This window comes from Carcharhinus amblyrhynchos, chromosome 7 (assembly GCF_965287045.1).
Source record: "Carcharhinus amblyrhynchos chromosome 7, sCarAmb.v2.hapA, whole genome shotgun sequence".
Lineage (NCBI taxonomy): Eukaryota > Metazoa > Chordata > Chondrichthyes > Carcharhiniformes > Carcharhinidae > Carcharhinus > Carcharhinus amblyrhynchos.
Window position 1 is genome coordinate 70106196 of NC_137330.1, and position 129563 is coordinate 70235758.

The window sequence follows — 129563 nt, forward strand, 5'->3', positions numbered from 1 at the left end:
TCAGTGTAGATACCAGCCCAAAAGATCTGTTTCCGCATTGTATTCCTGTAATTTGTGTGTAATTCTATGTAAGATCACAATTATAGTAGCATCACAGGAGTTACTGATGCTTAAATTAGATGTCTCAGTTCATACCAGAACACACTAACTATAGCATTTGCACTCAATAGTGTGTCTACACTGAATACCGTTGGGATGCTCTCTCTCAAATAATATTGCTTCATGTAATGCTGTCCTCGAGGTGCTGAAGTTTAAGTACAACATTAATCATCACTTGCTGAATGAAGGAGCTGGAGCATGAAAAGAAATAATAATTATATTTTGAATGAGGGAAACTGAATGATATGGAAGAGCAAAGGGTCTTCAGAGCTCAAACTCAGAAGTCCTTAAGAGCACCATCTTATGTAGACAGGCTGTTTTAAACAAGGCTAATGGAACGTTGGATTTTATGGTAAAAGGGTTATAGAAATTTTTATCTCCAGCAGAATTTCTCCACATTTTTAACAACAAACATCAACATCAAATTTGTTAAAACATCAGTCCTTGTTGCAGTTGCCTCTGGCTGCACCATTATCAGAGCTCGTGATAAAGCAGGGGAATAAATTAAAGACTATTACATTAAAACTTTGTGAGCATTTATTACAGAGCTATGAAAATATTTCTCCAAACCTTTTCAGTATCATTAAAGCAACTACACTACAGTGCTGTCCAGTTGGGTCTTTGTGTTTATTTATAGATGATTGAGCTTTAAACTACTACAGAGTTTGCTTATACTTGTCTTCACTGAACAAGCTGCCCAGCATCAGCATCCACTGAGAGGATGCTGATCACTAAACTTTGGGTCAGTTTTGCCTCTGCAATTGCATTGACATTTGTTCAGCTGAATTTGCTATTTGTGTTCCTAATGCTTAGATGCAAATATTGTGATGATACTGTGTCTTTAAGAAATTATTAACTTGTGTCGTGTTTCTTGTGAAGGGAATGTGTTAAACTTCAGCTCTGATTAAATTCCCATTGTCTACAACCGGTTAGCCCACATGCTGAGCATGCAGAAAAATAGTTGCTCCTAGTTAATAAGGTATTAAGGGGTATTAAGGTATTGAGGGGGGACTTAGTGGTAGGGGATGAGGAAATGGCTGAGGTCTTGAATAACTTTTTTGTTTCGGTCTTCACGGAGGAGGACGTGAATAATTTGCCGGGTGTTAGCGATGGAAAGGTGGTAGGACTGGAGGGTCTCAATGACATTGTTGTTACTAGAGAGGTGGTGCTCGACAGACTGGAGGGACTGATTGTGGACAAGTCCCCAGGACCGGATGGAATGCATCCGAGGGTTCTGAAAGAAATGGCGGAGGCGATAGTGGATGCCTTGGTGGTTATTTTCCAGACGTCGCTGGATTCCGGGGAAGTGCCGGAAGATTGGAAAACGGCTAATGTTACACCGTTGTTTAAGAAGGGTGCCAGGCAAAAGGCAGGGAATTATAGGCTGGTTAGTTTAACGTCTGTTGTAGGTAAAATGTTAGAATCTGTCATCAAGGAGGAAATAGCGAGGCATCTTGAGGGGAATTGCTTGTTAGAGCAGACGCAGCACGGTTTCGTTAAGGGGAAGTCGTGTCTGACAAATTTATTGGAGTTCTATGAGGATGTGTCTAGGGCGGTGGATAGAGGAGAGCCGGTGGATGTGGTCTTTCTTGATTTTCAGAAGGCATTTGACAAGGTACCTCACAAGAGGTTATTGCAGAAGGTAAGGGGACATGGAGTTGGGGGTAGGGTGTTAGCGTGGATAGAGGATTGGTTGTCAAATAGGAAGCAGAGAGTGGGGGTTAATGGGTGCTATTTGGATTGGCGGTTGGTGACTAGTGGAGTGCCCCAGGGGTCGGTGCTGGGGCCTCAGCTATTTACCATTTATATAGATGATCTGGAGGAGGGAACCGAGTGTATGGTGTCGAAATTTGCTGATGACACCAAGATTGGGGGAACGGCAAATTGCGCGGAGGGTGTGGAGAGTCTGCAGAAGGATCTAGATAGGCTGGGCGAATGGGCCAGGAAATGGCAAATGGAATTTAATGTTGGCAAGTGCGAGGTGGTCCACTTTGGTAGGAATAATGGTAGGAAGGACTATTTCTTACGTGGCGAAAAACTGCAGCAGGCGACGGTGCAGAGGGACCTCGGGGTCCTTGTGCATGAGTCGCAAAAACCCAGCCTGCAGGTGCAGCAGGTGGTCAGGAAGGCGAATGGGATGCTGGCCTTCATAGCGAGGGGGATTGAATATAAAAGTAGGGAGGTCTTGCTGCAGCTGTATAGGGCATTGGTGAGGCCGCAGCTGGAGTACTGTGTGCAGTTTTGGTTGCCACACTTACGCAAGGATATTTTGGCCTTGGAGGGAGTGCAGAGGAGGTTTACTAGGCTGATACCGGAGTTGAGGGGGTTGAGCTATGAGGAGAGGCTGAATAAACTAGGCTTGTACTCGTTAGAGTTTAGAAGAATGAGGGGGGATCTCATTGAGACGTATAAGATGATGAATGGGATGGATAGGATAGAGGTGGAGAGACTCTTCCCGCTCAGAAAGGACAGTAGGACTAGGGGGCACAGCCTCAAGATAAAGGGGGGGCGGTTTAGAACGGAGTTGAGGAGGAACTTCTTCACTCAAAGGGTGGTGAATCTCTGGAATTCTCTGCCCGTTGAGGTGGTGGAGGCTGCCTCGCTAAATATTTTTAAGACGCGAGTTGATGGGTTTTTGATAAGCGAGGGGATTAAGGGTTATGGGGAAAGGGCGGGAATGTGGAACTGAGCCACGACAGATCAGCCATGATCTTATTGAATGGCGGGGCAGGCTCGAGGGGCTAGATGGCCTACTCCTGCTCCTATTTCTTATGTTCTTATGTATTTGTTTTAAGCTGAGCTAATGCAGGTTTATAGATAGACAAATAGGCAGTTGCTGTTTTGAATTTGAAAAGAGCAGTAGCTTTTGAAGTCTGGGACCTGCTAGAAATTAAGTATCCCTCTACAGATATCTGCAAAAGTCAAGAGCTGTTTTCTCCCTCTCTATCTCTAGATTTCTGCTGTTTGAGGACAGGTCTTTCTCTGAAGGCTGCTGTCTGAGAATCTGAAGACTCTCTGTATCTCTGTCTAGAGGTGTTAAAATGCTTGAGGGCTGACAACTCACAGGAGCCTATGTGTTTTTTGCTAACTGATTCTGAAGAGAAGTTTACATCTGTGAGAGATATTGCTTAGATTGGAACTAATAGAGATAGCCACCAGTTAAGAATTATAGCTTATCATGTTTAAGTATTTCAATTGGTAAAAGTTATGCTAATTATTTTTGTTATAGTTAAACTGTATTGTTAAATAAAGTTTGTTTTAATAAAAAGTTTCCTAGTGAGTCAATGGAATCACACCTGGAGTGAAACACTTTATGCTCATGCTAATGCCAAAATTAAAAACAGTTGGGATCTAGGCTAACTTCATACCTTGGAGTTTCTGATCTGGCCTCTAATACTGTCATAAACTCACGCAATTGTTGACATTTGAATTGTCTGAGGTGACTATTTGAACTCATCATTTATTTATGACTGCCTGGTAGTCTTTTAATGGTGTTTTAGCACAAATATTCTTTTGCATGCATGAATTATATGCCTTAAAGCGCCAGCTTCACTCTGATCTTATGGTGCTGCGCCAGAAATAATGTATTCAACATTTGCAAAATTGAGATGCTATCGTTATTGCATTTAGCCTTTGTCTGAGCCGACATGTGCAATCACTTGAAAGATTCCAGTCTGGTATCTGTCTCTGCTGAAACTGAAGTAAATCCTCAGCTGTTTGATCAGCTGTTCAGAAATGATTTGGAGTAGCAGCAAATATGTATGGCATCCTTCTGGTGCATAACTATGTCCGGTTCCATCATATCATTTCTAATATGTGTTTCAGGATTATATACTGGCTCAATGAGTGACTAGGAGCAGTTGGCAGAAATCTGTGAAGGCGCTTGACATTTTTCCTTGCTTGAAGAATGACTCATTACCAGGAGAATGCAGTGCATTTTGTAGCTTAGATGTATTACCTTGAAAAGGTATAAAACCCTGGCACTATAATCAATAATGAGAAATTACATACTGGCAGGGCTCATCCATCAGTTTTCAGAACTTGTCATAAAGCAAGGGATCCATATGTACATGTGAGCATGTAGGTACATAATTTCTTACAAAAATATTTAGTGCTATAACAGTTTTACACACTTGCAACATCTAGAGACCAATAAACCATTATTCTGTACAATGCTGCCTGAGATAATGAAGTGAATAAAAGATGCTAAGAAATAAGAGAAGAGTCACTGGGAGAAATTAAGGAACTATAGGTATTTGACTTGAGCTGGAATTTAATGCTAAGAAGAGCAGATATGAGTCTATAAGACCAGGCAAATAAATTATTTTAAATTCATTAACTTCAGGGAAGTAATAGAAATGGCAGGACTAATGTTGAGAAATGGAAAATGTCTTTTGAGGATAAATGCAGGATATTGCATTTAGAAATAGGTAAGAACAAACGTCTGCATAACATGAAAGGTTCCTTTGACTCCATTGGCAGTCACTGTGAGGGAAATGGATTGGGAGTGATTACTCATTATACTCTAAGCATCTGGTCTGTGAGGCAATTAATAATAGAAATTAGGGAGGTTATGTTTGAGGCTAATGGACTGAATGAGAATAGGTTAAATTAGCATTGTACAGGTCAAAGGTGAAGTGAGGTCAATGCTAGTGTAGAATGCACCATCCGGTAGACAGCCATGGTACCCCTCTTGTGAATGTTTAGGCTCTGGATGAAATGTCAATCAAGTGCATTGCTTTTGATTTTATTTGATTTACTATTATTGTCACATGTATTAGTTTATAGTATTGTTTCTTGCATGCTATACAGGCAAAGCATACTATACATAGAGAACAAAAAGAAAGGGTGCAGAGTGTAGTGTTACAGTCATAGTTAGGATGTAGAGAAAGATCCACTTAATGCAAGGTAAGTCCCTTCAAAAGTCAGATTGTAGCAGGGAAGAAGCTGTTCTTGAGTTGGTTGGTATATGACCTCAGAATTCTGTATCTTTTACCCGACGAAAGAAGATGGAAGAAAGTATGTTCTGGGGTGCGTGGGGTCCTTGATTATGCTGGCTGTTTCTCCGAGGCAGTGGGAAGTCAATGGATGGGAAGCTGGATTGCATGATGGGCTGGGCTTTGTTCATGAACCTGTCTAGTTCCTTGCAGTCTTGGTCAGAACAGCTGTGATATATCCAGAAAGAATGCTTTCTGTGGTGCATATGTAAAGATTGGTGAGAGTTGTAGCGGACATGCCAATTTCCTTAGTCTCCTGAAAAGGTGGCGGCATTGCTGGTGTTTTGGTGTTTTGTTCCAGACCTTGAATTACTGTTCCTTAGTTACAGACAACTACCTATCAAAAAACTACATATTCCACAGCAGAGCAATATTATTGCATTTTCTTCAAGTCTCCAACTGTTACTGCTTGTAAAAAAAAATTAAATTTGCTGCACTTGATAGTTAAATCATTAGCTAAGGTGTTCCCTTAGCTTTGCCTATGTAAAGTGTTAAAATGTTCTCAGGCTTGGATCATTGACTAAAGATATTGTTTCCCTTGCTTATCTTCTTCACCAACTTTGCTCGTTCTAATCTCTTCTGGAATTTATTTCATCCACCTTCCTTACCACTACACCCTCCAACTTTTAATCTCATCTTCTCTGATCCTCTGCCAGGCAAAACAACAGTCAGTAATTTTCTTAAACTTTGTATTTAATTCCTACTAGTCATTCACTGTCAGCCATTCCTGTTGTTCCACTAGCAAAGTTCATGCCTTGTCTGAGGGGCATAGATGTAAGAGCACTTTCTGCACGGCTGTTGAAGGGTCCTGGTAGAAGCCTTCACATTACTTCATTGAACCTTTGGAGTGCTATCATTGTCCACATGATCCTCGTAGTCACTGGTCAGCTTTTGGCAATGTATTATACAATAATGACTGAGACACCTGGCCACTACAGCCTTCTGCCACCTTTGCAGCTGGTGCGCTGCACAATCTGCTTTTGCCTGTTCTGCCTTTGAGGAATGATTGGACTGTACTTTATCTGGCACCTTCACCAGGTCTTACAGCCAGTGGTGGTTTATCAGGAATAAGAAGGTCCCAACGATGGGAGCATTGCTCCCAGTCCACTGCACTGCTTTGGAGGGGGGTGCAGTCAGAGGGGCTGCATTATGGGGTTCTGGGGCTGGACAGCGATCAAGCCAGTGATTGGGAGGTCAGCTGTGCAGAGCTACTGTGCATGTGCCACCTCAGCGTTGACAGATTGACGTATGCAGGGTGGTCCGTTCAGCGCTATGCTGCCGGCCTCTCCAAGGGGGATAGCGCCACACTGATTTCTCATGAAATTCACACTAGTGCAGTCTGCAATGCACAGAGTGTGGGAGGTGCATTTTGAAAATCCTGCTGAAAAAAACAGCTGGATTAACTCCAGTTTTTACACGAATTCGACACTTAGAATTTTGGGAGGAGAATCCCAACGAACATCACATTAGGGATTATCAGATTGCACAAGTGTCTCCGCCATATCAAGGTAATAATCCACAGGGCCTGGACTAGCCTACTTGTCCAGCAGTAGAACTGACTTCACCTCTCAAGCAAAAGTGTACCATTGCTCTGCAGCCAAATTCTCCTCCTGCTCTGAATCAACAAAATAGATATAAATAGGTTACCTAAGGAGCTACCAACCACATTCGCCCACACCTCAAGTGAAAGAGGCTAATATAGTTTTGCACTATTGCAACCTTTCATGTTTGCCTCAGCTTCTATCCTGCCTTATTCTTGATGCCACTGCTATTTTCTTTCCCCATTATTCCATTGCATTCCTTTCATCAGCGAACTGATATTTACTATGAGACCCAGCTCCTATACATTTGATTCCACTTAAACTCACTAGCCATTCAAGTATGATGCAATGCTCCAATAATTGCTAACATAATTGGGCACGGGCCTTCCAACCTCATTGTGTTTCAGCTATTATCCATCACTACATCTTAAAAATCCCATGCTTAATCCCTCCAACTATCAACTCCAACTCATAGAATTATAGAATAATACAATAACAGCCGATATAGCTCAGCCGGGAGAATGTTAGACTGAATATCTAAAGGTCCCTGATTCAATCCCAGGTTTCGGCAAGATCCACTTGCTGGCTTTCTGTGCTATCTGCTAATTGGCACCGCATTTTGTCTCGCACTTTCTTCAAACATCAATTCACGCAAGCTGCAACAAACCAAATGCCCATCACAATCTCCTGTCAATATTTTGGGGCGGTACAGTAGCACAGTGGTTAGCATTGCTGCTTTACAGCTCCAAGGACCTGGGTTCAATTCCCAGCTCGGGTCACTGTCTGTGTGGAGATTGCACATTCTCCTCATGTCTGCGTGGGTTTCCTCCAGGTGCTCTGATTTCCTCCCACAGTCCAAAGATGTGCCAGTTAGGTTGATTGGCCATGCTAAAATTGCCCCTTAGTGCCCTGGGATGCGGATGTTAGAGGGATTATTGGGTAAATGTGTTGGGATATGTGGATAGGGCCTAGGTGGGATTGTGGTCGGTGCAGACTCAATGGGCCGAAGGGCCTGTTTCTGCACTGTAGGGTTCTATGATTCTAACATGGAAGGAGGCCATTTGGCTGATTTATGGTGGGCCATCACTTTGAAAAAACAGAGTTTAAAATTTCTGGCAGCATTGATTCATTTAGTATATCCAACCTGCCTTTCCTCTGTCAGGTCATAAAGATGTTATTGTCATGCAAATCTATGTTCATCCAACTCATATGCCTGTATAGATCTTATTACCACCTTACACTGAATGCTCTGGTCAAAGTCAAATAACATTCTGAGTGATTTGAACCATATCATCCCTCCTTGATCTCCATACTGATCAGTTCAGTCAGCTACTTCATTCCCCCTGCATCATGGACATTTCTGTGAGACTATTCTCCTTTCACCATTAAAGTTCTATTTGTCCAGTCCAGTCTAGCAATAACCTTTCTTCCCAGTCCCAAATGGCATTCCACTGCACTCTAAAGTTCCCTCTTTTTTCCTGTTTATATGTTGTCTCTTTCCAATGTTATCCAAGTGTCTGTAGTCAGCTTCCATGTGTATACAGACAAGATGTCTCACTCGCCTGAAGAAGGAGCAGTAAGCGCTCTGAAAGCTAGTGGCTTTTGCTGCCAAATAAACCTGTTGGACTTTAACCTGGTGTTGTGAGACTTCTTATTGTATTTACTGACAAGTCCAGACATGCCTTGTTATTGTTGTCCTTGGTCAAGTCACGCTGTTAGGTATGTATGGAATGTCATAGACTCATAGAGGTTTACAGCATGGCCCAACTTGTCCATGCAGCCCTTTTTTTTTAAACCCTAAGCTAATCCCAATTGCCCGCATTTGGCCATATCCCCCTTTCCCCGTTGTACCCATGTAATTATCTGAATGCTTTTTAAAAGATAAAATTGTACCCGCCTCCAATACTACCTCTGGCAGCTTATTCCAGACACTCACCACTCTCTGTGTGAAAAAATTGCCCCACTGAACACTTCTGTATCTCTCCTCTCTCACCTTAAACCTGTGCCCTCTAGTTTTAGACTCCCCTACCTTTGGGAAAAGGTGTTGACTATCTACCTTGTCTATGCCCCTCATTATTTTATAGACCTAAGGTCACCCCTCAGCCTCCTACGCTCCAGAGAAAAAAGTCCCAGTCTATTCAGCCTCTCCTATAAATCAATCCATCAAGTCCTGGTAGCATCCTAGTAAATCTTTTCTGCACTCTTTCCAGTTTAATAATATCTTTTCTATAACAGGTGACCAGAATTGCACACAGTATTCCAAGTGTGGCCTTACCAATGTACTGTATGACTTTAAGAAGATGTCCCAACTGTATGCTGCCAAAAGCTCCAGAATCATCTGTAAGGTTATGGCTGATATATACTTCAGTCTCACATCTCCTTTTGTTCCATATCTCTTCATATCAATTGATTTTAGTGTGGAAAATCTTTGATTGATGCCATTTGGGGAAGGGTTCCATTTTTTCACAGCCATCTCTGTGGCCAAAAATTTCCTGATTTCATTTTAAAAGACCTGGCTCCAATTTATGCCCTCTTGTTCTGAATCTTGCTAAAACTTCATTGTACCCTCTCTTAGACCAATATATCATTCCTGAGGTTTATTGTCCAAAACTGGCCATAGTGCTCTGGGTAAATTCTGTACAATCAAAGCATCACTACCTAACATTGAATTCATTGAGACCATTGAGATAAAGCTGGCATTTGATTAGTTGTTTTGATTTTTTTTGTATCTGTGCACTAATGTACAGTGATTTGTAGACTTGGACACTTCAATCTCTTCGTTTCTTCACAGCTCCTCCTTCCTCATATTCAAAAAAATCCAATCCTCTTTCTCAGATCCAAAGCAAACAACCTCACACTTCTCCATATTTCACTCCATCTGCCACAGTTCTGCTAACTCACTTGTCTATGTCTTTTGTTCCCATCTGCACAGTTTACTCTCCTAACCTAATGTTATCTGTAACTTATCCATGTGATCAATAATAAGGGTGAAAAGATGAGGCCTCGGTATGGATCCCAGGGGAACATAACTTGTCACATCACAGCAACCAGGAAATATTTATTTTATTGGCTTTCTCTATCTCCTATTTTCCAACCTATTACTGGATCTTGTCCCTGACTTTGTCTTTCTATTCAGCTGTCTAATCAGGCTTAATGCAATATAAAATCACTGTTCCATGTTCAGTCCCAGGTCAAATCGCAAACAACTTGCCCTATTCATCCAGACCACTTTTCTCCAAATCTAAATCAGAACACTTTTTTCTACCCCCGACTCACTCCATTTACACTATGGGGTTCACCTTTTTTTACTTCTCCAACGTTCTCCTTGTCAGTCACCAGTTCTCCTTATCATACACAAACTGCAATTCACCCAAAATTTCACTGCCTACATCTTGCCCCACTAATCCCTTTGGCTTTTCATTTCCCGAAGTATTTGAACCAAATTTCTCCAAAGTTTTATCTCCGTCAACTCCGTCCCAGTAACTAATATTCTGTCTTCTGATTCCAGGTTCATGTGCATCCACTTCATCACTGATGACAGTACCTAGACCACGTTAATCCTACTCCTTGGAACTTTCCTGAAGCATTATGCCAAGCAACTTCTCTGAAAGCTTTAAAACCTCTTTAAAATGCATATATTTAATCTTCCAAACTCTAGTGCTGATAGACATTAATTTCTGCTCTGTGAAGTAGCTTGGGACATTTATGACCTTTAAAGCACTATATAAATTCATGTTACTGTTATGTCCCTGGATTTTCAACATTTGCTTTTCCTTTCCATAACTCCCAGACTCCCATTTTTCCAGTAAGGTGACATGATTCTCCTAAATCTAGTTTATTTGCTGAATTTGCAGCAGGCTTTTAGGATCAATATTCCACTATTCTTAATCTTACTGACCTGAAGGAAAAATTGCATTGAAAACAAAAAAATGGCCACTCAAGCACCATTGGATTAGAAATGATTTACTACGTATGACAGGTTTAAAAATTCAATATAAAGCAATACACAAAAGGTGAAAGAAATTAATAACCTATTTCAGTTTCAAAAGTGACAGGATGTAGTATTCCAAATACTATACACAGGGTAAAAGGGCAGCATGTTGGCACACTGGCTAGCACTGCTGCCTCACAACCTGGGATCCAGGTTCGATTCCAGCCTTGAGTGACTGTGTAGAGTTTGCACCCTCTCAGATCCTGCAGAGATGGGCTGAACACTTTGAAGCCGTCCTCAACCAACCGTCATCTATTAATGATGAGGCAATAGACAGGATTCCCCAGGTCGATGTCAACAGCGCCATGGATGACCCACTGGTAGTAGCTGAAGTCACGAAAGCTGTCAGCCAGCTATCCAGTGGCTAAGCTCCAGGGGCAGATGCCATACCTGCAGAGAGCTACAGACACTGAGGCTCATCAGGGGGAGATAGGGTGCCATTGTCAATGGGGTGCAAGTGACATCCAGCCCCCCTAGACTGGCTAACTCTAAGGGTCAGGAACAAGAGGCGGCTGCTGGGAGGAGGAAGGGGGGTGAGGAGCAGAGGCCTCAGCCTCTTAATCTGCAAAACAGGTTTGAGGTTCTTGCTGCCAGTCTGGAAGAGGACGAGGCAGGTGAGGTTGGTGAGCAAACTGCACACGGTACAGTGATGCAGCAGGACATAGGCAAAAAGAAGGGGAAAAGGAACGCAGTAGTAATTGGGGACAGTGGGGTGAAGGGTATTGACACTGTCCTTTGTCACAATGACAAAGTGCACAGAAGGGTGTGTTGTCTGCCTGGTGCTCGGGTCCGGGATGTCGCAGCTGGGCTGCAGAGGAACCTGGAGTGGGAGGGTGAGAATCCGGTCGTTGTGGTACATGTGGGTGCCAACGACGTAGGCAAAGTGCGGACTGAGGATCTGGAGAGGGAGTATGAGAAGCTGGGAATGGAATTAAAAAGTAGAACCGACAAGGTGGTCATCTCTGGGCTACTGCCTGAACAGTGTGCAGACGGGCGTAGGGTTGACAGGATTAAGGAAGTGAATGGGTGGCTCAGAGATTGGTGTGGGAGGATTGGGTTTGAATTTATGGGGCATTGGCACCAGTATTGGGGTAGGTGGGACCTGTTCGGGCGGGATGGGGTTGGTCTGAACCGTGCTGGGACCAGAGTGCTGGCGAATCGAGTAAAGAGGACTGTAGACAGGGCTTTAAACTAATTAGGGGGGGGGAGGGTGCGAGGGTAGGTGACCTTACGAGGTCTAAAGTTAAGGAGAGGGTACAGGTAGGGGAAGAGGCCGAGGATGTCCCAATAATAGAGGGAGTAGGGGGCGTGAGTATGGTTGGTGGCGTTACGGCAAATAGGGTCCAGGTGAAGGCTGGGATGAAAGCACTGTATCTGAATGCACGAAGGATTCGGAATAAAGTGGATGATCTGGTGGCGCAGATCAACACAAATGGATATGATCTGGTGGCCATTACAGAGATGTGGCTGCAAGGTGACAGGGACTGGGAGCTGAATGTCCAGGGGTATCAAGTGTTTAGGAAGGATAGGCAGGAGGAAAGAGGGGGGGGGGCGTAGCTCTGCTGATTAAGGATAGCATCAAAGTGGTAGCAAGGGATGATATTGGAGCCAAGGAGCAGAACGTGGAATCGTTGTGGGTGGAGATTAGGAACAGCAAAGGGAGGAAGACGCTGGTGGATGTCGTCTATAGGCCCCCGAATAATGATCTGGAGGTGGGGCGGGCTGTTAACGCGCAAATAAGTGCGGCGTTCAGGAATGGGACGGCCGTAGTTATGGGGGATTTCAATCTGCATATTGATTGGTCGACCCATGTTGGACGCGGTGGGCTCGAGGAGGAGCTCTTGGAATGCTGCCGGGATAATTTCCTTGAACAGTGTGTGTTGGAGCCGACGAGGGAGCGAGCTATCTTGGATCTGGTGCTATGTAATGAGGCAGGTAGAATTAGGGACCTTGCGGTGAAGGATCCTCTTGGAGAGAGTGATCATTGTATGGTGGAGTTTCTGGTGCAGATGGAGGAGGAGAAAGTGGGTTCCCGGACACGCGTCCTTTGTTTGAATAGAGGGGAGTACGGTAGGATGAGAGAAGAATTGGCGAATGTGGACTGGGGGAGTGCATTGGAGGGAGGGTCTGCTGAGGAGCAGTGGAGGATCTTTAAGGAGATCTTTCTTGGTGCTCAGCAGAAATTTATTCCAATGGTCAAAAAGGACTGTAGGAGGAGAGGTAATAAGCCGTGGATAACGAAGGAGGTGAAGGAAAGTGTTAAATTAAAAGCGGAGGAATTTAGAGTAGCTAAGAGTGGTGGGCGAGAAGAGGATTGGGAGAGGTTTAAATGTCAACAAAGATTGACAAAGAAGCTGATAAAGGAGGGTAGGAGAAACTATGAAGCTGGGCTAGCGCTTAATATAAAAAAGGATAGCAAGAGTTTTTATAAATATATAAAAAGGAAGAGGCTGGCTAGGGTGAACGTTGGTCCTTTAGAGGATGAGAAAGGGGACCTAGTAGTAGGGGATGGGGATATGGCTAAGGTATTGAATAACTTTTTTGTTTCTATCTTCACGGAGGAGGACGTGAATAATTTGCCGGGTGTTAGCGATGGAAAGGTGGTAGGACTGGAGGGTCTCAATGACATTACTGTTACTAGAGAGGCGGTGCTCGACAGACTGGAGGGGCTGATTGTGGACAAGTCCCCAGGACCGGATGGAATGCATCCAAGAGTTCTGAAAGAAATGGCGGAGGTTATAGTGGATGCCTTGGTGGTTATTTTCCAGACGTCGCTGGATTCCGGGGAAGTGCCGGAGGATTGGAAAACGGCTAATGTTACGCCGTTGTTTAAGAAAGGTGCCAGGCAAAAGGCAGGGAATTATAGGCCGGTTAGTTTAACGTCTGTGGTAGGTAAAATGTTAGAATCCGTCATTAAGGAGGAAATTGCGTGGCATCTTGAAGGGAATTGCTTGATAGAACAGACGCAGTACGGTTTCATTAAAGGGAAGTCGTGTCTGACAAATTTACTGGAGTTCTATGAGGATGTGTCTAGGGCGGTCGATAGAGGAGAGCCGGTGGATGTGGTCTTTCTGGATTTTCAGAAGGCGTTTGACAAAGTACCTCATAAGAGGTTATTGCAGAAGGTCAGGGGACATGGAGTTGGGGGTAGGGTGTTAGCGTGGATAGAGGATTGGTTGTCAAATAGGAGGCAGAGAGTGGGGGTCAATGGGTGCTATTCGGATTGGCGGTTGGTGACTAGTGGAGTGCCCCAGGGGTCGGTGCTGGGGCCTCAGCTTTTTACCATTTATATAGATGATCTGGAGGAGGGAACCGAGTGTATGGTGTCGAAATTTGCGGATGACACCAAGATTGGGGGAACGGCAAATTGTGCGGAGGGTGTGGAGAGTCTGCAGAAGGATCTAGATAGGCTGGGCGAATGGGCCAGGAAATGGCAAATGGAATTTAATGTTGGCAAGTGTGAGGTGGTCCACTTTGGTGGGAAGAATGGTAGGAAGGACTATTACTTACGTGGCGAAAAACTGCAGCAGGCGACGGTGCAGAGGGACCTCGGGGTCCTTGTGCACGAGTCGCAAAAACCCAGCTTGCAGGTGCAGCAGGTGGTCAGGAAGGCAAATGGGATGCTGGCCTTCATAGCGAAGGGGATTGAATATAAAAGTAGGGAGGTCTTGCTGCAGCTGTATAGGGCATTGGTGAGGCCGCAGCTGGAGTACTGTGTGCAGTTTTGGGTGCCGCACCTGCGCAAAGATATTTTGGCCTTGGAGGGAGTGCAGAGGAGGTTTACTAGGCTGATACCGGAGTTGAGGGGGTTGAGCTATGAGGAGAGGCTGAATAAACTAGGCTTGTACTCGTTGGAGTTTAGAAGAATGAGGGGAGATCTCATTGAGACGTATAAGATGATGAATGGGATGGATAGGATAGAGGTGGAGAGACTCTTCCCGCTCAAAAAAGACACTAGGACTAGGGGGCACAGCCTCAATATAAAGGGGGGGCATTTTAGAACGGAGTTGAGGAGGAACTTCTTCACTCAAAGGGTGGTGAATCTCTGGAATTCTCTACCCGTTGAAGTGGTGGAGGCTGCCTCGCTAAATATTTTCAAGAAGCGGGTTGATGGGTTTTTGATAAGCGAGGGGATTAAGGGTTATGGGGAGAGGGCCGGAAAGTGGAACTGAGCCACGACAGATCAGCCATGATCTTATTGAATGGCGGGGCAGGCTTGAAGGGCCAGATGGCCTACTCCTGCTCCTATTTCTTATGTTCTTATGTTCTTATCTACAAAGCTACTGGTCCTGTACTTATTGAGAAGCTCACCGAGTTGTTCCAGTCCTTTTGGAAGCAAGGATCCATTCCTCAGGAATTTAAATATGCTTCCATCGTACACCACTACAAGACGAAGGGCAATCAGCAAGTATGCGATAACCACCGAGGAATCTCGCTGCTCTCCATCACAAGAAGAACCCTCTCAAGAGTCCTGCTAAATCGTCTGGTCATTCGTCTGGACCTTTCCTCAAAGGTCATAGGACTACTGACATGAATTTTGCTGCGCGCCAACTTCAGGAGAAGTGTCAGGAGCAGAATCGCAAGCTCTACACAACCTTTGTTGACCTCGTGACAATTTTGGACTCACCATCAACATTAAAAAGACCGAAGTCATGCACCAGCCTGCTCCTCGTGCACCGTACACAGAACCCACAATCACAATCAAAGGGCAGAAACTACAGGCAATGGACCAGTTCACTTTTCTTGGCAGCACCCTCTCCCAAGCAGTGACTACTGATACAGAAGTTAACTGCAGAATAGCAAAGACAAGTTCTGCTTTTGGTAGACTGCACTCCATTGTGTGGGAACGTCGAGGAATCAGCCCAGCAACAAAACAGAAGCCTACAGAGCTGTGGTACTCACTACTCTCCTGTGTGCCTGTGAAACATGGAGTGTGTACCGAAGGCATGCAAGACAGCTCAATCATTTCCACATAACTTGTCTTTGCAGAATATTACACATCCGATGGCAAGACAAAGTACCAGACACTGAAGTTCTCTCTAGAGCAAATCTACCATCAGTCCACACAGTGCTGATGAGACTACAGATCCAGTTGGCAGGTCATGTTATCCAATTGTCAGACGAGCGCATACCCAGCAGCTCCTTTTTGGGGAACTCTCTGCTGGAAGACGCTCGCATGGAGGACAGAAGAAATGTTTCAAATACACACTCAGGGGCCTCCCTGAAGTTGTTGAACATAGACACGACCACCCGAGAAACACTGGCACAAAACTGCCCTGCCTGGCGCTTCCTCATCCACAAAGGCTGTCAAGCTTACGAAGCAAGGTGTATTGCTGAAGCATAAGTTAACCGTTGTTGTGCAAGTCCAGAGCCACCAGCGCAACAACTACAGTATCTACACAAGTCTGTCCAATATGTGCCAGGACATTCCGTGCCTGAATTGGTCTGATCAGTCATCTTTGGACACACCGCAGCCAGCCTCAAAATGACTAATGGTGTTGAGGTCCTCATTGATGACGATGGACAAAGAACAGAATTTGCACATTCTCCCCGTGTCTGTTGGATTTCCTCCAGGTGCTCCAGTTTCCTCCCATACTCCAAAAATATGCAAGTTAGGTGGACTAGCCGTGGGAAATGTGTGGGGTTTTGAGGGTAGAGCCTGGGTGAGATGCTCTCCCAGAGAGTTGGTACAGACACGATGGGCTAAATGGTCTTTTTCTGCACTGTAGGGATTCTATTGTGGTATTTTCTTGAAATGAGAAAAGTTGAACATATCAGTACAAAATATTTTTCAACCTTTTTGACCAATTTTAATGACAACATCTTGGAATTTTAAAATTGAATATTTATTTGACTTAGCTCCTAATAAAGAGAAAACATCACCAATAAAGAGGCATGGAGAAGAAGCACCTGTTTTAAATGAATGATCCCTTACTCTGAGATTGTGCCCTTTGTTTCCAGACCCTCCCATAAGGGGAAACGACCTCTCAGCATTTACCCTGTCAAGGCTCTTGAGAATCCCATTTGTCTCAATAAGGTCACCTCTCATTCTTCTAAACTCCAGTCAGTACTAACCTACTTGGGAGGGAATGTTCATGACTGGCTGGACATGTATTTCGCCTCCCAGCCGTACACCTCACCAGAATGAAAGTAGAATGGACACCGTCAGGTGAAAAAAGAATATGGAGCAAGTGAAAGAAGAACATAAGAACATAAGAACATAAGAAATAGGAGCAGGAGTAGGCCATCTAGCCCTTCGAGCCTGCCCCGCCATTCAATAAGATCATGGCTGATCTGTTGTGGCTCAGTTCCACTTTCCCGCCCTCTCCCCATAACCCTTAATCCCCTCTCTTATCAAGAACCCATCAACCCGCTTCTTAAAAATATTTAGCGAGGCAGCCTCCACCACTTCAACGGGCAGAGAATTCCAGAGATTCACCACCCTTTGAGTGAAGTTCCTCCTCAACTCCGTTCTAAACCGCCTCCCCTTTATCTTGAGGCTGTGCCCCCTAGTCCTACTGTCTTTTTTGAGCGGGAAGAGTCTCTCCACCTCTATCCTATCCATCCCATTCATCATCTTATACGTCTCAATGAGATCTCCCCTCATTCTTCTAAACTCTAACGAGTACAAGCCTAGTTTATTCAGCCTCTCCTCATAGCTCAATCCCCTCAACTCCGGTATCAGCCTAGTAAACCTCCTCTGCACTCCCTCCAGGGCCAAAATATCCTTGCGCAGGTGCGGCGCCCAAAACTGCACACAGTACTCCAGCTGCGGCCTCACCAATGCCCTATACAGCTGCAGCAAGACCTCCCTACTTTTATATTCAATCCCCCTCGCTATGAAGGCCAGCATCCCATTCGCCTTCCTGACCACCTGCTGCACCTCATGGCTAGACATGACTAAGTATATTTAAGGAGGACCTAGAAGATCAGGATTTCATCTACGCTGGAGCAAAATAAATTGTGATGGATCCATGACAGAGTCTTCCTGTCCATTGTACCATATGGGACTGAAGGAACAAAGTAATTAGTTCCTAAAGGAGAACAGTCCCTCCCAAGTAGGTTAGTACTGATTGGAGTTTAGAAGAATGAGAGGTGACCTTATTGAGACAATGGGATTCTCAAGAGTCTTGACAGGGTAAATGCTGAGTGGTCGTTTCCCCTTATAGGAGGGTCTGGAATCAAAGGGCACAATCTCAGAGAAAGGGATCAGTAATTTAAAACAGATATGAGGAATTTCTTTTCTCAGGGGGCAGTGAATCTGTGGACTTCTGGAGAGGCTCATGGAGTATGTTCAAGGCTGAGATTGACAGATTTTTAATCAGCAAAGGAATCAAGGATCATGGGGGTAAGGCAGGAAGTTAAGATTTGAAGATTATATCAGATCAGTCATGATCTCATTGAATGGCAGAACAGTTTCGATGGGCTGAATGGTGGCACAGTGGTTAGCACTGCTGCCTCACAGCATCAGGGATCGAAGTTCGATAGCCGGCTTGGGTCACTGTCTGAGCAGAGTCTGCATGTTCTCCCCTGCGTGGGTTTCCTCCGGGTGCTCCAGTTTCCTCCCACAGTCCAAAAGACTTGCTGGTTAGGTGCATTGGCCATGCTGAACTTTCCCTCAGTGTACCCGAAGAGGCCTCAGAGTATGGCGACTAGGGGATTTTCACAGTAACTTCACTGCAATGTTAATGTAAGCCTATTTGTGACATTAATAAGTAAGTTTTAACTTTAAAAACTTTAAATTGAATAGTATACTTATACTCTTGTGCCTTATGGTCTTATTCTGAAATAGGCCAACCAAGTTGGTCTGTTTCCTCAGACTCAAGATGATCTGTTTTGTATTGAGATTCACAGATAGTCATGTAGATTGACTTAAGAAACAGAACAATTTCTATGTGTCTGAGGCAAAAACAACACAATCGAGCTTAACTTTTATATGTTGAAACCATCATTCCTTGACATTCGACAGCATTGTAATCACACAATTCCCCACCATCAACATCTTTTGGGTGATCATTGACCAAAAACTTAACTGGACCAGTCATATAAACATTGTGGCTCAAAGAACAAACCAAAGAAAATTACAGCACAGGAACAGGCCCTTCAGCCCTCCAAGTCTGCACCGACCATGCTGCCCAACTCAACTAAAACCCCCTACCCTTCCGGGGACCATATCCCTCTGTTCCCATCCTACTCATGTATTTGTCAAGACACCCCTTAAAAGTCACAACCATATTCACTTCCATTACCTCCCCCAGCAACAAGTTCCAGGCACCCACCACCTTCTGTGTAAAACATTTGCTTTGTACATCTCCTTTAAACCTTGCCTCTTGCACCATAAACCCATGCCCTCTACCACCCTGGAAAAAAGCTTGTGCCTATCAACTCTGTCCATGCCTCTCAATCTTGTAGACTTCTATCAAGTCTCCCCTCAACCTCCATCGCTCCAGTGAGAATAAACCAAGTTTCTCCAACCTCTCCTCATAGCTAATGTTCTCCAAACCAGGCAACATCCTGGTAAATCTTTACTGTACCCTCTCCAAAGCTCCATGTCCTTCTGGTAGTGTGACAACCAGAATTGAACACTATATTCCAAGTGCGGCCTAACCAAGGTTCTAGAAAGCTACAAGTCAAGGACTGAAATGCCATAGTGTGCAATCCACCTTCTGGCACCCTGAACCCTGTCCACCATCTACATCGTGTATGTTAGACTCTGATGGGATATTCTCTATATGCCTGGAGAGTGAACTTTAACAATACTCAAGGCAGCCGACATTACACAGGGCAGATTTCTTAATCAGCAATCCTTCCAATATCTTAAACATCACCTCCCCCACCGTGGCAATATCTCCCAACTGCAAGACTCACTTTGGCAACTCGTCAAACCTCCTTCAACGACACCATCCAAATCCATGACCTCCTCCACCTAGAAGGGCAAGGACAGCAGACATAGGATCGCTACCCACTAATGCTGGTATTTATAATGACATTTACATTCCATGAAAGAATTAAAAAATGGTTTTGAGCTGCTTTCTTGAACCATTACAGTCAGTGTGGACAGTTAACATGTGGTATTCACATTGCTATTAGATAGGGAATTTTGGCCTGATGACCCAGCATTAATATATTTTCAGATCAAGATGGTGAAAGTCAGAAGGAAACTCCTGTTCCCTTGTCCCTGCGGTCCTTGCCCTTCTAGGAAGTAGCTGTCATGGGTTTGAAAGGTGTTGTCAAAAGAGGTTTGGTGAGTTACTGCACAGGATCTGGATGTCTTAAGCAAGGCTAGCATTTATTAGATTCCTAACTTCCTTAAACTTATTAGGCCACTTCAGAGTTAAGTGTCAACTATATCACTGTGGTTATCTTAATGCTATACTCAATCACATGCAGTCTTGATGTCAAGGACAGTCACATTCACCTCGCAACCTGAATTTAGTTCTGTTGCCCATGTTGGGATCGAGCATGTGATAACATCTGGAGTAAAACATTCTTGGCAGAACCCTGAGCAGGTTATTGGAAAATGTCACATTGTTGATGGTGCCTTCCATCACTTTGCTAATGATTATGAGCAGACTGATGAGGTGGTAATTGGGTGGACTGGAATTGTTCTTTTTCTGGACAGGGTGTAACTAGACAATTTTTCACTTGTCAGGTAAATGGAAACCTTGGAGCTATACTGGAAGAGCTGGGCTAGGAGTAGGGCTGCTTATTGGACACAAGTCTTCAGTACTATAGCAAAAATGTTGTTGGGGCTCTTAGCTTTTGCCACATGTAGGTTGGGCAGTTGTTTCTTGACATCTCATGGCTCCTGTTATGATGGGGACTGCAGGGGGAAGCTAAAGTTGATTATCTACTCAGTCTTTTGTACTTGCAGACTGCACTTCACCAATATTAAGGATGGTGATGTTCATAGAGCCACCTGCTGTTAAGTTTTTTAATTGCCCACTATCATTCACAATTGAATATGGCAGGAATGCAGAGCTTCGTTCTGATATGTTCGTTCTGGGATTGCTGAACTGTCTGTAGTACGCTGATTCTGCCATGTAGTCCTGCAGAATTTATTTTGGAGATTAGATTTCCTCTAACTCCAAAATTTCAGATACTGGAGCACAAAAATTTAGACTGACGCACTCAGTGGATTAGTGAGAGTATACTGCATTGTCAGGAATACTGTTTTCCAGCTGCACCATAAAACTGAGGAACATCTGTCCTCTCAAATGGGAAAATATAAAACTAGTCACCGTTCCAGAAAGAGCAAAGTCATTAATTCAGATGTCTACACTACTGCATCTGGGGTTGGGCTGTCATGCTTCATCCCTTAGAACAATAACTGTGCTGCAAAAGATTCCTCTTGAGTTTATGAAAAGTGCTACATAAATACATGTTTCCCCCTACCCCAGACATTTCCTGTGAACTACCACCACTGAAACAGCCAATTGAAATTAGATCCAAATAACCACACACAAAACAGCTCATCACTATTATTACAATTTAGACACCAAAACAAGCCAGAACTAGTTTTTTTCCAGTATGTCTTTTAGTTCAACAAGGACTGTAGTGGTTCTAGATCAGTCCCCTGGATATAAGGTGGGGAAACTAAGTAATAGAAGCAAAACAACCACCATCACAAATGAGTGAGTCAGGCTTTATTGGTTGTTGATTGAAAAGTGTGCGAGATGATCACTACACATACCTGTCACCTTCCAGGACACAAGTCATGATAGGATCAAATATAGTTATACAATTACAGGTGAAATGATATCTTGAAGAAGCTAGAGAAGTTAAAATTAAATCAAAATACCTAACCTTAATTTAATTTACAGATAAGGAGAACAGGTTGAAGGAAATAAATATGTTTTGAGCATCATGAGTTCATACGAAATTACATGTTAGGAAGAATGAGGAGAGGCAACACAAACTCGAAAAAGGTACAATTCCATAGAAGTGCAGGAATAGAGATCTGGGGGCAAAGGTGCAAGGCAGATGAAGAAAGTGGTTAAAGTCTAGGATCTTCATGTCTTTATATATAAAAAAAGGCAGGGAGCACAAAGCAGAGGAAATGATGATGAACCTTTATAAATAAAAAAACTCTGGTTGAGTCTCAACACCAACTTTCCAATCTTTTTCTACCCAGATTTGACAATACTTCAGTAATGATGAAAGCAAAAGCAGAAGGTGGAATCTGAAACAAAAACAGAAATGCTGGAAAATCTCAGCAGGTCTGACAGCATCTGTGCAAAGAGAACGGAGCCAATGTTGAGTCTGGATGACTCAATGTCAGGACTGATAAAAGATCATCCTGACTCAAAACGTTGGCTCTATTCTCTCTCCACAAATGCTGTCAGACCTGCTGAAAATTTTCAGCATTTTCTATTGGCCTCTTTTAAGGTCAAACCAAATAAACAAACTCAAATTAAATTGGGACAAAGGAAAAGGAGCAGCTCCCCAAAAGGAAGGGGTACAGCCCGAACAAAATCAAAGTACAAAGGAAACTTAAAAACGTCAAATTAAAATGTGATTATTAGGGTCAGCATTTTCTACTGGTATGTTGACAATAACTCAGTTGCATTGGGGATCTTGGTCAAACCACATCTTGAGTTGTACATTCAATTCGAATATCTCATCTGCCCTTAGTGCACGTGCACCATATGTAGTAATAATTAATTTTATTTCAAACTGATTTATTGAGAAGTGTTAATAAAGTTGTACAGACATTATTTTAACCAAGTACCATACATACCCCTGACAGTAGAAAGCAAAAACCAAGGTGATAGATCAGACCTTACCCACAAGAAAAACCACGGAAAGCAGAAAGAGCACAGGATTCCATAATAAATTGACATCAGCACCTTGTGTTTATTAACTTCTGGTGGTTCCTAAAGATACTCACTTACAGGAGAAACCTTGGCAGAAATTTTCAATACCTAATCATTCCAGAGCATTATTCTGGTGAATACAATAGAACATAGAACATTACAGCATAGTACAGGCCCTTCAGCCCTCAATGTTGTGCCGAGTTACGTCTAATCCCAAGATCAAGCTATCCCCTCCCTATAATTCTGGAGTGCTCCATGTGCCTATCCAATAACTGCTTGAAAGTTCCCAAAGGGTCCAACTCCACTATTACAGCAGGCAGTCTATTCCACACCCCAACCACTCTGAGAAAAGCAGCTACCTCGGACATCCCTCCTATATCTCCCACCATGAACCTTATAGTTATGCCCCCTTGTAACAGCTACATCCACCCAAGGAAATAGTCTCTGCACATCCACTATCAATCCCTCTCATCATCTTATAAACCTCTATTACGTCATCTCTCATCCTCCTCGGCTCCAAAGAGAAAAGCCCCAGCTCCCTCAACCTTTCCTCATAAGGCCTACCGTCCAAACCAGGCAACATCCTGGTAAATCTCCTCTGCACTCTCTCCAATGCTTCCACATTCTAATGAGGTGACCAGAACTGAACACAATTTTCCAAATGTGGTCTCACCAACATCCAGTATAGTTGCAGCATAACGCCACGGCTCTTAAACTCAAGCCCCCTGTTAATAAATGCTAACACGCTATAAGCTTTCTTCATGGCTCTATCCACTTGAGTGGCAACCTTCAGAGATCTGTGGATATGAACCCCAAGATCTCTCTGTTCCTCAACATTCCTTAGAACCCTGTAATCCACATTCAAGTTTGTCCTACCAAAATGAACCACCTCGTACTTATCAGGGTTAAACTCCATCTGCCACTTTTTGGCCCAGCTCTGCATCCTATCAATGTCTCTTTGCAGCCTGCAGGAGCCCTCCACCTCATCCACTACTCCACCAATCTTGGTGTCATCAGCAAATTTACGAACCTACCCTTCAGCCCCTTCTTCCATAAATCAAATTTGATGACATCCCTGACAGGTACACGGTCACTTTTACTGGTACGGACTTATTTCTAGATTGAAGTGGTGGGATCGGAACTTGCGTTTTCCAGATCAGTTCAAAATACTGGATTACTAGTCCGATAACCAACCATTACATTATCCTCGAATAACTGGGTTTCCAATACACTGTTGAAATATGCCATACAATGACAACTAAGGAGTGACAACACTACCATATAGAATGATGGATAGCAGTAATGTCTTCATCCTCTAAAAAAAACCCCAAATATTGATGACCTCAGAACATGTTAAATCAAATAAAAGGTACATGCAGGAGGGCATCAAATTATTTTGCCATTTGGCAAGTGTCCCAGTGAGATACCTAGCCTTTGCAGTGTGCCACTCTTTTACCTACCACCCAACATTCACTAAAACTGCAGTACTACACTCTGGTACATCAAAAGAAAAATAATTTGCTCTTGAAGGATTTAAGCTTCAATTCATAAAATTTATAAAACAAACATGCCCATCAAGGGTTAAGCTGCTGTTTATATATTGCTCGTCCAGGAAGATCAAGATGGGACTTTTATTTGTCATTGTCTGTCACAATACAATATTCCACTCAAAATCCAAGTTTTATTATTTGTAAAAGTTGGTTTTACATGGTTTACACATCACCAAAGATTACAACTATGAATAGAATTTGGCGAAATGAAGTTGGTCTTCTCTGCATGATGTGAAGGGTCCAGTAGAGAGAAAGAAATGTTCAGTTGTTTATACATTCAGCACATGCTTTCATCTGGATTTTAGTGTAGTTGGCACTGTTAACTTGCTTTTGGTAAAGAAAACTTAGTCCCTTACCCATCTGTACTCGCCATCCTGCAAAAAAAAACACTCAACCTTCTGAGTGGAATGGTCATTACACAAAATAAACAAAGGACCAAAGTTGAAATTGAAACATTGAACTGTGCAAAAACAGTATTTATATAAAAGCACCATCCACTATTTATATGGAACATTTTAGGATTGGATTTTCAACTGCAAACAGAAAATACTGCAATGCTAATAATACTCCTCTTCATCTCACCAGCCAATGAGATAACTTTTCTTATCCAATGCAAGTTACTGCCAAGTAGTAGAAATTACTTTTGCTATCTTCCCAGCATCAATCCAACATTGGTGGGCCTATATCTTCAAGTGAGATTTGGCAATGCTGTTAATTTAAACATGACAAATTAGTTTACTGCATTATTTTAATTAGGTAAGCCAAGCCAAAAATTTGATGTGCACTTGATCATAGCTCTTATTTAGTCACAGTTCTAGTTAGCAGCTCGAATAAGAGCAGAGCACTTCAATATCCCAAAAGAATGTTACACTTCTAATTAATGACACTCAACTCTTATCTATGGCATCAGGTTTATTAAATGTAAAGGACGGGTATGCATCAGCCAAAGGACGTACATCACTGGATTTCTATGCTCTTCTTCCTTGTGGTGATAATGGCTACAACATTATTGTATCGGAATACCTGCTGCTCTGATGACCATAAGGATATGGATTTCCCTTTTCCACACTATGATCTACACCATATTTGTGCTTGTAAAGCAATAACATTGACATCATAATACAACATTTCTATAACAGCAGAAACACACTGCCAAAACCATTAGCATATACGGTCACGTGTGTCATGCATCAACTTAAGTCACAATTGACAAACAATGTATATCAGTGCACCCACCATAGGGAAACACGGGACTCCCAACTCAAATCATCCAGATTTTAAAATTTTTACCAAAACAATTGCATTTTGTATGTGCCATATTACATATAAAAATAAAATTATGATTAACATCCCTTGCTTGGATTATTCACCAAACTTCACTTGTGTTTTATGATGCAATCAAAGCCTAAGAACATTATTCCCTTGCGCTTCTCTTAGGTATTCAATTTTATACAAAATATGGCATTTAAACAGATTCCTCCACCGATAACTAACTGCTAATTAATCAGTCCCAAATGAAACAAAAAAAAAGGTCCAATAAAATGATAGCTAAACAAGGCATGTATGAACAACAACAACAACAACAACATAAGGGCTATTCATGCCTTAAGTTTGGTTTTATCCTGAAACAAATACAGAATCTCACACTGGTCTACAAAAACACACAAGAACACTAGCTAGCCCATGATTGTGGGAGCCAAGTTGCACATCATAATGATACAATGGAATAGCACAGTCTCTTACTTTACAATACTTAGGTTCCATATTTGTACTTTTAAAGCTTTAGGGGAAAAAATAGCTATTTTTAAACCTTTAGCAGTATGTGACCAAACATCCCTGCTGCATTCTTTAGTTTAAGGCAAACTAAAATTCATCGAAATTCTATATGTTGCATTAAAATAGTATTTTAAAATCAAACAGGATCGTCTTTACACATTTATTGAACACTCATTTAGTGCAAGGCATTGTAGATAAATTATTTGTCCATATCATCCAAGAAAGAAGAGTCCAATGATGGTAATCCTTCGAACATACGGTTCTTTTATATAAAAAGGTCCCATTTGAGAATGTCTGAATTATTGTTGAGCTCAAGTTTGCTTTTTTAAAAAATAAACACACCGACCCTCACAGCCACTTATGGAACTAAGATTTGAACAAAGAAGACACATTCTTATCCTCAGTTGGTAAAGAAAGACACTGAACTGGGCTTCAATGGTTCACAGGTAAGTGTAAACATTGGATATTTTGGGTCCCTTGGTCCGAAGCCTGGAAATGATTCCATGTTGACTTGTGGTCATTTTCCCATACGTTGTTCACAGGCTGCAAACTGTCGAAGGGCAGAAATAAATCTTTCATAACTTAAGTTGATGTGTGAAGGCAGTGATCTAGGAGGTAGAAAAGGAGGGAGAAAAAAAATCAACATACCACTCAGTGCATATTTTTATATCTAATAAGATCTAGGCTCGCCATATGGGGTGGATTTTGACTTGTGGGTGACCAATTGGTGTAGTGTGCAGGCTGTTTATACAACTACACAATTTCACGTCCAAGTTTCATTTCAATTGAACGGTAAAGCTGCAGTGTGTCAAATGGGCACAGCAACAGATGAAAATATGCCAATATTTAGTTACTGTTAAATGCTGGGAGAGTTGCAACCAGGAGGCGTTGTACTCACAGTTAAGGCCTCCCAAGAATAATTTTACGTTTCTCTTGGCCAAGTCTCTTCAAGCACTATTGCCCGTAGATGGGAGCATGGACTATATATGGCCATCTTTCAGAATAGCACCAACAGCATCATCAGAGATAACAGGATGCTAAGACTTTTGATGTCAGATGGAACAAGTTAAAATCAATCCACCAGCTTGCACTGTGACAAACAACTCAACAAAAATAAAAACAAAATACTGCAAACTTTGGAAATGTGAAGTAAGAACAGCAAATACTGGAAACATTCAGCATGTCAGGCAGCATCTGAGGAGATAGGCAGGGAATTAGTGTTTTGAATTGAATGTGGCTTCTTTAGAACTACAGGAACTGACTGTTCTGAAGTAGTCCTAAAAAGCAGTACTAAGCCACTCATCCCCTCAAGTATGTTCTGCTGTGTGATAAGATCATGGCCAATCTGATTGTAGTTTCTGCTCGTGTCCTACCTCTGTTACCCTTAGATTCTTGACTGACAGAGGAGTCTAACTCAGCTTTAAACATATTCAATGACCCGACATCCACTGCTCACTAATGAAGGAAATTCCACAGACTAACAATCCTCAAAACAAAATCTTTTCATTGGTCTTAAACCCTTACTGCCTTCTAAATACCAATTCTACATTCGAGCTGTTTCATAAATGAGTCCAACACTATGATCTTAAGCAGTTTTTTCCAGATTTTCATCACCCTTTGTAAAGATCACTTGCCTTAAGTTTGCCTTTTACAGGCCAGAATGTGAGATTTTTTTTCATTCAAAGTTGCTTTGGGTTTACTTTCTATGCCCTGTTGTTAGGTATATCTTAAATGTTTACTCTGGTTTTTAAAGTTACAAAGCCAATCCATCTCCTTGCTTGCTCAAAAAACCAATTCATGGTGCCCATAAGAGTGACATACAAGCTACGAGCTGACAAGAAAGGGCATTGCAGCTGATCTTGGGCTTGTTCTGACACTTGATCTTAGTCAAAAGGCTGAGAAGCAATTGGAATTTGAAAGCCCTTAGCTTATTATGTTGCGTCTCAAAAACACAAGAAACTTTGGAACAATTTTGTTGTCCTGATCTTAACTGCCTCCAAAGCTTGGGTGTTCCTTCACTCCATGGTAAGCAAAGCGTAATGGTCTAGTTTTAAATTTATGTGAATTTTAATGGCAATATTACCTAGCATAATATCATTTATTAACACCAATATATTCAACATGCTGAAAAATGAGTCAATTAACATTCCTAATTTCTTCCGACCACCTCCTTGGCAAGTTCTTTCCCATTTGTGGGGTACACATGCCTCCTTCTCCTCTGCAGTATCTTGTGCTTCAAACTGGACTGCATTTCTTACCTTAACTTGGGTGCAAAGCTATTGGCCTCTATGCTAGATCTCACCTGTTTCCCATTGGAAACCTGTATTAAGTATTTTTTAAAAAAAAGAGACAGATTGAAAAATAGGGAGGCTTTGCTAAACCTATGTTTAGGTTGTTTGCTGCTCCAACAGCACTTAATTGATACCATTCAGGACAAACCTCTGTTGATTGCACCATATCGTAAACTTAAGCATTTGATCACCAATACACAGTGACAGCAGGTGCACTATTGCATCTCACTAAGGCTCCTTGACAGCACCTTCCAAACCTGTGACTTGCAGTATCTTGAAGGAGAAGAGCAGCAAAAACATGGGAACACTGCCATCTGCAAGTTTTCTCCAAGTCTCTCACTGTTAACTCGGTACTATATTGCATTGTCACGGGATCAAAATCCCTTCTAGTAGCATTGGGAAGGGATGGATTGCAGCAGTCCAAGAGAACTAAACCTCTTGGACTAACGGGGACTAAAGACTAAAGAGGAAGAAACCTAAACCTAACCAAACCTTGGTTAGACCATTCTTAAAATATTGTCCATAGTCTTGGAAAAGGAGGATATCAAAAATGCTTGAGCATACACATCAAGAAATGACTGGCATATTGAGTATCTTCTCTCGCAAAAAAAAAGTGGCTCAGTAGTTATATAACAAGGATCTTTAAAATTATGAAGTTTTTAACTAATTCTTTCATGGGATGTGGGAATGTTGCCAAGACCAGCATTTGTTGCTTTGATTTTAAAAGCAGACATTTCCTCAAAACCTAAACAAAATGCTGTCCTTGAGAAGGTGGATGTAAGCTGTCCTCTTGGACTGCTGCAATCCATCCCTTCCCAATGCTACTAGAAGGGATTTTGATCCCGTGACAATGCAATATAGTACTGAGTTAACAGTGAGAGACTTGGAGAAAACTTGCAGATGGCGGTGTTCCCATGCTTTTGCTGCTCTTCTCCTTCAAGATACTGCACGTCACAGGTTTGGAAGGTGCTGTCAAGGAGCCTTAACAAGATGCAATAGTGCACCTGCTGTCACTGTGTATTGGTGATCGAATGCTTAAGTTTACGATATGGTGCAATCAGAGGTTTGTCCTGAATGGTATCAATTAAGCGCTGTTGGAGCAGCAAACAAAAGGAGAGTATTAAATCACAGTCCTGACTTGCAGATGGTAGACATACTTTGGAGAGTCAGAAGCAGAGTCAGTCATTACTGCTCTAGCTTGTAGCTACAGTATTTTACATGGCTGAGTTTTTGGTCAATGGCATGACTCAGGACCTTGATAGTGGTGAAGTCAACAATGGCATGAACATTGAATACCATGGAAAATGGTTAGATTCTCTCTTGTTGCCTGGCAGAGGAGTTACTTGCCACTTATCAACCCAAGCCTTCATGTTGTCCAGGTCTGGCATGAACTGCTTCAGTACTGGAGGAGTTGCAAAAAGTATCAACATTGCACAAATCAGCAGCAAACAAACATTCACCTCATAATGGGGGCATGTTATTGTAGGAGCTCTTCAAGGTAATATTCTGGAACTGAGATGATTGACCTCTGATAAACACCACCTTCCTTTTGTGTTAGGTACGACTCTAATCAGTGCAGAGCTTTATCCTCAGATTCCCCTTGTCTTCCGTTTTGTCAGGGCTCCTTGATGCCACATTTGGTCAAATATTGCCTTGATATCAAGGGGCAATCACTCACCATCTCATTTCAAGCTCTGCTCTTTTGTCCATGTTTGGACCAAAGCTGTAATAAGGTCAGGAGCCCTGGCAGAACACATAAGGAGCACACTGAAGGTTATTGTGTGTGGATGCTGATTCATTGCACCATTGTCCATTGCTTTGCTGATGAGGCAGTAATTGGGCAAGTTGGATTTGTATGCCTTTTCTAGACAGGACATACCCAAGCAATTTGCCACATTGTCAGATAGATGCCAAAGTTGTAGCTGTACTGAGTCAGCTTGGTTATGGGCGCAGCTAGTCCTGAAGCACAGGAATGTTGTCAGAGCCTAAAGACTTGACAATATCCATTGCCTTCAGCTTTTCTTGCTATTACATGGAGTAAATTTAAGTTTGCTGAAGACTGGCATCTTGGGCAAGGTAGATCATCCACTCAGCAGTTCTGGCTGATGATGGATGCGAATACTTCAGCCTTGTCTCTTGCACTGAGGTGTTGGTCTCTCCAATCACTGAAGTTGAGGATATTTATGAAGCCTCCTCCTCTGGTTAGTTGCTTAATTGTCTATCACCATTCACCGACTGGATGTGGCAGGAATGCAGAGCTTAGATCTGATCTATTGATTGTGGGATCACTTAGCTCTGGGCAGAGAAAATGTTTCCTTTTGTATGGAAGAGCTGAATTAGAATAATACAAGGAATCCAAGGGGGAATTGAGAAGAAACATCTTTACCCAAAGAATGATAACAACGTGGAACTCCCCAGTGCAGGCAGTAATTTAAGTAAATATAGATGGATACAAGGGGAAATTAGACAAGCATGAGGAAGATGAAGGAAATTGATAGTTACAATGGCAGATTAGATGGGAGAAGTTGGAGGAGACTCAAGTGGAGCATAATCACCAGCATGAACAGGTTAGGCAGACTGGACTATTTCATTGCCATTTATCCTCAGCGATCCTAGTGAGTCCCACCTAGCTTAGTGGCATTGGATAATTTAACCAATTTGCAGTTAAATTGCTCTGCAACTAGAAATAGAATTTCAACTATTCAATGAAAGTTTTTAACGTTTACAAGTGACAGACTGAGGGCAGAAAAGCCAAAGAACTAAAGATGAGTTTGATTTTAAAAGCAGACATTTCCTCAAAATCTAAAAATGCTGTCTCCAAACACAACCACCAATCATTTTAAAAGTCTGTGCAGATCTATGCAATTCCAATTCACACTTTTAAAGATCGTTTGGCATCATAGTGTCTAGGCAGGCAACGTGATTGCACAGTGATTAGCACTGCTGCCTCACAGCACCAGAGACCTGGGTTCGATTCCCAGCTTGGCTCGCTGGGTGCAGTTTGCACGTTTTCCCTGTGTCTGCGTGGGTTCCCTCCAGGTGCTCTGGTTTCCTCCCACATTTGGAAAGACATGCTAGTTAGGGTGTATTGACCGGAATAGGTGCCTGACTGTGGCGACTAGGGGAATTTCACAATAACTTCAGTGCAGTGTTAATGTAAGCCTACTTGTGACAAATAAAAGTTAAAGGTACAGACACAATGGTTTAGAACGTGTGAATATGTACCACTTTTGCAGTTAGCAGCTGGAAGACTTTACACTTTCAAAGTTTGCAACATTTTGTCTCAATACCTTTGTTCCAAAATATTAACCCCCACCCAAAAAATAAGTATTAGCAACCCAACCACTCCAATTTGGAAATCACACAAAACAGAATATTTTGAGTATATAGACTTATGCTGCTGTCAATGGAATTCTAATTGTCTAAGCCAAATTCTTGTTCCAATTGTTAGTATTAAAAAAGGCACAAAAAAACGAGAGAAACAAGTACCTTTACCAGAACAATTTAATTGTTAAATTCAGATTGAAGGCTTTGAGAGATCCCAATGCATTCATTTTCCATTCCTATTTTGTTTATATTGCTTATTATTATTCCTATCAAAACAAATCCCTACTCACTTCTCTGCATCAAGTTTTATCTGTCACAAGTATTCCCATTTTGCCAGTCCTCATCACAGATTGTTCTGATTAATGGGTTTATCCTTCTCTTTTTTGAACAGTGATGTAAAGGGTTGTGACATATTGAAGAAAAATTTTAGCCAGAAGCCTCTGCAATTGTCATCTTGACTTCCCTCAACAACCTTGATGGGAGGACAGGAATGCAGCATAGATTCATCAGAATCAAGACCTGGACTCCAAATGTTAAATCAAGAGGAGAGATCACACAACTAAGTCCTGCATTTCCTGTAATTTAGGAAGATTAAGTGGTGATCTGATCGATAGTTGGGGTGTTACAAGAAACTAATAGGGTTTAAAAAGTGGCAGTCGGGAGCCCATGACACGTGAGCATAGTCTAAAAATTAGAGCCAGACATTTCAGTGTTTAATTAGGAAACATCCTTAAAAGGTGACAGAAATTTGGAATTCTCTTCCTGAAATGCCAATTGGTGCTGGTTCAGCTGTTAAATTTTAAATCTGACATTAATAGATTTTTGTTAACCAAAAGGTATTCAGGGACATATGGCAAAGAAAGTACATATGGAGCAGGACTCATCAGCTCTGATCTAATTGAATGACAGAATAGGCTAGAGGGACTAAATGGCCAACTTCTGTTCCTGGGTATCCCATCCAGACCAAGTGACTTTTTGGATTTGAACACTTGCCATCCTACTTATAACAAATTTTCACCTACTTTTATCCCACCTAACTTCTCTACCACTTCCCCCTCTACTGCGATATTGGTAGAGTTTCTTTAGTGAAGCCAGATGCAAAATGGTCATTTAGTGTCTCAGGCATGTCCTTTATCTCCACAAATTGTTTTCCTTTTTGGTCCTGAAATTGACAATTCATTCACTATTTTTATATGTTTAAAAGACTTTTGGATTCCCTTATTGCTAATGTAGTTTCATACACTCTTTGCCCTACATTTATTTTCTACTGTTCTCTGTACATTTTATATTCAACTTGGCGCTTCACTGAATGAGTCAGACATCTGTAAGATGAAATTGAAAGAAGAGGCTTAAGGTGTGTAAATTTGCTCATCCAACTCTAACTTTGGATACCCTTCCTTCCACCCCCCCCCCCGCCCCGCCCCCGAGTGAGAATAGATCTCATCTGTACCTCATTTACTGCTTCAGCTGCTAATTTTGGGATTCCAATCCACCTTGGCCTTAACACTTTACAGATCTCTGAACTTAGCCTTCATTCTGTTATGTATTTCCTTCTTTGATTCTGCATTGTCCGTTCTTTTAAACTTCTCTAAACCTTGTGATATTGTGATCAAGGTCAGTGCTCCCCGAGATGTTACCAGAAACTGCTGCACCTGGTTCATTAACATTGGTGTAGTAATTATTGAGCTACAATTAAGTCAAAAGAGTGGATGCCCGCACAGACAGCATGACAGCTCCACAGTGTCACCTAGTGGTTTCACAAAAAAACAAAAAACCCCCACAAACAAACCACTTAAATTTCACACTCCTGGAGCAATTCCCTCACTCATTAACATGATCATGAGTAGATTAAATAGCTTTTAACGAAGAAGTCCTTCATACTCTTCTCCACCAAAGAAAACCATTACTACCTGCTGACTCTCAAAGGCATCAAATCATCATCTTGACGAGAAACTGAACTGGTTCAGCCATATGAACACCACAGTTGCAAGAACAAAGCCAAGGCAGGGTACTTCACAATGAGTGATTCACCTCCTGATCCTTCAAAGTTGCTCCACTGCCTGCAATACTCAAATCAGGTGCGTGATGGGGATAGTCACTCACCTGGATGGCTGCAGCTGCAACACACAAGAAGCTCAACACCATCCAGGACAGCACAGTCCACTTGGGCTCAACATCCACTCCCTTCATCATCGGTGTACTGGGGATGGAGTATGCACTACCTGCAAGATGCAGTGCAGTAACTCACCAAGCTTCCTTCAACAGCACATCCCTGTCCCATAATCGCTATCTGCAAGATGGACAAGAGCACTTTTTGGGGATCTGCAGGTTCCTATTCTATCAGTCCATTGTATTAGGCAATGAAGTTCCAGTACGTTACAGCTCCTGTTGACAACAGTTTCAAAACGAACTGACACTTTGCTAAAATATACAACAATATCCTCCATCAAAGCATTCTCAACATTAAACAGTAAATTATGTTTTAGTTGGAAGAGCGATTTATTGCAAAAGTACTTAAACTAGTACACAACCTTAAACTTTTCATTAAAATTGGAGTCCCAAAGACACTTACATAATCTCAGTAAGTCTGATGTGCCATGGCAGAAAGCCAAGCGTGCTTTCCACAGGACCAAATTTCAAAACCAGATCCGGGTCCGGTAAACCAAATGAACTTTCTGAAAGGGGAGAAAGTACAATATATAAAGTATATACAGATTTTAAACAGGGAAGTATCAAATCAAACAAGAATTGTTTGGGGGCAGCATGGTGGCACAGTGGTTAACACTGCTGCTTCACAGCACTAGATACTCGGGTTCAAATCCAGCCTTGGGTGACTGTGTGGACTTTGCACGTTTCGCCGTCTCTATGTAGATTTCCTCAAGGTGATCAGGTGTCCTCCCACAGTCCAAGTATGTGCATATAAGGTTGATTGGCCATGCTCAATTGCCTCTCAGTGTCAGCAGAATTAGCAGGGTAAATACATGGGATGACAGGGATAGGGCCTTTGGTGGGAATATCGTCGGTGCAGGTTCGATGAGTTGAATGGCCTCTTTCTGCACCATAGGGATTCTATGGTTTAGGAGAATAACAGTTTTTAACTAGCAAACTCCACCATAAAACTATCTACGGAGGTCAAACTAAACATTAGCATTACCGCCTCTTGCCATACATTGTTTGTTTCTCCTCTTGCTGTTAACCTCTAAAGTCAACACACTCCAGACTTCTAAGGGTAATTGGCTTCATGCTTACTTTAATTGCATTTATCCTATTTTCGACAGTCAAACTTTCATTTCTAAAACTAAAAATTATTAAAAATCATGGACCATGAATCAGATATTTGCGACACTAAGATTAAGTAACTAAAATTAGTCCTGTCTCTTCAATGAAGAATCTAACTACAACTTTCATGAAAAGGTAAGTAATGCAAATTGACGATAAAGTTTTGCTCTTTAAAACTTTAAATACTATTTAATAAAAAAGACCCTACTAATGCTGAAGTGTGCTAATAATTACTATTTTAATTCAAACAATTGAAAATACAATTTCAGTGAAATATGTCACCAACAGTATCTCAATGTGACACAGACACTGGGCTGCACAGGAGGTTAACACTGCTGCCTCTCAGCGCCAGGGAGCTGGGTTCAATTCCAGCCTTGCAGAGTTTGCACATTCTCCCTGTGTCTTTGTGGGTTTCCACTGGATGCTCCAGTTTTCTCTCAGTCCAAAGATGCGCATCCTAGGTTGATTAGCCTTGCTAAATTGACCCTTGTGTCAGGGGGATTAGCATCCTGAATGTGTGGGGTTACAGGAATAGGGTCTGGGTAGGATCGTGGTCAGTACAGACTCGACAGGCCAAGTGACCTCCTTCTGTACTATAGGGAATCTATGACTGATCCTACGAAATGAAACCTTAAAGAGACGATTCTGTGCTCATTCTCAAATCGTAAAAGTAAATGTGAATGTTGCATGTCTCCCACTGACCAACAGATTCCACTTACCTCTGAGAAAACTGTCCATAATGTTCACATTTAGATCAGTGGACCTTCTCTGCTGCTGGGCAACTAACCAACAGTACTTTTGCGCAGCTTTCACTATATCTGCTTTACCATCATCAGGTGAAAGCACTTTCACTGTAGTTGGACATGATAAAACTAAAATACAAAAAAAAAATTTGATTTTACAATTTCCAGCTAATATTTCATTTGTAGAGAATTTCAAAATCTTCCACTTCCACCCTCAAAACACAGGTAGACAAATTAACTGGCAAGCAGCCCAAGAGCCTGACATTTAACTAGTGAGTGCCTATAAGATATCAAAACTAAAGCTGATATATATTTATTTATAGATAAAAGCAGGTGTATATATGCATTTAAAAATTGAATTCCTCTGCAAGGGATCCATGTTAGTTAATAATCTAACAGCGAAACTTTGGCGATGAATTAAGTAATCTATCCAAATTATTTGATATAAGGATGAAAAAAAAATGCTCTGAAGGTTGCCAATGGCAGCTTCAACAACATGTGACCCGTGTAGCATGTTTATAAGCGGCATTTTCTAGAGGGAAGAATCCGCTTCATAAACTCAGCTCCAACACAATATCAGCATGCTCATTCTATGAAATGTTACAACTAATGCACTGCAAACTGTAACAAAACCTACATTTAGTTATAAGAAAGGCTCTCAATCTACAGAAATGCAAGTGAAAAAATGCACAAGTTACTCACCTTGTTCAACTTTCCGGTGACTATTTAACAATTCGGTTGAATATTTTGAACAGTCCAGACCTAGTAATTCTTGTTGCTGTTTTAAGATTTCCTCCATTAACCTGGAATTATTTCTCTTGAAAATACCTGAAAGGCAAATAAAGGGCATGATTGACAGTGTTAAAAACAGTGATTACAATAAGCAAAACAGTCCAAGAGGCAATAAGAAGATTGAAGCAGCCGAGACCGGCCAGTGACTTCATCAAGGTCAGTGAGTGCCTTGACCGCATTTGAGAAATTTTTTTTAAGGAGCAAATTGCAAGATGAACTTGGACAAAATGATAGCGCAGATTCTTCTTGCAGTAACACAGAATCATTAGCATTTGCACTTTTGGTAATGTACTCTTTGCTCTAGACCTTTATTTAGCAGCAATAAACAAACTTGGCGATTAGTGCTACAAATACACATTGTTGCTGACACTGGTTGGTGAGATAAAAGTGGTGAGTAAAGCACTACTATACACAAGACATCTTTAGTCTTTGCCCTCTGAGTACAACGTTGGAAGCTTAAAACAAAGGAAAGTTGATTGCATACTTATAAAATCACGGGTCGCTCGTTAAAATTTGGATGATTTTGCAGAAAGCCCAAGTTTCAGCAAATACGATGACCTTGCACGCATATTTAAAAAGGCAGCTTCCAGCAGGAGAACCAAACCCAGTGTGATGAAAATAGAATAATGTGCCATAAAGTAGAGGGGAGGAGAGAAAAAAAATGTTCCTGTTCAGGCAATGAACTAGCTGTATCTGTCAGTGCTAAATTTGGGAACTTCCTGAATTATCAGCAGTGATTGGGATTCCATCTGTGCTCCAGTAGGAGAATTGATCAGATTGTCATATGGATGAATGGTACACATGAATTCCATATCAAATTAGCAAAATCATTTTTATGAAAATTATGTACTGACAAGAGCTCAATAGATTCATTTACATTGTATTATCAAAATAAAATCCATTTGAAGAAGTTGAGAGAGATTAAATTTGGGGTTCAAGGCTCAGAAAATGTTTTGATTAGTTCTCAGGTCCACAAAAGATACAGATTAGGATGAATATACGTGCCAACCCTGAAAGTCCTCTCACTCTGAGCTGGAAATCCATTTAATTATAGCCTTCAAAGTTTACAAAAGTTAAATCAGCACTGTGGCTACTACTATGCTGAGGATGCTCAAATTCATCCAGTTCCCTGGATTCTATAACGGAACACGACACTCAACGAAACATTTCCAGCTAACCAAAACATTTGTTATTTTGTGCAGGAACATGTTCCCCCAACCCAACACTGCATCAGAATTACAGAAAGAGATTATAATCCAGTGGCAGGTTTTCAAAATTCCACCATTAGCTTTTCTCACTGTGTCCCTAACATTAAGCATAAAAATGATTGGTAAATCAATTCTTATATTGTTCTCAGTGTTACTCAACAGCTCAACTATGAACCTTTAACCAGCATCCATCACTACTGAGTCAATTTTTTCACATGCAATGCTTACACAATAATCCCCTGATCATGAAGCAACGTGGACTAAAACCTGGGCGTGCCAGCCAGTCTACCTTCGAATAGGGACTGACATCAAAGTGAGTACAAGTCAAACAACAGCCAATGTTACTGAAGAGAGTTCTAACAAATTTCCTTTAAATTAGGATTTCCCAAACTTTTCCAGCTACCCTTTTGACCTCCCAACAGCACTAACAGAACTCCTAAGAAAAATTCTTATATTGAAGAATTCAATATATTACACAATAGATGCAAACACACAAACTTATTTTGTACATATTATAATTAAAATGCTCCGTTATTCAACAAACATTTCCCAAATCCTGCCTTTTTTGTCATTTTTAAAATGGGAGTGATGCACATCTTTTGCTCACAAATTCATTTAATACGGCGAATGCTGCTGGAAAGTTGGATTCTCATTTCAGACACACACCCTGTTCCCCCCTCTCTCAGGTCTGTGGCTCTAGCCTGTCACCGTTCCATGTGTTCAAAGTTTTACCAACCTTGCTGGTATTTCCAGCTTATCCAGAGATGAGCTTGGTTGCTGACAGGCACACTAGTGTACCTATCAGTAGCCAATAAAATGAAACAGCCACCTTTGATCAGTCAAGATAGATTTACAAGCTTTTAAAAAAATTTAAAATGGCCAGGCTGATCACAGAACCCAGTTTGAGAAACCCTGTTTTAAATCATTTCACCGATTAGACGTCCATACACTGGGAGACATTCAAGCCATTTCAGCAGCAATTAACCAGCTTTTAATTTCATTGGCATGCAGCTTCCCAAGTAACTATTAAACAATGCTAAATATTAAATAGCTCTCTGGGGTCAGAAATTGTAAAAGCAGACAGAAAATAAGCAAATTAAAAACAGGATAATATATAAAAAAAGGAATAGAGAAAGCAGAAAAAGTAGAAAAGGATTTAACTCATATTCATCTCTTTATCCAAATCCAACTACAGAATGTGGACAAACCAACTGTTTCCAAGTCCAAGCCGATATGAATATGGCACTTTTCATAGAATCTCTACTGTACAGAAGGTGGCCATTTTGCCTATCGAGTCTGTACTGATCACAATCCTTGCCAGGCCCTATTTCCATAACCTCACGTATTTACCCTGCTAATCCTCCAACACTAGGATCAATTTAACACAGCCAACCTAATCTGCAGACCTTTGGATTGAGAAAGGAAACCTGGGAGGAAACCCAGTCAGACACAGGGAGAAAGCGCAAACTCCACACAGACAGAGGTCGGAATTGAACCTGGGTCCCTGACACTGTGGGATAGCAGTACTAACCACCATGCTACCATGTCAAAAAAAACTTCTGAAGTCACAATGCACTGAAATTGTTAAGAGGACAAATTGGATCCACCTTGAAGGTTCATCAATAAATGGAACATTTAGGCAGATGAAAGCTGTGTGTTACTCAGACGGTACAATGCAGCTTTGAGAAAACAGCTCCTCTGTGTGCGTAGCTAGAAAAAGTTGCAGTTTAAAATTCTCACCCTCAAGTTTAAATCCCCCTAAAGCCTCAGTGCTCTAGCTCTATTTCCCAACTCTACAACCCAGAGATATCTCAGATTTCTTCCAATCCTGGCCCTTACCATCCATTTCAAATTTTGATTGTTCCAACATTCGTGGCGTAGGCACATAGTTCTGGAATTCTCTCCCTTCAGACAATCCTTAAAACCTCTCTCATTAGCTAAGATTTTGCTCATCTCGTCCAACATTTCAGTGGCACTTTGCAAATAATCAACAATTCTTGTCAAAACTTAGCCACGTCATTGTTATAGAGCCCTTCATTTCATCAGAAAATAGACAGTTCTGTAAATTTTTCTCGCATAGCAAGTGCACAAGTAGAACCGAATCCTAATTGTCCACGTCCCACAGCCAGCCAAGCAAAGTCTGCCAAGAGTCACAAGTATCCACCACATATTATAAAACACCCACTGCAGCAAAGAGAGAGCAGTTACACAATCAACCACATCTAGCTTAATATACAATTGTAGTTCCACTTTCAATGCTATAATTTTAGTCCTGCAGGTCTTCTAAAGTATCAAAATATTCAGGATTTGAAAACCTATTTGTGACAGAATGGAGATCAAAGATTATCCTTATTAATTGATGAGCCTCAAAATTATCTGAAAAACACAAAACTGAACTGAAAATTGCATTCAATTGAGAAACATGGCTCTAAAATATTCCAATTAACCAGTTATACAAATGATCAAATAGGAGTAGGATGCAATACAATGTAGCTCACAAAAACACAAAATCAACTTGTGAAATGGTAAAGTTTCATTTTACATAAAACAGGAAAAAAAAATAAAATTATGTATGAGATCTAATTATGGCCTATAAAAGAGATGAAGTAGGCGTAAATGAACTGGAACAGCTTATTTACTTTTGTACCTATAGCGTAGTCAGTACAAGACTGCCTTAGCAAGCGTACTCCAAGTCACCTGACCTGTTCTCTTAAAAAGGTGCACATCCCCAACATTTTTCTTTCTTTTCTTGCAGGCCATGCCCCTTCAACCTTCCAAGGGTCTTTTCAAGATTTTTCCAAAGCTTCTCTTCAGTGGAGCCCACAACTAAAATGTTGTTCAAGTAAAAGTGGACTCCCAGCAACCCACTTGGAAGTTGGTCCATTGCCCCTCTACTAAAGGGCTGGTGCTGATGTGATGCTGAAAAGACAACACTTGTAGTGGAAAAGCCCCCAGTTCAATTATCATCAAAGGTGGTTGGGACTCTTCTGCAAACCCCATTTGGAGGTCGGCCTGTAACATGTCTATCTTCGAAAATTTCCTCCCTCCTGCCAATCTGCTAAACAGGTCCTTAATGAGGAGAAATGGGTACTGATCCGCACATACTGCTGCACAGCGGTGGCCTTAACGTTCCCACAGACTCTCATCATGCCACCTGTCTTCAAAATTGGAACAATTGGAATGGCCCATTTGCTGGTGGTTCCAGTGCCCTCATGTTCAGTCATTCTAATTCTGGCTTTGTTTTTAGCTGAATGGTATAAGAAACCAGATGTGCCGCCAGACTCATTGGATGAGTCTCTGGTTTCATTTCAATTTTAGTTTCGGCCCTTTCATCTCACCCAGGTTCCCCTTGAATACATCCTTATATTTCTCTAGGACATCTTGTAACCTCATTCTCGAATCCACCAGCCTATTCACCACATTCCAATTTAGTTTTAATTTCTGGAGCCAAAAGCGTCCAAATAAAGCAGGGAAGTCACCCTTGACCACATACTCATGTAGCTCAGTGCACCAATCCCTTAGTTGCGTCTTTGCCAGCACATATCCTCTCTCAGTGGCATCACTTGCTCCGTCTAAGTACTAAGGTGATCTTGGCAGGCTTCAATGGCAATGCTTTCAAATCATCTATGTCCATGGAGTCAGAAATCAGTGACACCGCTTGTGCCCCCGCCACATCAGTTCTTCATCCATCTTGTTGGGTTTTAAGTATGAGTGTAACCCCTCCGTATATAGCACCCAGCTCTCCATGTCTTTGTTGAATGGCCCCATCGCCCCAACTGGCCTATCATTTTCTATTCCCACTGGCAGAAGCTCTTTCCCGCCCTTCACATTCAGTAGCCACTCTTTGTGCGCTTCACACCAGCCGCTCCCTCACTGACTATTCTCTATTCTGTCACATGCGGCTCGAGTCCCCATGTGACTGCTTTCCCCATGATCTCAGTGCTCACAGGTGAGAATTCCCTCTCTTATTTCTAGCTATTGACTATAGCCTGAGTCCCTTCGCTACCACTGTCTTTAGCCCATTTCCTGTTGAGTACCTCTTTTTGCAACAACGAATGCAGTCCGAGTCCCCTCACGACCACTTCCCTGAAGCGCCTAGGCCCGTTCCCTTGAGTCTACCCAGTAATCTAGGCAATTCGCACCACTTGTGGAATCTAGGATGGCACCAATCTTCCTTCTTCCAGCAGGAACACACATTCTGTGGGCTGTGACTCAACCTCGTCACCAGTTATTATTATGTCCAAGGTCTAATTATGGACTATAGAGACCATGAGGTAAGTAGGTGTAAATAAAGTGGGGCTGTTTATGTAACGTCCTTTCTTAGCACAGTAAGTACAAGACTGGTTCGGCGAGCTCAATCTAGGATAGAGCTTATACCACAAGTTGCGTGATCCGTTCTTTTAAAAGAGCCCCAACATACATGACAAAATGTAATGCAACAACTTCAACAATTTGTATTCTATTGTATCTATGACATTTGAGTTCATGCTTACTTCCTAAAATAGTCAAAGCCAAATAAACTGCAACATACCGCTATTTACGTTAGCAGGGGCAAGCAGCAAACTTCCTACAAAAGAACCTGATCTACATCTTCATTGTTCCATTAACCTTATTCTTAAACCCATTTTTTAAATGAATGTGGGGAAACCATTTTATTTTTCACACTGCTTCGCAGCAGAATCTTCTAAGCAATTACACGAACAGAACCAAAACACTGCTTCCTTAAGCTAACATTCACAAGCTGATTTCTTTTCAATACTGCTCATACAGCTTAATTCTGAAGTGCAGCAGAATTGTGGGATTGTCCCCTTCAAACAGGTAACCCCACTGGCAATTTAACATTTGTACTTTGGGTGACCACCTAATTTCTGACAACATATGCAAATATTTACCTCAAGTTGCATTGATTCTACAAGGAAAATAGCACAGCAGTGTAAATGACTACAACAGCTCATTTACTTCAGGATGGATGTGCAGGAACTCTTATTTAATGTCGCCATAAAAATACTTAGGTCCTGGCGATTCTTCCTTAGACAACAGAGGAACTTCATTCCCTCGTTTAATAAATAAAGAAAACTAAACAACTTATTTTCCTCCTCGCCATACATTTTATTTTGGAATCAGGATTAAACAAAGTGAAACCTTCCCTCCACATCTCCCTCAATATTTGCCAATAGGTCCATAAGAGGAATACATTACCTTCTCCTTTACAGCAGTACCTCTGATTTTCCCAACCAGCAACAAAGTGCCACAGTAACTTCCGGAATAAGGATAAATAAATAACATGTCGTGAACAAATTGATAGCTAGCACTCTTCTTTCAAACATGTCAGGCTTCTACTGTATTCCAGCCAAGACTTTATGGACAGCTATATTACTCAGTGATCTCTGCCAACATATTGGCATAATGGTTAGCACTGCAGCCTCAGTGCCAGGGAGCCAGGTTGATTCCAGTCTTGGGTGACTGTGGAGTTTGCACATTCTCCAGGTGCTCCAGTTTTCCCCCCACAGTACACAGATGTGCAGTTTTAGGTGGATTGGCTATGCTAAATTGCCCAAGCGTGCAAACATTTGAGAGTTAGGTGGATTATCCATGGTAAAATGTATGGAGTTACAGGAATAAGGCTTTGTGGTGGGCCTGGATAAGATGCTCTTTTGGAGATTTAGCGGAGATTCAATGGGCCAAATGGCCTCCTTCTGCACTGAGGGATTCTACATATTTATTCTAATATGCTAGATAACACCAATTGACTCACCTTCCAATTTCATGCCCCCTTATTGTTCAGTACTCAGTTGGTATTATTACACTGTACCAAGATCAAGAACATTTCAGTCAAATCTGCAGGTGTACATGCATGTTCCCCCGCGTACAACAGAGAGAGAGAGAAAAACCACCTAAATACTTTTGACTTCTTTGCTAATGCTTCCTTCCATTTATACTTTTACATTATCTGCCTCGGATGGCTACAAGGTTCACAAAATATGGAACTTCATTAGTTGCTTCACTCCAGGTGCAAGGTTATTTAAATGCATTCCAAATGCAAACAAAATCCATAGTTGAAGACTTGTTGAAAACAGAAGTCACACCATCTATCATTATGTATAAAACCTGTAACCGCAGATATTACTTGTGAAATCAAAAATCTAAAGAGCATTATACAAGCATCACCGATTTAAGAATCAAATGTACTTTTTAAATTTACCAGGATAATTACATTACAACTTTAGTCATTTTTAACCAGGCTGTCTCTATACAGCTTCAATCTTTTATACACTTGTTCTCTTGCACATAACACACCTTTAAAAAAAATGCAACATGCCTTTTAGAAAGGGTCTCATGCTTCACGTTTAACAACCTGCATTTATATAGTGCCTTTGGCATGATAAAGTGGCTGAAGATGTTTCACAGGAGCATTACAAAGCAATATTTTATACTTGGTGAGAAGAAGGTATTGTGACAGATAATAAAGCTTCATCAAAGGAGGTTATGTTTTAAGGAGCATGTTAAAAGATAGGTAAAGAGACAAAACTTTTCAGGAGGGAATTCCAGAATTAAAGGTCAAGGCAGCTGAAGGCATGGCCACCAGAACAAAAATATTCTGCCAAATTAAGTTTCTTAGAAAATCCAAAATGAACATGCTGCAATAATTCATCCCCTTTGTTTAAACAATTATCAGCCTGACCCAAGCTAAAACTGGCTTGAAACAGGTGTAAATATTTTAGTCCATCATGTTACTGCTTACCATAGACAAAAATGTACAAAATTTGCTTCTCAATAAAACATTCTTCAGAAGGCTTAACCTAATCTTCTGCATTTACAAATGCAGAAAACTCTTCTGTTTCAGTTTCCTTACTCAGCACCCACTCTTTTCTGACTTCTTGGCCCTAGTATTTACTGCGGCATATTTATGAAGCTGGCAAGACAAACTGTGGCTGGGAAACTCAATCACAGGTTTTCCTGAAAATTTAAAATAAAAAAAAATTGTTGTTTCACAGGTTGAATGTCACCAACAAGGTCAGCATTTGCTATTCACCCCTCATTGCCATCAAGGTGGTGGTGGCAAGCTGCTGTCTTGAACCGCTGCAATCCATGTGGTGCTAGAGAGGGAGTTCCAGTGAAGGAACAACAAAATAATTTCAAGTCAAAATGGTGTAAGGCTTGGAGGAAAAATTGCAGGCTTCTCACCATGTATCCTGTCTGACGTACAGCCTTTTCTGCCTCTGACTGGAAGCAGGTAAGTTTTTTGGTTGTGGTGGCAAGTGATCAGGGAGGTTGTGGGGTTTCACCGGATTAACTTGCTAGGCCTAAAGAAAATATTCTTGCCCCTAAAAGCAGTACACACATTATGGATCTAGTTTAGTTTCAGCTTAAGTATATTCAAAGCAATATGGCGGGCTTTGTTAAACATCTAAATACAAGCAACAATTTGAAAGTCAATATTGTGCCAATCTTGTAAATTTGATATCACTCCTGCTATAACAACCAAGTTCAATTTTCTTTTCAACCAACACAACCTCAGTGTTCCAATTCTAATTATAGAAGTTTTGCATAAAATGCAGAATGATTGCAACATTACATTATATTCTCAATAAACCTACATGGATCTTCTTACAATAGTCAGTGATCAACATTTCCTGCAAAGATAAATGAACCTAAATTAAATTGGTGGTTACTTATACATAACCCATTCCCTTTCTGTGGGCAGGCCAAAAAGAGAAACAATATAAAAAAGGTGAATAAGGTAGAAAAAAGTACAAAAAAAAACAAATGTTAGCAGTTAAATAAATGATTGAGCTTATAGTGACTACGTATTTCACATCTAGATTTTCTACATCAAACTGTTCCAAAATCAGAAACAAAAAGTGTTGTGTTGGTAAACAGTAAAGTAATACTTGGCTGATACTAATGTTATGAGCTTGGAAAACACCTTTTGGAATAGGTCCAATAATTAAAAACTACTTATTTAGTGATGCATGATCATATCGTATGGCACTGGCAGAACTCCCTGATATTCAGGGAAAGTGCAATGAAAGCTCTTCCATCAACCTGAGCAGGCAATGTGGCCTTGGTTTAAACATCTCCTTTAAAACATCTCACATCCTTTACAAAATGCCACACTGAAAAGTCAGTCTAGGCTATGCATTCAAAAATCTCTGTGGCTTTAACCCACAACTCAGTGGAGAATGCTACCACTGAGCCACACTGGTTTGCCCTTGTGTGTATCTGCACAAACATACTTAGAATTTCTCTTTAAATAGTACTCACATTTACTGTAATCAGAGTAACATTTCAATTTGGGGAAAAAATGTAAGTTATAAGAATTCTGGCCAGCACTAAACAACTAATGTGGATTGTTGCTAATTATTCACCGACGAGGTTAATGGAACAAAATCCAATTCTGCAATCGGAACTTTCGGTTATTTTGATGCTCACTTTCAAAGGAAGGCAGAAATCCCTTCAGGCGGGCCAACAAATCATTTCCTCACACCGAGAGACCTGACTGTCCTCACATTAAAGTTAAAGGAAAAGCATGGGGACAGCCCCACCTTGACAAAGTATTACTTTCGAAGGGAGGAATCAACCTCTTGCTGTGTCAAACACACTGGTCAGTACACATTCCCGAAGGGCGTGCTGGTTAGGTGTATTAGCCATGTCAAATTCTCCCTCAGTATAAGGGAACAGGCAGCAGAGTGTGGCGACTAGGAGATTTTCACAGTAACTTCACTGCAATGTTAATGTAAACCTACTTGTGACTAATAAATGAAATAAACACGGGTTTATCCACAGACAGACAGACAATGCAGAGTCCCACTTGGCAGCGACACCCTCCTCCCCTCACCTTGGTTGTCATAGACGCTAACATAAGAGATGCCCACGGCCATGCACCACACCACCAGGTTGGCGATGTCGGTGTAGCTGCTCTCCTCCTCGGTCACCACCAGCCCCAGGTGCAGCGGCAGCTTCTTGAGGCGGCGGCCATCCGAACGCCAGCGCGCGCGCCGGCTCTTGCCTTTGTTCTTGGCGTTCTGGAAGGCGAACGCCAGGCTCGCCGGGCCCCAGCGCTTCCAGGCCCATATTCCATTCCGCAGCCAGGCCGACAGGGTCCGGTGCAGACACAGCACGGTGTGCAGCACCCTCCACACCAACTCAAAGAGTGCCATCACCTCACCGTGCAGCCGCACAGGCGGCGGGAAGAGGAAGAAATCAACACGGACAACGGAAAATAGACAGACTTCCTTGTGAGAGATTCACATCGGGGGAAGTGAAGGGGGAAAGCCAGCTTGCCAGATAACAGAGTTGCTTTTTATGAATGACTGTGAATCAGTGCCAACTCCCCAACACGCCGGGCGCCATCTTCACTTTTTTTTCTCTCTTGACGAGAGGTTAAAAAATTATTAACTTTCACCTTTGACTCGAAACAACACATGGAGCACAGGGATTGGTTCACAGCCTCCACTTGACGTACACGTCGTCCCTGACTCCAAGTAGACAAGAGCGTATGTTCCGCCCAAAGTGCCTGGCAGACAGGGCTCTACTGCCCCCTAAATAGGCAGAGCAGAATTCAACAACTTTTTTTATTGTTGGTCAACATATTTGATTTGTTATTGTCACTTTTTTTTATTTGATTTATTATTGTCGCATTTATTGGCATCGAGTGAAAAGTATTTGCAGGGTGGCTCTATGGCATAGCACTGCTGCCTCACTGCGCCAGCGACCTGGGTTCGATTCCCAGCTTGGGTCACTGTTGGGGTGTGGACTCTGCATGTCCTCCCTGCGCCTGCGTGGATTTCCTCCGGGTGCTCCGGTTTTCTCCCGCAGTCCGAAAGACATGCTGGTTATGTGCATTGGCCATTCTAAATTCTTCCTCAGTGTTCCCAAACAGGCACTGGAGTGTGATGACTAGGGGATTTTCACAGTATCTTTATTGCAGTGTTAATGTAAGCCTACTTATGACTAATAAGTAAACCTTTTTAACCTTGAAGTACTGTTTCTTGCATACTACACAGACAAAGCATCCTGTTCATAGAGTACATGGGGGAGAAGGAAAGAAGACAATGCAGAATAGCTAGTATGTAGAGAAAGACCAACTTAATATAAGTAGGTTAATTCAAAAGTCTAATGGCAGCAAGGAAGATGTTCTTGAGTCGATTGGTACATGATCTCACACTTTTGTATCTTCCTAATGGAAGAAGATGGAAGAGCATACCTAATGAAGGAGAAAATCAAATTACTTCAAGTTAGAGACATATAAGAACATAAGAACATAAGAAGTAGGAGCAGGAGTAGGCCAACTAGCCCTTCGAGCCTGCCCCGCCATTCGATAAGATCATGGCTGATCTGAAGTGACTCAGTTCCACTTTCCCGCTTTCTCCCCATAACCCTTAATTCCCTTGTCTGCCAAAAACTTATCTACCCGTGACTTAAATATAATTAGCGAGGTAGCCTCCACCACTTCAACAGGCAGAGAATTCCAGAAATTCACCACCCTTTGAGTGAAGAAGTTCCTCCTCAACTCCATTCTAAACTGCGCCCCCCCCCCCCCCCCCCCTTATCTTGAGGCTGTGACTTCTAGTCCTGCTGTCCTTTCTGAGCAGGAAGAATCTCTCTACCTCTACCCTATCCATCCCTTTCATTATCTCATACATTTCTATAAGATCCCCCTCATCCTTCCAAACTCCAACGAGTACAGACACAGTCTATTTAGTCTCTCTTCATAGTCTAACCCCCCCATCTCCAGTATCAGCCTAGTGAACCTCCACTGCACTCCCTCCAAGGCCAAAATATCCTTGCGCAAGTGCGGCAATATCTGTGTAGCCAGCACACAAAACAACTTTGAAAAAAAAAGTCCAATTGACAAGTACTGTTCTCTGCATTCCACAGAGCTTATGAAGAGAATAAATCATTCCTATAATGCTTTTCACAACCACAGGATGTCATGGAGCTTTACAGCAAATGGAGTACTTTTTTGAAGTATCACTGTTGTAATGTGTGACACATGGCACTCAGTAAGCAATGTGTTCATGACTGGACAATCTTTTTTTTGTGAGGTTGGTTGAGCAATAAATATTGAGCAGGACACTGTACTAGCTCCCCTGCTCTTCTTTGGAAAGCGTCAAGGGATCTTTTACATCCACCAGAGCAGGCAGCAGGGGTCTCAGTTTAACATCTCATCCAAATGACAGCACTTAAGCAGTGCAATGCTCCCTCAGTACTGCACTGAAATATCGGTCTTGATTTTTGCACTAAAGTTCTGGAGTGAAACTTGAACCCAGAACCTTGTGAGTCAGAGCTATGTGTGCCTATACCAATTGAGTTACAGCTGATATACCAAAAGGAAAAGAGAAGGAACAAAAGGAAATGAAAGATAGCCCAGCTCTCTGATGGAATTAATACTTTTATCAATTTCAAACTGCTTGCCTAATTTCTTCACCTGAGATTTTTAATCCCAGAATACTTCCCAAAAGTTTAATTTTATCAATTTTGTCATAGTCGTGACCTGAAATAAATATAGATTCATTACCCTGTCTGTTATTAAAGTCATTTTTCATGCTTTTCAAAATGGATAATTGCTCGAATGATGAAACAGCTCCAGCTGGTCACGTGCTGGCCAGACATTTCTGAGTTATTTCAAAGTGAACAAAGACTAACCCCTCAAACATCTCGAATATGTAAAAAGATAGAACATAAGAACATAAGAAATAGGAGCAGGAGTAGGCCAACTAGCCCTTCGAGCCTGCCCCGCCATTCAATAAGATCATGGCTGATCTGACGTGGCTCAGTTCCACATTCCCGCCCTCTCCCCATAACCCTTAATCCCCTCTCTTACCAAAAACCCATCAACCCACGTCTTAAAAATATTTAGCGAGGCAGCCTCCACCACTTCAACGGGCAGAGAATTCCAGAGATTCACCACCCTTTCAGTGAAGAAGTTCCTCCTCAACTCCGTTCTAAACCGTCCCCCCTTTATCTTGAGGCTGTGCCCCCTAGTCCTACTATCCTTTCTGAGTGGGAAGAGTCTCTCCACCTCTATCCTATCCATCCCATTCATCATCTTATACGTCTCAATGAGATCTCCCCTCATTCTTCTAAACTCTAACGAGTACAAGCCTAATTTATTCAGCCTCTCCTCATAGCTCAACCCCCTCAACTCCGGCATCAGCCTAGTAAACCTCCTCTGCACTCCCTCCAAGGCCAAAATATCCTTGCGTAAGTACGGCGCCCAAAACTGCACACAGTACTCCAGCTGCGGCCTCACCAATGCCCTATACAGCCGCAGCAAGACCTCCCTACTTTTATATTCAATCCCCCTCGCTATGAAGGCCAGCATCCCATTCGCCTTCCTGACCACCTGCTGCACCTGCAAGCTGGGTTTTGCGACTCATGCACAAGGACCCCGAGGTCCCTCTGCACCGTCACCTGCTGCAGTTTTTCTCCACGTAAGTAATAATCCTTCCTACCATTATTCCTACCAAAGTGGACCACCTCGCACTTGCCAACATTAAATTCCATTTGCCATTTCCTGGCCCATTCGCCCAGCCTATCTAGATCCTTCTGTAGACTCTCCCCACCCTCCGCACAATTTGCCTTTCCACCAATTTTGGTGTCATCAGCAAATTTCGACACCCTACACTCAGTTCCCTCCTCCAGATCATCTATATAAATGGTAAATAGCTGAGGCCCCAGCACCGACCCCTGGGGCACTCCACTAGTCACCATCCGCCAATCCGAATAGCACCCATTGACCCCCACTCTCTGCCTCCTATTTGACAACCAGTCCTCTATCCACGCTAACACCCTACCCCCAACTCCATGCCCCCTTACCTTCTGCAATAACCTCTTGCGAGGTACCTTGTCAAACGCCTTCTGAAAATCAAGAAAGACCACATCCACCAGCTCTCCTCTATCCACCGCCCTAGACACATCCTCATAGAACTCCAGTAAATTTGTCAGACACGACTTCCCTTTAACGAAACCGTGCTGCGTCTGCTCTATCAAGCAGTTCCCCTCAAGATGCCTCGCTATTTCCTCCTTGATGACGGATTCTAACATTTTACCTACAACAGACGTTAAACTAACAGGCCTATAATTCCCCGCCTTTTGCCTGGCACCCTTCTTAAACAACGGCGTAACATTAGCCGTTTTCCAATCTTCCGGCACTTCCCCGGAATCCAGCGACGTCTGGAAAATAACCACCAAGGCATCCATTATCACCTCCGTCATTTCTTTCAGGACTCTCGGATGCATTCCATCCGGTCCTGGGGACTTGTCCACAATCAGCCCCTCCAGTCTGCTGAGCACCACCTCTCTAGTAACAGTAATGTCATTGAGACCCTCCAGTCCTACCACCTTTCCATCTCTAACACCCGGCAAATTATTCACATCCTCCTCTGCGAAGACCGAAACAAAAAAGTTATTCAAGACCTCAGCCATTTCCCCATCCCCTACCACTAAGTCCCCCTTCTCATCCTCTAAGGGACCAACGTTCACCCTAGCCAGCCTCTTCCTTTTTATATATTTATAAAAAGATTGGTAGACTCTGCTAGGATTTTTGTTTAATCAACTTAGATGTAGAATTCACTTTTATCAAAGGGGAACAAGTTTGTTAGCAATTATAATGAGGTGTTTTAAATACTTTGTAATTTTAAAGATACATGTAATACATTTAATTAGTCCATACATATAAATATATCTTCTATATATTTTTAGAAATTAAACAAGGAAATATTGATGCACAGTTACAGAGTGCTTCTTTGATACCAAACATATGTTAGATACGTTCTTCAAAGCACCCAACTACTGGAATCACAAGACCATAAAGGAGACTTAATTGCCTCACCAGACACCTTATCAGAAACAACTGATACAAGAGTGAGTTTTAATGAAGCTGCTTTCACAGTTTCTAATCAAAACAGAGTCAGAAAGATATTAATGTCTTAGCTAACGAAAGAGTTATGGTCGGAGACTTAGTGGGAACTGACAAGAATTAATGGTAACATGATGAGACCCCTTGAAACTCCAGGTAGTGATAAAGAGCTCAGTCATTGAATTGATAAGCAATATATACATGTGTTTTATTATGTTGACAATAAACAAAACTTATCAGGGCTATCCAGAAGGCAAGATGAGTTGACCACATTCCTTAGAGATTCAGTTAGCGTCATTGACAAGACCATAAAATACTAATGGCTTTTGTAGACCCCCTTTATCAATTAAAAGATGCCCATGTGAGACTGTTTCAGTCAAGATGCTTTGTGAGGCTGCTATCAAAATAGAGACATGATGGGCCTGAATTTACCAAAAATTCATGCCCATTTTCAGGCACAAAATTGCGGTAAATTTGGGCTTTGGGCCTTTAACGTGATCTGCACCCGAATCCGAGCAGATTGCAGCTTTACCGACACCCAATTCGAGCGCATGCATTTAAATCGATTTAATGAACCACGTGTCCAACTCTCCCACCAAATCCCACTGTACCTTCTTCTGGTCCATCTGGATCCGCGCTTTTAGTGACCTGCTAAATAAAAATCCGAAGCTGATTTTGATTTTGCAGGGAAACCTCTGAAGCAGCTTCAGAGCCTGCAATGGCTCTCAGACTCAGATCATCCTCTTGCGGGGGAGGGAGGAGGAGGGAGGCAGGTCAGAGCATCCTCTGGGGTGAGAGGAGAAGGAGGAGGCGGGTCAGATGTATCTCTTGGGGAGGAGGGGTGTGTGCAAGAGGACTGATCGTTGTCTGGTGGTGGGGGGAGGCCCGATCACTCATTGATGAGAGTGCGGATGGATCTCTGATGGGAGGGGGGCAGGGAGGTCCGCTGCCACTCTGCGGGTGATCGGTGGGGAGGGACGAGGGGCAGGGGTGGCCGCACGTCCAATCTGGGAGGAGGGATTCATTCCTCCGGTGGGGAGGAGGGGTTGCCCACAGAGTTGCAGCAGACCTCCCTGTCCACTCCTCCCACTAGATATCCATCCCCCCCCCCCCCCAATCAGTGAGCGATTGGGCCTCCCCCCCACCACCAGACAACAATCAGCCCTCTCACTCCCCATGCCAGAGATATATCTGACCCGCCTCCTCCTCCCCCTCTCCCAGAGGATGAGCTGTGTCAGAGAGCCGCTCTGACACTTTCTGCTTTTTTTTTCCTGTCCGGGCACGCTTTTTCAAATTTTTTTCTAACTGCGCATGCGCAGTTCAGAGGTCCAATCGTTCTGGCAGCACTAAGCTCTGCCCACAGTGTGAATCGGACTGGAGCCAACAAAAAGCGTATGGGCGCGCTGCAAAGAGGATTCCGGGCTTGGATCTGTATTATGCCCAGATCTGGCCCTTAGACTCCAAATGGTAAAATCAGGCCCAATGTCTGACTAAGGGACTAGAGGACAGGCTTAGGGATGATATATTGGGGTATCCTTTGAGGAATCATGATGTCAGGGTGGTTCAGTATTTTTTCTGTTGGATCAATACGCAAAGTATACCATTTGTAACACTTTTGATTGGATGTGTCCAACTAACTATGAACTGCAGAATTGTATAAACCAGGATGATTTTCTTTGTCCTCTGGAGTGGTGTCTCTGGCCCATCGTGTTGAGAACCTATCCCCTTGCCAGCAAATAAAATAAAGACAATCTGTCAGTATCTTGTGTTAATGTGTGTTTGTGTTAAAGTCAAAGTTGGTAGTCAAGATTTCAATAAATATAACATTCTTTGCATCCCATAAACAATCTAGCCAAGCTAACAGAAAGGCCCAGTAGACTGTCTGCTCCAGCCAGCTTCGAACATAGACAGCCCTTTACAGATCCTAGTCTCCAAGGACGGTGCAAATACCCTGGGCATTAACTGTTCTAACACAATAGCTTCAACAAGAGGGCCTCTTAAACCAGTATCACATGATTGAAGACTTGGGCTGTCTGAATTCCTCAAATTATGCAATCTGGACATTATGACCAGTTACTATTGGACCTCCCATGAGAATAGGACTCCAGGCAATAGCCTGTGCTGTCTACCATCAGTCAGGAGACAGCCTGAGAGAGAGAAAAAACACCTGCCCTCAGTGCAAACTGCTGGAATCTTGGAACTCATGCCTCCAAGACTAACCCGCTTTATGTGCCATCTTCCATTGTGGAAGCCATGCTTTGGGAAAGACAGAATGGCCTTACAATTAGCCAACTTCCCCTCTAATGAAATATCCATTTGACTTTTGCTGCTGGATTCTGGACACACTTAAAATCCTATATTATTGCGGTCATGTCCTGGACCCTCGTCCTTTTTCCCTATTTATTGTATGAATGCAAAAGGGGTGCACCTTGCAAAGTCCATTGTGTGTGTGTGTGTGTGTGTGTGTGTGTGTGTGTGTGTGTGTGTGTGTGTGTGTGTGTGTGTGTGTGTGTGTGTGTGTGTGTGTGTAAGAATAAACCAATCTTTTATTTTATCACACCTCAAATTTGCCATGCAAGTTATTTGTAGAGGCTTGGATAACTCCAAACTTAAGAGGTGGGGAAATGTGCCACCATTTGTAAAGGTAGCAATCAAATTTTTAAAAAATATCTTTTGTTTACAAACAGAGATAGTGAGCAGAGAAATCAGGGCAGTTTTAAATTGACCCCCCACCCCCTCCCCAAATAAGTTTGCTCTATCAAAGCTGATTATGAAACCCATAATTTTATGTACTGTTAAAATTTTTATTTTGTATGTGCTGTTCTGCAAATGCCGTGTTTATTGACTAAAGCACTATTTTTAGTCCTTTGGAGAATGAGACTGGTGCAATACTAATGGAAACAAGGAAACGGCAGAAACCTTGAACAAATGTCTTGTACGTCTCCTACAGAAGAAAATACAAAACGCACCCCCAGAATAACAGAAAATCAATAGGCATAAAGGAAGGAACTTAAAACAATCACTAGAGAAAAAGGAAAACTATCAGGACTAAAGGCTGATGTATTCCCTTATTCTGATGGCCTAAATCCTATAGTCTTAACATAAATCAATGCAGAGACAGTGGAAACATTGGTTGTAATCTTCCAAAATTCCCTACATTCTGAAAAGGTCTCAGCAGATTGAAAAATTACAAATGTAACACCTCTATTAAAGAAAGGAGGGATACATTAAATAGGTAATTATTGGCCAGTTAGCTTAACATCTTAACTGGGAAAATGATGGAATCCATTATTAAGGAAGTAAGAGCAGAACATTTTGAAAGTCATAATACCACCAAAGTCAAACAGTTTTACGAAAGAGAAATGTGTTTGGCAAATATATTAGTGTTGTTTGAGGATATAGCAAGCAGGGTGAAATGTGCCACATAAAAGCTCATGGTGTTGGGGGGTAATATATTAACATGGATAGACATGGATGGACAACAGAAAACAGAGAACTGGGATCGATAATTGAGTCACTTTCTGGTTAGAAAACTGTAATGGAATGACACAGAGATCAGTTCTGGAGCCTTAAATATTTACAATCCATACTAATAACTTAGATGTAGGCACTGACTGTATTCTAGCCAAATTTGTTGATGATATAAAGATAGATAGGAAAGCAAGTTGTGGGATAAATAAAAGAGTCTGCAAATGGATGGAGATAGGTTAAGTGAATGGGCAAAAATTTAACAGATGAGGGGCAAAGTGAGAAAATGTAAGGTTGTCCATTTTGATGAGAAAATCAAAATAAAATATTATTTAAATGGAGAGAAACTGCAAAATATTGCAGTGCACAAGGATCTAGTTGTCCTTGTACATAAATCATAAAAGGTTAGCATGCAGATACAGCAAATAATTAGGAAGTTAAATGGAATGTTGTCCTTTATTGAAAGGGAGATGAAGTACAAAAAGTGAAATCTTGCATTTGTGCAGGGCATTGGTGAGACTATGCCGAGAACACTGTGTACAGTTTTGGTCTTATTTAAAGAGGGATACCCTTGCATTACATATCCTTGCCTTGTAGTTCACTGGTTTATTCCAGGGATGAAGCAGTGGAGGCTTAGTCATTGAATATATTTTTGACTAAGTTAGATTTTTGATCTATAAGGGAGTCGAGGATAGGCAGAAAAGTGGTGTTTGATCAAATCAGCCATGATATTAATGAATGGTGGAACAGGCTTGAGAGGCCTCATGTTTCTACTTTTTATGTTCCTAAAAATCTGTTTTTTGACCTGTTATTTTCAATGAAATCAACAATGAGGCTATTATTAGTCATCATCATAATGGAAGAAATCTGACAGAAACTGCTGAGTTTGAGGAAATTCAGAAGTTGTCAGACAGTACCTTGATCCTCCATAGGCTGAGTTTTTATATTCCTCGCCAGTAATCTCACCATTGAAATGACTGCAACTGCATAAACTGGCCCACTAGTTTCACACCATGAGTAGCTGAAAAAGTTAGAGCTAGTTAGGGTTGCATGGTGGCACAGTGTTAGCACTGCTGCCTCACAGCAGCAGGGACCTGGGTTTGATTCCCGGCCTGGGTCACTGTCTGTGTGGAGTTTGCACATTCTCCCCATGTCTGTGTGAGTTTCCTCAAGTTGCTTCGGTCTCCTCCCACAATCCAAAAGTTGTGCTGATTAGGGGCATTGACCCAAACAGGTGCCAGAGTATGGCAGCTAGGGGAGTTTCTCAGTGACTTCATTACAGTGTTAATGACTAATACATAAACTTTGCTTTAGTACATTCAGAAATAATTGAGTTTTTAACAATAACAAGAGTAGGATCATATTCCCTCTGAAGAGAATTAGTGTTGGAGATTTTAACTTTTTCTATCTTATTTAATTCTCTCCTAATCCTGGCTGCATTTCTCATTCATTATTTTTGCCTTCTGTACATCATTTAAACGTATGTCATATTTCCTACTTTATATTCCTGGCTTGGATTCTGCATGTCACAGTCATGATTCAGTCTGAGTGGTCAGAGAGCATTAGGTTTGCTACCTTTGATTACAAATGCCAGAGATTTCCTCTAAGGGGACTTCAGCTTGAAAATTAGAAGAAGTCTACATTCATAAACTCATGAAACGTATCTGGGTGGATGTCAGTCAGGTAAACAGCAAGCAGAGAAGGTTCACTAGGCTGATACTGGAGACGAGGGGGTTAGCCTATGAAGAGAGACTAAATAGACTGGGTCTGTACTCGTTGGAGTTTAGAAGGCTGAGGGGGGATCTTATAGATACGTATAAGATAATGAAGGGGATGGATAGGGTAGAGGTAGAGAGATTCTTCCCGCTTAGAAAGGATAGCAGGACTAGAGGGCACAGCCTCAAGATAAGTGGGGGAGGGGGGCGGGGTGCAGTTTAGAATGGAGTTGAGGAGGAACTTCTTCACTCAAAGGGTGGTGAATCTCTGGAATTCTCTGCCTGTTGAAGTGGTGGAAGCTACCTCGCTGAATATATTTAAGTCAAGGGTAGATAGGTTTCTGATAGACAAGGGAATTAAGGATTATGGGGAGAAAACAGGAAAGTGGAATTGATTCACTTCAGGTCAGCCTTGATCTTATTGAATGGTGGTGCAGGCTCGAAGGGCTAGATGGCCTACTCCTGCTCCTATTCCTTTTGTTCTTATGTTCTTATGTTCTTATTATTATCCATGCTGACCAATGTGAAAACTGATGTGTTATCTTGTTTTGTAAAAAAGATCAATTTTAAATATTAAATATTAAACATTTACAGTTTCCATGTTTCACATTTTTTTTGTGTTTTGTCCATTTTGTAATGAGTGACTTCTTTAAATTAGACGTTTGAATAAGAAAATCTTTATTCCAAGGTCAATGCAAAGCGAGTACAAAATGTTGCTGATATGAGCTTCCTTTCCTTCTTTATAATTACATTCAACATTACTAAGTCAGTAGTAGGAGAAAAACAATAATGCTAGTTTAATGTAAAATTTAAAAAAAATCAAATTAAAACAGTAAAGTGAGTAATTTAAAGGGTACTACTAATTATACACCAGTCTGCATGAAATAGTAACATCAATTTAAATTCTGATACAGATTCAAGGTATGTAATGGTTGTCTTCATTTTTAGCAACTTGAATTTGTACTTTAGTCACGATCACTTTATGAAAGAGAACAATTTGCCTGAGCATCAAATTTGAAAAATAATTATATAGTCAAACATGACACAGGCACACAGAAACAGAAAATGTTAGAAAATCTCAGCTGGTCTGTCAGCATCTGTGGACATGATGTGGGTATGCCGGCGTTGGACTGGCGTAAACACAGTAAAAAGTCTGACAACACCAGGTTTTAGTCCAACCTATTTATTTGATAATATACTCACTAGCTTTCGGGGTTACCCCCTTCGTCAGGTGAATGGAGAGTTCTGGCCTCAGACAGAGCGTATAAAGCACAGACAGTTTAGAGATTACTGATTAAAATGCGAATCCTTACACCTAACCTGCTGTTCAAGACCTGAAGTGGCTGATAATGTGAGTGGAAGGAGCACTGATCACAGTTTAAAGAGATGTGTATTGTCTCCAGACAGTACAGTAAGTGAGGTTTTGCAAACCCAGGCAAGTCATGGGGGTTACAGATAGTGCGACATGAACCCAAGATCCCTGTTGAGACCGTCCTCATGTGTGCGGAACTTGGCTATCAGTCTCTGCTCAGCGACTCTGCGCTGTCGTGTGTCGTGAAGGCCGCCTTGGAGAATGCTTACCCGAAGGTTAGAGGCTGAATGCCCGTGACCACTGAAGTGTTCGCCAACAGGAAGGGAACAGTCTTGCCTGGTGACTGTCGAGCGATGTTCATTCATCCGTTGTTGTAGCGTCTGCATGGTCTCCCCAATGTACCATGCTTCGGGACATCCTTTCTTGCAACGTATCAGGTAGACAATGTTGGCCGAGTTGCAAGAGTATTCACCATGTACCTGGTGGATGGTATTCTCACGTGTGATGATGGTATCCATGTCGATGATCCGGCATGTCTTGCAGAGGTTGCTGTGACAGGGTTGTGTGGTATTGTGGTCACTGTTCTCCTGAAGGCTGGGTAGTTTGCTGCGAACAATGGTCTGTTTGAGGTTGTGTGGTTGTCTGAAAGCAAGAAGTGGGGGTGTGGGGATAGCCCTGGCGAGATGTTCGTCTTCATCAATGATATGTTGAAGACTCCGGAGAAGATGTCGTAGCTTCTCCGCTCCGGGGAAGTACTGGACGATGAAGGGTACTCTGTCCACTGTGTCCTGTGTTTGCCTTCTGAGGAGATTGGTGCGGTTTTTCGCTGTGGCGCATCGGAACTGCCGATCTATGAGTCGAGCACCATATCCTGTTCTTATGAGATGCCGTCATAAGAACAGGATATGGTGCTCGACTCATAGATCGGCAGTTCCGATGCGCCGCAGCGAAAAACCGCACCAATCTCCTCAGAAGGCAAACACAGGACACAGTGGACAGAGTACCCTTCATCGTCCAGTACTTCCCCGGAGCGGAGAAGCTACGACATCTTCTCCGGAGTCTTCAACATATCATTGATGAAGACGAACATCTCGCCAGGGCTATCCCCACACCCCCACTTCTTGCTTTCAGACAACCACACAACCTCAAACAGACCATTGTTCGCAGCAAACTACCCAGCCTTCAGGAGAACAGTGACCACAATACCACACAACCCTGTCACAGCAACCTCTGCAAGACATGCCGGATCATCGACATGGATACCATCATCACACGTGAGAATACCATCCACCAGGTACATGGTGAATACTCTTGCAACTCGGCCAACATTGTCTACCTGATACGTTGCAAGAAAGGATGTCCCGAAGCATGGTACATTGGGGAGACCATGCAGACGCTACAACAACGGATGAATGAACATCGCTCGACAGTCACCAGGCAAGACTGTTCCCTTCCTGTTGGCGAACACTTCAGTGGTCACGGGCATTCAGCCTCTGACCTTCGGGTAAGCATTCTCCAAGGCGGCCTTCACGACACACGACAGCGCAGAGTCGCTGAGCAGAGACTGATAGCCAAGTTCCGCACACATGAGGACGGTCTCAACAGGGATCTTGGGTTCATGTCGCACTATCTGTAACCCCCATGACTTGCCTGGGTTTGCAAAACCTCACTTACTGTACTGTCTGGAGACAATACACATCTCTTTAAACTGTGATCAGTGCTCCTTCCACTCACATTATCAGCCACTTCAGGTCTTGAACAGCAGGTTAGGTGTAAGGATTCGCATTTTAATCAGTAATCTCTAAACTGTCTGTGCTTTATATGCTCTGTCTGAGGCCAGAACTCTCCATTCACCTGACGAAGGGGGTAACCCCGAAAGCTAGTGAGTATATTATCAAATAAATAGGTTGGACTAAAACCTGGTGTTGTCAGACTTTTTACAGCATCTGTGGAGACAGAATAAAGCTAACTTTTCGAGTCTGGATGACACTTCATTAGATACAATCAGACCTATTGAGATGTTTCAGCATTTTCTGTTTTTGTTTCAGATTCCAGCATCCACAGTAATTTGCTTTTATCTTAGTCAAAATATTATCCTGTTATAAAAGTTATACCAAATGAATATCTTTGATTATTTATTGTTTTCTGCACAGTGGAAATCGATCAATGCTAATGAAAATCGTGCAGGATCAGAGGTAAATCACTCAATTTGAATTGAAGATCAACAAAGAAAGGATTCAGACAAGACACTTAAAATCATGTTCACCGATTCTAGAAGTGTACATAAGATTTAACAATCAGTGAAAAGACTAAGAAACTGCAAACATATAGTTCAGGTTACAATAGAACAATGGTTATCTATGTCACATTACACACAATCAGAATATTTAAAGTAACTGGCATGTTGGTCGTTGATTTTTAGTCTGCATCATAGTCATAATAATCTTCATTGTCAGTTGGACCATTCACATTTGAGCGATCATCCTCCTGTGTTATCTCTGCAGCAATTTCAATAAATGCTTTTCCTTTTACACCATGCATTGTGTTATATCCACAACTGTTCAGAATCTTGGTGGAAGATAGCCAGGTCTCACCTTGATAATAGGCTGGAGTTGCGCAGTAGCCACTTTTGACCTCCAGCTGTCTTGTAATCAGTAAGACTCTGATTTTCATGAGGTCACATGTACAGTTCCAGGGGTTACCATCCAGGTATAGCCGCCTGAGACGAGGAAAATACCCAAATACATCAGGGTTAAGTGATGATAACCTGTTGTTACGTAGATTCAGAACTCGCAGCCGCTTCAGATTTTTCACTGGTTCTTCACAAATGTCTGAAATATTATTTCCTTTCAGATCTAGCCTTATAAGAGCATCAGGAAGCCTGAAGGAAGGACAAAGTTAAGAATTATTGCCATTTTGTTTTAGAATGAAATAGAAGTATGTAATTAAGGGTGAATACACAATTCTACAACACCAGCATTAGTCATTACAGTACAATATATTTACATGGACAGTATCCATTATAAGTACAGATGCCAAAAATGTTTGCTACTACCAATGAATTATGGGGAAAGGGAGGATTAAAAAAAGCAAAAGTTGGAGGACAATAGGTCTCAAAATGAGACATAAGTTGCACCGTATCATAGCGACAGTATTTGTAAATGAGGAAAAGAATTTTGAAATAAATGTGCAGTTATAGGAGTACGTAGGTCATTTGGCAATATTTGAAGTGATGTGCCGGGTATTAGTGTGGGACAGGATGTGGGCAGCAGAATCTTTTAATACTGTAGGATGGTGATTAGAAGACTTGGGAGAAGGGAATTTCAGAATTCCGCCTGGAAGTGATTATATTGATATAGTATTGATATAGCAACTAGTATTGACATAGCAACAAGTATTGATGTAGCAACAGATTTGCACAATCACTAAAAATATTAATGCGGGAATTTCTTCTGAGATATTCCTGATGTTCAACTTTTTGTTGAATCTCTGTGTATGCAGGATAGACAGTAAAAAGTCTGACAACACCAGGTTTTAGTCCAACTGATTTATTTGATAGTAAACTCACTAAAACCTGGTGTTGTCAGACTTTTTACTGTGTTTATTCCAGTCCAACGCCGGCACATCCACATTATGCAGGATATCCCAGGGTTTCTGCAGATTTTCTCATGAAGAACTTTGAGAAAATTCTCTTTATATACCTCCTACAACTATTCTTAAAAGACAGGTTGAGGGAGAACCACAATTTACAACATTTTTCAAACACAGTTCCCTGGAACATTGAAAATGCATTTCATCTACATTATCTTCTCTGAAAAGTAATTTTAATCATTTTAAAAGCTGAATTTGGAGAATTTATTTTAATCTTAGCATCATACATTGAAAAATCTTGGATGTTCTTGAATTAAGTGCAGAAATGCTATTGCAGTCCTCAAAGTATTTAATTGGATGCATATAGATTTTTCAGGTAAGCTGAAGCAGTATGTGTTATCTTCTACTCAAGTGAATTATGCAAAAGTTCATGGATATCTGCCAGAGTTTGTCACACTTCCTAGCTGAGCAGTCACTAGGTATAGTTGAATGACTGTGGTAAAACCTCTGACATCTCTCCATTTCCTCAGACAGCAAGTTCATCTCTTGAGACACGTTTGAATATGAATGAGAGTTGCAGCTTAAATTTGAATCTGTCACCCAACTGTGATTTGGGATATCTTAAAATTTAAAATAATATTTCTGACAGTAACTATCTAAGCTAATGCTGAGAAAATAGTGTACCTTTTTAAACCTAAAAATTCATGAATCTACCTAACTTTTAAAAATTGTCTTTGCCAATATTTCTTCCTTTCCAACTGCTCCTGATGGTTTTTTTGCTGGCACATCTTTGCACAGTATTTCACCCAATCATGTGTCAACCTTGACAATAATTGTCAAAAAGCATTTTAACAATCTTAATTGTGTCCTCATTCAAAGCTACACTTTCTCCTTCCAAGAGAGATCACTGTTAAATTTCCTGAGATGTGACTGAGTGTGGGATTTTTTGCTCTCACCCATCACTAGGATTGACCGGTCCCACCGAAAGTCAATGGACTGCCGCATCTCCCACGATGGGTCCGAAAAGATCCTGGTTGGAGTTTCCACCCTCTAAAACCATAACCTGCAGTTGTCTTTAAGTCCATAAACCATTGACCTAAAGACAACTGCAGGAATCCTATTCTCACCCTAGCTGGGATCAATTAACTTCCTTTCTAAATGCACTGCTGGTGTACCTACACCAGAAGGACTGCAGCAGTTCAAGAAGACAGCTCACCACCACCTTCTCAAGGGCAACTAGGGGTTTCCAGCAACTCTCACATCCCAGGAAAGAATAAAAACAATCATACAAACTGTAGATTGCATTAAGCTACTTATTGGAAAAGCTTGCTGAGTGATCAGGCAAATGGAAGAAACACATCAGCAAGTTTATACTCACCATTGTCAGAATGTTAGGTAATCCAGTCAAGTATCAGTTGAAACTATTCACATTTTGACATTAACAACTTAATTATTTCACATAAAGAAACTTGCATAACTTGCAATAAAGTTCAAAAAAAGATACTAAATAGCTTTGCTTTTCATAAAATGATTCTTTTCACTGTTAGATATACAAAGAACAAAAACATTCCAAGGAAGTTGATCAAGCTTATCTACAACATCCTGCCACTGGAATCCATGAATACATCATCAAATTACAAAATTGATGTAAATTTGTTAATATTCCATTTGGGTTGTGTCTATAGGTGGTGCTGTGATGCCATGTTATGTGACTAGTTCACTCCAGCAAAAGGAACTTCTCATAGCTGCCCATCAAATCAGGGTTAACTAAAGTTTGGAAATATATGGCAATTCCACTTATTACTAGAAGGCTCTGCATCAACGTCAGTTCTGTTCAAAATATTCCTGCTACAGGAAAATTTGGATGTGGATTGAGCAATGATGAGAAATTTGATGACCAATTACTATTTTGGTAAATGAAACATCTAATTTTTTCCTGCTCTCTATCTCTTTGCCTCACACTTAACAGAATCACATTGTACTCAAGCACTGGTGAAATACTGCAGATTTTCACTCTTAGGCACTTCCCCCATTATTGGCCCAACCCCTTCCTCATCATCTTACTGTTTAGTTTAATCAAATCCACCGGGTCAGCAACAACCCCCCCTCCCCCACCCCCCACCACAACTCCTGCCCAAAATGAAATTATTTGAATCACCTCTCATTGAATGCTTTCTCCAGCCCCTAAGTTACCCATATTGTGAGAATTTTCCATCCCTGCTGACAATGCAATCCATTGTGATGTATTTTGAGAAGTGCCCCTTCACCACTGCTGTGATGATTTTCTGTACCTTTAAGACTTGATTAGCTATAAAGATTTGCATTCTAATCATTATTTTGTAAATTAAGTTTGTGTCTTTATATGCCCTGTTTGTGAAAAGAGCTCCCACTCACTTGGGTGTGATGCATTATCTAAGCTAAGAGGAACTATCTCTCCTCCTGAGTGCTGCTTTGTCAGTCTCCTGCATTATGTGAATGAAGCTGGATTGAAAAACATCAGTTCACCTATATTGTTGTTTCTTTTTCATTTTTCTCCATGCACCTGTATTCTACCCAATCAACCCCACTCCTTAGTTTTTATTACATTAGTACTGTGTTGTAAATAGTACCTAAGTAAATGCTTAAAAGAAATGAAGACAAGTTGCAACTATTGAAAATCTGAAGCTAAAAGGCTTGAATCACAAAGCAATTCTCTCTTCAACTGAACAGAAAAAAAATGCAAGCTCCAAGTGAATGGAATCTCTTTGTCAGAACTTCAGAGGACGTCTCACATTGGATGTGATGTGTGGAGTGTGAGCCATATGGATGGCATCAATGATATGATACTTTGAAAAGACATTGTGATATTTTCCGTTGATATTTTTGTTAACTAAGGCATACTGCGTGTAAATGAAGGTTGTGGGAAAGAAGTTCTTAAGTTACTGGATCTCCTTAATAATTGATCTCATTTAAGTTTTTAGTTCACTGGTAGAGTTTGGACTTAGTAGTGATCAGCCTAAGGGCAGGTCTTCTGTTCATTTCTCCACGTCCTGTAAACTTGAGCTTTCCTCTTCAGTTGTTTGTAAGATTTTCACATTTTCAATTTTAATGAGCAATATGACCAGGGAATAGAGAGCATGAGGTGGTTTCACATCCTCGTGTGTGCCTAAAGTTTTTTCCCTAAAGGTCCCTCCACCTATGCAGCTTTTGTTCATTGACGGTTTTTCCACCATCACCACTGAAAATTCACTGGGTCATACCATGAAACCTTTACCATACCTGGCATAATTTGTAAAAGGGTAGGTATGACCATTCCCTGAGATTGCACATGACCCTGCTACCCTGTTTGTTGCAATTGTTATTACGAGTGATATTAAATCAGAGAGAAACCCTTAATTCCAAAGGTATTATATTCTGCTTGACTGTTAATTAGGAACAAAAATACTTGCTACTTGGAAAACAATGCCAACTCTAGAACTTCAATTTTGTACTTCTCCCATCCCAATAATACAAACATACCCTTTCGGAAAGGATGACAATTGGTTTCGCTCCAACGCTAGGTCTGAAAGTTGCAAACAGTGCTGTAGAGCATCTACATCAATAACTGTAATATTGTTGTATTCCAGAAACAAATGTTTCAGCTCACACAATCCAGCGAATTCCTGCAGTGTAACTTCTTGTATGAAGTTGTGACTGCAGTCCAACATTTGTAATTGTGCTGGCAGTCGAGTAGGAACTGCTTTGAGTTGATTTTTAGACAGATCCACTACGGATAAGTTTGTCAAAGCCAGTGCATCATTTGCTGTAGAAAGTTGATTTTCAGAAAGGGAGAGCTCAAAGAGGTGATTGAGATAGATTAAGTCTTGAATCTGCAATTCACTGATTAGATTTTTGTCCATCTTTAAAGACCACAATAAAGGTGGCATATTTTTTGGAATCTTGCAAAATGTATTCCCTGATAAACTGAGAAAGCGCAGTGATGGCAAGAAACTGAAGAAATTTGATGGTAGAGAAGACAGCCTGTTATTTTGCATGCTTAAACGTTTCAGATAAGGAAGTTTTAATGGTCCTGATAACAACTCAAGGCTATTACTGTCCAAAACAAGACTTTCTAGTCTAAGAGCAGATGACAAAACACTAGAATAAATTTTGGAGATCTTATTGTTTTGAAGATCAAGGGTTTTCAGTTTTACCAAGCCTTCAAAGTCAGTCTCGCACAAGGCCTGAATTCGATTATTACCCAGTTTCAGCACCTCCACATTGGAGGGAAGCTTACTGGGAACATTCCTCAACTTGTTCTTCCATAACTCTAAGGTTTTCAGGTTAGTCAGTGTTGAAAATGTGTGAGCTTCTGTTGCTTCCATTCCACATGAAGACAATGCAAGTTCTTCAATGCCATAAAGTCCACCAAAATCTGATGCCTGCAAAACATCAATACAAGATAGATGCTAAAGTGTAATTTCAGTTTGCAATAATTACCTCACACCAGGATTAAATCTTGTTTTTCTAATCCCATGAATACAACATTGGGGTGCGTTTTGGGGGGGGTGGGGTAAAGGAAACTATAAACAATGAAAATCTGACATAAACCAAACAAAGTCCCAGAAATTGCAGCAATTATTGGAAATAGGTTGAGTGAGCAGGAGGTAGGTCTCATGGACAAAATGACTCAAAGAGCATAAGGGGGCAGATGGAACTTAAAATAAAGAAAGAAAATGAAAAAAGAATTTGGAATAAATCTACATGAACTTTCAACCTTATGCTGAGTTTTCTTGACCTTTATAATATCCTATATCTACACAATGCATATTTTATTGTGTAAAGCTAATTTTCTTCTGAATTAACTTTACTTTATAATCAAGGGACATATCCATTCTGCTGTTGTAATTAAGTACATTGATGGGAGGCAAATGCCAAAGAGTTTATCAAGTGCTAATGGGTCAAAAATCTAATTTCATGTATTAAAAAATGCTGGATAAATTCAGCTGGTCTGGCAGCATCCGAGAAGGGGCAAACCCCAAAAGTTTGTGGGTTTACTATCAAATAAACTGGTTGGACTTTAACCTAGTGTTGTGAGACTTCTTACAACATCTATTCTATACATTTCTACTTTTCTTCAGTTCTGTAGAAGGATCATTTAGATCTGAAACATTGGGCATGATCTTACCTGCTGTTCACACCACACTCTCGTTGCAGTGAATCAAGAGAAATCTCCATTCATTGCAGCAAGATGGGAAAATCCTGCCGGTGTGAATGGTGATAACATTCCGGCCATTATCTCTGTTTCTCTCCACTAATGCTGCCAGACTTGCTGAGTTCATCCAGCATTTTCTGTTTATATTTCAAGTTTTCAACATCTATAGTAGTTTGCTTTTATCTCATTTATTAGATATTGGTATTATTTGAAATTTGAACAGATCTATTACCTCATTAACTTAAAAGTTACTGACTTTGGGAGTCCTTGGCAAAGAACAGGTATGCATCGTTTGAGTATACAATTCTTGGGGAGGGGAAATTTCTGTCTGTTAACTAGAAAATAATGTAAAACAGAATGAAAGTGATGATAGAGACTATACATAATTTAAACTGTATTGACTAAACATAACCTTGTACCCAAGGTTGCTGCAGATTATACAAATGGTTCTTCTGGCACACTGTTGATTTCAAAGATGATTGATTTGCTTGATGTTGGCTGTTTCTTAGCGTAGTCAAAACATTACTGGCCATTTTGCTATCAATCCTATTCTTGATTGACTTCCATTGACCAAACTCCACATTCCCAGTCACTCAATGTATTAAATCCACAGCTTTGTTAACAAATCTAGACACATCCTACTCCCATTTTACTTCTGGTCCTTTGATTCCACCTTGCTGCGCAACCAACACTCCATTTGCATTCACCCTCCACATCAATGTGGATTGTAATTTTGTCTCTAACATGAAAAAAGTACAGAATAAATAGTGGGGGAGACTTTGGGAGTGAGTCTAATTTGATAATTTTTTTTAGTGGCTAGCCCAGGAATGATAGGTGGAATGGTCTCTTTCTATTGCTGAGAAATTCCATGATTCTAAATGACTGTATAAGCGAAGGAAAGGCAATAGATGCAGGGTTTAGCCAAGTGTTTGTTGTTGCAACAATTCAAGTAATGTAACAGCATGAATAGAAAGTCAGTTGACAGACAGAGAGTACTGCTCAGTTTACGTAGGGTCATAAGTGGTGGTTTAAGGGGTCAGTATGAGGCCAATTTTCTTCTCTGTGTGGGTGCATATACATCAAGGCTCTAAAGGATTGTATCCATTTTGGTAGAATTTTGGTTTCCTGTATTCAGTAATCTTCAAAACACGCACAATGAGATAATAAGAGCATTGGGATTCGGATAACACTTCCATCTCTCATTGATCCAGTCCCAACACCTGAACATGAAGGAGCGCTTTTATACGGTACAGTTCGAGAAACTATCGATCCATCTATTCCAAAGGGAATTGTATTATGTTTTGCAAAGAGGAGAATGTAACACTGATTCAAAAAAAAATTAGTGTATGTTTGCTTCCGGCATATAAACCGGAAAATCTACGAGCAGTGTAACTCTAAGCTCCGCGCTTTGCAATTACAGGGCAGACTGTACTTGTTCAAGGCGATTTCAAGAGCAGCGTCTTTTGTAACGTTATTATTTTAGGGGAAATCGCATTATAAAGTATTTACATCTTGCACACATTTTAAGTGCCTCACATCTTGCTGACGCGCTCAGACTTCTCACTGTATTCACAAAATCATCACTGGGTTATAATTCATCCGCAGATTACATTTAGTAATTGCTAAATAATAGAGACAAATTGTCGCAGAAATGAAAATAACTATTGCATTGCAACCCGACAGACCTAAGCACAAAACAATAAACAATTTAAAGTTAAACAATACCATACAAAATAAAGCAACGTAAATACATGACATTGAACTCAAATCAATAACGCGATTATGAACAAAAACTAAGGTAAAATAATGCTGACAAACTCATGGAGTTTCTTTCTCTCACCCGCAGTTGTTTGATGTTGTTGTGTCCGAGGTATAGTTTTCTCGTATCGTTTGGAATGGCTTTGGGCACAGTCGTAACTCTGTAGCATTGCACCGATTTAGAAGAGTCACAAACACACCTCTTGGGGCAATCGCCTTGGCATAACATCAGAAAAGCCGAAATGGAGAGAAAATAAATTATCACCATTTTGTTTCCCTTCAAGAACTATCAGAATGAACCAGTGTACAATCATAGAAACCGGTATAAATGCAGCAGGTAGCTTGCTTTCTCTGGAAAGAATCTCACTGTGTAAAAAAAAGTGTCTTTGTATCTTTTTTAAACATCAGAATCTCGTAGAACAAGCATGTTCCTCTGATGGAAAACATTGATCAAAAGAATACCAGAAAACTATGTTATCGGATTTAAAAAGTAAGTAAACGTTTTGTTACAAACGGAAAAGCCAATACCAGACAATAGTATATTGTTCTGATATTTGCAAAGAAGCACAGTGCTAATAGGAACGTTGTCGCAATATTACTCAATTGTCTATTGTGTAGGGTGTCCATCAGCAAACAGGAGCATTCAATTTGGTTTTCTTTTTCGTCTCCGGCCTGTTTTTGCTGTAAAGTTGAGATAACATCACTTTGTAAAGTTGCAACCATATTACATTCCAGTCCCTCTCTGTCCTTTCGAACTTGCTGATGTAAACAAAAGCCCAATAACATTTGTTGCCACAGGTGGCCCGGCGTCTCCAGGTGAGTTCCCGAAGCTTTAAGATCAGAGAGAATTAATGTGCCCCTTACATTTTAAAGGAAAAAGTATCCATCTTATTTCTAACCCTAGCTGGTTTTAAAACTGTCAAAGAAAAATCCAAAATACCACCCATATAACCACAAGGGGTAGTTTGAAATCTGCTTAATACTAGGAATTAGGGAAAAAGGGATACTGAATGCTTATGATCGTTACACTGCCATAAATCCATATACTTGACTATCATGGTCAGTTACTGACTCACAAGTCCTCTTCTTGTGCATTATACAATAATCACAACTGAGAATCCAGTAAATAAATCAGGCAGTATCTACATCACTAAATTTGTATAATAGAAATCAAATGTAATCTGAATGAAACCAAACTAAGTGAGAGGGAGGATCATGCTTCCCTTTAGTATCAGGCTTGTGCTGACTCCAAATTCAGACACCATTTATGTAGAATTGTAGCATGGAACAATAATGAAACTACTTGGCTATAATTATAACGTATAAGCTCTTCCATTAGCAGTCTGCCCTAAGAAAGGTATCTAGCAATGAAAGCATGCTGATCTTCATTTTGGTGGCCAGCAATTAGCCACAGGGCATATACTTCAACCAAGTCAGTATTTTCAAAGGATTATGTATTGTAATATTTTGGCTACATTGTTTCTTAAGAATTTACTGTTAATATCTACTTCATTAATTTTTAATGACTCAAAATATCTAATCGTTCATTGTGAGAATGATGAATATTACATTAATTTAATGGGATTTTGCAGTAAAAGAAAATCAGATGAATTTCACCATACACATTAAAGCACTTCCTGAATTTAAATTCTGTTAAATCTATTAATAGACACCTCCTTAATCTTGCTCTCCTATATAGTCTCTTGCTCCCAATGTCCAGGTCCAGCTTGATATCCTCACCATGCAAATTTCCCTACTCCCCCAAACAGACTCCCTTCGATGGAAAAAGTCTCCTTCAAGTCACTTACAATTAATTGCTCTTTCAAACTCCACACTTTCTAGATTTTTCAGTTTTCAATCAGTACATTTTTGATCCGGAATTTGCTGTCAGTAGCAAAGTGATGGCATTCACTGCTAACCTCAAAGAAAGCCTCCCATAGAGATCTGTGGCATTGATTTCCCCTTTCCCCAAGTTAATTTGAATCTGGCATCAAGTCGAGATGATCTTGAGGTGTCCAACAACATAGGGATGGCATCAAACAGGGCAAGCAGAAAATCATTTTAAAAGATCAATAGTGGGATGTGGGTGTCACTGGCTAGGCCAACATTTATTGCCCATTTTTAATTGCCAATGAGAAGATGGGTGGTGAGGCCTTCTTGACCCACTGCAGTCCATTTGGTATAGGTACATCGAAAGCACTGTTAGGGGATTCCAAGATTTTGACCCTATGAAGAAACAGCAACATATTTCCAAATCAGAATGATGATTGGCTTGGAGGGAAACTCCCATGTGGTGATGTTTCCTCATGGCTGCTGCCCTTGTCCTCCTGTTTAGAGGACAATGGTCGTGTGTTTCAAAGATGTGGTCTAAGGAGCATTGATGACTTCCTGCAGTGCATCTTGTAGCTCCTGCATCTTGTATCTGGTCGTATCCTCACAGACAGTGAATGCATTAATTTTCTTCACTTTTTAATATCATTTTAAACAGAGCAAAATAAAATTGTGACATATACATGAGCTGAAGCTGAAATATAAATAAAATTCAAAAAAAGTTTTGATTTTTTTAAAATGTGGATTTTTTATCATGAAAAGTTTGATCTTCCACAAATATAAAATTAGTACAATGTTAAAAACTGATTTACACTTCATTCAACAAAGTGCAACAGGTTTTTATAATGAGACAATTAGTGTAAAAGAGCAAGTTTTATTAGTTCCATGCTTTTGATTTGATTGTAGTCTGTGAGGACTTCAACTGTGCACACTATGAAGAAGTGTAGAATCATATACAGCAACTTCTTGATTTCTGTGTTGAGTAATATATGTGGACTTCAGAAGTTCCTATCAGTTTCAGAAATGTAATGACAGTAAATTCTGACAATTTCATCATTATTCCCACTGTAAAATCTGCATAATTGTTTTTGCAATGATTGATCTACTCTCCTTTCCATTGAAGTTCTTACCCCAGTAAAACCTTTACTCTCTCTAACCCCGATCACTCACTTTAACATGGATCCCATCTTCAACAACATTGACGCTAGCATTTATAAAATGCCTTTAACATAGTAAAACATGTCAAGGCACTTCCTAGGTGCATTATCAGACAAAATCTGACACTGACCCATGTAAGCAACTATTACGGTAAGTAACCAAAAGCTTGGTCAAAGAGAAAGGTATAACAGCACATTTCATAGGAGGGAAAAGAAAGGTAGAAAAGCAGAGAGGGGAGAAAATTTCAGGGCATAGGATCTAGACAGCTGAAGGCATGACAGCCAGAGAAATCAGGGATACACAAGAGACCAGAACTGAGGGGATTGGAGGGTTTTTGGGAAGCTGTAGAGCTTGAGAAGGTGAAACAGATAAGGGGGAACAAGAACAAGGAGGGATTTGCCTACATGGTTCAGACTTTTAAATATGAGATGTTGTTGAACAAGGAGCTAGTGTAGGTAAGTGAATACAAGGTTGGGTGAATGAGACTTGATCCAAGAAGGAAACAAACAGCTGAAGATTGGATCAACTTAAGGTTATGGAGGGTGGGAGATAGAAAACTGGCCAGGAATATGTTGGAATATTCAAGTCTGGAAGAAACAAAGGTGTGGATGAGAGCTTTAACAGCAGGCAAAACAGTGTATATTATACTGAAACTCTGCTGGAGCCAGAAAACAGACACTTTACTGATGTGAGCTCTATGGGAGTGCAGAAACACTTCCTTTCTGGTGACTGGAACAGCGCTTGAACAGTTCAAAAATTCTGCTCCTGTTGGTACTGAAAAGTCAGAGGGACATGGTGGTTGAATAGATCTATAAGAATGGATCAATTGTTGTCAGCACAAAAATGTTTAGGCTTCATACGCTATGAGAGACTTAAGACATTGAGACCATTTCCATTGAAAGCAAAAAAAGGCAAGGAAGATTTTTAATTGAAACCTTTAAATTATTAAGTTTGGAATAGGATAATTTGCAGTCCTGAAATAACATGATGCTGGCAAAGATGATTCAATTAATTAAGCAAGTTGAGAATATGAGGCAAAACCAATCCGTATTCAGAGTAGAGAGAGACAGCCTGAATCCCAAAGTTACAGATATAGTTGAATTTGTCAGATATAAAAGAGGGAAAGTAGGGAGAAGGAGAGACATGCAGTACGAAAAGCAATTAATGGTGGCAGCCCTGCCTAGCTGTTGTAGGTGCAGAAAGAAAAGGCATGGACATGGGAATTTTCTTGCTAAAGACATATAATGCCATTGGTGCAAAAGATTGACACATTTTCAGGCAGATTGTCACACAGAAAAAAACGGGCAGAACACTCAAAAAGAAAAATGTTTAAAAGGAACCAGAGGCCATGAAGTTGAAGATTCACAAGACATTGAGGTAACATCCTTAGGAGAAATTAAAGAATTAAGTGAAGCTAGAGGAAGGCAGAGATCCTGGTAGAAGGTCACAAAACACACTTTAAAGTATATGCAGGAGCAGTAGTTCCAGTTTATTCACATGCTGAACAATGTTTAAACAAGAGACTTCTAAACCATCCTCAAAAAGCTACACAGACCAGAAGGAACAGAAGAAAACCTCTTTCAGACTAGAGGCATCAGTGGGCTTTCTTAACTATAGTGTTGGCATGGGGGTCCAGGATAGGTTGTTGGTGATCTGGACACCTAAAAACATGAAACTTACGACCATTTCTACTTCGTCCCCATTGACGTGAACAGGGACATGTTCTCCACTACATTTCCTGAAGTTGTTGACAATCTCCATCATTTTGTTGACATTGAGGGAGAGATTATTGTCATCATACCAGTTCATCAGATTCTCTATTTCATTCCTGTACTCCATCTCATCATTGTTTGAGACCCGACCCACTACGGTGGTATCATCAGCAAATTTGAAAATCGAATTGGAGGGGAATTTGGTCACATAGTCGTAAGTATATAAGGACTATAGTAGGGGGCTGAGAACACAGCCTTGTGGGGCACCGGTGTTGAAAATGATCATGGAGGAGGTGTTGTTGCCTATATTACTGATTGTGGTTATGGGTTAGGAAGTTCAGGATCCAGGTGCAAGAGAGGAACCAAGGCCCAGGCCACAGAGCTTGGAGATGAGTTTTGTAGTAATAATAGTTTTGAAGGCTGAGCTGTAAAAGCCAGTGAGTTTAAAAAGAACCAGAATCCATGAAGTTGAAGATTCACAAGACATTGAGGTAACATCCTTTGGAGAGATTAAGAAGTTAAGTGAAGCTAGTGGAAGGCAGAGATCCACCAACACCTTTAGTTTGAAAGACTTACTGGTTCAGTGCATTGACCCAAACGGGCGCCAAAGTGTGGTGACTGGGGGAATTTCACCGTAACTTCATTGCAGAGTTAATGAAAGCCTTACTTGTGATTAATAAATAAACTTTACTTTCTCAGAAGACTAAAGAAATTTGGCATGTCAGCTACAGCTCTCACCAACTTTTACAGATGACCATAGAATGCATTCTTTTTGGCTGTGCCACAGTGAGTTGGTGCTCAGGGATGATACCATATCCAAAGCCAAATGATTTCATAAGAATATGTGTTGATCTCACACAACTCAGTAAAACTGTTAAAAGAGAAGTCCATCCAATGGTATTGGTAGATGAGAGTTTAGCTAATTTATGGAGATCACAGTATTCTCTCGATTTGACATGAACAGTGGATTCTGGCAAATACCACTAGAAGAGGAGTTCAAGATTCTCACAATTCTCAGATCACCAATTGGAAAATTTTGTTTTAACACCTTACCCATTGGAATAACATCGGCAACAGAGATATTTCAAAGAAAAGTGTCAAATCATTTGCAGGCTTGCACGAATTCTGGGTCACATGGATGATGTGTTGATACATGGGTCCCTCTAACTGTGGAATGTCCTTTAACAACTCATTTTTTACAATTTACTGTTCCCCACTGTACAGTCCCTTGTCCTTGGTGCCATTGTCTGGTCCGCACTCCAACAGGGCATTGTCACTCCCAGCAGTCTGCAATACTGAGTGACTGTTTGAACCTGATACATCCCTTGAACATGCTTGGAATTGTGGCACGAAGCAATCATGCTCTTGAATGGCATATCAGGCTCAAAGGTCTGAATGGCTTTCTCCTGTTCCTATTTATTTTAAGCAAAGCAGACTGAGAGTTCTTTCCATTCACTCTGGTGTATGGTTGGTCCTTAACTCTGGATGCAGGGTGCACTGTACATTATAATTACAGTGCCAATGGAAGTAAAATGCTTTGCATCAACACTGCAGTTTTTCATCTTCACATCAAGTAGGCCTTCGCCAGTGGAGGGCTCTCTACATAGCGCTCTCCATTGTTCGTCCATTTGGAGATCTGGGGTTACAAGTGTTATGTGGAACAGTTCCATCAAATAGATTTTTAATTTGATTCATGGACTCCCAGTCTATCTCTAACTTTTGTGGTCTGGCTGACTTTAACAGTCGCAGAGTTATAAAGTGGGATTTTCTGGCCTCACTCACTCCAAAACTGGAAAATCCTGCCCAAGCTCAATTGACCTTTCCATGATCTGCCCCGGCCTGCTCCGATTCCTGTGGTAAAATTCCAGCTATATTGTTTTACCGTACAGAAAGAGGCCTTTCAGCCCATTGTGTCCATGCTAGCCATCTAACACCTATCTATTTTAATCCTATTTTCCAGCATTTGGCCCAAAGCCTTGCATGCTATGACATTTCAAGTGCTCATCTAAATATTTCTTAAATGTGAATGTTTCCGCCTCTACCACCTTTTCAGACAGTGAGTTCCAGATTCCCACCAACCTCTGGGCAAAAAGGATTTTCCTCACATTTGCAGGACAGGCAGGTGGATACCTGCCTCATTAGCCTAGACCAGGAGAAGGTGTTTGACAGAACATTGCACAGCTACGTGATAGATGCGCTCTCCAAAATGGGCTTTGGGGAGTGAATCCGCAATTGGATTCAACTGCTCTACACAGCCATCAGTAGCGCAGTTTCAATCAACGGGTGGGAATCAGATAGGTTTCAGAACAGGTCTGGAGTCAGGCAGGGCTGCCCTCTCTCCTTTTTGTGTGTTGCTTTGAACCTTTTGCTGAGGCCGTCAGAAGTGACCCAGGCATCAAAGGGCTTACAATCCCAGGCAGCGGAGGCATGCAGGTCAAAGCCTCCCTGTGCATGGATGACATGGCTGTCTTCTGCTCGGATCTCTTGTCTGTTTGCAGTGTCCTCAAAGTCTGCGAGCAGTTTGAGCTGGCCTCGGGAGCCAAAGTCAACTGGGGTAAAAGCGAGGTCATGGTCTTCGGGAACTGGGCTGACAGATCCTTTGTGCAGACTACCTGAAGGTACTGGGGATATGGTTTGGAGCAGCAGGGGCATACGCCAAAACCTGGGAACAGCGCATCACCAAAGCCAGGCAAAAATTGGGCTTGTGGGAGCAATGCTCCCTCTCTATCACTGGAAAAACCTGGTCATCCGGTGCAAGGTACTGTCTGTGTTGTTGTACGTGATGTGGAGATGCTGGTGTTGGACTGGAGTAAACACAGTAAGAAGTCTCACAACACCAGGTTATAGTCCAACAGGTTTATTTGGTAGCAAATGCCACTCGCTTTTGGGGCTTTGCCCCTTCGTCAGGTGAATGGGAAGTTCTGATCTCAAATAGAGCATCTAAAGGCATGCACTCAGTCTACAGGATACTGATTAGAATGCAAGTCTTGATTAGCTGTAAAGACTCGCATTCTAATCAGTATTCTGTAAACTGAAGGTATGCCTGTTTGTGATCAGAACTCCCCACTCACCTGACGAAGGGGCAAAGCCCCGAAAGCTAGTGGCGTTTGCTACCAAATAAACCTGTTGGACTTTAAACTGGTGTTGTGAGATTTCTTATTGTTGTAGGTGATGCAGGTCTGGCCTATCCCCAAATCCTGCGTCGCAGCAGTGACTCAGGTCATCTTCAAATTTATCTGGAGATCAAAGATGGATTGTGTTCTGAGGGAAGTGATGCACCAAACTCCAGAGAATGGAGGGAAAAACGTTCCCAACGCCGCCCTCATCCTGATGGCCACCTTTGTGTGTGGCTGCATCAAGCTGTGCGTAGATCCTCGGTACACTAACAGCAAGTGCCACTACTTTTTGAGGTTCTACCTGTCCCAAGTGTTGCGGAGGATGGGTCTGGCCACACTTGGCGCAGAACACTCCAAGTAGTTGGAATGTACCGCAGCACCTGTCCTTCGTGGAGAAATTTTTCTGAAAACACACCTCTGGCCACATGGTGATCAAGTAGTGGTTAGTATGTAATGTCCTTGAGGCCCAGAGAGAAAAGGAGATGGCGGATCCTGTCGGATGGTTCCCTGAGTAGACTGCCAGTGTCATCTGGCAGAGTGCCTCATCATCAGAACTCACAAACAAGCACCAAGACCTGGCTTGGCTGGTGGTGAGAAGAGCACTCCCCATCAGGTCCTTTATGAATGCTCAAGGTCTCAACAAAGAACAAAGAATAAAATCAGCCCGGGAAACAGGCCCTTCGGCCCAACGAGCCCACGCTGCCATCTCAACACCACCAGTCCACCTCTCTACCACATTACTGCACGTTCCCTCAAAGGGGTTGCAGGGGTGATGAGATAGTTGCACACCTCCATGTGGAATGTGCCTTTGCAAAGAAGGTCTGAAGTGCGATGCAGTGGTATTTGTCAAGGTTCATCCTGAGCAGCACGGTGATGCAGGACTCTGTGCTCTACGGACTGTTTCCGGGGACGCACACCGAGACAAATATCAACTGCTGCTGAAGGGTCATCAACTTGGTGAAGGACGCACTTTGGTCCGCCCGAAACTTGCGGATCTTCCAGTTGAAAGATTTGTCCTCAACCAAGTGTTGCAGACTGGCACGTTCCAAGGTCTAGGACTACGTGCAGAGGGACGCGCTCAAGCTTGGGGCAGCAGCCGCAAAAGCACAATGGGGAAAGGCTACAGTGTAAAGCCTTTCAACCAAGGCAGACCGAGGGTCTGGTAACTGCAGAACACCCTCGACCTGCGTAACTGTGTGCCAATCTGAAAAATAACAGCACACAGTAAAATCTGATGCATGTATATAGTTTTAAGTTTTGAAATATAATGAATGTAATGTCATGCAACTAAGCATTGTATAATACTGTAAAAATGTCTTTTTTGCACTGTTTGTAATTATTGAATATGTTGTTTTGCAATGGTTTGTTTGAGAGTTTTTTAATGAATGAAGTATATTTTTGAAATTAAAATAAAATCTGCAATAAATTGCTTGCCCCTTCACTTAAATCTCTGCCCCCTGGTTAGTGATCCCTCTGCTAAGGGAAAAAGTCCCATCCTTTCCACCCTATCCATGCTCCTCATAATTTTATACACTCAACCAGGTCCCCACTCAATCTTTTCTGTTCCAAGGAAAACAACCCCAGCTTATCCAGTTTCTCTTGATAGCTGAAATGCTCCAGCCCAGGCAACATCCTGGTGAATCTCCTCTGCATCTTTTCCAGTGCAATCACTTCTTACAGTGTGACAACCAGAACTTCCCGTTGCCTCGGCAAAGCAGCCAGCGTAATTAAGGACCCCATGCAACCCGGACATTCTCTCTTCCATCTTCTTCCATCGGGAAAAAGATACAAAAGTCTGAGGTCACGTACCAACTGACTCAAGAACAACTTCTTCTAGCCTGCCATCAGTCTTTTGAATGGACCTACGTTGCATTAAATAGGTCTTTCTCTGCACCCTAGCTGTGACTGTAACACTACATTCTGCACTCTCTCATTTCTTTCTCTATGAATGGTATGTTTTGTCTATTTCTTTTCATTGTATACTAATACATGTGACAATAATAAATCAAATCAAAATCAAATCAAATCACAGTACTCCAGCTGTGGCCTAACCAGTATTTTATACAGCTCTATCATAACTTCCCTGCTTTTTTATTCAACACTTCAGTTAATAAAGGCAAGTATCACGTGCCTTCTTAACCAACTTATCTACCAGTCCTGCTGTCTTCAGAGATCTATGAACATACACAGCAAGATCCCTCTCACCCTTTGTATTTCCTAGGGTCTGACCATTCATCGTATATTCTCCTGCCTTGTTAATCCTCCTAAAATGCATTATTTTGTTAGTCTTGTAAGCACAACCTGCACTTTAATCCCGTGCTTCTGTTCTTTGAATACCTGGCACTGGTCAGGGAGGGAAGTACCTTATTGTGGGTCTGCTCCTGCACCTAGCCAATATTGTCAGTAACAAGTCTGGAAAACAAGCTGCGCATGAGGTTGCGCACTCTGACCACCTGCTCCCTTTTTCCAGTTACTTTTGATGGAGAAAGATGCAGACTGCCTGCTCGAGGCCTTTCTTAACTGCTTCTTTTTTTTATGTAGTTGTAATTTAAATAACACTAAAAAGGTGGCACTTTGGCTAATTTGGTTTTGATTGATGAGTCAATTTAAAAGGCAATCAAGCAGAGGCGACACACTAAGGTTGTCATGCCTTTCTGTGCTACAATCAGCTGAACTGCAGCTAGATGAGAATTGTGATATCAACTCAGCTGCAGTCTCATAACTGCTACAGATTTGTTCCATCGGCATATTTAGATTCAATGTTAGGTTGAAGAGACTGCGTAAAAGCAGAGGTTAATCAGTTTTCTTGGTTCTCTCCGGCAAGCTGGGCTCTGCAGTCAAGAATGAGTCACGCAACTGCAGACAGTATAGCCTGCGCTCCCCCCACTACAGTAGAAGTTCTGACAAAGGGTCATCCAGACTCGAAATGTTGGCTGTATTCTCTCTCCACAGATGCTGTCAGATCTGCTGAGATTTTCCAGCATTTTCTGTTTTCGTCTCATACTCCAGCATCCATAGTATTTTGCTCTTATCATAGTATAAATCTCACCCTATTTCCAGTTCTCTTTAACTCCGAGGAAGAGTCATCCAGACTGAAAATGTTGGGTGGGATTTTCCAGCCGCGCCCGCCCTGAAACCAGAAAATCTCGCCCGAGGTCAACAGATCTTTCCGTGATCCACCCCTCACCCACTCTGATTGTCATGGTGGTGGGCCGGAAGGTAAAATTCACCCCGTTGGCTCCGTTTTCTCTCCTTGGATACTGTCAGACCTGTTGAGATTTTCCAGCTTTTTTTTGTTACAGTGCAGTCTTCCAGTATGTGGGCAAATGAAACTATGTTGCCAGCGCCAGATGAGGGACTGTTTTAATTTTTAACAAAAGCCCGGGCACAAAAACGTTTTAAGTTGCAAGGTGGCTTCTTCTGGGTGGGTGGTGTCACGGAGAGGGGAGAGGCTGGGAATGGCACAAGAACCTATTGCACTCAGTTGCGCAAGTGGGATCAGCCTGTACATTGCAGAAGCACAGTAAAAAGTCTGACAACACCAGTGAGTTTACCATCAAATAAATCGGTTGGACCAAAACCTGGTGTTGTCAGACTTTTTACTGTGTTTACCCCAGTTCAACGCCGGCACATCCACATCATTGCAGAAGCTGCAGCAGCTCTCAGCGCAGAGAGCCACTTCCCGCTGCGAACGCATTGCTGCCCCAGCCCCGCGAGCCTCTCCCGCACAATGGTCCCGGGCCGCTCCGCGTACGGACTAGAGAGCCATTCGGAGCCATAGCTTTCGGAAGGGGGTATAGCTCAGTGGCAGAGCATTTGACTGCAGATCAAGAGGTCCCCGGTTCAAATCCGGGTGCCCCCTTGGTAATATTTTCTTAAGGCGCTAAATAAATATGGACAAGATTCAGCCCAGATAATTACCAGCACCAACAAACATTTTACGTGCAGACCACGGTTAAATCACCTGGTCCCGCTCAACAAAAAATAAATGAGAATAAAATGCTCTCCTGATCCGAAACCTATCTTTGCTTCTCATGTTCTTTACTCAATAGACAGAGCGAGGTCCAGTTCCCACAATACAAACTAATGCTCGGGCTGTTGTCAAATCATCTTCATTGCCGAGTTAAATCGCTATGTTGTCCAAGATAATTTCCCATGAGCAGGGAGGAGGCGCTGTGATCAAATTCAGCTCCGAAAACCTTCCTGCTTTTCACTCCAGCCAGTTCCTCCTGTTTGTTTCACTGGGTGTCAGTTTCTGGACACTTAGTTTCTGAAGCCAACAGCTTCGGAAAGGACGGGGAAGCGAGTTTAGTTGTTCTTTATTTCCCAGTGCTTTTTTTTAACTTTCCGTGTTGCCGTGGTTTAAAATAAAGATGTCGCTTGTGCAGTTATCAATTTCATCAAATAAATAATGTATACATTGAATTAATTCGCCTGAGGTTGCAGAAGATGGTTGCTCCGAGCTGGAATGGTGGAAGCATCACCATGCAGTGCTGTACTATCAGCAAATCCATGCAAACTCAATCAGTTCATACAACAAACTGATTGTGATTGTAGGAGTAATAAGATGAATCCATTATTGCAAATGAAACAAGAAGGGTTTCTTGAACTGATTAGCAGAATACTGAACAATAATAACACTTAAATTTGTTTGTTTCAAACATATGTATACCTCTCAGAAATACTGCATGATATATCTTTTTCTTCACTCAGGAGGTGGTGAATCTTTGAGATTCTGTACCCCAGAGGTCTGTGGAGGTTCAATTATTGGGTATATTCAAGACAAACATTGACAGATTTCTAGACATTGAAGATATCAAGGGGTTATAGGGATAGTGTGGGAAAGTAGCATTGAGGTAGAAGATCAGCCATGATCATACTGAGTGGTGGGTTTGGCTGGAGGAGCCAAATGGCTGACTCCAGCTTCTATTTCCTATGTTCCAATACCTTCCTGTTGGAATAGGAAAGAGAAGAATATATGTAGTTTGTTCAGTCTTTTCACAAATAAATTCTCAGTAAAAGTTAGAAACAAAGATCCTGATATATTGTACAGATTGAAATTTGTTTAGGATTCAACATTACATCAATCCTCCATTCTCCTAAGTCCTAAACTTTATGGTTTAACACTTCAGTATAATATGAAACGCAACCGGAATTAATGCCACCTGATGGCCATATTTGGGCCTATTTTGTTTCTTTTGAAGATAAATGGACCTTGTTTTTTTTTTGCATTTTTGCACTGTTTGGTGTAGCATTGCACAGCATATTTTTGTTTTATTTATAAATAAATATATTAGTTATTTCCGTCTGGTTTGAGCTTAATATCCTTTATTCCAAAGCAAGCATATGCTGATCTTGTGCAAAACAATGTGTAATTCATCCAGTAAACAACACAATGCAAGTAGGATAATTGATAGGCAGAGTGTTGAAAAACTATTGTTTCCAGATCAGAGGAACTAACATTTAGTTATGTGAATTTGACAGTAGCACCGTGGTTAGCACTGCTGCTTCACAGCTCCAGGGACCTGGGTTTGATTCCTGGCTTGGGTCACTGTCTGTGTGGAGTTTGCACATTCTCCTCATGTCTGTGTGGGTTTCCTCCCACAGTCTAAAGATATGTGGGTTAGCTTGATTGGCCATGCTAAAAATTGCCTTTAGTGCCCTGGAGTGGGTGGATGTAGGGGTAGGGCCTGGGTGGGATTGTGGTCAGTGTAGACTCGATGGGCCAAATGGCCTCTTTCTGTATTGTAGGATTTCTATGAATTAATGGAGAGGGAGACATCCATAATGCTATTAATTATCCACTTCAAAATAATGTTGTACAATCACATGCATTATATAATTTGAAAATAAATTAAGCCTCTATTGTATATAAATATTGGTCTATTTCACTATCTTTCTATACTCTGACTCTGGGTGAAGGTGACAAATTTAAACCCAAAGCATCAATTAGATGCAGTCTGTACTTGGACTTAACATGGCAGAACTGTCCAGCCACAGACCAATCTGAATGAAACCATTTGGCTGCAAAAGAGGAAGTAGGATCAGTGGATTGAACACTTCTCACAGGACTTATCAATTTTAATACAGTGCAACAACAAATTTTGTTAACCACTCCTTGGACTTGAAGGAAACGTTTCCTTGGATGATCAAATTACAACACAGAAGGAGGCTGATTAGCCCTCGAGTTGATGTCCTCTCTTATCTAAGCCCAGTCTCCCCTAATCCTGTTGTATTTCTCCTTTTCAACATTGATCCTTTTAAACAATATTCAGAACTCTCCCTCACTAGCCACATGGTAAATCACCTTATGAATGACAGCTTAACAGCACTGCAACGTCCTCCCAGGAGTAAGATATGTCATTCAAAAAAGCCTTATCATGGACTAATTTCAGAGAATCAAACTGGCCTTTTTTGTGTGCGTGAACCTTACTAAATTAGAGCCTAATCTTGTGCGGATTGTCCTCTATCGTAAAATTATTAAGTTTCTTACCCAACAACCAGTCCACTCTGACTGGGAGTGTGTAGTTCAATGGCAGAGTGTTTAACTACAGATCAATAGGATTCTGGTTCAAATCCAAATGTCTCCAAAGTCACATTTTTGGAGCAGGTTTGACATGCTGAATGGCCTACTGCTGCTACAATATTAAATGAGGAAAAAATTCCTCCGAATAAAAATTCAGACTAAATTTCAGTCCTTGCTCCAAATTCCATACCCTTCATCACTTTCCTGGACACAGACTAAACCAAACTGTACTCAAGCTTCATGTCATATTTGACACCTTGATGAGCACCTATATTCAATTTCATGACTGCCTATTTCAATTTCTAACATCATCCAATTTTGTCCATGACTCAACTCCTTCATTGCAATGTTACTTGACAATTACAAGCTTTTCCTGGCTGACCTCACACATTCTACCCTTTGTAAACCTGAAGTTATCCAAAACTGCTGTATCAAGTCCTGTTCAGCTTTCACGTCTGCGCTGACTGATCCGCGGTGGCTCTCAGTAAAGTGATGCGTCCACTTTAAAAAAATCTCATCCTTGTTTTCAAATCCCTCCAGCACCTTTCCTCTCCGTGTGATCTCCTCCAGCCCCATAATCCTCAATGATATCTGTTAACCTCCAGTTCTGGCATTATGAGCAGGTTCAATTTTGATTGCTCTGCTATTGGTAGCTTGTGCCTTCAGTTGCCTGGGCCCCAAGCTCTGGAATTCTCTCCCTACAGCTCTCTGCCTCACGATTTCGCTTGGCTCCTTTATGACCTTTTTAAAACCTACTTCTTTGACCATGCAGTTATCTCTATGCTATGACTGTAACACTATATTCTACACTCTTTCCTTCCCTTCTCCCCTATATGCCTTATGAATGGTATGCTTTTTCTGGAAAGTGTGTAAGAAACAATACTTTTCACTGTATCCCAATGCATGTGACAATAACAAATGAAGTCAAGCCTAATATCTCCTTATGTGATTCAGTGTGGTTTTATAGTATTTTTATAATTTGTTATTATAATAATAAATATAATAAAGTTATAATATAATTGTTTTTATAATACTCTTGTGAAATGCCTTGGGGTATTTCATTCTGTGAAAGGCGTTGAGACATCTGAGTTGTTGTTGAGGTTATGATAGACAGGTGGGTTGCGGAAGGGAGGTGACAGTTGTGGAAGGGAGGTGACAGTTGTGGGCGGGGTTTTGACGCTGTTGGGGGCCACGCCCCCTTTCCCATGGTAACCGCTCGCTCACTCGCTGTTCGGCTCTCTGGGCTGTTACCGTTGTGGCAGGCGGGAGTAATCGAGCGGCGGCTCCTTGACAACCGGAACTGGAGGCGGCGCCGCTCGGAGAGAGGGAGTGGAGCCCCGGGAGCAGATTCCGGGCCGCAGGCTGCACTCACCAACCGCCAGCCACACTAACCATGGCCTCCTCGGCCGGGGCTCCGGCGGCCAGTGCGGCGGCAGGCCCCTCCATGTTCCGCTGGCTGGAGGTGCTGGAGAAGGAGTTTGACAAGGCCTTCGTGGATGTGGACCTGCTGCTGGGGGAGATCGACCCCGACCAGTCCGAGATCACTTACGAGGGCCGCCAGAAGATGACGGCGCTCAGCTCCTGCTTCGCACAGCTCTGCCACAAGGCGCAGACTGTCTTCCAGATCAACCATAAACTGGAGGTGGGGAGAGTGATTTCACCTAACTTTGTGAATGGGGACCTTGTATTGGATCAGCCCCTTACTGGGGTCAATATATTAATATTAATGTCTTAATATGACTCTGCATTGGATCAGCCCCTTACCCAGGGTCAATTATACTAATGGTAATATCTTAATATGATCCTGCATTGGATCAGCCCCTGGCTGATGGTCAATATATTGATGCGAAAATCTTAATAGGGACACCACCAAATCAGCCTGTTACTCAGGGGCAATATATTGATAGTGGGTCAATCAATCCCTGTCTTGGATTCCATGGGCTGTTACCTTCTTGAACAGTCTCCCATGCTGGACTTTGTCAAAAGCCTTACTGAATTCCATGTGGACGACGTCAACTGCACTGCCTTTACCTACATACCTAGTCATCCGTTTGAAAAATTCAATCAAATTTGTTAGACATGATCTCCCCACTCCTGATGAAGCTATGTTGACTAACTATCCTTAATTAATCCTTGCCTGTGCAAGTGGAGATTAATTCTATCCCTCAGAACTTTTTCTAATAATTTCCCCATCACTGATGTTAGACTCATTGGCCTTTAATTACCTAGTTTATCCCTACTAACCTTCCTGAAAAATGGTAACACATTAGCTGTTCTCCAGTCCTCTTGGCACCTCTCATGTGGCCAGAAAGGATTTGAATATTCTCTAGATCTGGAAACAATTCCTTTAAATTGGAAGGTTGTGCATGCCATTCTGCTATTCTATAAAATGAGAGGGGGAAAGCAGAGAATTACAGACTAGTTAGCTTAACTGACAGTAGAGTGACTGAAAACTTAGAAGATTTTCAGCTGATCAGAGAGGGCCAGCATGAACTTGAAAAAGCCTAGCCAGGTATGATGAACCTGATGGAATTGTTTGAAGAGGTGACTAAAGTAGCGGACAGGGGAATGAATATCTGTAGGTGTTATTTGCATGGTCGTCTTAAGGCATTTGATAAAGTTCATAGTAATAAGAGATAGCGAGCTTCATGGAATTGAAAACAAATTCCTGGTTATGAAATTGGCTGATTGACAAGTGCCAGAGAATAGGGATAGGATACATGGTAAGGTGTAACCAGCAGTATCCATGTTGGGGCCTCAATCGTTTATCATATTTAGGATGGGATGCAAGGCTAGATGACAACATTTGCTAATGATAGAAATTTGGCAGTATTGTAAGTAGTGTAGATGGAAGCATTAAAAATGGACAAAACTGGCAAATGGATTCGGTGTCAGCAAATGTGAGGTCATCCACTTTAGACCTGGAAAGGATGGCATAGAGTACTTTCTAAATGGTGAAAGTGAGAAACAGTGGCGCTCCAAAGAAGCTTGGGCCTCCATATACATAGACTATTAAGGATCAAAAAGCCTAAAGGAATGCTGACCTTTATACCTAGAGGACTCAAATACGAGGGGGTAGAAGTTATGCTATAGCTGCACAAACCCCTGGTTAGATCGTAACTACAGTACTGTAAACAATTTTGGATACCACATTTTAAAAGCGTTATGTTGGCCTTGGCAGGAGTACAGCAGAGATTCATCAACATATTCCCTTACCCCAAGGATTAAATTATGGATTACACAAACATTAGTGTAGTTCCTGGAATTGAGAAGATAATGCATGACCTGATTGATGTATTCAAGATACTGGGGGAACGTGCAGGGTAGAGAGCCTAAATATTAGGATCAGTCCTTTCAGGAATAAAATCAGGAAACACTTGTACATACAAAGGATGGTAGGAGTTTGGAACCCTCTTCTGCACGTGGCAATTAATGCAAGATCAACTGTAAATTTTAAACCTGAAATTGATAGATTTTCTTGAAAAAATCTATCACTGGGTATGGGGGAATGACAGGTATATGAAATTAGGTCATATCAGTGATGATGCCTTTGATGCCTGCAGAGCAGATTTGAGGGACTAAATGACTGTTCCTATGTTCCCAGCCATTTCACATGCAGAAAGGTCCCACAAATAGCAATGAGGTAAATGTTCAGAAAATCTGTAATCTTTTAGTTTAAGGCTAATTGAATTTCATTTAAGTTGCTTAGTCAATATATAAATTAATCACCTATTCTACTTATCTAATTTTAATATTTTAGAATTGACATTTTCTTTATTTTGAAACTTTTGTATCACTATTGGGGAGCACAGGCAACCAAGTATTAGTAATATGGATACAATAAAGGAAGATAAATAATTTGCATTTATAAACTATCTTTCAGAACTTTCAGATATTGCAAAGTGCTTAATAACTTAACAAAAAGTACTTTTGCACCAATATAAGAAATGTGGCAACCAGTTTGCACACAACCAGTCCCACCAAAAAGCGATGTGATAATGGTCTGACAATCTTAGTGAAGTCGATTCAGGCATAAATAATGGCCACAATACCAGGGAACACCAGACCACAACACCTCTTCACAGTAATGTCATAGGATCTTTTGCATCCATCCCATCCAAAAGATGACACCTCTGACAGTGCAGCACTCCCTCTGCATTGCACTGTAGAATGTTGATCTAGACTTGTATTTCACTCGCAAGTGAGACTTAAACTCAGAACCTTCTGGCTCCAAGGTGAGAGTGCTGCCTTTGAACATATAATAAAGGTGATTGATGATGTTTGTTTGACCTGAAGGAAACCAGAAACACTTGATAAACATTATTAATAGTTGTGATTTTTTTTTTCCCCCCTGAATCCGATCACAAGTTTAATAGCTCTTCAAACTACAGTTCAGTGGTGTTGTTGAGTAGATGAGGTGACACTTATTTTCAGAAGCTTTGGGACCAAACTAAAGACATATTTTGGACATTTCCAGAAACAGTTGAAAATGGAATTTTAGAAATTGAAATCAAGCATCATATTTGTTCGTGAAGATTCCTGAAGTTGCACCTGCAAACTAGTGATATAACTGCTGGCTTGTATGGCCCTCTACAGTTAGCAGTTGAGTGGCAGGGTATCATTCTTAAACAATTGTACAGAAATTAAGGTTCTAGGCATGCAGTTGGTTGAAGCTGATCTATAATAGGATACAATTCTCTACTAATGTATTAAACACAATCAGTACTATTTCTGGAATGTTGTTAGGGTCTTTACAGTGTTCAGTGCCTTCAGCTGTTCCTTGATATCATGTGGAGTGAATACAATTGGCTGAGGACTAGAATCTGTGATGTTAAGGCCCTCCAGTGGAAGCAGAAATGGATTATCCACTTGGCACTACTGGTTGAGGATTGTTGAAAATGCTGTAGACTTGTCTTTTTTCACTGACGTGCTAGGCTCCCCCATCACTGAAAATGGGATTATTTGTGGAGCCTTCTCTTCCAGTTAGTTTTTATTTGACCAACACACTCATGATTAGATGTGGCAGAACTGCAGTGCTTTGGACAGATCTGTTGGTTGTGGGATCACTGAGCTCTGTCCATTGCATGCTGCTTTCACTGTTTGGCATGCAAGTATTCCTGTGCTGGTGCTTCATCAAGTTGCCACCTCTTTTGCTTTATGTGGTGCTTGTTACTCCTGCTATGTCCTCCTGCATGCTTCATTGAACCAGAGTTGATCCCCTTGCTTGATGGTAATGTTAGAGGGGAGAATATGCTGGGCCATGAGATTACAGATTGTAGTTGTTTACAATTTTGCTGCTGCTGATAAGTCATAGTTACTCAGTTTTGAATTGCCAAATTTGTTTGAAGTCAATCCCATTTAATACTATGATAGTGCAACACAACAATGGAGGCTATTCTTAATGTGATGACAGGCCTTTGTCTCCAAGGATTGTGTGGTGATCACTGCTACCAATATTGTCATGGACAGATGCATCTTTGACTGGGGATTGGTAAGGATGAGATCAAGAAGGTTTTTCCCCTCTTGTTGGTTCCCTTGCTGCAGAACCAGTCCAACAGCTATCCCCTTTAGGACTTGGCCAGCTCAGTCAGTAGTGGTGTGAAGGAGACATTCTTGGTGATTGACACTGAAGTCCCCCACCTAGAGTACACTCTGTTCTCTAGCCACTCTGAGTGCTCCCTCCAAATGGTGTTCAACAAGGAGGACTACTGATTCATCAGCTGAGATGTGGTACTAAGTAGTAACCGGCAGGAGGTTTCCTTACCCAAGTATGGTTTGATGCGGTGAGATGACATGAGGTCCAGAGTTAATATTGAGAACTCCCAGGACGACTCCTTTGGACTATATACGAAATATGCTGCTACCCCTGGTGGATCTGCTTTATCGACAATCAGATCCAGGGATGATGATGGTGGTGTCTAGAACATTGTAATGATTCGGTGAGTACAACTGTATCAGACTGTTATTGACTAATCGTGGAACAGCTTTCCCGATTTTGCCACAAGATCTCCAAATATTAGTAAGGAAGACTTTGTAAGGCCAACAGGATTTGCCATTGTCGTTTCTGGTATGCATGGTGGCACAGTGGATAGCACTGCTGCCTCATAGTGCCAGGGATCTAGGTTCAATTCCCAGCTTAGGTCACTGTCTACATGGAGTTTGCACATTCTTCCTGTGTCTGCATGGGTTTCCTTCTGCAGGCCAAAGATGTGCAGGTTAGGTGAATTGGCCATGCTAAATTCTCCCTCAGTGTACCCGAACAGGCGCCGGAGTGCAGCAACTAGGGGATTTTCATAGTAACTTAATTGCAGTGTGATCATAAGCCTACTTGTGACTAATGAATACACTTGAACTTTTACCTTAGTCGATGCCTGGTGATCTGTCCAGTTTCATTTCTTTTTATAGACTTTGTAATGATTTGATACTGCTGTGTGTCTTGGTAGGCCATTTCAGATGGCATTTAAGAGTCAACCACTTTGCTGTGGGTCTAGAGTCACACGTAAGCCAGATCAGGTAAGGACAGCACATTTCCTTTCCAGGTGGAGGTTAACCACAATCGACAAGTGGTTTCATGGTCACCAGAGGAGAGGAACTTGCAGTGGTAGGTGGAGGCCCAGTGGTCATGGTCTATGAAGGTGCCAGTGACATAGGCAGAATTAGGAAGAAGGTTCTGCTGAATGAATAGGAGCAGCCAATGTAAACTAAAAGGCAGAAACTTAAAGGTGGTAATTCAGAGATTACTACCTGAGTCATGAGCAAATTGGTGGAGGATAAATCAGGTTAGAATTAAGTAGAAGTCAGGAAGAGTGGATTTCAATTCATAGGGCACTGGTACCAGTTTTGAGAGAAGTGGGAAATGGTGAATGTGACTCTTTTCAAGAAAGGAAAGTGTTGGAAAGCAAGAAACTATAGACCAATTAGTTGAACATCTGCTGTAGAGAAGTTGCTGTAATCTATTGTAGTTGGAAATTATAGTGGGGTACTTAGGACATCTTGCTGCAATCTAGTATAGTAAAGATAGTTTTGTAAAAGGGAAATCATATTTGACTAATTTATTGGAGTTCTTTGAGGAAATAACAAGCAGTGTAGATAACGGGGAGCTTATGGATGTGCTGTTCTTAAACTTTCAGAACTTGTCCACGTTGTAGGAAAAATTAAAAAACAGTATTTTATTAGAGATTGCAAAACTCTAGAGGCACAGAAGGATCTTGGTGTCCTAGTATATGAATCAGGAAAAGTTAATATGTAGTTACAGCAAGTGATTAGAAAGGCAAATATAATGTTCTCATTTATTGCAAGGGTAATGAAGCATAAAAGTAGGGATATTTTGCTACACATGTATCTGTTGGTGAGGCCACATCTAGAATACTGTGTACAGTTTTGGTCTCCTTATTTAAGGAAGGATATAAATGCATTAGCAGCAGTTCACTCAACTGATTCTTGGAATGAGAGTCATCTTGCAAGGAAAAATTAGACAGGCAAAGTCTGTTTCCATTGAAGTTTAGAAGATTGAGAAGTGATCTAATTGGAACATATAAGACTTTGAGGAGACTTGAAAAAGTATATGTTGAAAGGGACATAGTTTAAAAAATGGGGCCTCCAATTCAAGATGGAGATGAGAATATTTTTTTGAGACTTGTGGAATCTTTGGCACTCTCTTCCCAGAGAGTGGTGGAGCAGGATCAATTAATATTTTTAAGGTAGTGATAGATTCTTGGCCAACAAGGGAATCAAAGGTTTTTTGGGGTAGGTGGAATGGTAAGTTGAGATCACAGATAGACCAGTCATGATCTCATTGAATGGCGAAGCAGGCTCCTAATTTGTATGTACATATGTACGCACATACACTATCCTGACTTGGAACTATATTACCATTCTTTCTTTGTCACTACGCCAAATTCCTGAAACACTCTCTAGCAACTCTGTGGAAGTACCTATATTGTACAGATTGCATGGTTCATGAAGACAGTTCACTGGTGGCATGATGGTTAGCACTGCTGCCTTACAGTGCCAGGGACCGGGGTTTGACTCCCGGCTTGGATCACTGTCTGTGTGGAGTCTGCATGTTTTCCTCGTGTCTATGTGAATTTCTTTCGAGTGTTCCAGTTTCCTCCCACGGTGCTAAAGATGTGCTGGTTAGGTGCATGTTAAATTCTCCCTCAGTTACCTGAACAGGCACCGGAATATGCCAACAAAGGGATTTTCACAGTAACTTCATTGCAGTATTAATGTAAGCCTACTTGTGACATTAACAAATAAACTTTAAATGCAACATCCTTCTAAAGGGAGATTAGCAACGTGCAATAAGTGGTAGCACTGCCAGTAACACTCACTAATGTTCTTTTTTGTAGTCTGTACTGTTCAGTGTTTTAGTAGGTTCACTGGTCCATCAGCAGCTGTGTGCCTTGCTGTAATTTGTAGAAAATACTTAAGTGTTCTTATCATTTTGTTAAAGGTTTTAGTTGGGCTAGAATAATATTGGAAATAAATAGTCGAATAAATTTTTGAAGTATTGTGATTTTCAACACCTGAAAAACGCCATTCTTCTCTTCTCTCAATGTGGAAACAGAAAAGAAAAACTCCATTTCAGTAGGGAGCTGTAATCAAGCATATTAAATGAAATTTGCTTGAAATTTCCTGGGATAGATTGTGCTTCACCGGTGTTGCAAGAGGTTCCTTCAGTGAGTAACTCAACAAGATAATCAAGGAAGTTCCAGATGTGATTTTGGGTCTGTGCTGATCTTTTAGACTTACCTGGTCCTCAGTGAGGAAGGGGAAAACTGCCCAGAGCTGATTGATACCTGCAAGCTATGCTGAAGCACAAATGTTGGATGAGGACAAGATAACCTGCAATGCGTTGCCCCAGTAGATGGGATGGTGATCAATCATGGCCACTTTGAATCTCTGCAAAGTGCAACTATGCTGCAGGAAATCATGTGTGTTGTCAAGACGAGAAAGGCAATAAGAAAAGGACAATTGTTTTTAAAGAGTGAGTAATGTGAGCTTACTAATATTGTTATTCCTAAGTGGATATCGGATGGAAATGTGATCGTTATTCTAACTACCTGCTAAACCTGTAGAGCAGGCCAGTCTACACCCATGAACAACTTGGAGAACCATCCCCTGACTTGTGCAAATATCTTGTTTAATGTAAAACTCTTGTCATACTACTCAGAATCAATTGTAATATACTTTTTAGCTTACTGTTGTACCACACCTTTAATTTTTATCGTAGATAGACTGAAATGATTTAGAGACAATAACTGCAATAGATAGCTCTTCCAAGACTAATTGGAGGAAAAAAAAATTCTCTGCACTCTGCAGCCCAGCACCTCAGTAAGAAACGGTATTGTAGAGCTGGTGTGTGTTCACATGTAGCAGAATGCTATTATCCAAATGGAATTCAAAATGCAATTGTTATGGTCCTGTTAGAGACCTTTAACATATAAAGCTCTTGTTCAAACACCCCACAGACCCGTTTAAACTTTTGATAAACTGCACCTTCTATACTATTTAAAAATCCTTTTGCATTTGTCTTTTAATTGGCCAATAGAATTGTCACAATGGCAAATTAAATTTTGTCCTTCATTGCTAGAGGGATGGAGTTTAAAAACAACGAGGTTATATTGCAGCTGTATAAGGTGCTGGTGAGGCCACACGTTGAGTACTGTGTACAGTTTTCGTCTCCTTACTTGAGAAAAGATATACAGGCAGTGGAGTAAGCAGAGGAGATTCACTAGGTTGATTCCGGAGTTGAGAGGGCTAGCTTATGAGAAGTGACTGAGTAGACTGGGACTATACTCATTGGAATTCAGAAGAATGAGAGGAGATCTTATAGAAAACATGTAAGATTATGAAGGGAATAGATAAGATAGAAGCCGAGAAGTTGTTTCCATTGGCAGGTGAAACTAGAACTGGGGGCATGGCCTCAAAATAATGGGAAACAGACTTAGGACTGAATTGAGGAGGAACTTCTTCACACTGTGTATGACACTTGAGGTGTCATACAAAATCATCAAAGAGATCTTAAAATGTCATTTGTTTGCATTTCCTATTTCAGGGTAAGCAGTTATGCTTGGTAATCTTTGCTGTGAATCTGGAATTCCCTGCCCAGTGAAGCAGTTGAGGCTACCTCACTGAATGTTTTTAAGGCAAGGATAGATAAAGGAATTAAGGGTTACGGTGAACTGGTGGGTAAGTGGAACTGAGTCCATGAAAAGATCAGCCATGATCTTATTGAATGATGGAGCAGGCTCGAGGGGCCAGATGGCCTATTCCTGCTTCTAGTTCTTAAGATGTGCGGGTAAGGTGGATTGGCCATGCCAACTTGCCTCTTAGTCCAGGAGGACTGGCTAGTGTAAATGCATGGGGTTAGGCCCTGGGTGGGATTGTGGTTGATGCAAACTTGATGGGTTGAATGGCCACCTTCTGCACTGCAGGATTCCATGAATACTGCATTAATAATAAACTTGTAGAGGGTGAGTGCATCCTTTAGCTATTTCATATTTGTCTTAATTTAGGACTTAAGATGGCTGGTAGGAGGCAATTCAGGAAGTAATATGTTGTATTTTTTTTCTGGAACAACCTCCTGAAGTTCAGAAGTGACATTCTGAAAAATGGAACTAACCACAGACCATTTGTTACATTTATAGGGGCAACAATGACGGCACTAGATAGCAATTATGTGATGGATAATTGTACATGTACTCATTTTTAAACATAAATAATTTCATTACTTTTATATTTGTGGTTTTGCTAGGCTAAGCCTATTCCAGAGGATGTAATGATACAGAAGAAAGGCTGGATCAGGATATTGAATTTGATGACCAGCCATGGTAATGGATGGCGGAGCAGGCTTGAAGGGCTGAATACCCTACTTCTGCTTTTATTTTCTATATTTCTGTCGCCCAGAATTGATTTATAAGTGGGAGGGTGAGGGTCTATAGGCCCTCAGAACACTTGAGGTGTCATACAAAATCATCAAAGAGATCTTAAAATGTCATTTGTTTGCATTTCCTATTTCAGGGTAAGCAGTTATGCTTGGTAATCTTTGCACATTTCATAGTGTGAAATGTGGGAGGTATAAGAGGGAATAAAGCTATAATCTAGTATTCCTCAGGCAAAAATTCTTGCCTGCAATTTTTTTGTCTGGTTTAATGAATCAATCCAGTATAAATCTGGAACAAGAGCTTGTTTGAACCAGAACTGTAACTGGTAAGCCTTTTAAATAATCATGGGGTCTGAGAATCTATGTTCAGTAACAATTTTAAAAACTCATCATTTTGTTTCTGTCCACATTGCAATAATTCTATGCATTATTCTCTGTCCAATGTGTCAGGTAAAAAAAAAGCTGGTGTTTTTCAGCATGATGGCTTTCCTTTCACCACCACTGCCTTCCCAATAATTTGGAACCTCACCTCCCTCACCACTCCAGCTGAATCATTGAATTATTGTTTTCCGTCATTGGGTTTCTTACACTAGTCATCTTGATTAGATAAGTGTGGTAATGGTGCTGTTGATTTTAGAAAATTTTCTTACGACGTTTGTGTGTTGGCTATTGGCCTCCCTTATGTAAACTGTGTCTGAGCAACCATTTATATCTCTGGTTTCCACACTGTTATGATCCAGACCAGAAACCCCAAGATGTTTTATAAAGAGAGCCTAGATCCTAAGTTTTTACCTTTAAATTTGTCACAGTGAGCATAAGGTGTTTTGCTCCAGGTATGATTCAAGTCACCCACTAGGAAACTTTTATCACACAGAGTTAAAATATAATAAGATAAATTAGCATGACTTCTACCAATTACAAAGTACAACCATGATATTGTATAAGCCTTAACAGCTAACAATGATGTTCCAAGTCAAGCAACACGCACAAACATACACCGCTTTGCAGACTTGGCACATAATGTAAGTAGGTTCACGTGTTGCTGGATTTTGCAGCATTTTAACACGCTGTGAATTGGTCCTGTGGCTGTTGAATTAAAACTCTGAGGTTTCCCAGCCCTGGGTCTTTCAGCACCCCTCTGGGGAGAGAGAGAGAGAGAGAGAGAGAGACAGGAGCACTCTGCCTTTTCCCAGTAGCTTCTAACAGCAACCCACAGACAGCAGAATTTTTGACTCCAGAGAGAGGGGGAAAACAATAGCCACTGCTTTCTGTCTCACATCCAAACAGCATTTGAGCAAAATGAAACTAAAACCTTAGATTTTTTTGTGGGGGGGAAAAGAAACCTGTTCCCAGGCAGCACTTGATCTGTCAAACATGCTCCACCCAGCAATTTCAAAAGGGTCATAAAACCCCAGGACACTGTATTAGGCCAGATTAAAAATAAACGATGTATGTTATATTGCTTCATTAACAATTCGAGGATTCTGGCTACAGACATGATGGCAACAATAAAACCTTGCAAAGGAACTGCTTTAAAAAAAGACCTGCAAAGAAATGTGATTAGAACATAGAACAGTACAGCACAGTACAGGCCCTTCGGTCCTCGATGTTGTGCCGAGCTATGTCCAAACCCAAAATCAAGCTATCCCACTCTATCATTCTGGTGTGCTCCATGTGCCCATCCTGTAGCCGCTTGAAAGTTAAAGTGTCTGACTCCACTATCACAGCAGGTAGTGCATTCTACACCCCAACCACGTTCTCGAGTAAAGAATTTACCTCGGACATCCCTCCTGTGTCTCCTACCATGAACCTTAAAGTTATGCCCCTAGTAATAGCTACATCCACCCAAGGAAATAGTCTCTGCACATACACTCTATCTGTCCCCCCTCATCATTTTATAAACCTCTATTAAGTTGCCTGTCACCTTCCCCCACTCTAAAGAGAAAAGCCCCAGCCCCCTCAACATTTCCTCATAAGACCTACTCTCCAAACCAGGTGGCATCCTGGTAAATCTCCTCTGCACTCTCTCCAATGCTTCCACATCCTCCTTATAGTGAGGTGACCAGAACTGCACACAATACTCCAAATGTAGTCTCACCAAGGTCCTGTATAGTTGTAGCATAACCCCACGGCTCTTAAACTCAACCCCCCTATTAATAAATGCTAACACACTATAAGTCTTCTTCATGGCTGTATCCACTTGAGTGATCTGTGGATATGAACCCCAAGATCTCTCTGTTCCTCCACATTCTTCAGAACCCTGTTGTTGACCCTGCAATCCACATTCAAGTTTGCCCTACCAAAATGAATCACCTCGCACTTATCAGGGTTAAACTCGATCTGCCACTTTTCTGCCCAGCTTTGCATCCTACCAATATCTCTTTGCAGCTTACAAGAGCCCTCTACCTCATCCACTACTCCACCAATCTTGGTGTCATCAGCAAATTTACTGACCCACCCATCAGCCCCCTTTTCCAAGTCACTGATAAAAATTACAAGTAGCAAAGGACCCAGCACTGATCCTTGTTACCGCTGGTAACTGGCCTCCAGTCTGAAAATTTTCCGTCCACCACCACCCTCTGTCTTTTATGAGATAGCCAGTTACTTATCCAATCGGCCAAATTTCCTTCTATCCCACACCTCCTTACTTTCTTCATGAGCCTACTGTGGGGAATCATCAAACGCCTTACTAAAATCCATGTTTATGACATCAACTGCTCTACCTTCATCTACACACTTAATTACCTCTTCAAAGAATTCAATCAAATTTGTGAGGCAGGACTTACCCCTCACAAAACTGTGCTGACTATCCCGGATGAAGCTGCATCTTTCCAAATGGTCATAATCCTATCTCTTTAACTTACTCCATTAACTTACCAACCACCGAAGTAAGACTAACTGGCCTATAATTACCAGGTTATTCCTATTCCTAGGTTATTCCTATTTCTTTTCTTGAAAAGAGGATCAATATTTGCCACTGTCCAGTCTTCTGGCACAATCCCCATGGACAGTGAGGACCCAAAGATCAAAGTGAAAGGCATCCCTTGCCTCCCAAAGTATCCTAGGATGTATCCCATCTTGCCCAGTGGACTTATCGACCCTCAGGTTTTTCAAAATTGCTAATACATCTTCCGTCAGAACATCTACCTCCTCCATCCTATCAGCCTGATTAAAATACATTCCTTAAAGGCTCAGCATAATCAGAATACGGAGTCACTTTCAAGGATTTTTGGCTCTTGGGTTCAATAGTAGAATGTTCATCAAATCATTGGTATTGTAGAGAGAGCACTAGAGTAACAACTTATTGCTGCCCTGGCTATGGTCAGCTAATTTGACTCAGATTGGGAATCATACCTGGTCCAGTGATTCACTGTCATAACTGTCTGACTGTTAAACACTATGTTGCTTTTGTGACATGTTTTGTGTGAAAAATCTAATCCACGCATATTTTGGACCAGGTTATTATCAAATAGGTTCTTTCAGTAAGTGGAGTAACCTTTTCAAACTGGCCTTGTTTACCCTCTGCTTCTATGGAAATCCTGTTCCAGGTCATAGTATTTTATTTGGAGAAGAGAAAGAGAAAAGGATAGGTCTTTTCTAAATTTGGAGCTTAGGCGATTTGTGAGCAATGTAAGTAGAGGTCTAATGACACCTTGCCCATTATGACTGATTCCAAAATGATGTAATGTGGGAAGATGCTCCATCTGTTGCAGTGGTAGACACATATGTCATGTGTGGAAATGCACAGCCAGTTATTTCAAGTGGGCTAATTGCAGCCTGTTGCATGGCATGTGATGATAAGCAAATCCAATAGTTCTTAAACTGCACTGGTGCATCTGTTAAATGTAATCTTTTTGTAAAAGGAAATGATTCATCATATGGGGAACACTTCAAAGGCTGAAGGCATTTTTTGTCAGTTCAAGCCCTTGAAAATAATTTACATTGGTCTGCTATTGCAGATTTTACATGTATAAACTCCTTAAGATTAACATTTTAAATCAAACACCATTCTCCTTCCAGACACTTTCGTGTGTTTTAATTAATTTATTTTTAGACCTGATTTGCGGCTTTTGTGCAAAATTACTTCAAAACTGGAAGGTGTGGGTTTTTTGGACCGTCGCTAATCTTTCTGCAGCCGCTAAATGCATTCCAAAAGCAGCTGCATATTTATTGTTGGTACTATTATAGTGAACAAGATGACCTGAGTCTGCAGTGACATTGTGATGTTGGTGGCACAGTAGTTAGCTCTGCTGCCTTATCGTGCCAGGGACCGGGGTTCAATGCCAGTCTCGGGTGACTATGTGGAATTTGCACATTCTCTGTGTATCTGTGTTGGTTTCATCCATGTGCTCCAGTTTCTTCCCACACTTCAAAGATGTGTGGGTTAGGTTGATTGGCTATGCTAAGTTGTCCCTTGGTGTCAGGGGGATTAGCAGAGTGAATACGTGGAGTTCAGGGGATGGATAGGGCATGGATGGAATTGTCGGTGCAGGCCGATGGACTGAATGGCTTCCTTCTGTGCTGTAGTTATTTTATGATTCTAAATATCATGTTGTTAGCATCTTGCATGTGAGTAATGGCAAAAAACAGATGCTGGAAATCTGAAAATAAAAGCAAAAATGGCTGAAATACTCAACAAATCTGGCAGCATCCATGGAGAGAGAAACAATTAATGTTTCAGGCATTCACCTTTCATTAGAACAACAGACCTGAATTGTTAACTCTTGTCACCTTCTCTGCAGATGCTGCCAGATTAGCTGAGTATTCATAGCATTTTCTATTTAAGGTATGGTTGTGTAATGGCTATGAAATGGGACTTCCCGGAAGCTGCAAGTTCAATTCCCACTATAGCAAGTTGTAAAACCCGGTTCAATAAATCTGATAATTTGTGGAATGCACCAGGAAAAGTGATGGTGAAAATTGTCGTAAATCAACTGATTCAGGGAAGAAAACCTGCCACCCCTAATTGGAAAGGCAACAGTTCATTGTGGTTGTCTCTTTATGATTCTCAATTAGTTTAGCAAGTTATTCAGTTGTAAAATCTGCCAACAGCCCAAGCTGTTCCAGTACATCAGTCCAACAAGGTGGAAAATTGTTTAAGTTTGTCCCACCCACAAAAGTCAGATAAACCTGATGTGGAAATTTCCATCCCATCAGTATACTCTCAAATATCAGCAAAGTGATGAAGGGTCTTTGGCAATGCTATCAAGCTGCAGTTGCAAACAGTCTTCTTACCGAAGAAGTTTTAGGCTCAGTTTGTGTTCCACCAGGACCATTTCACCTTCAGCCTTGATCTAAACATGGACAGGAGCTGAATTCTAGAGGTGAGATGACAGTGACCATCCTTGACATCAAGGTAGCAGTTTATCAGTTATGGCATCAAGAGAACTTTCGTAAAATTGCAGTCGGTGGGAATCACTGGGAAAACATACTTCACACAAAGGAAGATGTTTGTGCCTATTGGGGGAACTCAGGCCCAGGATATCATCAAAGTAGTTTCTCAGAGCATTGTCCTAGGCCCAACCATCTTGAGGTCAAAATTGGGGATATTTGCAGATGACTGTATAGTATTCAATTCCATTCATGATTTCTCAGATGATAAAGGAGAATGTGCTTACCTGCAGTAATGCAAATAACAAAATTCAGGCTTGGACTGATAAGCAGCAAGTAACACTCTCACCCAACAAGTGCCATAAAATACTATCTCCAACGAGAGTGCAACCTTGGACCCTTGACTGTCAATAGGATTACCATTGCTGAATCCCCCCCCCATACCTAGAAACTTAACTGGACTAACCACATAAGTTGAGTGACTACAACTTGACTGGGAATTCTCTGACTCCCCAAAGCCTGTCCACCACTTCAGTGTGAAATATTTAGTCCTTTGATAGTGACCACATAGGCAATGCATAGAACAGAGAAAATGACCCACCCTGAGAGTAGATGAATAGATGGGGCATATCAAAAATGACAAATTATGCTAAAAAATGTTGTTCAAATGTACCCTGGCACAAGGGCAGATTGCAGTGAAATTTAGGAGTCCTCAGGATGTGATGGTGCAGTTAATGCTATGAGTTGGATATAACCTGTTTGGTAAGCTGCCCAAAATGTCAAACATGGTTACGTCATATGTTCCTACATTACAGTATAGTGCAGTGCTTCATACTGTAGAAAGTTACTTATTTCCTGTTTATTGTTTGAGCTACAAGGGAAATATTTTATTGCATAAAAAAAAACTTGGTTATTTGCATACTTAATGTTGCTGTGATTTGATTATCCGGAACATTATTATTAAATCATTGCGTTTGAAAGTTAGAATAAATTTAAAATATTACCATAAGCTAGGCATGTAAGTTTAACTTGACCAAATCAAGTACGCACTTCCTCAAAGATTGAGTATCTTTTGCTGCTGAAGAATTGTTTGTTGTTGTTTCTCTTTCCACACCTAATGGTGCACAAGGCAGACTTTCATCTGTTTCTATATCTGTTCCAGAAAAAAAACCAGAATACTAGTCTGTCACTATGCTTCAATCATTGCTGACCAGGGGTGTGTCCCACTCTTACAGCCTGGCATTGGTATGTTGGAAGGATTTTGCATATTGATACTCAACCTGTTGGCTGTGTTATGAAACCCCTTCCTTGGCCATCCAGCCCTAAGCCAGAGCTCTGGCTCAGAGGCAGGGGAGCTACCAGCTGTGCTACAGGACCTCCTGCACTGTTGAAATATGCTACAGTCAATTGTGGGTACAGTGGTTATTTCTATAAAAATTGTCTTTGTTTAAATGGGTTAAGTTCCTTAAGTGCTGAAGAAAACTTTTACCCCTGAAGACAAGACTTAGGTATATCTGGTTCCATATATTTGATGAGGGACATAGAATCTAGTGTGTGTGTATTTATTATGTGTGAAAAAAACCCTAAAATACAGTCCTTGTGTAAAATGAAAATGTGATCTTTGCATTGTTCATTTTGTTTTCAGCTGTTAACCATTTGCTTTTCATTTTGCTCTCTAGGCTCAGCTACTGGACCTGAAGTCAGAATTGATCAATACCCAGGCTGAGAAAGTCGTGCTAGAAAAAGAAGTCCATGATCAGCTCCTCCAGCTTCATGCAGTCCAACTGCAGCTACATGCCAAAACCGGGCAGAATGTTGACTCCAGCTCAATCAAGGCTAAGCTGGTATGTCGTAGCTAAAAATTGAAACCAGCAACAAAGTTTTAGTTTTGAATTAATGAGTGATGTTTAGTTGAGCGTTATTTAGGATGCATTTATTTCAAGGTAATTAACTTCTTCAAGTCAATTCTCTTGAATCTAACTAATCACGAAATTCAAAACGGCTGGAAAATGTGTTCAACTATTTCTCCCAGAGACAGTGATTATTTTGGAAGACCAGTTCCCTGGTGTTTTTTTTTCAGCCTCTCATTTGATATTTCACTCTAATTGTTATATTTGTCATTTTGAGCCTAGAAAGTGATGCTGGTGCATGCACATAGTTAGCAAGAGACTGATGAATAATGATAAACAATTGAAAAAGTGATTGATATTTCTCCCTCCAATACCCACTTTTCCAGATAACTGAGAGACATTGTTGTGCTATACTGCTGCTGATTCCTCAGCCAAGAATAATAATGAATCGATCTGAAATCAGATGCTCCCATATGGAGCCTGTGCAACTTGGAAATTGCCATGACATTCCATCCAATGAAATAAAATCAAATCTGTCCCTATAATCTCCCAAGATGCAGTCGTCTTGAATTGCCTGTTTAGACTCTTACGTAGAAACCTTGTGTCAGTGGCCCTGCTACTGATGGAAGAGCATCCCGCAAGCTCGGTAGTGGGGCATGTTCTGGAATTCCAGGTTCTCTGCATATTGCAGAGTTTTAAACCACAGGCAGGTTTCATGCCCTGAAGTTGACCTGATTGGCAGGCTAAGCTGTCTGCTGAGCAGGAAGTGATCTGGAGGGGTCTACGGCCCCAGGAACAAGTAGTGAGAGACTGCAGTTGTATTGTTGGGAACGTTTTGTGGTGAGCTGGGCCAAGGGCAAGGGTCACTAATACCTTGAGGAATAAGTATATGGTGGTGAAAGGATTCTGACAGGGAAGAAGTTAAACTTGATAGCATGGGAGGAAACTCTCCTGCACCGCCAGGCCACAGACTGCACTGTAAAGGCACTCAGCTTTTCTAGGAAACAGTCCCATCTTCCTTCATCATCTGTGTTTCCCAGGGCCTGAAAGGCAGGTATATAGTATTTAAACAGCCTACTTGCTACCGTACATGGCAGTGGGTTGGTGCGATGTCATCTGTCGCGGGCTACAATTTTACATAGAACATAGAACGTTACAGCACAGTACAGGCCCTTCGGCCCTCAATGTTGTGCCTATGTCCAATCCCAAGATCAAGCTATCCCCTCCCTATCATTCTGGTGTACTCCATGTGCCTATCTAATAACCGCTTGAAAGTTCCTAAAGTGTCCGACTCCACTATCGCAGCAGGCAGTCTATTCCACACCCCAACCACTCTCCCCCATCTACCTCGGACATCCCTCCTATATCTCCCACCATTGACCTTATAGTTATGTCCCCTAGTAACAGCTACATCCATCCAAGGAAATAGTCTTTGCACGTCCACTCTATCAATCCCTCTCATCATCTTATAAACCTCTATTAAGTCACCTCTCATCCTCCTCCACTCCAAAGAGAAAAGCCCCAGCTCCCTCAACCTTTCCTCATAAGACTACCCTCCAAACCAGGCAGCATCCTGGTAAATCTCCTCTGCACTCTCTTCAGTGCTTCCACATCCTTCTTATAGTGAGATGACCAGAACTGAACACAATATTCCAAATGTGGTCTTACCAATGTCCGGTATAGTTGCAGCACAACCCCACCACTCTTAAACTCAAACCCCCTGTTAATAAATGCTAACATACTAAAAGCCTTCTTCACGGCTCTAACCACTTGAGTGGCAACCTTCAGAGGTCTGTGGATATGAACCCCAAGATCTCTCTGTTCCTCCACATTCCTTAGAACCCTGCTGTTGACCCTGTAATCTGCATTCAAGTTTGTCCTACCAAAATGAATCACCTCACATTTATCAGGGTTAAACTCCATCTGCCACTTTTCGGCCCAGCTCTGCATCCTATCAATGTCTCTTTGCAGCTTGCAAGAGCCCTCCACCTCATCCACTACTCCACCAATCTTAGTGTCGTCAGCAAATTTACTAACCCACCCTTCAGCCCCCTCTTCCAAGTCATTGATAAAAATCACAAATAGCAGAGGACCCAGCACTGACCCCTGTGGTACACCGCTGGTAACTGGCCTCCAGTCTGAAAATTTTCCTTCCACCACCACCCTCTGTCTTCTATGATACAGCCGGTTACTTATCCAATCGGCCAAATTTCCTTCTATCCCACATCTCCTTATCTTCTTCATGAGCTTACCATGGAGAACCTTATCAAATGCCTTATTAAGATCCATGTATATGATATCAACTGCTCTACCTTCATCCACACACTTGGTTACCTCCTCAAAGAATTCAATCAAATTTGTGAGGCCGGGCTTACCCCTCACGAAACCATGCTGACTATCCCAGATTAAACTGCATCTTTCCAAATGGTCATAAATCCTATCTCTCAGGACCCTTTCCATTAACTTACCAACCACTGAAGTAAGACCAACTGGCCTATACGTCTTTCAGGTTTTCTCTGAGCAGCACTCTGTGAATAACTTTCAAAAGTTGTACTGTGCAATTTTCTTCACTTTATTTGGCCCATAAGTGTATTTTGTTTTGGATATACATATCAAAAAAAGTTAAAGTTTATTTATTAGTCACAAGTAGGCTTACATTAACTGCAATGAAGTTACTGTGAAAATCCCCTAGTTGCCCCACTCTGGCACCTAGTTCAGGTACACTGAGGGAGAATTTAGCACGGCCAGTGTACCTAACCAGCATGTCTTTCAGACTGTGGGAGGAAACCCACACAGTCAAGGAGGGAACATACGGACTCCGCACAATGACCCAAGCTGGGAATCGAACCCGGATCCCTGGCGCTGTGAGGCAGCAGTGCTAACAACTGCTGTCTCACTGTTTGTTTAATGTAGTGCCCCATTGTTTGTTTAATGTAGTGTTTCTTCATTCACTAAAGTAACCATTCAGTGGGATCATACAGCCATTAATATTGGAATATTAGTCCTGCTGTGCTTTTGGACAAAATTCACTGATTTCTCCTTTTAAACGTATTTATGTGTCTGCTATCTCTCTAACTCCTTTCTCCTTCCTGTCCCAAGTCTGTCCTTTCGTTGGATGACATGGTAAGTGTTTATTTATGGATTGACTGACAACTGTCACGGCCTTCTTTCAGTTTTACTTTTTCATTATAAGTCACACAAGAAAATTTATTTTTGGACCAAAACACTGGTTTGACTGTTGGCTGAGTCACATTACTTTTGTAAATGTCAAACCTTGATTATTTTTATTACTGTGCACAGCAATGATAGATTAGAGCAAGTTTTAAAAATAATTTGCTTAACCTAAGAAAATTGATCATTTCTGCTAATTTTGGTCAGGTGAATGTTTTTAACTTAAGGTATTTTAATAAAAAGTTTTATACATTTTCAGAGGTTTTAATCTGTTTAAAAAAACACATTCTGCATTTCATAGTAATGTTGGCATTAAGAAAATTTCATTACACGTTTCTTCCTTTGTATCGTTTCTCAGAACAAAGATGATCTTTATAAATGCTTTCAGGTGCAATGAATATTTTTTGTCTTAAGAGCAGCATATGATGGTTATAACAGCCATTAGATTTGTGATGCATAAGATAATTATGTAAAGGTAAATTATGTATTGTACCAAGTCCTGCATACTTCCTTTTTTTTTCAGCTTTTTCACAGACTAAGGTATTATAAAGCAAAATGAAGTGACATTTATTGTTTGTGGTTTAGTATTGCTAAATTCTGTTTCCAAGTTTGAAGCTGTGCTTCACCTATTGGTATTACAGTCTTGTAAAATACAATTTTCCTTCTCATTTGAGTCCTCTACCAGAACAGTTTGTTGGTGGCTTGGGTGAAAGTCAATCTAAGCCTTCTTTAGATTTTGGGTTGCATATTGTTAAATGAAGAGGCATCATGATATCGGCAATACTTAAGAACATAAGAAATAGGAGCAGGAGTAGGCCATCCAGCCCTTCGAGCCTGCCCTGCCATTCAATAAGATCATGGCTGATCTGTCGCTGCTCAGTTCCACTTTCCCGCCCTCTCCCCATAACCCTTAATCCCCTCTCCTATCAAAAACCCATCAACCCGCGTCTTAAAAATATTTAGCGAGGCAGCCTCCACCACTTCAACGGGCAGAGAATTCCAGAGATTCACCACCCTTTGAGTGAAGAAGTTCCTCCTCAACTCCGTTCTAAACCGCCCCCCTTTTATCTTGAGGCTGTGCCCCCTAGTCCTATTGTCTTTTTTGAGCGGGAAGAGTCTTTCCACCTCTATCCTATCCATCCCATTCATCATCTTATACGTCTCAATGAGATCTCCTCTGTTCTTCTAAACTCTAACGAGTACAAGCCCAGTTTATTCAGCCTCTCCTCATAGCTCAACCCCCTCAACTCCGGTATCAGCCTAGTAAACCTCCTCTGCACTCCTTCCAAGGCCAAAATATCTTTGCGCAGGTGCGGCGCCCAAAAATGCACACAGTACTCCAGTTGCGGCCTCACCAATGCCCTATACAGCTGCAGCAAGACCTCCCTACTTTTATATACTTGTGACTGCAAAGAACATTAATTGAGCAATTACCTATGTTGGTAACTAATGTCTATATTTTCTGGAAAGGAAAAAGAATTAGAATCAAATAAGAAAGAAAAAGTGAAGGAAGCAAAGCTAGAAGCTGATGTAAAACTGCTAAGAAAGGAGAATGATGCCTTACGTCGTCACATAGCAGTTCTACAAGCTGAGGTATATGGTGCGAGGCTCGCTGCTAAATATCTGGATAAGGAGCTGGCTGGCAGGTGAGTGATCGCTCTTGATAAACTAATAAAACATTTCCAATAGAAAACAAGTTGGGGATTTCAAACATGGTTTTAATATCTATTATATAACTAATTAAACAAATGAAATAATTTATCTTTACTGTTTGAAGCTGTGATGCAGTTGTACAATAGCATTTTAAGGGGTTAAAGGGAAATTGTCACAATTCGTGCTGAAGTGGAATGCATATTCTTTTTCATTGAGGAGTAATGTATGTTTTGTATATAGAGTTTCAATTTACCTCAATTCACATCTATATATATGTATACAATCACACACAATCCATGTGGTACCTTTTACATAGAGTCTGAAATGAGAAATATAAACAGAAAATGTTGACAACTCACAACAGTATGTAAAGGTGAAATGCTCACACCTGAAATATCTGCCTGTACAAATGTTCACTGTGCATTTTCAACATTTCCTGTTTTGATTTCATGTGCATTTGATATTCCTATTAAGATGGAAAGGAGTTTTAACTCGGTCAGGCATTGGTTCAGCAAGCAAACAGTCTTATATTTGTTGACATGTTTAAGAGCAAAGGCATCAATCTTTCTAATATTTTTATGCAGAGTGCAACAAATACAACTTTTGGGTCGAGACATGAAAGGACCTGCTCATGATAAACTCTGGAATCAACTGGAAGCAGAAATACATCTTCACAGACATAAAACTGTTATTAGGGCATGTCGAGGACGCAATGATCCTAAACGACCCCTGCCCACGCCACCAGGGCATGTAAGTAGAACTAAAATTTTCAATTTTCCAATAAAAGATAAAATATTGTCTGTTAATGAAAATTCCCAGAGCTGTGCAATTAGGGATTTATGCATAGAGACAGAGGGTACAACTGAGGCAGTAAATAATTAATTGCAACTATCTTTACCAAGTGAAAAGATGCTGCTAAATTCGCAGTGAAAGAGGAGGTAGTTCAGTCACTGGGTTAACTAAACATTGATAAAGAAGAGATATTATGAAGATTGAATGTGTTTAAAGTTGATATGTCACCAGAACTGGATCAGCTGCATTGGAGGATACTGAATAAAGTAAGGGTAGAAATTGCCAGGGCATTGGCCGTACTCTTCTAATCCTCTTTGAATACAGGGGTGGTATCAGCGGACTAGAGAATTCCAAATGTTGCATCCTTTATTGAACAGGGGATAAGGATAAGCTCAGCAACTACATGCCAGCCACCTTAACATCACCGGTGGGGAAGTTTTTAAACAATCAATAATTATCTAAAGCACTTTGAGATATCCATTGGTTGTGAAGAGCACTATATAAACACAAGTCATTTTCTTTTCTCACATTGCCTCCTGCATTTCTTGCCCCAAACTTTTTAAATGTGTACTGTAACCCTAGTACTGTATGCTAATAGGATTAGCTTTTCTTGTTCACCTTGCATTAGAGCATTCCACACGTGGATTTTTTTTTGCATAAAACATCCTATGTAATCTGTCCCTTTAAGACAATCCTTTAAGGCTCACGTGATACCAAATTAGGAAAAATGAAAAACACAAGAAATAACACACAATATTTTAGAGGGGTGCAAACAAATTAACAGACTTGGCAAATGCAGTTCAATACAGATTGGTATATTTTGGAAAATAATCAATGAATGGAAGTGTAGCTTAAATGGTAAGGCCCTGAACAGAGGTTTAATACAGATACATGGATCTTTAAAAGTAAGGGTTTAGGTTGAAAAGGTTAAAAAAAGTTAACTGGGATTCTGGGTTTTATTCATCAGGACATTGACATTTAATATAAAAGCAAGGAACTATTGTTGCCAACATTAAATAGACCATAGTTGGAGTATTGTGTTTTGTTCGGAGCATTATAGGAAGGATATTGGAGCCGTGGCAAGGACACAGCCAAGATTCATTAAAATTATATTAGAATGAGAAGTTGTAGTTATGATGAAAGGTCTGTATAGCTGAAACTTTTATTTGTCTGCCATAGAGAATACTGAAGGGAGGTCTGATTAATGTTTCCTAAGCATTTCCTCTTGGTTACGAAAGAACATTTACTCAGAATTATCACTAGAAGAATGAACAAGGAAGTTGTCTTTTTAAAAATCAGGGGTTGTTAGAACAGGATGTAGAAGAAAACAAGGAAATTAGTATTAAGATGGACAGTTTCAGCAGATGGGCTGAATGATTCCTGTAAGTTCTAAATCATTCCTAATGAATTACTGCAGTGCTAATTAGATTACACGTACTTAAAAGTAATTCTTGCAGAAAAGCAACATTGTATTCAATTGTGAGCATCACAATATCAAGGCCTTCAAGTGGATGAAAGAGAGTTAATAAAATGATCCTAAGGATGAGCAGCAGTATTTGTCACGTCTGGCAGAGCTGGAATTTTTGAATAATGAGAGTTCTGAAAACATAATAATATTGCTGCATTCTTAACTTAAATCGAACTCCCAAGTTTTTTTACTGATTATCCTGTTAGACTGTTTGAGATCAGTTGCTAATTTATCATTGATTGTAACAAGATTAAATTTCACTAGAGCCTTATGTCCTTAATGCTTCAGTGGACTGATATAAATCATTTGTCAACATTAGATAAAAAATCCAATTCATTCACTTTTTATTTGGCAAGAGAGTGTAATTACATTAAGCATTTTTTTCTACACTCTTCTGCTAAGAATGATTAATATTGAGCATATTTTGATTTTCATGTTTAAAAATTTATTTATTTTTTTCCTTCCTGAATTAGGACCCAGAGATCATAAGGAAGAACCAAGGTGTTGGGCCAATTCGGAAAGTATTGTTGGTCAAAGAGGATCATGAAGGACTTGGCATATCGATTACAGTGAGTCTGCTTTAACATTTATTTTCAGACATTTCTACAGCTATCTAATTCGAGCACAGGAAAGCATCAGTCTGGATAGAACAGAGAGTTGCTGTTTTTTATACTATTGATTTGATGTAGAAACTTCACTTATGTTAATTTGGGGAAGCCTAAATGACAGATATTGTAAAAGCAAATTTTCCATTGATCTCATTGAAAAGAAACTGATATGCAGCATGTCCTGGATCTTGGAATACATGCTGGCTCTGTGAGCAATAGTATGTGGCGTCTCAAGGTTTATTCTGAAGCTGATGCATTTTATTCGGATGTTTAAATGGTAGGCCATTATTGATTGTGGCAAACAGTGTAGGAGGAGTCATTGTCCGAACTGCATCTGGTGTTCAAATTGTCACCTGTGGGACACATGAGGCTCACAAACCTTTAGATTATGAGTTGCGAAGCACAAGCTTCAGTTTCCCATGGAGTTGTTGAAATTTCATGTGCTGAAATTCTGTAAATGGCCATTCTTGGATTAGTTGCTTTGTTGTTGGATATCAGTATCTGGTGTCCACAGGTTGAGGTTACTAATTAATGAGAATACTTAGTTAATCATGAAAGAGGTTTATGGTGTGCACACTGTTTAAAAAAAACTTAGAATCCCTTGTTTCAGTTACACTAAAAGTATGAACTATGGTTACATTTGTGAATAGAATGTACCTCTGACCTTTAATCTCACTCAAGCTAACATTGATGCTGCGCACAACTTTGTTTGGTTAAAAAGTCAAGTTGTATTAAAACATTTATGTTGTGATCTGCCAATTATTGTTTGTTCTAGTACCATAGTTTATAGGATAATATATGTCGGCTAACACAACAATTTACTTCTATTAAACACATAAATAGAGGATAGCATGTCAGCACTATTCCATAAAGTGTATACTAAGCAAGATCAGAGACTGTGGAGAGGATGCAAAGGCAATTTGAAGAAAAGGATTTTAAGGAAGCTTTTGAAAGTAGGATGGTGGTGAGATGAAGGAGTTTGTCATGAAATCCAGAATTCCATAGTAGCTAAATAGCTAACGGTGATTGTGTACGAGAAGAAGGGAATGAGAAATTCTTCAATATTTGAAGAATGCAAGTATATACAGCAGGAGATACTGGTGAAATGGGAGGGTGGATGAGGGCATGAGGGATTTGAACAGGAATCCACTTGGGTAAGTAGATCCACTTGGATACAGCAAGTTACTTAAGTTTGGGGAGGATGAAATTGTTGGGCAATGAAGGAGGAGGCATGGGAAAGTTGTGGTTTACAATTTAGATAAGTAGTTTGCAGGGGAAATGGAAGGCACCTCAGCACATTCAACAAGTTACTTCTTGAAATAATGGAAAATGGACTTGGTGGTTGCAGCAGCAGAGATTTGGGAATAAAGGTAAGGAACATTCTGGAGATTGAAACAGGTTAGGAGTTAGCAATCATAGAATCTTACAATGCAGAAGGAGGCCATTTGGCCCATCGGTCTGCACCAAACACAGTCCCACCCAGGCCCTATCCCCATAACCTCATGCATTTATCCTAGCTAGTCCTATTGACACTGAGGGATAATTTAGCACGACCAATCCTGCACATCTGGAAACTGGAGCACCCAGAGCAAACCTACGCAGTCACAGGGAAAATGTGCAAACTCCACACAGTAACCCAAGCCAGGAATCAAACCCGGATCCCTGGCGCTGTGAGGCAGCAGTGCTAACCATTATGCCGCCCCCAAAGAGACAGACCTCTGCTCAAACTTAAATAAGATGTCTGAGGCTTTGCACCTCCAGACTAATTTCAAAGTAGCAATTTGGAAGATTCATGAAATCTGAAGCAGTGGCATAAAGATGTGGCTGGCAGCCAAAGACAATGACAACAAGTTTACAAATATTTAACTGGGGGAAGTTGCACCTTTATCAAGGGCTTTAATGCTGTCCTAAGAATGCAGTGTGCAGTAAAATAAAAGCAAAATACTGTGAATGCTGGAAATTTAAAATAAAAACCAGAAGAACTGAAAAAGCTGAAATGCGATGATTTTCATGCTTTAGTATAAGTGTTTGGGGTGGGGAATAAAGTAGAACAAAAAACAAGGTCAGGAATAGCTTAGAGGCTGGGGAGGTTAAATTAAAAATGATGTTATAGAGCGCAAGACAACGGGAGTGGTAATGGTTGTGATAGAGAAACAAGACACCAGGCTAAGAGTTAATGGCAGAATAAAGGACAGTTCTGTTAAAGCAGAAGCATGAAAACAAGAAACAGACTAGCACTTGGCAAAAATAAAACACAACTCAAAATGGAGGAGAAATTCACAGTCTGAAGTTATTGAACTCAGTCTTGAGTCCAGAAGACTGTAAAGTGTCTATTCCTGTTGCTTGCATTGGACTTCACTGAACACTGCAACAAGCCGATGTGTGAACTGTCCTCCATTTTGAACTGTTTTTTGTCAGGTACTAGTCTGTATCTTGTTTTCATTTTTTTTTTGCTTTCACAGTGCGGTTCTTTATCCTGCTATTACATTCATTCTTGACTAACGTCTTATTTCTTGATCTGAACCATTATCACTTGCTTTGCCTTTTATTCCATGACATCGTTGCCCTTTAAGCTCTCTACTCTGTAACCTATCCTTGACGTTTTTAGTTCCATCTGACTGCCCCCTTTTTTGTCAGCAGCATTTCTATCTTCAGTTATGAAGAAGTCGTATTGAACTTGAAACATTTAAATCTTGTTTCTTTCTCCACAAATTATGTCACACTTGATGAGATTTTCCCTGTACTTCCTGTAATTAATACAATATGCAGTCTCTTATCCCAACTTTATTCAAAACTGCAAAAATGCAGATTAAATGGTTTACTGAAATGGATGAATTATGACATAAAGATTCCCTCTGAACTATGATGTTGCATTTCCTAATATTATGCATGCATTGAGATATATGCATGTCGAGAGATATTCACATCTTGTCAAATGTTTTTAATAAGGGAAGAAAACGTTCATAAAGTAATGGACAATGTATTCTGTTAAACTTATCTTTAAAAAGTAAATGTTATGGCCTCAAAGATGTTTACAAACTTTACATCTTGGGGGATACTGTTGACCAGAAACTGAACTGGACTAAAAACGTAAATTCCATAGGTACAAGAAAAGATCACAGGCTAAGATGTCTGCAGAAAGCAACTCCTCTCCTGACTCTCCCAAGCTCATCCAACATCAAAAAGGCATAAATTAGGATGGAATACTGTCTATTTATCTGAATGGGTGCAGCTCCAATAACACTCTGACCTTGACACCTTCCCTAGGGACAAGTAACCTCCCTGATCAGCACCCCATCTGCCACTTTAAATATTCACTCACTCCATCACTGGTGCACTGGCAGCAGTGTGTACCATACACAAGATACACCACATCAAATTGCCAAACCTCTTTCAAAAGTAGAACATAGAACATAGAACATTACAGCGCAGAACAGGTCCCTCGGCCCACGATGTTGCGCCGACCAGCTTTTTTAAAAAAAAACAACACTAACCCACTAATCTAAACCAATCCCATTTCGTCCATAAACCTATCCACAGATCTCTTAAACGCCCCCAAACTAGGCGCATTTACAACTGCAGCTGGCAGGGCATTCCAGTCCCTCACCACCCTCTGGGTAAAGAACCTACCCCTGACATCAGTCCTATAACTACCCCCCCCTTAATTTAAAGCCGTGCCCCCTCGTGCTAGCTTTCTCCATCCTAGGAAAAAGGCTATCACTATCCACCCTGTCTAAACCTCTAATCATCTTATATGTTTCAATAAGGTCCCCTCTTAGCCGCCTTCTTTCCAGCGAAAACAACCCCAAATCTCTCAGTCTCTCCTCATAGGATCTCCCCTCCATACCAGGCAACATCCTGGTAAACCTCCTCTGCACCCTCTCCAAAGCCTCTACATCCTTCCTGTAATGTGGGGACCAGAACTGCACACAATACTCCAAGTGTGGCCGCACCAGAGTTGTGTACAGTTGCATCATGACGCTGCGACTCCTAAATTCAATCCCCCTACCAATAAACGCCAAGACACCGTATGCCTTCTTAACAACCTTATCTACTTGATTCCCAACTTTCAGGGATCTATGTACACATACACCTAGATCCCTCTGCTCCTCTACACTATTCAAAGTCCTCCCGTTAGCCCTATACTCAACACATCTGTTATTCCTACCGAAATGAATTACCTCACACTTCTCCACATTAAACTCCATCCGCCACCTCGCGGCCCAGCTCTGCAACCTTTCTAAGTCACCCTGCAAACTATGACACCCTTCCTCACAATCTACCACACCTCCGACTTTGGTGTCATCAGCAAACTTACTAATCCACCCAACTATACCCTCATCCAGATCATTAATAAAAATTACAAACAGCAGTGGCCCCAAAACAGATCCCTGAGGCACACCACTCGTAACTGAACTCCATGACGAATATTTACCATCAACCACCACCCTCTGTCTCCTATCTGCTAGCCAATTCCTGATCCAATTACCTAGATCACCCCCAATCCCATACATCTGCATTTTCTGCAGAAGCCTACCATGGTGTACCTTCCAAACCATGACCTCTATCACCATGGAACACAACCATCTGCAAGTTCCCCTCTAAGTCACTCACTCATTCTGAATTGGAAATATATTGCTATTCCTACACTGTTGCTAGGTCAAAATCCTGGAATACTCTTCCTAACAGCACTGTGAATGCATCTACACCGTATTGTTTGCAGCAGTTCACTGCCACCATCTCAAAGGCACTTAGTAATTCTCAGTAAGTGCCAGCCATGCCAGTGACATTTTCACCCCATGATAAAAATTAATTCCTACTATTCAAATTTTTTGTGCAATTTTTTTGTTGCTTTTCTAAAATGTATCGAGTTGTTCCATTGTGCTAATTCAAAACTACAAGCATTCCAATGATTGAAAAGTCTAAACTTTATGACCTGGGAAATGCAGAAAAAACATGTTGCATAGCTAGATATCGCAATTCTGACAAAAAAAAATTACAAGTAGCACTTAGTTTAACATGTTTGAGCAGAGGTTATTACATAGTCCTGTATATACCATGCGATGGAATAATTTGTGGGATTAGAAATAAAGAAGTGCACTGTCCCGATGTTAACTAAATGAGACTGCTTTTTAATTTTCATACAGGGTGGCAAGGAGCACGGAGTTCCTATTCTAATATCAGAAATCCACCCAGACCAACCTGCTGAGCGATGTGGTGGCCTGCATGTTGGAGATGCCATACTAGCTGTTAATGGAATCAATTTAAGAGATGCCAAACACAAAGAAGCTGTTACTATTCTCTCCCAGCAGGTATATATATGGGCAACTATCTGCTTGCTAAAATGTGTGGGGGTGCTGCCCCTGTCTAATTCTGACATGTACCTCTACCAGTTTACAATTTTGACAAAGGACAATTTTAATCAGTCTTCTTGCTGGACTGAAGCTGAGAAACCTGCCGTGTGCATTTTCTGTGTTGATTCCAACTAAACTCTATGTAGCTTCTTGGCAAGATGAATATAAATATTTACAACATGTTTACATGAATATTTTTAAAATATAGTTTATGCACACCATTTTTTCAAATGTAAGAATACTCTGTGTTTTCATACATTTCTATAACCGTTGTCAGGAATAGAAAATTACAAAAACACTTTTGGTGTGCGATTGTGGAATATTTGTGTATTCTGAGAGCACAACTTTGTTCTTTTTAAAGAGAGGAGAGATCGAGTTTGAAGTGGTGTATGTTGCTCCAGAGATAGACTCTGATGATGAAAATGTGGATTATGAGGATGAGACTGGGCATCGTTATCGCTTGTATCTTGATGAACTGGAGGAAAGTAGAAATGCAGCTGTCGGCAGAAATGATGGAAGTGGTGATGCCAAGCCCCTAGCAGGTAGAAATGTGAACATTATCAACTTGAATGATACTGAGGCATTCCAAGATGTTAAATACCTCCCAAAGAATACCATAAAATTTATATAGAACCTTTCACACCATCAGGACATTTCCAAGCACTTTATGACCAATGATGTGCAGTTAATGCATGTTAAGAACATAAGAAATAGGAGCAGGAGTAGGCCATCCAGCCCTTCGAGCTTGCCCCGCCATTCAATAAGATCATGGCTGATCTGTCGCTGCTCAGTTCCACTTTCCCGCCCTCTCCCCATAACCCTTAATCCCCTCTCCTATCAAAAACCCATCAACCCGCGTCTTAAAAATATTTAGCGAGGCAGCCTCCACCACTTCAACGGGCAGAGAATTCCAGAGATTCACCACCCTTTGAGTGAAGAAGTTCCTCCTCAACTCCGTTCTAAACCACCCCCCCTTTTATCTTGAGGCTGTGCCCCCTAGTCCTATTGTCTTTTTTGAGCGGGAAGAGTCTTTCCACCTCTATCCTATCCATCCCATTCATCATCTTATACGTCTCAATGAGATCTCCTCTCATTCTTCTAAACTCTAACGAGTACAAGCCCAGTTTATTCAGCCACTCCTCATACCTCAACCCCCTCAATTCCGGTATCAGCCTAGTAAACCTCCTCTGCACTCCCTCCAAGGCCAAAATATCTTTGCGCAGGTGCGGCGCCCAAAAATGCACACAGTACTCCAGTTGCGGCCTCACCAATGCCCTATACAGCTGCAGCAAGACCTCCCTACTTTTATATTCAATCCCCTTCGCTATGAAGGCCAGCATCCCATTCGCCTTCCTGACCACCTGCTGCACCTGCAAGCTGGGTTTTTGCGACTCATGAACAAGGACCCCAAGGTCCCTCTGCACCGTCGCCTGCTGCAGTTTTTCGCCCTGTAAGTAATAGTCCTTCCTACCATTCTTCCTACCAAAGTGGACCACCTCACACTTGCCAACATTAAATTCCATTTGCCATTTCCTGGCCCATTCGCCCAGCCTATCTAGATCCTTCTGCAGACTCTCCACACCCTCCGCACAATTTGCCGTTCCCCCAATCTTGGTGTCATCAGCAAATTTCGACACTCTACACTCGGTTCCTTCCTCCAGATCATCTATATAAATGGTAAAAAGCTGAGGCCCCAGCACCGACCTCTGGGGCACTCCACTAGTCACCATCCGCCAATCCGAATAGCACCCGTTGACCCCCACTCTCTGCCTCCTATTTGACAACCAATCCTCTATCCACGCTAACACCCTACCCCCAACTCCATGTCCCTCGACCTTCTGCAATAACCTCTTGTGAGGCACTTTGTCAAACGCCTTCTGAAAATCTAGAAAGACCACATCCACCGGCTCTCCTCTATCCACCGCCCTGGACACATCCTCATAGAACTCCAGTAAATTTGTCAGACACGACTTCCCTTTAATGAAACCGTGCTGCGTCTGCTCTATCAAGCAATTCCCTTCACGATGCCTCGCAATTTCCTCCTTAATGACAGATTCTAACATTTTACCTACCACAGACGTTAAACTAACCGGCCTATAATTCCCCGCCTTTTGCCTGGCACCCTTCTTAAACAACGGCGTAACATTAGCCGTTTTCCAATCATCCGGCACTTCCCTGGAATCCAGCGACGTTTGGAAAATAACCACCAAGGCATCCACTATCACCTCCGCCATTTCTTTCAGAACCCTCGGATGCATTCCATCCGGTCCTGGGGACTTGTCCACAATCAGCCCCTCCAGTCTGTCGAGCACCGCCTTTCTAGTAACAGTAATGTCATTAAGACCCTCCAGTCCTACCACCTTTCCATCGCTAACACCCGGCAAATTATTCACGTCCTCCTCCGTGAAGACAGAAACAAAAAAGTTATTCAATACCTTAGCCATATCCCCATCCCCTACCATTAGGTCCCCTTTCTCATCCTCTAAAGGACCAACATTCACCCTAGCCAGCCTCTTCCTTTTTATATATTTATAAAAACTCTTGCTATCCTTTTTTATATTAAGCGCTAGCCCAGCTTCATAGTTTCTCCTACCCTTCCTTATCAACTTCTTTGTCAATCTTTGTTGACATTTAAACCTCTCCCAATCCTCTTCTCGCCCACTACTCTTAGCTACTCTAAATTCCTCTGCTTTTAGTTTAACACTTTCCTTCACCTCCTTCGTTATCCACGGCTTATTACCTCTCCTCCTACTATCCTCTTTGACCATCGGAATAAATTTCCGTTGAGCACCAAGAAAGATCTCCTTAAAGATCCTCCACTGCTCCTCAACAGACCCTCCCTCCAACGCGCTCTCCCAGTCCACATTCGCCAATTCTTCTCTCATCCTACCGTATTCCCCTCTATTCAAACAAAGGACGCGTGTCCGGGAACCCACTTTCTCCTCCTCCATCTGCACCAGAAACTCCACCATACAATGATCACTGTCCCCAAGAGGATCCTTCACCACAAGGTCCCTAATTCTACCCGCTTCATTACATAGCACCAGATCCAAGATAGCTCGCTCCCTCGTCGGCTCCAACACACACTGTTCGAGGAAACTATCCCGGCAGCATTCCAAGAACTCTTCCTCGAGCCCCCCACGTCCAACATGGGTCGACCAATCAATATGCAGATTGAAATCCCCCATAACTATGGTCTTCCCATTCCTGCACGCCGCACTTATTTGCGTGTTAACAGCCCGCCCCATCTCCAGATCATTATTCGGGGGCCTATAGACGACACCCACCAGCGTCTTCCTCCCTTTGCTGTTCCTAATCTCCACCCACAACGATTCCACCCTCTGCTCCTTGGCTCCAATATCATCCCTTGCTACCACCTTGATGCTATCCTTAATCAGCAGAGCTACGCCCCCCCCTTTTCCCTCCTGCCTATCCTTCCTAAACACTTGATAGCCCTGTACATTCAGCTCCCAGTCCCTGTCACCCTGCAGCCACGTCTCTGTAATGGCCACCAGATCGTATCCATTTGTGTCGATCTGCGCCATCAGCTCATCCACTTTATTCCGAATGCTTCGTGCATTCAGATAAAGTGCTTTCATCCCAGCCTTCACCTGGACCCTATTTGCCGCAACGCCACCAACTATACTCACGCCCCCTACTCCCTCTATTATTGGGACATCCTCGGCCTCTTCCCTTACATGTACACTCTCCTTAACTTTAGACCTCGTAAGGTCACCTACCCTTGCACCCTCCCCCCCCCTAATTAGTTTAAAGCCCTGTCTACAGTCCTCTTTACTCGATTCGCCAGCACTCTGGTCCCAGCACGGTTCAGACCAACCCCATCCCGCCCGAACAGGTCCCACCTACCCCAATACTGGTGCCAATGTCCCATAAATTCAAGCCCATTCCTCCCACACCAATCCCTGAGCCACCCATTCACTTCCTTAATCCTGTCAACCCTACGCCCATCTGCACACGGTTCAGGCAGTAGCCCAGAGATAACCACCTTGTCGGTTCTACTTTTTAATTCCATTCCCAGCTTTTCATACTCCCTCCCCAGATCCTCAGTTCGCATTTTGCCTACGTCGTCGGCACCCACATGTACCACAACGACCGGATTCTCACCCTCCCACTCCAGGTTCCTCTGCAGCCCAGCTGCGACATCCCGGACCCGAGCACCAGGCAGACAACACACCCTTCTGTGCACTTTGTCATTGTGACAAAGGACAGTGTCAATACCCTTCACCCCACTATCCCCAATCACTACTACGTTCCTTTTCCCTTTTTCTTTGCCTATGTCCTGCTGCAGCACTGTACTGTGTGCAGCTTGCTCACCAACCTCACCTGCCTCGTTCTCGTCCAGCCAGGAAGCAAGAACCTCAAACCTGTTATGCAGATTAAGAGGCTGAGGCCTCCGCTCCTCACCCCCCTTCCTCCTCCCAGCAGCCCCCACTTGTCCCTGACCCTTAGAGTTAGCCAGTCTAGGGGGGGTGGATGTCACTTGCACCCCATTGACAATGGCACCCTCTCTCCCCCTGATGAGCCTCAGTGTCTGTAGCTCAGAGGCCAGCTCATTTACCCTGAGCTGGAGCTCCTCTAGCAACCTGCACTTACTGCAGACATGGTCACTGGGATGAACCCTAGGGTCGACCAGTTCCCACATCATACAGAAACCACACATCACATGCCCCTCCATTATTCACTGTAGTAGTTTTGAAAAAATTTTTTTGTTTTTTTTTGTTTTTCAAACGAACTCACCTGGCCTTCTTTCCTTCAAGCCCTTTTTGATATTAAGCCCTAGTAGCTCACTCTGCTTCCCACTCACTCCGCTGCCCGCATGTTGCAGAACATGGCATCAATTTGTGCACAACAAGGTCTCATAAACTGCAGTATGATTTTTAATCAGATAATCTATTTTGGTAATGTTGATTGAGGAATGAATATTGGCAAGGCATCTGAGAAAATCCCCCACTTGCACTTCAAATAGTGTCATTTCCACCTGAAAATTAACTGTGTTCTCAGTTTAATATCCCAGTTGAAAGACTGCATTCCCTTGATACTAAATTGTGCCCCCCAACTCTGAACTGGGACTTGAACCCAAGCCCCTGACCTTCTGGATTTAGAGGTGAGAATTCTATTACTGAGCCAAAGTTGACAAGCTCCAGAACAACCACACTATTACCTTTACTCAGTCTTAAAGTATAGCTTAAAAATGAAATACTGCAGATGCTGGAATTTGAAGCAAAAACTGAAAATGCTGGAAAATCTCAGCAGGTCTGATTGGCTCTATTCTCACCCCACAGATATTGTCAGATCTGTTGAGATAACATTTTCTGTTTTTATATCAGATTCCAGCATCCGCAGAATTTTGCTTTTAAGCTATACTTTAAGACTGAGTAAAGAAAATAGTGTGGTTGTTCTGGAGCCTCCCGCATCCGATATCATGCCCAAAGGAGTAATTTTCATGTATGCATCTGGACTGAGTGTTAGCAAGCTAGTACATGAACAGTTAAACTATATCCTACCCATATCTAATATTTATACATGCAGCAGTAAGAAGCCTGGTTGATTTTTCTCCTCTATCTTGCTGAACTGAAGCCATCATTGGCACAATGTTGTGCAGCTGATATGTACGTTACTGAATACAGACTGGGACCTTCTTGGTCTATGTGGTTACACTGCCATTGCCAATTGGATTGTTGGGTGAATCCTCTTCCATCTCTTTTTCACTAAATGTTATATTTTAGAAATTTCTTTCTATTTCTGCCTGCTAAAATATCTAAATGCAATAGGGCAAGTGTATACTCTTACAATAGTTGCCAGTTGTCTAAACAATGTACTAACTTGACATGACGCGACCCTTGAATGTTGCTGAAAATATGCTTCCTCATACTTTGTGATTTAGTGGTACAAATTTTTTTTTTTTGCAGGGTTAATAATTGCCACAAGCACAAATCCTGAAGAATCTATAGCACTTGTATGCAGTTTTTTGAATAAGCTATTAATGCTGATTTTATTTTTTTAAAGTAACAGAACAGAAACCGGTTCTAGATGCCATCTTAAATGGGGATGCAGGAACGAGCAGTGAAACAGCTTCAGAAGATGCAACACCCAAACAAAAAGATTGTGCAGAGTGCTCATCTTAAATTATCCCTATGTTACTTGAACATTAATGTGATATTTCTGCACTTGACTGGCAATACAGAAGAAACATCGTGTAAATGTGATCAACTGTGTATACCTGTACTGAAAATAATGTCTATTAGGGATCACCATGATTAAGTTCTGTGGCTAAGAAGTTCAAATATACCATAGAGCTGCATCAACAGTTCTGCATGTATGAAAATATTTTGATTTTGTATTATTTACCATTTTAAGGAAATTTGGTTGATGGTTAACATGTTCTAAGATTACATCTAACTGAAGCTTTGAAACTAGAGAGAGACAAGGAGAAAACATATATTAGGTGCTAGCTTAATAGTTAAAATTAAACAGTGTCTTTAGGGATGTTTTCAGACTGCCCGTTGCACTTTCCCTTTAAGGTTTTTTTGTGCACAATATCTGCACAAGAAGCACTTTCATCCTGGTACAGTTAATCTTTTCTGTGATGTTGCTTCTAAAGTGAAGCTTTGTCCTTTAGAGAAAATTGATGACATTGCATTTTGTTCTCATTGTTCATATATGCAAAACTGTTAACTGCATTTCCTCAAGGTACAATAGGTTGCCCTGAACCTTAGCCTTCTCCATAAAGAATATAGTCGCATTGCATTAAATGTTGTTGTTAATCTAGATAGGAATTGACATATTAGTTTAATATCTACAAATAGTAAAAGTGTGATATCTTGTGTTTAAACTTTATGATACAGAAATAATGAGCCAATGAGATGTAGATTATTAGGTTGCATAACTGCATCTCATTGGATGACTAACTTCCTGCTAAAGTACATTACCTAGTCCAGTAGTAATAATTATTTAAAGATACCTTGACAGAGTTGCATTGTTGGAAGTACTCAGTTCCTACGTATATCCAAACCAGAATTGAAATGCACTATTTGTAATTATTAGGTTATTCTGAAAAGGGTATAAAATGGAACATTGTAAAGTTAAGATGATGTTGGTATATTCAATATAGTACCACTTCATTAGGTGCTTTGCAGCTTTGGAAGGGAAGCATGTTGTATGTACTGGTCTCTACGCATTGATCACTTGATACACTGTGCCGATTCAACATAGCTCATAAATCCTCATTGTTCAAATAGTGTAGGCATGGCATGAATTTCAAATTCCCACAAAATTCTGACACCCAATATCAAACTTATGTGAACATGCTAAAGAATTATTTTCAGTTAATGACAATTTAGACGATCGTGGAGGACTTCACAGTATTACAGCAGAAATGAAAACAGAAAATGCTGGAAATACTTGGATTAGGCAGCACTTATGGAGAGAGAAACAGAATTAGCATTTCAAATAAGTTATTTTCCATCTAACAAAATGTTATTTTCTGAACACAAAACTCCGAAGAAAGTTATATTTGCTTGTCCTTTTTTTTGCTATATGTACACAATAGAATTCACACTTTGTATATACTATAATGAAACAAATGCTTCACTTTTTATAGTGTAAGTTTGTTCTCAGCAGCGCCAGTGGTTTCCTTGCCATTTTTGTATAAGCAACTCTGTATTGTACATACATCTTTATTGGATTTTTAACTATTTATAAAGTTACAGTTTATGGTGAATGCTTATTTTTATGCACCCTCCTCCCCTTTCATGGCTTTAAAGTTATACTGTAAATGAGTTCTACAAATATGTTAAATGCTGTGGTTACACACTGCCATTTGGGCTTAGTTGCTTGCTAAAGCAACTGGAAAGAAATTTTCTTCAATAATACATAATTCGTTTATTATCCTTGGTTTGTCTTTTAAGTATCTTTGATTCTCCATTGATTTTGAAGCATCAACAGAATATGACTCAAGAAGCAAAGCCATGTTCTTTATAGGTTTTTCATCTTTCATCAATAGATAAGTTACCTGTAAATACATGTATACTTAGAATTTGTGGGGTAATAAATTTGTTGTGCATCTGCAGAAATACAAATTGGCTTGTTACAAAGCATTCAAATATGATGCATAGAGAGTATTTGATGTATCAAGTTTGCTCTATTTTAAATACCTTATACATCTGATTTCACAATGTCTGTGATAATACTCAGGTCGATGGCATTCTTAAGCATCTGTTTGGAAAACTTTTCATCTTAATATTCCACTACATAATGTGCTTGAATATTATTTTAAATAACTGCTAGATTCTGTTCAGTTTGTTTTTCTATACTCTTGTCTTTTAGCACAGCATTCTGGCTATGTTAATGAAACAGTGGGGAAACGAGATCTGTTAATTTATTTCATCATATTCACTTGTTATAAAGTGTTTAATGTATTGTTTTACATTTGTTTAACATTCCTATATATTCATGGCTTATAATCATTTCCTTGTGCATTGGGAAGTCTTACTGCACCTGGATAATATCATTTCCTTTTTTGTACTTTAGCATCAGAGTACAATTAAGAAAACTTAACTTAAATGAAAAAGTGATTTTCTCAAGATTATGAAAAAGCAAATTGAATTTTTCATACCCATGAAGGCAAACAAGGGATGTGGAAGTATATGGCTGACAATTAAAGCTAAATGAATGCAAATGAGAATTTATACAGGAAACATCCAATTACACTGAAGTACAATACAAATAACATTTGGGAATATTCTGATTGATGATTTTTATATTAACTTTAAAGACTTTATTCCACGGTTAGAAACCATTTAGCTTTTAAGCAAATTATAACATTACTAACATTGGTCAGAAAATCTGAAATGGGAAAACTGAATGATCAATGTTATGTCCAAAAAAATTACGCTACTAGAGGGATATTGAGAGACTGGAAGTGCCAGTTCCTTATCAGAATAGTGTGGAGCTAGTAGACCAGATTTACATTAACATTCTCTCTTCATTCAATGATCAGCAACATCAAAGCACTGCACAGCTTTGTTAAAGGAGAGTTAAAGGTTATTGTTGGCATGACACTGACAAAATGATTCCCTGGTAAAAAGCTCCCAGGTATTTTTTATTGCTCTGATTGAAAATTACGTACTGGAAATGCCAAATACAATGTAAGCAACACATCTGCGTGCACCACAAATTTAATGTTAATGCAAAGCTGAAAGTGCTTTGTACCAGTCCAAAATAACCTATAAAAAGGAACAGGTATAATGAAAGGAGGTGATAGCTGATATTTTGCTAATGACATCATTACGATACAGATTTGTAATAGTGATGCTGCAAACAAGTGCGTGCCCAGGAATCACACTAAAACTATCTGAAATACGGTATCTGATTCCAAGATGTTACAGACACACCTAAGAAATGTATATGAAATATTTTGCATCTTTGTGTTCCAGTTCAAATGTCACTAGAGAATGAAGGATGGATGGCTCTGTGTATTATTGTCTTAATACTTAAAATGGCTTTGTCTTTTTTGTGTCATGTACATGAAAATATATTCCTCAGTATAAGCCAATAGTTTTTCATTCTGAAAAATTGAACCGTCTCCCATGCATTATTCTGATATCACTTCTCCACTGGAATATACGATGACAGGGAAGCTACATTTCTGCAAAATCTATGTTAGTTATAAAATTGGTTTCCTCAATGGCCAGCATTTGTAACTGTACTTTATAACTAGGTCACACAACCTATCTTGCCGGTCAAAAGCTATGATCAAATTCCCAAAATGACTACACTTGATCTTTAAGTGGCTGAATAAATTTCAGGGATATCTGGTAATACTGCCTTTCACCCCTCTATATTTCTTTTCCCTAATGGGAGATGGCTGTTATGATGTTTATGAATAAAAATACATATAATATATACACCTGTACATCAAAATTAAATATATTTTATGAATACTGATATGAGCAGAAAGGAAACAGTGCAGCCAGTAAAATTAATATGTAATAACAAGTGTTTTAAAAAAATGCCTTTGTATAAAAATTTTTCTTTAAATGTGAAGCATTTTGTCCATAAAGATTCATTGGAAGACAAAAACAGGGACCATTGGAGTTATTTGTGTTAACAGTTTAATTGTAGACATCTAGATGAGGGAAGCTTGTGAGTGGTACTTGAGTGTAAACCCATTTTGCATATTAACCATTTGGTACCACTTTTTTCCTCAATTTTTTTTGCATTTAAAACCAGTCAAGTAAGGATTTGTTAGAGTTACAAATCATTAAATTTGAAAGGCAGTTCACAATGTGAAGTTGTTTTAGAAATACTAAAACCAAAATTAAAATTGTAATAATGATGCATCTTCTGTTGGCACTGCATTATTTGTGGGTGCTTCTTTCAGCGTGGAAGATTCCCCAGTTGCCGTCAGTATTAATTTTGAATATATTCTGCTAACCTTTGCTTTTTTGGATTACTGAGGAACCATATGAGTTTCAAAGCAGTCTAATTATAAACAGAAAGTTTCATTTCCTTTGTTTCATATAGAGATGTGAGCCTAGATTTGGGGGAGGGGGGGGGGGTAGGGCTTTCACTATTTGGGCTGAATTTGGAGTAAGGAATTTTGCCAAGATTAAGATTTTTGGTAAAGACATAACTCACTTTTGGTATTCAGAGTTGGTATTCTTAAGGGCTCATGTAAAGCAATATCTAGAACAATTTCACAGCCTGTGACTAACATTCTGTTCCTTTCACTCATGTTTCAATATGAATGTCCTATATTAAACAGCTTGCCATTTTAACCAATTTCTAAATACCGCAAAAGCATCAGAGAATATAGTTTCTATGCATCTGTTTGCGTATAGCTAGATGCAGCCAATTAGTGTCAATAGATGGGAGACGGTGAGTCAATATTCCTTCATTGTTATTGACAAACCTGGAACCTGTTTTGCAATTGAATTATTGTGATGGAATATGATTGACATACAGCTTATCCACATCTTAATGGATTTAGTAGTCAAACCTGATTCAAACAAATTCTTCTAATTAAAACTAAATAATGACACGAACAGTTGTTTACAGTTTCTCCAGGAGAATGAACCATGGAAAATCCTGCTTCAAAATATTTTACTATCATAGGTCAGGACAGTTTTATGCAGGCAAGGGGAGGACACAGTACAAGCTGGATCTCAGAATGCAAGAGATATGTTAGGCAAAAGATGAGGAAGAAGAAATCATTTATGTTCCACTAGCCTCAATTACATATAATTGTCATTTAAGCATTTGACAAGGTACCGCATGGTAGGTTGTTGCACAAGGTTAAATCGTACAGGATCCAGGGTATGGTAGCCAAATGGATACAAAATTGGCTTGATGACAGAAGTTGGTTGTGGAGGGCTGTTTTTCAAACTTCAGGCCTGTGACCGGCGTTGTGCCTCAGGGACTGGTGCTCGGTCCACTGTTATTTGTCATTTATATTAATGATTTGGTTGAAAAACTTAGTCGACATGGTTAGTAAGTTTGCAGGTACACCAAGATTGGCAGCATAATGGACAGTGAAGAAGGTGATCTAGGATTGCAACAGGATCTTGATGAATTGGGCCAGTGGGCTGATGAATGGCAGATAGAGTTTAATTTAGATAAATGCAAGGTAATGCATTTTGGTACTCAGTTAATGGTAGCGCATTGGGGAGAGTTATAGAACAAAGATATCTAGGGCTACGCCTTCATAGCTCCTTGAAAGTGGAGTCACAGGTGGCCAGAGTGGTGAAGAAGGTATTTGCATGCTTGGGGTTTCATTGGTTAGGAGTTGGGATGTTGTGTTGCAGTTGTATAAAACAGTTAGTAAGGCCGCACTTGGAATAGTGTACAGTCCTTGTCATATTATAGAAAGGATATTATTAAACTAGAAAGCATGCAGAAAAAATTTACTAGGATGCTACTGGGACTTGAGTTAGGAGAGACTGGATAGACTGGGACTTTTTTCTCTGGAGCATAGGAGGTTTAGGGGTGATCTTATAGAGGTCTATAAAATAAGGGGCATAAATCAGCTAGATAGTCAAGATCTTTTCCCAAAGGTAGGGGAGTCGAAAGGGGAGAGATACAAAAGTGTCCAGAGGGGCAACTTTTTCCAGAGGGTGTTGAGTGCCTGGAACAAGCTACCAGAGATAGTAGATGTGAGTACAATTGTCTTTTAAAAAGCATTACTTGGGTATAGAGGGATATGGGCCAAACACTGGCAATTGGGACAAGCTTAAGGGCTTAAAAAAAAGGGTGGCATGGACAAGTTGGGCCGAAGGCCTTGTTTATATGCTGTAAACCTCAATGAGTCTGATTAAATATTGAATGTTGATTACACCATGAAAGCTCTCTGCCCTTTATAGTACCAATCTGTTATAGCCTCTTAAAATGTGTTGATCTGACTCAAACTTATGAAAGGCAGCCCCCTCTGGCAATGCAGTACTGCTTCAATATTATACTAAAGTGTCCACTTACATCATATTTTTTAAATATAGAGCAAAAGTTCGAAACAGGAATTACATGCCTCAAACGTTATTGTGCTACAAAATTGAGCCAAGAACAGCCTCAGATACCACATGACTATTTTTAAAAATTTGTCCACTTTGAAAAAATGTTAGCCTAGCACAATGGTAGTAACTTACCTCTGAACCAGAAAATTGTATGTTAAAACCCCACCCCAGAGCCTTCAAAACAGCCACACTTCATTTTACTACTAAGGTGCTATCTGTCTGATGAGATGTTAAACAGAGACCATCTGATGGAAACAGAATCCTGTAGCATTATTGGATCAGCTCTTGATGTCGAACCCAACCTTCAATGAATGGCATTACAACAGATCAGCTGGCTTTTTACCTTATTGCTCCATGCAATTTGATTGAGGTGTTTGATTACATGTCAAAAGTACTCTGAGGTCTATTTTTTGGGAGAGCTTGAAAATGCAATCTTAGGCTACTTTGTGCATCTACACAATTTATTTTCTGCCAGTAGAGGAGGGGGTTGGGGGGCGAAGCTCACTGGAAAGCTGGCTGCTCACAGAGGGTGCTATTGCACATGGACAAATCTCTCTGTGCAACAGAATAGAGAGACTGTTCTCCCCAACCTCCCCCGCCTTGATCAGTAGTCCCTTTGGCTGATCGCCTCACCCATGGCTTGGCCTGCCTCGGTTGATCATCAGTTGCAGCGTGCACAGCTCCCTCCATTGCAGAGTGTACAGTCTCCCCTACCACCCACCCCCCCCCCCCTTAGAGCCCACCCCCATTATGGCTGTGCCAAAGGGGCACTGCTCCCTCGACCCTGGCCACTCATGGTGCCTCAGTGGCCTCTGTTTCTTCTGGCAAGGCCATCACGTCAAGCCGCCGCTGATGGGACTATATGTAATCCTCGCTAGTGAGGACCTTCACTGGAAAGGACACTAAGACAAGCCAGCCCAGACAATAGCTTCCTAGGCTCACTAATAATATTTAAATCCACATTACCATGGCTTTAAAGATTATAATCAGCCTCGCATCCTTACTGGGCACGAGGCTAATCGTGCCAGGAACCTAGGACTAGTATGATTGAGCGAGGTGAGAAATCGGGCATGAACCAAATTTTTTGCCTCTCAGGCGATCTTATCGGCTTGCCCAGTCCATCAACAGGCAGGTCCGGCACAGGCAGCTCATTACAACTTGTTTTCACAGAGACATTGCTTCATCTGTAACAGATCAATTGAATATTTCAGTAGTTACAGGTTCAAAAACATTTCTTGATGGCAACATGAACTATTGAAGCGTCTCTCGACTCCGATGAATAATACATCGCTCCACGTCCATTGGGTACAACAGGAAACCAGAGCATCTGGAGGAAACATGCAGACATGGGGAGAACATGCAAAATCCACATAGACGCCCAAGGCTAGAATGGTCCCTGGTGGTTAACTACCTGTCGCACCCTCTTCACTGCTCGCAATCCCTCACTGCAGAGACCACTGCCTGGAACCTCCACTGCCATCAGGAACTCAGCAGTCTCAGCTTATTTTCCTGCACTTTTGGGACAGGTCCTGCATTTCCTTGGGGCATTTCTCTTTTTAACTAAAAACATTGCCCTCTGTGCTCTCTTCTCCGAAATAAAACTTTGCAGTAACTCTTTTTTTGAATTAAGTTCTACTTTTCCTTAAACACAAAATCACAGCTCTTGCTTCCGAGGATTATTTTCTCAACTTTTTTTCTCTCTATTTTTCAAGTTACCACCAACACCTCTCCTATTCCACCAGAGGACTAAACATCCTAGACCACTGCTACACAAATATCAAACATGCCTACTGCTCTATCGCCCACCCACACTTCGGTAAATCAGACCACAAGGCTGTGCTCCTGCTCCCAGCTCACAAGCAAAAACTGAAGCAGGAGAATCCATCAAAGAAAGTCATGCAATGTCGGTCTGATGAATTGGATGATCTCCCATGGGACTGCTTGGAGTCAGTGGACTGGTCAGTATTTAAAAACTCTGTGACCAGCCTGAATGAGTATGCCACCACAGTAACTGAATTCATTAGGAAGTGCGTAGAAGATTGTGTGCCAAAGAAGCAAATCTGTGTGTTCCCCATCTGGAAACCATGGGTGAACAGGGATATCCATTGCTTGCTGAAGTCCAGATCTGAGGCGTTCAAATCAGGCAACACTAATCTGTACAAGAAGGCCTGATAGGATCTAAGAAGATTCATCAAAGATGCCAAAAGATACTACTGGATCAAGCTAGACTCCCAGGCTAGCCATACTGACCCCCGCCAACTATGGCAAGGTCTACAAGACATAACAGTCTACAAGATGAAACATATAAAATCACCAGCTCCTATGCATCCCTCCCTGATGAGCTCAATGCATTCTATGCCCAATTTAAGCAAGAGGTCAGCGAGAACTTGCCCTCCACCCTGGAAGCCCTGGATGAACCTGTATCCGGGGTCACCATTGCAGATGTCAGAGCAGCTTTCTTGGAGGTCAACCTGACGCCTGGCCCGGAAGGGGAACCTGGACGTGCACTGATATCTTGCATGGACCAGCTGGCGGGGGTATTCGCCGGCATCTTCAATCTTTCTTTACAACAATCTGAGGTCCCTATCTGCTTCAAGAAGATGACCATCATCCCAGTACCTAAGAAAAACCAAGCAGCATGCCTTAATGACTATTGATTGGTGGCTCTGACATCCATCATTATGAAGTACTTCGAAAGGCTAGTCATGGCACGAATCAATTCCAGCCTCCTGGACTACCTGGATCCACTACAGTTTGTCTATCATCACAACAGGTCCACAGCAGATGCCATCTCCTTGGTCCTGCACTCAAACCTGGATCATCTAAATAACAAAAACACCTATGTCAGACTCCTATTTATTGACTACAGCTCAGCCTTCAACATAATTATTCCCAAGAAACTCATTTCCAAACTCCATTGCCTGGGCCTCGGCACTTTCCCCAGCCCGGATCCTGAACTTCCTAACTCACAAACCACAATCAGTAAGGATAGGCAACAACATCTCCTCCACAATCATTCTCAACACTGTGCCTCACAAGGCTGTGTTCTCAGCCCCCTTCTATACTCCTTATACACCTATGACTGTGTGGTCAAATTCCCTTCCCATTCAATTTTCAAGTTTGCTGACGACATTACTATAGTGGGTCAGATCTCAATCAATGACGAGATAGAGCAAGAGAATGAAATGAAGAATCTGCTGAACTGGTGCAGCAACAATAATCTCTCCCTCAATGTCAACAAAATGAAGGAGACTGTCATTGACTTTAGGAAGCATAAAGGAGAACATG

The 129563-nt window shown here is 41.3% G+C and overlaps 3 protein-coding genes and 2 non-coding genes across 7 annotated transcripts; 3 read left to right on the forward strand and 2 right to left on the reverse strand.

Moving 5' to 3' along the window:
- Window positions 1–7135: 7135 nt before the first annotated feature.
- On the forward strand, window positions 7136–7208 carry trnaf-gaa (transfer RNA phenylalanine (anticodon GAA)). Its single transcript has one exon. It is a non-coding gene; the product is annotated as a tRNA-Phe (tRNA).
- A 16848-nt stretch (window positions 7209–24056) lies between these two features.
- Window positions 24057–46773, reverse strand: nus1 (NUS1 dehydrodolichyl diphosphate synthase subunit). 2 transcript variants are annotated; one of them, XM_080192559.1, is made up of 5 exons: window positions 46250–46773; window positions 36113–36238; window positions 35387–35539; window positions 33961–34063; window positions 24057–26378 (listed from the first exon to the last, which is right to left on the reverse strand). In XM_080192559.1, the coding sequence occupies exons 1-5, from the start codon at window positions 46569–46571 to the stop codon at window positions 26288–26290; spliced, it is 795 nt and encodes a 264-aa protein (XP_080048685.1). In that variant the 5' UTR covers window positions 46572–46773; the 3' UTR covers window positions 24057–26287. The 2 variants fall into 2 exon arrangements, with proteins under 2 accessions (XP_080048685.1, XP_080048686.1); XM_080192560.1 differs by lacking the exon at window positions 24057–26378 and adding an exon at window positions 33547–33678.
- Window positions 46774–60187: 13414 nt separating this feature from the next.
- Window positions 60188–68520, reverse strand: LOC145345602 (nephrocan-like). Its single transcript, XM_080193436.1, has 3 exons — window positions 68374–68520; window positions 64859–65760; window positions 60188–60650 (listed from the first exon to the last, which is right to left on the reverse strand). The coding sequence occupies exons 1-3, from the start codon at window positions 68518–68520 to the stop codon at window positions 60188–60190; spliced, it is 1512 nt and encodes a 503-aa protein (XP_080049562.1).
- An 11377-nt stretch (window positions 68521–79897) lies between these two features.
- Window positions 79898–79969, forward strand: trnac-gca (transfer RNA cysteine (anticodon GCA)). Its single transcript has one exon. It is a non-coding gene; the product is annotated as a tRNA-Cys (tRNA).
- Window positions 79970–83888: 3919 nt separating this feature from the next.
- Window positions 83889–121656, forward strand: gopc (golgi-associated PDZ and coiled-coil motif containing). Of its 2 annotated transcripts, XM_080192561.1 has the most exons (9): window positions 83889–84275; window positions 100532–100696; window positions 103802–103825; window positions 105344–105519; window positions 106111–106276; window positions 108260–108355; window positions 113542–113706; window positions 114110–114290; window positions 119776–121656. In XM_080192561.1, exons 1-9 carry the CDS (start codon window positions 84027–84029, stop codon window positions 119892–119894), a joined length of 1341 nt encoding a protein of 446 aa, XP_080048687.1. In that variant the 5' UTR covers window positions 83889–84026; the 3' UTR covers window positions 119895–121656. The 2 variants fall into 2 exon arrangements, with proteins under 2 accessions (XP_080048687.1, XP_080048688.1); XM_080192562.1 differs by lacking the exon at window positions 103802–103825 and having other exon boundaries at window positions 83891–84275.
- Window positions 121657–129563: the final 7907 nt, after the last annotated feature.

Bases quoted from the DNA above. Each gene is read 5' to 3' on its own strand.
- nus1 (XM_080192559.1), bottom strand. From the start codon at position 46,571: ATGGCACTCTTTGAGTTGGTGTGGAGGGTGCTGCACACCGTGCTGTGT. The intron at 35,540-36,112 runs GTGAGTAACTTG...TTTGTATTTTAG, and splicing joins TCACCGGAAAGTTGAACAAG to TTTTATCATGTCCAACTACA. The intron at 26,379-33,960 runs GTAAGTGTCTTT...TCTACCTCCTAG, and splicing joins ATCAGACTTACTGAGATTAT to ATCACTGCCTTCACACATCA.
- LOC145345602 (XM_080193436.1), bottom strand. From the start codon at position 68,520: ATGTTATGCCAAGGCGATTGCCCCAAGAGGTGTGTTTGTGACTCTTCT. The intron at 65,761-68,373 runs GTGAGAGAAAGA...GATGTTTTGCAG, and splicing joins ACAACATCAAACAACTGCGG to GCATCAGATTTTGGTGGACT. The intron at 60,651-64,858 runs GTATGTTTGTAT...TCCTTCCTTCAG, and splicing joins TTGTCATCCTTTCCGAAAGG to GCTTCCTGATGCTCTTATAA.
- gopc (XM_080192561.1), top strand. From the start codon at position 84,027: ATGGCCTCCTCGGCCGGGGCTCCGGCGGCCAGTGCGGCGGCAGGCCCC. The intron at 100,697-103,801 runs GTATGTCGTAGC...TCCTGTCCCAAG, and splicing joins GCTCAATCAAGGCTAAGCTG to TCTGTCCTTTCGTTGGATGA. The intron at 113,707-114,109 runs GTATATATATGG...TTCTTTTTAAAG, and splicing joins TTACTATTCTCTCCCAGCAG to AGAGGAGAGATCGAGTTTGA.